This window comes from Pecten maximus, chromosome 4, assembly GCF_902652985.1.
Source record: "Pecten maximus chromosome 4, xPecMax1.1, whole genome shotgun sequence".
NCBI lineage: Eukaryota > Metazoa > Mollusca > Bivalvia > Pectinida > Pectinidae > Pecten > Pecten maximus.
In genome coordinates, this window is record NC_047018.1 from 48,178,361 (window position 1) to 48,322,539 (window position 144,179).

At 36.3% G+C, this 144,179-nt stretch overlaps 8 protein-coding genes across 9 annotated transcripts in view; 4 read left to right on the top strand and 4 right to left on the bottom strand.

The window, feature by feature from the left end:
• Positions 1-10,092: 10,092 nt before the first annotated feature.
• LOC117326305 (serine/threonine-protein kinase NIM1-like) lies at positions 10,093-46,310 on the bottom strand. Its single transcript, XM_033882993.1, has 4 exons — positions 46,167-46,310; positions 29,891-30,280; positions 19,616-19,884; positions 10,093-15,408 (listed from the first exon to the last, which is right to left on the bottom strand). The coding sequence occupies exons 2-4, from the start codon at positions 30,138-30,140 to the stop codon at positions 14,662-14,664; spliced, it is 1,266 nt and encodes a 421-aa protein (XP_033738884.1). The 5' UTR covers positions 30,141-30,280; positions 46,167-46,310; the 3' UTR covers positions 10,093-14,661.
• A 5,035-nt stretch (positions 46,311-51,345) lies between these two features.
• On the bottom strand, positions 51,346-71,726 carry LOC117326307 (GDP-fucose protein O-fucosyltransferase 1-like). Of its 2 annotated transcripts, XM_033882995.1 has the most exons (10): positions 71,541-71,726; positions 68,406-68,584; positions 64,885-64,979; positions 63,524-63,698; positions 61,981-62,080; positions 60,670-60,865; positions 60,372-60,496; positions 58,214-58,319; positions 53,425-53,624; positions 51,346-53,319 (listed from the first exon to the last, which is right to left on the bottom strand). In XM_033882995.1, the coding sequence occupies exons 2-9, from the start codon at positions 68,563-68,565 to the stop codon at positions 53,460-53,462; spliced, it is 1,122 nt and encodes a 373-aa protein (XP_033738886.1). In that variant the 5' UTR covers positions 68,566-68,584; positions 71,541-71,726; the 3' UTR covers positions 51,346-53,319; positions 53,425-53,459. The 2 variants fall into 2 exon arrangements, with proteins under 2 accessions (XP_033738886.1, XP_033738885.1); XM_033882994.1 differs by having other exon boundaries at positions 51,346-53,624.
• A 3,854-nt stretch (positions 71,727-75,580) lies between these two features.
• On the bottom strand, positions 75,581-78,610 carry LOC117324822. Its single transcript, XM_033880650.1, has 6 exons — positions 78,330-78,610; positions 77,651-78,034; positions 77,194-77,330; positions 76,819-76,964; positions 76,368-76,469; positions 75,581-76,056 (listed from the first exon to the last, which is right to left on the bottom strand). The coding sequence occupies exons 2-5, from the start codon at positions 78,006-78,008 to the stop codon at positions 76,463-76,465; spliced, it is 648 nt and encodes a 215-aa protein (XP_033736541.1). The 5' UTR covers positions 78,009-78,034; positions 78,330-78,610; the 3' UTR covers positions 75,581-76,056; positions 76,368-76,462.
• Positions 78,611-107,354: 28,744 nt separating this feature from the next.
• LOC117326596 (putative nuclease HARBI1) lies at positions 107,355-108,991 on the top strand. Its single transcript, XM_033883354.1, has 2 exons — positions 107,355-107,485; positions 108,304-108,991. Exons 1-2 carry the CDS (start codon positions 107,355-107,357, stop codon positions 108,989-108,991), a joined length of 819 nt encoding a protein of 272 aa, XP_033739245.1.
• On the bottom strand, positions 108,965-112,841 carry LOC117324823. The gene is made up of 5 exons (XM_033880651.1): positions 111,702-112,841; positions 111,400-111,495; positions 110,822-111,223; positions 110,475-110,519; positions 108,965-109,771 (listed from the first exon to the last, which is right to left on the bottom strand). The coding sequence occupies exons 1-5, from the start codon at positions 111,823-111,825 to the stop codon at positions 109,641-109,643; spliced, it is 798 nt and encodes a 265-aa protein (XP_033736542.1). The 5' UTR covers positions 111,826-112,841; the 3' UTR covers positions 108,965-109,640.
• Positions 112,842-114,900: 2,059 nt separating this feature from the next.
• Positions 114,901-116,415, top strand: LOC117326597 (uncharacterized protein K02A2.6-like). The gene has a single exon (XM_033883355.1). The coding sequence runs from the start codon at positions 114,901-114,903 to the stop codon at positions 116,413-116,415; it is 1,515 nt and encodes a 504-aa protein (XP_033739246.1).
• Positions 116,416-121,094: 4,679 nt separating this feature from the next.
• Positions 121,095-124,422, top strand: LOC117326308 (ATP-dependent DNA helicase Q-like 3). Its single transcript, XM_033882996.1, has 3 exons — positions 121,095-121,547; positions 122,236-122,451; positions 122,866-124,422. Exons 2-3 carry the CDS (start codon positions 122,438-122,440, stop codon positions 123,596-123,598), a joined length of 747 nt encoding a protein of 248 aa, XP_033738887.1. The 5' UTR covers positions 121,095-121,547; positions 122,236-122,437; the 3' UTR covers positions 123,599-124,422.
• A 19,577-nt stretch (positions 124,423-143,999) lies between these two features.
• The window catches only part of LOC117326598, a 69,399-nt gene continuing 69,219 nt past the window's right edge, over positions 144,000-144,179 (top strand). The window contains exon 1 of the mRNA XM_033883356.1: positions 144,000-144,038. The gene's annotated coding sequence lies outside the window, so the exon portion shown is untranslated. The remainder of the gene's footprint in view (positions 144,039-144,179) is intronic.

Below are 144,179 nucleotides of genomic sequence, written 5' to 3' on the forward strand. Positions count from 1 at the left end.
GGGTGTTCTGCACTTACCAACTTCCTTCAAGTCTTCTATGTGTAGTCGGATGGGGTCTTGCCGTCTGTTGATCTTTAGAATCACCTGTCTTTGCGATGTTAATGTCCAGCCTAAAAGCTGCAAAGCCCGGGTCTTCCAACGGCTTGGTGAAGTCCACTGTCCTGTCCTCTGGCCTGCTGTAGAAGTTCCAATCTGATCCAGTTACCCACAATCAGGAAGGTTGTCCGAGAGAGCAATCAACCCTTGAAGGACGCCTATTTTCACGGAGAAGAGTTCTATCGGCTTTTCATTGTGAATGATATCTTCATATGATTGTTGTATTATGATGGTAAGTTTTGGTGGACGGTAGCAAGAAAACTGAAATGTCAGGGAGGAAATTCGACCACCCCGCGATAATCCCCCTTTGTGAGTGAAACTACAAAACACGTGAGGAAATTTCAGGGTATCCAAAGGTTTTTTTTTTTTTTTTTTTTTTAGATATATTCATTTTAATCTGCACTTTTGACAGAAACACAACGTTTCCTTTCTTCCTCGACCGAAGTGCATTCCTCTGTGTTGAGTTGCTTATCATTGCGGGTTGTGACAACAACGACCCATGCGAATAAAGTATATAAAGAAGGCTCCCCTCCCGCCTCCTTTGTTTACTTCAGTGAGTATTCCATAAAACAATGCCTCGCCTCACTTATAGAAGCCAGAAAGTCGCTTGGTGTTTCAAGAGCAAAGACAAGTCTAGGGGGCTAGTCGTTTTTGAGTTTACGTTTCCACCATTGAAAACTTTCAGACCGGCCTCGATCTGGGTTTCGACTTCTTACGTCGACGACGACCTCGGCGTCAACGGGTTACGTCGCGACGCCAAGATAAGGCAATGCGTCTGACTTCTTACTTGATTGTAACATCAATGAAACTGTCAGATACCATAGACAACCATAGCTGGTTGATTTATTCCGAAATTGTTTTGGGGGGTGAGGCAACCAGGCGAATTATTTGTTGTTGTTACATTATTCGAAAAGCTAAAAAAAATCTAACAACTTCCGTTTACGTTAAAACAGGACAAATATTGATCCGCGTTTCGTGTCTTTGTTATTTATCTTACATTTATTTTTTTCCACTAGATCAGAAGCCTATTTGTCTTAATATCGATAATCAACATTGAAAACATGTACCTTAAATGTATCACATGCACGAACACAAATAAAATCGATGATGACGAAGCGAATATTTATCAGAAAAACAACTTTCTTCTTTATAATATCCCATTACTTTGGAAGACAGAATAAAAGTTTATAATGAATGACATTACAAATACGAAAAAAATCGATAAGACGCAAACCAGTTTTCTTTCTAACACAAAAAAAAACAATCTACCTGTCAAGTTTGATAGATCTGTTGTTATATAGGAAAGGTTTACTGAGAGTCTCGCTTCCTGTAGTAAACGAAGGGTGTTTTACATACACAGAAAAAAGTTATGATTATTCGATATTGTGGATTAAGTCAGCGAGACAATTGATGTTATGGTTGATCCTGCAATTAATTAGCAAAATTTCCAAGCATTGTTAATATATTGCATAACAGATTATATTAACTGTTTTCCGCATTTGATGACCTTGCAACAACCTTGGAAATATGAGGACGGTGTCAAGGAGACGTCGTCAGCGTGAGAAATATGAAAGCGGGCGTCGAGAGCCAGTGTCGTATAAAGACGGGTGTCAAGGAGACGCCAACGGTCAAGGTCATATGAGGACTGTTGTCAAGGAGACGCCAACAGTCAAGGTCATATGAGGACTGGTGTCAAGGAGACGCCAACAGTCAAGGTCATATGAGGACTGGTTTCAAGGAGACACCAACACCAGTAGCATGTGAGGACAGGTGTCAAGGAGACACAAACAGCCAGTGACATGTGAGGACAGGTGTCAAGGAGACACAAACAGCCAGTGTCATATAAGAACTTGTTTCAAGGAGACACCAACACCAGTGGCATGTGAGGACAGGTGTCAAGGAGACACAAACAGCCAGTGACATGTGAGGACAGGTGTCAAGGAGACACAAACACCATGGTCATATGAGGAATGGTGTCAAGGAGACATAAATAGCCAAGGTCATATGATAATTGGTGTCAAGGCGACCCCAACAGCTTAGGGGTTTGGGCAGAACAATTTTGGTCTTCAGTTTTTCCAGAGAAGAAGGAAGAAAATCACAGACCATTAAGGACTCGTTATCAATCGCCTCCCCAGCTCAACATACAGGCGGCTACAGTATACAACTGTTTGACTACTGTCATCCCGAGGTAGGAGGAAGCCCTGAGGAAATGCTTCCCCGAGTCCAAACACTTTCTATTGCTTCCTCCTACCGAGGGTTGGTAGTTTTGGCTGTCCTCCGAACAGCATTGAACAATTGTTTAATTATTGTTTAATTGTTACCAAAGACATATAAATATGAGTATCACTGCTATGTGTAGTGGTGTTAATTTGTTTTGATAACCAAAAATGGCAAACGTAACAGCTAGATATCCAGCATCACGTTGTTTTTTTATTATTTATTTCATCACAATAGTATTAAAAAAATCATTGCACTTTTGATTACATTCCTTGAAGACAGTGGATCCCTCGTCTAGCAATTCCATTACATTGTCTTCCGCTTTGTCCTCAATCATTGCCGTCGTCTGCGTTAACAACACCGTGTCGCGGTCACCGAAGCGCTTGAACGGGTTTTCGAAAGGGAGGATTTCTGCGCATAGAATTTGCGCCGGATAAGCCCTGACTGGGAAAACAGTTTTGACTAGTACTGTTTATCCCTACAGCCGAAATACGACTATTTATCGTTTATAAAGAGTATTTGGTAATAAAAGGGCTTATTCTCCAACATGTTTTACCAGAACTTATCGGAGAAGCCTGCAAGTATTCTTTAAATAGTAACAAAAACAAATAGGTGTGACATTCACCGAGATTCACCGTACACATTAGTTTTCCCACTCCGAAAATGTTTGCTCTCCAAACAATCCGCAAAAATCAAAGCAAATTGCCAGGGACCTGTCGGATGGAACATGTATCTGTTAATTTGCTCTAAGATCCGTAAATTGACGCCAATCGCTTATATAGATATGTTAGCATGACGGTAATTAAAATACAATTTAAAGAGAGAACGTGTTTCAGGTTGGCTGTCATATTAATGGTGATGTCATTGACATTTACAATCTCTGATGTCACGTCTAAATACTGCAGATACTGCTTCAACATTCCAGTGAAACTTCTCTGCGTGAACCGATTACTGTAAACACTTATTTAAGCCTGCTCAAGTTCTGGCGCAAAACCTCATTAGAACTGATTAGCGCCATGAAAACTTAGCGCACCGACAAAACTTGCCATACAAAACTTTGTATTTAAACTACAATTAGCACAATCAAACTATAGCGAAATTCTTCCACCGCGAAAATCGCAAAAATAAGATTACCGCTAAAATATGTTACAGTATTTGATGTGTAGGAAGCCGCTTAATGTCTCAAGATTCCTGATAAATAAAACGACTAAGAAATACACAAATATGTTCATCCTCACATGTTTACACATGATTAAACTCTCAACATGTATCAAAATAGAAAGATCGTTACGGCGATTCGACATAAATTGCTCATCAAGTTATAATTACACACCTGCGTGTCAACACTAATTAGGCTCATGACTAAATAATCGATATCCTCAAGAATCTTTTGATAAATGAGATGTTTGGGCCATTATTTTATTCAGATTTGATGGCGACAACAATTAGGACGGTTGTTATTTTATTAGGGCTACACACACTGGTGTATTATGTACAATAATGAAAACAATTTCATTATTGTATGAAGTTTGACAAGACGAAATGTTCTCGAGATTTTTTTCCCGAAATGAAAAACTGCATATCTCTATTTAATGAAAACTGTAAGCAAGATTTCTTCTAAAATCAAACGTTTCTTATCTGTCTTAGCATGAACAATTTTTTTAAATCCATGTTTTCATCTAATAAAAGAAGGACCTTTCTGAGGAAAATTGACCTTTGACCTTTGATCTATGGGAGCGGAAGTGGGTAGAGGTATATAGATATCATTTGACTTAAAGAGTCGTATTGCCTGTCGGATGGAGAAACATATTTAAATACCTGTCTCAATGAGGGCCGCTACTAAGATACAAATGATATATAAACCTAAGACGAAAAACGCAACGACCAGAGCGTGACCTCTGAACTCTAGAAGGACGCTCGAACCATTTGCACATTCCCAGACGTTTTGTGGGACTGGATTAAAATTCGAGGTGTGCTGGTGTGTTGTTATGTGTTGGAGAGGGGGGACGGGGTGGGGTGGTGGTGTACGTTTACCGAATTCTGATCTAGCTCCCCATCAAACCGTTCTCATGCTCATATAGTTCTGGTCATAAATCTTATCTCTGAATTAATTTTTTTTTTGTCTTGATTGGAAGGAATTTTTTAGAAAGACTTCAAATGAGGTATAGGCCTATGTTCGATACTGAATTTGTTTCATGATTGTTTAAAATGCAATTGGGTTAAGCAAACAGATTCCATCCATTAAGATGAAAATTTTTCATGAATACGGGCCCCGCTTCATCTCCCTTTTCAATATTCTCTATGTAAATCTGTAAGTTGTGGTGTCATTGTGTACCCATTCAATGGATTTTGAGTAAGAAATGCAGTTTCGCGTTATGTCTGTATTTTCCATTTTTATTTTTTAAATTCAACCATTTGAACTTCTGATCCTTTATAAGAATGGCAGACAAAAGTATTTAGTGTGTTAGATCAATTCGTATTATATTAAACGACTCGATCGAAAACTCTCAAATTTTGAAATTTCGAGTTAGATGGTCATTTTTCACCGCCGGGACAATACTAAAGTATAGATCATAAGACGTCTGTCAGATAGAACATACCGATTACGTGATAATCCAGTTGGAGATTTCCGTTAAATCAATAAATATTTAGAGACTCGGCAAGCTGAATGCCAGTGTCAAGCAATATCACGTGATTTTTACGCAAGGACCCCGTGGGTGCAGACTGTCAACCCTTTTAGTAAGAGATGTGCCTTTCAAAAACGGAAGTTCTTCGATTTCGAGACAACGTCTTGTCGAACTTGAAACAATGTATAATCATTGACATAATGATCATGAATAATTCTAATTAACGGCCACGCGCGCTGTTGCGTTCATCCCGTCTTGATAAAATAATGATCGCGAGCGAGAATATATGACCATATCTGATAACTCGACCGCTTCGTAAAGAATATTGATCACAGTCATGAGTGTGCTTAGTTAGTATACCCTTTCATTATAGCTTAATGAGCAAGTTATTTTGCCTGAATCGCCAGATACATGTTGAGATTTGAACGAATTGTAAACAGGAAAGGGACAAATTAGAGCTGATATATTTGTGTAGTTTGAAGACATTTTAATAGAAATCGTGATACATTATGTGGCTTCCTAAGATTCACTTCAATGTCAAAGCGTTATTTACAGAATTTATTTTTCGGACATGCCGTGCAAGAGCGGGTATGATAAGCTATTTGTGCCACACTGCATGGCGCAAGAGGTGACTAATTGTGAAGGTCCTTCGGCTCTGGTTAGGGAACAATACATGGGAAGCCCAGAAGCAATGCCTGCTGAAGCAGGCTTCATGGTGTTCATAGGGACGACCAACACTGTTCTTGTACGGAAACTTGGGATTTCCTTCCGTGTCTTCAAGGGACACTGGTGACCAAAATTGACTTGCTGCTCCTGTTATAACCCTCTTCCATCTTTTCAAACTTTTTCTTTCTTTTCTGTCTTACAAGTTTGTCCTTTCTGCTCTTTCTTCCTTTATTTTCTCTCTTCTTTTGGTATCTCCTAGACATCCGCTCTCATATGACCTTAGCTGTTGGTGTCTCCATGCCATTCGTTTTATATGCCCCTGGCGGTTGGTGTCATCTAGCCACACGACCTAATATGATCTTAGCTGTTGGTATATTTTTGATATTCGTTTTTATATGACGCTTGCTGTTGATATCCTCATATGGCCCTGGCTGTTGGTATCTGTTTGACAACCATCCTCATATGGCACTGGCTGTTGGTATCTCTTTGACACTTATCCTCATATGACCCTGGCTGTTGGTGTCTCCTTTAACTACCATCCTCATATGAACCTGGCTGTTGGTGTCTCCTTGACACCCATCCTCAAATGACCCTTGCTGTTGGTGTCTCCTTGACACCCATCCTCAAATGACCCTTGCTGTTGATATTTCTTTGACACCCGCCCTCATATGACCTTGGCTGTTGGTGTCTCCTTGACATCCATCCTCGTATGACCTTGGTTGTTCGTATGTCCTTGCTACCCACCCTCATATGACCTTGGCTATTGGTATCTCTTTGACACCACCCCATATGACCTTGGCTGTTGGTGTCTCCTTGACATCCATCCTCGTATGACCTTGGTTGTTCGTATGTCCTTGCTACCCACCCTCATATGAACTTGGCTGTTTGTATCTCTTAGGCACCAGTTCTCATATGGCCCTGGCTGTTGGTATCTGTTTGACAACCATCCTTATATGGCACTGGCTGTTGGTATCTCTTTGACACTTATCCTCATATGACCCTGGCTGTTGGTGTCTCCTTTAACTACCATCCTCATATGACCCTGGCTGTTGGTGTCTCCTTGACACCCATCCTCAAATGACCCTTGCTGTTGGTGTCTCCTTGACACCCATCCTCAAATGACCCTTGCTGTTGATATTTCTTTGACACCCGCCCTCATATGACCCTGGCTGTTGGTGTCTCCTTGACATCCATCCTCGTATGACCTTGGTTGTTCGTATGTCCTTGCTGCCCACCCTCATATGAACTTGGCTGTTTGTATCTCTTAGGCACCAGTTCTCATATGACCCTGGCTGTTGGCATCTCTTTGACATCCTTTCCCAAACGACCCTGGCTGTTGGTGTCTCCTTGACATCCATCCTCGTATGACCTTGGTTGTTCGTATGTCCTTGCTACCCACCCTCATATGAACTTGGCTGTTTGTATCTCTTAGACACCAGTTCTCATATGACCCTGGCTGTTGGCATCTCTTTGACATCCTTTCCCAAACGACCCTGGCTGTTGGCATCTCTTTGACATCCTTTCCCAAACGACCCTGGCTATTGGCATCTCTTTGGCATCCTTTCCCAAACGACCCTGGCTATTGGCATCTCTTTGGCATCCTTTCCCAAACGACCCTGGCTATTGGCATCTCTTTGGCATCCTTTCCCAAACGACCCTGGCTATTGGCATCTCTTTGGCATCCTTTCCCAAACGACCCTGGCTGTTGGTATCTCTTTGGCATCCTTTCCCAAACGACCCTGGCTATTGGCATCTCTTTGGCATCCTTTCCCAAACGACCCTGGCTATTGACATCTCTTTGGCATCCTTTCCCAAACGACCCTGGCTATTGGCATCTCTTTGGCATCCTTTCCCTAACGACCCTGGCTATTGGTATCTCTTTGACACCTGTCCTCATTCAACTCTGGAGATAAAACCCATTAAAATAGAACATATTCTTGTTTAACAACAAATGCACATTTTATAAATTTTTGTTTTTATTTCAAAACTAGAATTTCAAACTCCAGATATCCATAACATATACATGTACATAGTGTATACATACTGTTGTACAAGCTTCAGAATTTGCAAGACATATTATTTATGACTAGAATCATGCTTCTGCAATTATTACATGATAATTTCCATAATTAGGATTTTAATATTTTTTACTTCTTTACAAACAAATAGAAAGTACATTTAAAAGTTAATTCCTACCCCAAAAAACTCACATATACATAGTTATAGAAAACTGTATCCAAGGGATTTGAAATTATCATTATTCGTTTGAACTCTTGGCTTACTTTAGCAAAGTTGAAGTTATCTAAAAAAAAAAAAAAATCAGATAAATATGCAAAATAAAAAAAAATGTGAGGAAAATGCTCTTGATAAACCAACAAAATAATTTGTTTTTCAGACTTACCTTACTTAATTTTCTCTTTAACAATTCAAAGTTGTTGTTTTTTTTCCTTTTTTGAAAAATGAAATAAGAATCTTCTTCAAGAAATTAATATAGTTTATTTCTAACTGAAAATTATGAACTAAATATGAATTCATTTATTTAAATAAATTTAAGATATTGTATTAAATTGAAATTAATAGTAGTCCATTTCTAACTGAAAATTATGAACTAAATATGAATACATTTACTTAAATAAATTTAAGATACTGTATTAAATTTTAATGACACAAAATATTGATAAATCATATTTACTGTTTCAGGAACAAAGATAAAGATTGCATGGCATTACATAGGTACTAGCATTAATGGGATGGATATATACAGAAAACAGGAAAAAATACTTGAAGAAATGTGTTGTAAATAATGGTGGTCATTTAGAATATTTTCCTGAAATGATTGTAAATCACAAGATCGTTGTGGATATCCATGTATATGATTGCCCTTCAAATGCCCTACATACTGTATGTATATGGAACTGCTGGGTTGAAAATTATGAACAGCCACAATCATGGATGTAAATGTGAGATGTACAATGTATATGTTACATGGTCGTGCCAAAAAAACTACAGATATCCATTGATGAACAATATGGAATGTAGAAAACAAAATTTGTTTATGATTTCCATTCCCAGACACTATTTGTGCTTTTCATTTGTGGCTAGAAGAAACCAATTTATCTGCTAGATTTATAGTTTTTTTTTTTAATTGAACCTTATAACTATCATTCTAGCCTGTCCCAACACTTTTCCTGTCCTAATTTACCTCTAAAATATTAATCTGAAGTTCACCACCCACCATACCTTATAAGGCTCATCGATACCATTCTTGCGAATTTCTTGCAACAGGTTCTTGAAAGCAAAATGATTTGAAGCAAGCTTGTTGCGAAAATGGCCAATTTTGGCAAACTTTTAATCTATTCATGTAAGGAATATTGTTGTCAAAATATTTAAAATATCGATCATTACACTAGCAAATTATTCTTGTAAAATAAATTTATCAAATTATCTATACGAGGCTCAAAACAACTAGAATTTTCGAATCTTAGAACATCAGTATATTAGAATTACAGACTCTCATTGTCACTGGCAAAACTGTGAATGGTAAGTTTCATTATATCATTACTAGATTACAACTAATTCAAATACAGCACCCGATTTCACAATGCATGATTATTTTGATCACACATTAATGAAAAAAATTAAAAACAAAATTTTTGAAGAAAAATCTTGTTTTTCTGTTCTTTATTCAGATGATATTTATTTTAAACTCTTACATTATTTTTTAGCTGATGAGGACTATTTTAACTCTACAATAAAACAAACAAAAATGAAAAAAATACAGATTTTCAACATTGATTTCTGTTTCTGTTTTTACAAAAATGCTTATATCAAACACAAAAAGATACTACATTAATTGGTGGCAGAATTTTAATATGGTAAGATTTTAATATTCTTAGTAATCTTTGTTTGCGACAACTTTGACATAGTTTTGGTAAATTAAAGCAAAGACACATCTCTGAACATGTTTTACAACGGAGCCAGCTCCTGTACACATATACTAATAAAAAACGTTTACATCAAAAAATACAATCACCAAAAGTTATCAATATTTACATACATCAATCTTTATTGGGAAGGGTTATTTTTTTTATTTTGTACTTTTTCGTAAAGACAAATAACTACTGCGTGTAATATTACTACACAAACTCACTAGGAAATGGTGAATACCATTTCAATTTTACCCTTTTTATCATTCGATCGAGAGTGAATTTCTCACAATTTGTTGATACATGCATAAAATAACTAATACATACCATATTTTATGGGGTAAAAACCTATGCTTGGAAATAAGCCAATGCCCTTATTTTTCACATTTCCGCAACATAAGCCCATATACAGGGATGAGCCCATCCCCAATTTTTTGCCAATTTTCAGTGCACTATAGCCCCTTGGGCTTGAACCTGGTAAAATACGGTAACATTTCGAAGGAAATTAAAAAATTTCCATAGAAAAGCATTACTGAATTTAGGAAAAGTTCCTTAATTACCAGTAAGAATTTTCCTAAAACACAATTTTCCATGGAAATTTTTTTTTAAGTAATATGTTGATAAAACTGGGGTTTAGTTAGATTAACATTTGGAAAATATGTGTTTCATTGTTTCGGTAGTGAAAGAGGATAAGTTTTAAAAATTCATGGATGACAATGAGTTCCTTTGGGCAGAACAGTATATGTGTGACCCTATTCAAAGTGGTATACTCTTTTGTATGAAAACCAGGTTGTGTAGCATACCAAGATTTGCATGATGTGCATCAGAATGTATGATTTGAATTACAAGTCAGGAGTCTAATATTACAAAGCTTAGAACTGCAACAATCAATAAATAGGAAATGTTTACCAGAGTGGAATAAACACTTTGTCTAGACCCAGTTTTAGCTAAGTTGTTAAATTTTGTATGTAGGGGGCTAAATAAAAGCCTGATCTCCATAACTCATCATTATTTTATGAAAAAAAAAATAATAATAATTTGGCATCAAGTGAACTAACTGGATTTGAAGAACTAAACGATATAATGATCACCTGCCAGCATGGGCAAGATTAAACCAATCAGAATGAACAATTAAGATATATGGAAACTTCATGGAAAAATGTCAAGCCCTAAACAGAGATCTCTGAACAAGATGAACTACTGAAAAAGAAAACAAAGGGCAATAACTCTTTCAAAAATGATTGAAACAAAACAATGCTCAGGAATGCAGCTATGTATACAAATTCTTTATAATAAAACATACATAACAAGTTTAAGATCTATAAATAACTGAGAGAAGAGATTTCAGGACAAACATTTTTTGATTATTTACAGACAGACAACGCCATTAAAAACTGCTTGTGTCCGGTACAGAAAATTATGAAAAATTCTCATCTTAAAAGAAATAACTTTTCTATTATCTTGTTAAGTATAATATGCATACATACCTGTATGTCATTAGTGAAAGTATTTCAGATATTTCATGAAACTGAAAAAAAAAAAAAGAAAAGTGCCTTAAGTTCAGGTTGAATTCCTATCATTTAAAAAAGTGTGGATGATGAAAATACCTCATTATAGCGTACCTCTCGGTTCAGATTGAGTTAAAATATTTTCATCTGTTTAAGAGTTAAAGTTTTTCAAGACAAGAAAATATAAACAGTTTGATATCAACATAGCATAGTAACTATAGCACTTAAAAATGTTACTTAATTAGCACTTTAGTACATTAAATACATAAACAAGAAAACAGCCCGCTTGTTTGTCAACAAAAGGGACAATTTTTCATCACTGACCAAGTTTTACCAACAATAACAACAACTACAGTTATATGATAAGTAAAGACCTGGAAAACATTTATTTCCCAAAAATTTCAGAATTTTGTTTTTCTTCATCATTCCCATCCCAGAAGAAATAAATCATGTATGTGTGACCCCTGTTAAAAACATAGAGGAGAAATTTGAAGAAATATCCATAAATACCCGGAATGGACATACTACTGGACGGATAGCTGATGAACAGAGAAGATGACCTCCATAATAAAATCTTTCAAAAAACAAATATTTTCAAAAAACTATGATAGATTTATCTGTATAGCTAATACATTGATGTTTATTAAGTGCTAAAATTTTGAAACCAGTCAAAATATGCAATCATTCATTCACAGGTTATATATATTCAGATTTAATATCAAAGACAAAATTTTTTAAACAGAAGGCCCAAAGGGCCTGTATTGCTTACCCAAATATTTTGGTGATCATGGCCAAAGCAAACATTGTAATTTCAGTAAAAAAAATTCCATGTTGAGATCCCACACTCAGTACCAGGAATGAGATTCAATATCATTTTTTTTTAACTAACATTTATTAGATTTCACAAAATTTTGGTTCCAAATTTAGTTCTGCTGAACTAGATGAGCCAATACAATCATGAAGTGAGAATCTATACAAAAATGAGAATACCATGTAAAATCACAATGTAAAGACAGAAAAATACAGTAAGAAAAATGAAGAGAGAATATTTTATACATTCAACAATTCATTCATAAAAATTGTGTATTTGCTTACACATGTCTTTAAAAAATTGTTACATATTTCAAATATCTAATTAACTTCCACATCTTAATAAATTAATTAATACTCAATAATAGCATGATTCTAACATTTTATCACAGAACAGACTAAACACATGACTCAATCACATACATGTGTTTATGTATATATACAAAACAAACACAGGACTTCTACCTTCATCACAGATATTTGTCATACATTTTTCAAAACAAGAGGCCCCCAGGGCCTCCATAGCTCACTTGAATATTTCATTGATCTTGACTTACATGTAATGCTTTTTATTTTAGTAATTACTGGTACATTAAAACCATTTTCCCATTTTTGGATCTGTCTGCTAGTACAATGTATTAATTTACCTGATATCTAGCTTGATGGCTCCAAAGAGAATTTGAAGCAAATTCATTGCAAAGCAATTGACTTTAATAGCCAATTTCAACATCCTTCAAAGGGCAACATGCCTCTGACTGCAGACTATACATGTAATAACCACTTAAAGGAAACATTGGCGGACAGACAGCGGTGGACAGACAGACGATGGACAGAAAAGGGATGCTGCACAGTGGCATATGCTTACTGGTGTTTTGAACCAGGTGAGCTAAAATTCATGAAAAAAAATTAAAATTTAAAAAAAAACTCACAACTCTGTCTAAAATTGTTACAGTAGTTATTCTAAAAAGCAATTAAAACTGGAATTAAAAATTCATTCTAGAAAAATTTAACTTAATATTTTGTATTCAAGGTATTCAAGAAGAACATTATTTGCATGCATGATTTTTATTTCAAATGTGCAAAATTATAATATGATTTATTGGAGCCTAGCTGCAAGCAAGAGAGCGATGAACAGTGACAAATTTTGTACAGAGGATCTGTTCCTGATAACACTATTGGATTAATTAGTGAAGAAACAGAATGGTGGTTTAATTGATTAAGCTCTGATAATGATTTAAATGTTTTTATACATTTCATTAACACAGTTTTTTTTTTTACCACAAAATTGAGATCTATAGCTATAAAAAGGTATATGTATACACTTGAAAATGATATTAAAATTTTTAAAATACAGAGCTTAATTATCAAACTAGTTGACTGATGCTCTGATATATATAAACAGCTCTATTTAATATGAACTCAAGAGAAAATAATCCGATCTTATGAAAGCATAATTTTGTGAACACAAAATATTGGTAAATTGCACTACTATTGGACAATTATTTTTTATTATTATCAAGATTAGTGTCTGATTAATAATAATCTTATGCTAAATACTTTCGGATTAAGATTTCTATCTTGTCAAGTCTAAAGCAAAAATCAATGATTGAATATGTGTGTAACAAACAAACAGACAAAGAACGAAAATACCGAATTCAAACCTGTCAAGACTCCCTGATGGAAAACTGGAGATCTCTAAGAAGGAATTTTTTGATAACCGTAATTAAACATTTAAAATTTTTGCGTACTCAAATTTTTAGCACATTAACAAATGAGATTTGTGTAATGAAGAATTAGTGCACTCACAGAATTTCCTATGGAGAATAGCACAAGCATAATTCACAACATTTACAGCTTCCAGCGTGAAAAAGTTCGAAAAAATAAGATTACCGCAAAATATGAAGTATTGATTCCATGCAGTCAAAATCTGGACACCTAATGACCAACAAGTAATTGCTGTATGCATCCAAAATGGGCATAATTAATGAGCATCTAAGACACTAAAAATTTATTTCTTTTAATCAGAAAGGAACAAAATCTGAGATATATTTTAGAGACTTTAATTATTTTTTTGGTTAAGATACCTTTTTGAAAACTACAAATGTATTTTATACATTGTTTTATCATCATTTTGGATAAGATAATTCCAGGCTGTTTATAAATAATTTTTAACAGACTTTTTAATCATTTGATACATTTGCTTAATATAATTCCAGGCTGTTTATATAAATAATTTTTAACAGACTTTTTAATCATTTGATATATTTGCTTAATTAATAAATCCTTTGATTGGTCAGTTTGAACAATGTCTGACCAACCTAATTGAAATACATAATCTAAAAATAACTAATTTGCATTCACAGATCGAGATTGTCTATGATGTTTCCTAAACTGAAATATTATGAAAATTATTAATAATTTTTTATTACAAAAGTTCAAATTTACAATTTAACTTCATCGAATTTTAAAATTTACTGACATCACATTCACTAATTCAAAGCAGTGATCAAAAATCTGAAAATGGATAACACAATACAAAATTGTGATTATTTTGTGGTGTGAGCTAACGAGGACTTCTAAACTCAGTAATGGAATGACCAAAACTTATATCATCCAAGTGTGTGACCAGAATGGTCATTATCTTTTGGTAGATTACAGCAAATAAATACAAAATCTTTGGAGTGACCAACCCTTATCTGGACACTTGGCAGGGATGGAAATTTAGAATAACCATGGTAACAGATATCGTAGCTATGACAGGAATGGAAATTTAGAATAACCATGGTAACAGATATCGTAGCTATGACATATTCAGAGAATGACACAAAGTTTGGATTCTTGTTTAGGTTTTGCCTGATACCGATCTCTATTACTGTTGCCTCCATCGTCTGTTCTACCGAAGCTTTCGATACCTGTATCGTCTACTCCGGAATTTTTTTTCTGTACACGATGTAACAGTATTCTGTAGGTTCCCGTAATTGTACTTCGAGAATCTCTATGGCCCGTGCCTTTCAAATGTTCTTCACCTATTCCGAGATCTTGTAACATAACACGCGCTTCCTTTTCATCTGTGGAAAGTGTGGATGTATCTGATCCTGGCAAAAGATTATACGGTTGTAAAGCTTCGGGAAAGTCCTGTCCATCCAACCAATCACTATTGCGGATTTCTCGTATAGAAAATCGGTCATGCGGAACTGGCTTCATGATACTCCGTATAAGGAATTGTCCACTGTCCGATATGTATGAAGGGATTATGTAATTTCCTTCTAAGATACATTTTTTCAATTTTGCAACCGTGTCGGCTCTGAATGGCATAACCCCTGTGATCATGAAATACAACATAATTCCGAGTGCCCATATATCTACGTAAACGCCACCGTAGCTCTCATCTTTGAAAAGTTCTGGTGCTGCGTAAGGTGGCGAACCACAGAATGTATTCAAGGTCTGATCAACTTTGCTTATCGTACTGAATCCAAAATCACCAATTTTCACACTCTTTGGTCCATTGTAGAATATATTCTCTGCCTTCAGATCTCTATGAATGATATTGTGCTTGTGCTGCAAAAATGAAAAAAAAAAAAAAATTAGAGCATGTGAAATGGAAATTGATATGGAATTAGCTATTTCTATATTTAATTTGGAGAATAAAATGGAAATGACTCGACTAGTAGCATGTGTTCAATATTTTTCTCCACAAATCTCATTTCTAACACATATATAACTGTCATTTAATCTAGGACTTTTTGATAAATTAAGGATCTTAATTAAAGTGATTTTTGATCCGATTTAGCTGCAACATGACAAAATATTTGATTAATGTAAACGTGGTTATTTTCCCGGGGGTTAATTCTGAGATTTCGATTTTTGACTATACCTGAAGGGGTAATTTTCGTGATCAATCCACCTTCGTTAGTAGTTCAAGATAACGCAAATTTATATCAATATGATACATATGGGGGGAAATTTTGCAATCAAAAGGACTCCGTGTAATTAGTGTTAATTTCCCCCTCACGTAAATTTCCATGTTTGCAGTAATGTAAACAAGAGTACTGCGGAGTGGAGCAATATATACGTCCGAGCCACAGCTTGAAACATCGATAATTAATTCAAATCTAAATTTCAATTGAAACATACCCAGAATTGTTTGCTTATCTGCTAAAGATTTCCAATAATATCAAAGGAGATGTTGTATAGAGGCTGAAAATCGGCCCACGATAAATTATACTTATTTCATAGGGTTGGCCAAAAAAGACAATCTTGTTAATGGCAATTCATTTGATCACCTGAAATGAGATTTTTTTTTATAGAAGTCCAACCTCCAGCATGATAAATTGATCTTTATCTCCTAAGGGGAATATATAGATGTTTTTTTTCAATATGTATAACTTTATCTTTTTTAAAACAATTGCGAAATAATCATCACCCTTTTTTAGTCTGGGATGGAAGCAAATTTAAGGGGTTTAGCTGTGGAACTTGAAGGAAACTGGAGTTACCAGAAAAAACCCACAAGGCGGAGGCGGTATACCCATCCAAACAGAGTATCAAATCTCAGTCGTCTAGGTGAACATTCAATATGTTACCACTGCGCCAGCCAGGTGACCACATTTCAAAAATACTTCAATTTGACTGTGAGTTACCTCCCTTGCGATTTTGTATTCGACAGAAAACTGGATATGACATCATATATATATCATGCTCTGCAGTGCATGGGATTGTCAAGTCTCATACATGTACAAAACAAACACCAGCATGTATGTTACTGGTGAATATATTGTTAGCCTATGGCTATTTGAATATTCAGAAGCATTTATTGAAATTAAAATACTGATGCTTGTAAGACGGACACACAATGCTTAATTTTCCTTATTTTCCTGATTATTTCATAGAAAAACATATTAATATACTGAGATTAGTATCATCAAAATGTTTGTGGGAGAAAAAAACATACAATAGAATTTTGTGAGACCAGGAAACGAAGTGGATTAAGGATTTCTACCTGTAAGCAATACTCGAATGAAACCAATCAGATTAATAGGCCAAGAAGCCTGGACAGTTAATTAGAAATGGAAGCAATGCTCAAACATATACATGTATATAATCAAAGTATTGCAGAAATCGTGAACTCTCGGTCCGATTAGAAATTTATTGGAATATCTTGTGGTAAACATTATACTTTAGATCTGATTTAACAAATGTGCTGTTTTGTAAATTCACCATGCATGTATAGATATAAACAAAATCTATTATGATGATATTTTTCATTTTGTTAAATTAATCAGTTTCTTTTTTGTGTCTTTGAAAGAAAATAAACAAAAAGAACAATAAACGAAAGAAAAATAAACAAAAGAACAATAAACAATAGAAAAAATAAACAATAAAAAAAATAAACAAAAGAACAATAAACAATAGAAAAAATAAACAATAAAAAAAATAAACAATGGAAAAAATAAACAATAGAAAAAATATATAGAAAAATAACAAAAGAAAAATAAACTATAGAAAAAATAAACAATAGAAAAAATAAACAATAAAAAAAATAAACAAAAGAACAATAAACAATAGAAAAAATAAACAATAAAAAAAATAAACAATGGAAAAAATAAACAATAGAAAAAATATATAGAAAAATAACAAAAGAAAAATAAACTATAGAAAAAATAAACAATAGAACAATAAACAAAAGAACAATACAAAAAGACATCTAGGAAATATTTCTAATAGCTCATTATCAAAAAAAAAAAATATTTAAAAGAAATAATAATTGGAAAAAAAAGCTTAATAGGAATTACGTACAACTCCAGGTAGTGCAGAAACCTAATCAATTTCTCATTGCCTATTATAGATTTTTCGTTTAGTTTCCAGATATGCCTGCAGACTTTTAGTTATCAAAGCTTATAATTACCACACATGCCCTGAGGTCTACCTTTATATCACATGGTGTTAAATAATTATATCTACAGTACTGTATAATATCAATACCGTCTTTTCTTATTAACACTGCATTATCCATTCAGATTTCCCGCTGAGGGAGTTAACGAAGATGATGACATTCATCGGGGAATGAGTAATTGGTACATGTACTTGTGTGAAGCGATAACTGGTGCAAATAAATCTTAAATCTTGTTTTATCATAACAAGGAGAATGAGGAGAAATATGCATTAAACAAGATGTTTTCCTTTCTTTTCTTAATTTGGTTTTTCCCCCAGCATCAATATAAATTGCCAACATTTCAACTTTTGTCTATATTCTCAATATTTCAGCGTTTCTTTGCCTGGCTTATCACCCAATCAACAGCCAGTTTTATTTCAATGCAGCAACTCTCTGTAGCAGATGGCGGCTACCTTAACTCGACAACATATTGGAAGTCTCACTTAATGTACAGCATCTAGAGCTATTTGGGAATATTTCTTAATTGCCAAAGGTTTCTTGCCATTGCGAAAACAGTCTGTGATAGCACCTTCCTAAGAATTTAAACAAACCACCCAGAGAAGTAATTGAACCATTTCAATAAATTACATGCTAATCAATAAAGTTTATGCTAATTACCGTATAGCGGGAAATTTTAGCGGGGCTTTAATTTGGCGATTTGGCGGGTCCGTATAAAGATCGCCAAAATTTAACCTGTCAATTTTTAACACCGCCAAATAAAAAAACGTGAAAATTTCAATTACGCCAATAGTTTCCGTCCTAACCGCCATTTACCTTTGATAACTCAAGAGAGTAACGACTGGTGCGTAACGTTGGTTGTTGCCTGGCAATTGTCGGCCAAAATGCCGATATAAAGGTACATACGAATAGCTAGTGAACAACTATACATGTACATGTATATCAATACAAGTTTGACATATATCGCATCATGATAATTTTTTGTGAAAACAAAGCCATCTACCCATACCATTCAATGAACTGATGTTAACACTTTACCTGTAGGCTCATTGTTTAACTTACCTGTACGTATACACATCATACCATAGATGACCATGGCATTATCATACGGTTGATTAAATTCTCTTTGTCTGTTGCTTGTAGTCATACTCATATAAACACTAATTTGCCAAATCTACATGTATGTGTTCGTCTGAATTTATTTGGTAATAGTTTCCGGTTTCGAGACAGAGGATCGATAATACACAACACATTTAATCAACACAGATTGGATGTATGGAAATAACATAATTATCTATATATACCGGTAGGTAATTTATATGCTCAACGCCAAATTAAAACCCTAGATTTAAGGGAATCACTAATTTAACCCGCTAAAATTTAACTTTCAATGACCAAATCGCCAAATTTTATGACCGCTAAAATTTCCCGCTATACGGTAATAAATTCTATGCTAATTATATGCTAATTAATAAATTATATGCTAACTACATGTATATGCTAATTAATAAATTATGCCCTAATAAGTAAATCATATGCTAATTAATAAATTTTATAATGATTAGAAATATAAAGCTGCCTCATTACAGCTGTTTCATCATTATAGAATTCATTGTGTTTAGGGACCTAAAATGTTGAATAACCAAAAAGTGAAAATAGGAAAACCAAAATGGAGGGTCTAAGTAAATGCCTAATAGTACACTATAATTTAAAATTGGTAAATAAGAAATTGGATATTTTTTCAAAAAACATTAAAACATGTGTGTCTGTATGTTCTAGGCTGAAGCCATGCATTAAAAGAATTTAGACACAGCTAGCATACAGTATGGTGTGTCAAAGTATACTTATAATCATATAGAATTCAAACGTTTTACTGACCATGTGTTCTACTCCGGCGATCACTTGAGCAAATATATGTTTGGCTTCCTGTTCAGGCATTTTCCCTTCATTTGAGATTTTTGTGAAGAGTTCTCCTCCTCCTGCATATTCCATTACTATGTGCAGTTTGGCTAGTGTTTCAAGCACCTCATAGAGACGGATTATGTTTGGATGGTGAAGCTTCTCCATGCTTGAGATTTCTCGTGACAAAAGTCGTTGCGTCTTCTGATCCAGTTTTGTTTTATCCAGGATCTTTATTGCCACTTTCTCTGCAGAAAATAAAACTTCTAACAGTTAGATGCTGATTATAAATATATATATATATATATATATATATATACAAATACTGTATTAATGGAAAATAACTTCAAAAATCACACCCTTTTTTTTAACTCAGAAACAGTAAACTCAACTATATTCAAGAAACCTTCACCACATCTAATTTGTTTTGGACGCCATCTTCACCTGATAGGGAGACGGCACTTGGCCTTAATTAACAAAATTAATGCTGATTTTTTTACGATGTTATCAAAATGTCAGCAAAAAAATCAAAGCACTGATTTTTACTAATTTTTAATTGGGAAGAGGGTCTAAATTTAATATATGAATATGAATATTTATTATATCTTACAGTACAAAAAGTCTGACTCATGAAATAAATGCAAAATATTAAATTATTTGTAGTAAACATACATGTATATGACATCATTATAATTTTGTAGAAATCAAACTGAAATGTTTTCAATAATTTATTTCACAAATAACTTTTTCCACAACCAGTAATCTTTAAAATGTCATAAAGTGGAACGCCTTGTAAATCTAAGTTCTACTCAACTCATTGTAATATAAGTAGTCCCTATTCTTACATTGGAACATTCGTGACCAAACATATATACACATACATTATGTACGTATAAAAGGTAACATGTTTGAACTTTTCTCTATAAATGTCTACAGTATTCAAAATCATTGACCCATTCATTCTGACTACAATACAAACTTAAGTACCTGATTAACTAATGATAGAACAGATTAATCCTGTTAGGTCGATATACAACATTATCTGTACATACTGAACAACATTTTTTTTTTTTCATGCCAGTAGTGAATTTTTTAATTTGTAATTTAACATTATTATGATTGTACCAAATCTAGGATGAAAATTACTTTTGAAAACTTAGTTATAAACAGAATTTTTTCTTTGAGTAAATTTAAAGTAACTTAAAAATTATTTATCATATGTGTAGGGATGCAGATTTAGCTAAGTTGGATGTACATATAACTATGGCCATTATAATGGTCATATCATTTAATGGTCATATCATTTAATGGTCATAGTTACAAACACTTGAAAAGAAAAATTCAACAGATTTTTTCTGCATGAAATATCATAATTATTCAGGAATGAGACACAAGACATATAAAACTGTATCAATATAAAATCTGCTAAAACAATGTTCATTGTAATTTCAGACAATTTTTCGCAGGAACTCTGCTTTCCTGTGCGAGCATGTGGGAGGTTTTTAATTTGTCAAATAATTAAGCCCCTGACCTTGCAGACATCAATTTTAAAATAGTAGGTTAAAAGTCAAAGGTCCACAAATAAGCCCTCCCCAAACTTTAATACAAAACTTTTACACAAGAGGAGAGGGCTTACTTGAGGATAAATATATGGTACTAAACTTTCACACTAGGAGAGGGGGCTTACTTGAGGATAAATATATGGTACTAAACTTTCACACTAGGAGAGGGGGCTTACTTGAGGATAAATATGGTACTAAACTTTTACACTAGGGGAGAGGGCTTATTTGAGGATAAATATATGGTACTAAACTTTCACACTAGGAGAGGGGGCTTACTTGAGGATAAATATGGTACTAAACTTTTACACTAGGGGAAGGGGCTTTTTTGAGGATATAAATATGGTACTAAACTTTTACACAAGGAGAGGGGGCTTATTTGAGGATAAATATGGTACTAAACTTTTACACAAGAGGAAGGGGCTGATTTGAGGATAAATGCAGTACTAAATTTGTATACAAGAGGAAGGGACTTTTTTGAGGATAAATATAGTACTAAACTTTTACACAAGGAGAGGGGGCTTATTTGAGGATAAATATGTTACTAAACTTTTACACAAGAGAGGGGGCTTATTTGAGGATAAATATGGTACTAAACTTTTACACAAGAGGAAGGGGCTGATTTGAGGATAAATGCAGTACTAAATTTGTATACAAGAGGAAGGGACTAATTTGAGGATAAATATGGTATTGTTTTTTTGTTTTTTTTTTTAATTCAGTGCAAATTCTTGATGATTTAGAAACCATTCATGAAAGCTAAATCAACTCTCATTACAAATCCAATCAGGACGATTATTTAATCAAAAGGAATTGTAAGTGGTGTTTGTCAATCACCTGATGATGGTATACTTCCCATAATTGCTACTCCGACAAACAATGAGGTTATTAAACGTATGGGCACATGCCATAGCACGTACAGCTTGCACTGTCTAGTAAAGCCATCCTCATAGCTATAACAGCAGATGAAAATATACTACAGTAATTTGACGATGTTACTTGGAAGAGTCAAGAGTTAAAAGGGCAATTTCCTTGTAACAAATATGCCCTGTAATGGCTGCAGTCAAGGGGATGTCTATTGGCAATATAGCGTTGAGCTGAATTCATCCACCTTCAGTTTTGTTGTTTCTAAGCAACCAGATATATGTGGGAAATTCCGTCATTGGTAGTCTTGATTACAGATATGTTTGCATTGAAAGGCAAGATTTGTATGTTAAGCTTGATTGTGAGCCTTTTCCAGTATTTGATAAATCGTTCTTATTAAAAATGCGAAAAACAGCACGCCTTTGGGTAAAGAAGAGGAAAGCAATTTCTTGAAAGAAAAAGGTGTTTTTGCATTAAAGCAGCAAAAGGGATTACCATTATATTTTAGAAATAACAAGGATGTATAATTTCGTTGATAATGAAAAGGCAAAGTCAGTTTATTAAGACAGCTTGGGCACAGTATAATTTTCATTGGAACCCATTTTGCCTACATTATGATCACTACAATCGCAAATCTTCTAATGTTCTTAGAATTGATATACATGATTGACTACAGCGGAAAAACCTATAAATACCAAATTCACCCTGAAATCAGGACCACGGGGCCAACACGTACAGTAACCTGAGATTGGCTAAAAGTCAAAGGGTGGGCTTATTGTAGGACAACTAAGTTGGCAATTCTACTGACAACAATGGACTTAATTATCACAAGGCATGGGTTAATTTTTGGATGAACATGGTAATGATCATATCACAAATAGATTATGTTAGCTGTCCTGTATATACATTCTTATTGAAATTGCTTGTCAAATCCAAGAGTAGAATTATTGTCAATTAAAATTTAGCTTTAAGATGAAGTGAAGTTATTTTAAGGCATAATAAAACTATAATATGTTAAGCTGCTTGTAATTATCAAATAAACACTGAAGTTTTGAAATATATATACAAATAACACGACCATAAGATAGCTGTATAAATATTTGATCAAACTGAAGGTGAGAGCGGGTTAAGTTTGATAATGCTATAAAATCCAGTGAATTCAAATGTCAATGGTTCTTGAGGTTCAAAGGTCATCCAAATCAGAACTTTGTCATCTAACTGGAACAATGAACAAATTTCAATCGAATGCAAACATTTTACAGAACTAATTAATTAATAAAGATGACCATAACAATGTCAAGCTGGGTGGATCGTTGTTATGGTCGTCTTTACCCTCTGACTTTATGGCCAGACTCTTGTGTTCATTGTGGAATCTGTCGATTGGCCAGACTCTTGTATTCCTTATGGAATCTGTCGGCAGGGTAACACAGAACCAAACCGAACTTCTCCCATGGACATGGGATCTCCCACCTCCCGCATAATTAAATAATTAATAGTTCGACATCTACTGTTGTTAAGAAGAAAGCAATTGTAAGCTCTAGATCTATATATATACAGTATATATATATATAGCCACGGTAATGAAACCTAGCTATATACACAGATCATTTAAGAAGAAAACAATTGTAAGCTCTAGATGTAGAGCTATATATATATATATAGCCAAAATTACAGTAATGATATATATATATATATATATATAACGGTTGCGTGCCTACAGTCCGTTACCAAGTTCCATCTTGGACCCAATATATATCTAACTGTTGCAAGAAAACATAAACATTGCCGACAATATATACAAAACAATGGCTAGTCTACCTGACTTCAATATATATATGTAACAATTACCTAATTTACGCCTGGTAAATATCTAACACTATGATAGCCTGAATACAACCTATTACCTAGATAAACCAACTGTATCACAATGTACCTACACCCGTACACCCTGTACCGCAACACTATGTGATCACGACAACTTGACCGCGACACACGTACACCGTGACTGCGACTACCTTTACCGAGACACCCTTTGACCAAGTCACCCGTTTACCAAAACACGGCAAACACTTGTCTCGGTACCTGTCACAGTCACCGTAACACAGTACGTCGCCCTGTACTAGCTGTGATACCCTGTAACGATACGTGATACTGGTACAACAGTGGAACCCTAACTTATGCAGCTAGGCCCAAACTTATTCAGCTTGGTCACTGTTTACCTTTATTTACCTTTTTGCATCTTCGCCAGCCAAGGCTTCTGATTACGTTACACTCCACGAACCCTTGGCGGATATAGTCGTGTTCAAACCGTCGCGCCCTGGAATCCCAGAGCACCCAATCAAATTGCGTTTTACATTCTGGCTTGGTTTCGCAGTAAACAAAAAATGCGGCACCCAGTACAGAGCTACATTGCCGACTATGTCATGGCATTTTACCTAAATACAAAAATCACAATCTTTGAGGGAACATTCGCAGTGTTTGATCAATTCATATAAGTCATTGATCACATATCTCATCGAAATGACACCAAACCTCGATGTGTGTTTGTACACATCACCGATGAAGTAAATCGGTAACGCTTGTTTTGATTGGTCGAAAATTTCATGCGTGAAGGGTGGTAATTTCGAATCACCGCTAGAGGGTCAGAACTGACGCCTATATCTGCCAAGGGTTCGTGGAGTGTAACGTAATCAGAAGCCTTGGCTAGCGAAGATGCCTTTTTGTAACGCTGAGTGTTCCTTCATCCGAGCGAGCTGGAGAACAACCGAACAACTGAACCTGCCCGTCTGATGGAGCCTCTATTTATACCCTCGGCCAGGATGGAATCAACCAATCAGAATCGCTCTTACAAACACATACATATTCAAGGACTTGAGCAAGACTATACAGCTACAGATCGTTTATTAATCACAATATTTACATTCATTCGCTTCATATATATAAAGTGATGATGAAGCCTATATATAAACGCAGATCATTTTCTATGAATCTAATATAAATACAGGATTAAGAGTGTGGATCAGAGTGTTATATTTTACTTATATACTAACAATGTACATGTATCTCATTACAATAAATTATATTCATTGATTTTCTACAAAGTTGACATACAGTGTGTGTCCATTTCTATCAGGGGATGATCATGTTTATCTAAAATCATTCAGGTGATATATGTCATTATATTAGCTGCCGATATCATTCCAAATCTACTTTTGTTTGCAGATTATGCACGAATAATGATGACATGATATCATTGTTTAGAGATTATATCCCATTCCATGTTGCCATAAATCAATGTGCTAGGCAACAGCACAACACCAAGTGTATCCTGAGCTGGGTCATGTACATATAACACCTATTTATGTACAAGGCATGACCTGTCAATCACTTCCAACTCTTGATCATTTGTATGTTTGTATTGTATCAACATATATATGGAACAATCTTTTACCTGAAATAGGACAGGTACGTGCAACCTAACTTTCTTATTCAAACCTTTAATAAACGAGAAACCTTTGTAATTCAGACATTAAAAGGAGTGACCAACATAATAGGATCTGCATAAGATCCGCATTTCTAATAGAGAGAGGCTGTTTACATGTTTCGACTCAAAGTGGAGCTGCAGCAAGAGTGCTATCATCAGATTGTAGTGATCGTCTTTAATAGCATTCAGGGGTATATTTCCTTTTAACCATTTCCACTGTCCCAAGTATAATACATACATGGTAGATTGTTTCAAATGTATTAATGACATATTTAAATATTGTAGCCATTTTAAAACCTTACGCAGGCTGTGAGTAGGTCAAGGTTTACAGAAGCTGTAAGTAGGTCAAGGTTTACAGAAGCTGTAAGTAGGTCAAGGTTTACAGATGCTGTAAGTAGGTCAAGGTTTACAGATGCTGTAAGTAGGTCAGGTTTACAGAAGCTGTAAGTAGATCAAGGTTTACAGAAGCTGTAAGTAGGTCAAGGTTTACAGATGCTGTAAGTAGGTCAAGGTTTACAGAAGCTGTAAGTAGGTCAAGGTTTACAGATGCTGTAAGTAGGTCAAGGTTTACAGAAGCTGTAAGTAGGTCAAGGTTTACAGAAGCTGTAAGTATAGGTCAAGGTTTACACTGGTTTTAAGTAGATCAAGCATTAAGTTATAATGAGGTCAAGGTTTAAATTGGTTTTAAGTAGATCAAGCCTTAACAAGTTGTAATGAAGTCAGGGTTTACACTGGTTTTAAGAAGGTCAAAGCTGAAGCTGTTATGAGGTCAATGTTTACACAAGTTGTAATGAGGTAAATGTTTACACAGGTTGTAATGAGGTCAAGGTTCACACAAGTTGTAAGTAGGTCAAGGTTCACACAGGCTTTAGATAGGTCAAGCCTTGCTTACACAAGTTGTAATCTGAGGTCAAAGTTTAAACAGGTTGTAATGAGGTCAAGGTTAACACAAGTTGTAATGAGGTCAAGGTTCACACAGGCTTTACGTAGGTCAAGCATTACACAAGTTGTTACCTGAGGTCAATGTTTATACAGGTTGTAATAAGGTCAGGTTTACACCTATAGGTTGTAATGAGGTGAGGTTTACACCTACAGGTTGTAATTAGGTCATAGTTTACGCAGGTTGTAAGTAGGTCAAGCTTTATACAGGTTGAAAGTAAACTCGCTAAATAATTGAACATGCCACTTGCTTTAAGGCTTGCCGCATATCAAACTACTGAACTCATTTAATAAATTCCACAATATGTAAGCACATGTGTAAGATCCTGTATGAAAAATATTGGACTTCAACCGATGAAATCTTTAGACTTGTACTTTGATGATGAATACAGTTTCTTAACATAAAACTATTATGTACAGTTCTCAGAACCAAGTCTTTAAGACTTCTACGAAAGACCCACATTATGTACACTAGCTTACATGTTATTTCCTTTTAAACAGCAAAACCATTATTACCTTAATAATTGTATTGTATGATCAACACCAATAGTTTATCAAAATTATATAATAAATTCAAATAATTCTTTTGAAGAAATCTGGGTCAACTACAATGTACAACAGGAGTTATTGCTTTAATGCTAAGAGTAGAATATATTACAGTAACGCTTTACTTGAAGTAGATATTTGTGGCAAGCTGGTCAAACATGAAAAGCTTAGTAGATCAACATTGTAAACACATAAGTAGCTAGTTCGTGTATATAAATGTAGAAGTTACTTTGTGAATTAGATTTTATACATCACAGGCTAAATATTGGATTTTTCGTGACGTACACTTTCACCTTCATCATGCAGGAAATTTTTAATGAGTTCTGAAGCAATATGCAACGACAAAGTCAGGAAATACTGAACTGATTGCAATAAAAATTGACATGAGTGATCTTTGTGCCAAAATTTGCTTTGTTGCAAAACTAAATACTAGATTTTCAATGCTTTTGTTTGTTTGTTTTGTTTAACGTCCTATTAAAAGCCAGGACTTGCCAGGTTTTAGAGGTGGAGGAAAGCCGGAGTACCTGGAGAAAAACCACTGGCCTATGGTCAGTACCAGGCAACTGCCCCACATAGGTTTCGAACTCGCAACCCAGAGGTGGAGGGCCAGTGATAAAGTGTCGGGACACCTTAACCACTCGGCCACGGCATCCCCTCCCTTTCAATGATTATTTCCTCAATATCTAGACTTTTTGTCAAGAAAACATGCAAGTTTTCTTAAACATGATTATTTCAAAATAAGGATGAAAAATGTCACAACTCTCTTTAAATATTTAGTGGTTATAGGGAGAATCCTAAGTTAGGTCGAGAAACATAATTTACCCACAAGTAAGAATTTTATTTTAACAAAATAGAGAGATTTTTTTCAAAAACATTATCTTGTCATAAATGAAATAAGATAGCCTTTATTGAAGTGAAATAATATGACAAATATTAGATTATGGAAGAATAAAAATATGACCTTACCACGAGGGTTCAAATAATACAACACACTATTGTCCTTTTCCTTTTTATGAAATAAAGAGGAGTTATCTCCCCTTTATAATTGATCATATTTTTCTGTCGTTTTCCTGATCATATTTTTCTGTCGTTTTCCTGGTTTGAACAGAGACCGACATCCGGGTTTATCCTCTAGAGATGCTTGCCTAAATGGGAGATATCCCACCAGGAGATTGTTGAAAGTGGGAGATTAAGCGCGATGACATTTTAACAACTGATGTTTAACAGTTAGTGTTCTGAGGGCCATGCATACATAATTGATAATAGTAGGTACTGCATAGATGTCAATTGCAATCCAGTATATAAGTAATGGCTTCATGTAATAATTGGAGGGAGACATTTTTGAATAACTTGAGATTTTGTTTCACGTCGAGGAGAGAAGACTTCACATTAATTTGGGAGAAAGCTTTGAATATCCTGTTCAATAAATAAATTCTACTCAAACATAGGTCTATCTAGTGATCGGGTCAAATTGACTATACATTATTTTAAACCTGATTATAGATGTGTGAGTCATTAACATTACCTGCTCCCAATATATATCTACAATTTTTACATGTACATCCATGATGTTTTACTCAATTTGACTGTTAACCTTCCCATACATACCCAGGGCAATAAACCCTGCAAACAAACTGTTATAAAGTAATGAGGATGTTTATTGAAGGATAAGTCATAATACTTTCCTTCTCTGTCACTTTTAAAAATACTGATAATTATTTGTGTTAAGGGAAGGGTTTTAAATCGTCAGAATTAACACCATCATCCCTATGTGGTCTAAAAACAGGTGCTGAAGAACTTATAAGATATTGTCTGATGTCTGGTTCACTAATATATGCTTAAATATATATATACATGTACAGTGTATATCCAAAGTGTCATTGACCTTCTAGAACCTTATACATCAGTAAACATTCGGTACATTATGTACTAGCTGGGTTTATTGCCCTGAGAACAGCCAGGAGTATTTTCAAGTGAAATCACCTTGGTACCTGGTGGCTACCTTAGTGAACAACATGTATATGGGAAAACCTGTCACAATGAAATCCAAAGAAATTACCACTGCAAGATGGTATTCATGAATTCATGAATGTTCATGAACTAATCATGAATTATCATGAATGGAAAAGTTCATGAACTATAACGATTTCATGAATGAAAAAATTTCTTACATAATTCATGAATCTTAATGAACATAACTTAAAAAAATCATTCATGAAGTTTTAAGTTCATGAATTATTCACGAACAAAATTTCTGAATATTCTCTATTCATGAATGTTCATGAATTATTCATAATCATTTGACAGGGTATAGGTTGTCTAAAGACACAACCATGACAGCATTTGATGGTCCATGACTCCTGAGAAATGCAAACTATCACGAGTATAGGGATTGAGCCATTATAGAACAAGTACTTGGGATTCGAGGGATTCATACTTATAGCATGCTGACACCAGGATTTAAGTTCAAATCACGGATGCTCTGATATTGCTTGCATATACTCTGATGTTGTAGGAGTAAATAGAATGACAAACAGCAAAACTGAAGTCATTTTCTTGACACAAATAAATTAAATTTTTTACCTCATTGACCTTTGACCTTTAAATGAGATCACAGTGGTCCAATACCCTGTCAGTATTTGTGGGTACGTGATTCATAAATGTAAATAATGTATTTTCACTTCAACAAAAGTTATGCAACAGACAAAATTAATATTGCATTTAAGGTGTTTTAAAATCATTTAAAATCAGTAAAAATAAAAAAATAAAAACGATCGAGACAGTGTATTAATTAAGCTAAAAACAATTTCATCATATTAATGTTTAAATTTCAATAAAACAGAAAATTTTTCAATAATAACTCACCTTTCGTTAGAGCATGTATTCCCATTTTCACTTGAGAGAAATTGCCACTTCCAAGCTCTCCTCGAATTCGGTAAAATCCTATTCTTTTGCCCAAAGTTATCTCCTTCAAGCACTTTTGGTCATTACTGAGATCTAAAGAAAGCTTCTGAAATGGCGTCATCCGCTCATGCTTCTCCACTGTTGGTTCACTGACAGAAGATTCCCGGGGTATCCTTCCCTCTCCATTGGGGAGATCCGAGACCTCCTTCATTTTGACTTCCGGACCGTCTCGGAAATACTAGTCCATCCTTCTATTCACCACACGGAAAATAACGGCCGGAATGAAGATATTCCATTCACAATACCAATCCTGCGCATTTTCAGGGATTGCCTTTTCACAGTTTTTTTAACCTATAAATAAGAAATACAGTTCACAGTTTTATACATATTAAAACTACGACAGGATATCAACTCTCAGCATTTACACTTGCGTCTATTCTAAATTTCTCAATTCGGATGCCAAATCAATTATATCTGCAGCGAAATGACAATTAATATTGAAATGATAGCTATATAGGTAGTGGTGAGCCAATGATAAAAAAAAAATGGAAAATTAGTCCAAAAAAATTTGGAAGTGTTTGTAAATTTTCGAATTCGCATATTTTTGTAATGTTACCAAACTAAGAAGCAGTTGATCCAAATCTTACGAACATATTCATTGGTTGTTAACAAGAGATTAATGGAGATCTAAATACATCATAACCACTGCAGCTTTGCTGTTTTCAGTATTAGAAATATTGATAACAGAGGCTAAGACAAGTAATTAAATGAACTTAGATGCACATAAATTTTCTACAAAACGGCAATTCTGTACTAAATTTAGAAAAAAAGTAATGGCTCTATTTCGAGTTTCCGATTATTGATTCTCTGAGTAAAACCGATTCCCATAGGTTTGCACATCACGTAATATTTAATTATGTGGTATATTTCTTGATGTATTTTTTTTCATGCATTAATCTAGATCAATCTAGATTTTAAGTTCATTAAAATGATAAAAGAATGAAATAAACATTTTACAAGAGGCCCAATGAGCTTTAACTGTCACCCCAGATCCTTATGTTGTTGTTTTCATACGAACATAGACTTTTAAAGATCTTTACATAGTTAATATTAATTAATATGTAAATGTATGTATTGCTGACCAACAGGATTACAAATATATTAAATGCATAACACATATACAATGTACATATACTAAAGCTCCAAATAATCAAAATCAATATTCTACAGCCTTATAAGTCAGCCTTATAATTAAGAGTATTTCAAATTCCAGCAAAATTATCTACATCTGAAGAAGAGAAAATTTTAGAAAATTTGATCCTTTTTGATCATGGCCGTCCGAGGTTTCTGTAAAATTTCAAATTTTATGTCAAATGATTACAGGCATATGTCAGGAAGAGCGCACGACAACTGGCAAATGACGCCGCAATAGGTCACATGAGATTTTGTCTGCATGACCTAAAAATATACTTCAGAATTGTACGATTTGACGTTTAGTTTAGAAGGCTTGACAGAGGAATAATTGATACGATCTATAAAATAATGCCAGAAACTTAATCAACCATGGCTTGAGAATACACCAGTACCTGTAATTTAATATTGCAAGCCACTAAAATCTGGACAATTACTACGATTTAAATGTCTATATAAAAACGACAAAAGTATCAGTTGGTATCAGTCAAAGATTTTCCAATAATCATTTTAACATTCTGAAATCAGCATTTGGGTAAAATGTCATGTACATACATTACAAAGAAATAGTTGGGACTTCCTGAATGCCGGACTTTTGAAAAAATAGGTCTCTATCCAATTTTAAGAATATGCATGTGTATTTTATTACTTTGTTTAATATTATTATTATGTATAACGTTTCTTAAAGCGACTATAACGCTAGATTTCCTACTCAATAAACAGTCGATGTCTTGCACCATCAGATGATTTAATGGGGGAAATGGGTTTATACAAACATGTACAGCATTCTTGTTAGGCCTTAACTTCCAAATTGTTTCTTTTTTTATTGATTTATATTTCTAAAACATCAGGTTGCAGATACTTAAATTTGTATGTAACAATGGGAAAATCTTAGTTTTATTATATATTTGAAAAAAAATATTCTAATGTATATAACTACACGATATTTTCCAATAGTGGTTTTTATGGTTATCAAATTGCTTTCACTAAAAAGTACCAAATGCAAAGACAATTTTAAGTAACAAAGTGACATATATTGAAAACAAAATATCAAAGATAATTATCATTTGAAACATTTTCAGGGACAAAATCAAGATTTGATTTCACAGACACAGAGCTATCAGGAAGTATATTTTTCTTTCCATGATTTTAATTACATAATAAACCTCATTAATATGAAGATATAGCTATATATAGGTTAATCATTTCAGCAGCAAATCTGACCCAAGCCGATCGTATTGCATGTCAATGACGTCATATTTCAGATCCCATTTTAATTCAGATACCAAATTATGCAAACGCATATTATATCACTGACCTAGCTACAATTTCTAATGTGTCGCAACTACATCACTGACCTAGCTACAATTTCTAATGTGTGTCGCAACTACATCACTGACCTAGCTACAATTTCTAATGTGTGTCGCAACTACATCACTGACCTAGCTACAATTTCTAATGTGTGTCGCAACTAGAAAACTGACCTCATGATCTGCCTCTCAACCTGAGCTTAAAGTGTTACAAGGCCCAGTCAGGGCACGAGTCATAAATGTCTTCCTTCGATCATTTGTGTTACTTTACAAATGTACCTTATCTAAGTACAACATTATCATATGTGTTGTTGATCCAAGCAAAGCTCATAAAATTTGTACATTTGGCATCTATGTATGTGTATACAAATGTACCCTCTGGTCAGGTATTCTTATCCTCTAATCTAAAGGGGCCGCGGTGGCCGAGTGGTTAAGGTGTTTCGACACTTTATCACTAGCCCTCCACCTCTGGGTTGTGAGTTCGAAACCTACATGGGGCAGTTGCCAGGTACTGACCATAGGTCAGTGGTTTTTCTCCGGGTACTTCGGCTTTCCTCCACCTCTAAAACCTGGCACATCCTTAAATGACCCTGGCTGTTAATAGGACAGTGAACACAATCAAACAAACATCATATCCTCTAATAGACGATTTGTCACTTTATGATCATGTCAGGATTATAATGAGGCCGGCCATCTCAGCATCATTGTAGCCTTCTTTTTTACCAACATGCATGTTGTGCAGTGGTATAAGATGTGGGTATTTTTGGCTAGATGATTTACAGGTACCGTATGTAGTTGAGATCGTAACATTTAGTCATAAAAAAAACGTCTTCCTTCATCATTTGTGTAATTGTATACAAATGACAATACATACATATATCAAGTACATCATGCATGTACTATACCGTCATATCTGTCTATAAAGGACACCAAAGGGACGGACAAAAAGTGTCCTTTATAGACAGGTGTCCTTTATACAGAGGTTAACTATATAGTAAATTGGAAGGAGTGGATCTGATGAGTCTGTCCTTTATAGACAGGCGTCCTTAATACTGAGGTGTCCTTTATACAGAGATTAATTATATAGTAAATTGGAAGGAGTGGGTCTGATGAGTCTGTCCTTTATAGACAGGTGTCCTTTATGCAGAGGTTAATTATATATATGTAGTAAATTGGAAGGAGTGGGTCTGATGAGTCTGTCCTTTATAGACAGGTGTCCTTTATACAGAGGTTAATTATATAGTAAATTGGAAGGAGTAGGTAAGATGAGTCTGACCTTTATAGACAGGTGTCCTTTATACAGAGGTGTCCTTTTTACAGAGGTTAATTATATAGTAAATTGGAAGGAGTGGGTCTGATGAGTCTGTCCTTTATAGACAGGTGTCCTTTATACAGAGGTTAATTATATAGTAAATTAGAAGGAGTGAGTCTGATGAGTCTGTCCTTTATAGACAGGTGTCCTTAATACTGAGGTGTCCTTTTTACAGAGGTTGATTATATAGTAAATTGGAAGAAGTGGGTCTGATGAGTCTGTCCTTTATAGACAAGTGTCCTTTATACAGAGGTTAATTATATAGTAAATTGGAAGGAGTGGGTCTGATGAGTCTGTCCTTTATAGACAGGTGTCCTTTATACACAGGTTAATTATATAGTAAATTGGAAGGAGTGGGTCTGATGAGTCTGTCCTTTATACTGTAAATAACTTATATTTCGCGTGGGATTTATTTTCACGTTAATTCGCGAGGAGAGTCAAACGCGAATTCAAATCCCTCGCAAATATTTATATAAGAATGACAGGAATACTAAGTGGCGTCCATTTTGAATCTACCGTAATCTTTAGTTGGTGAGCAAACATCGCCGTTAAAGTAATGATAGAATGATAGATTATATACTTATATCAGAGTGTGTTTTTATATCACAAAACACCAAAATTTCACACACAAAAAAAAAACCCTGAACACTGATATTGTGGTTGAACTCGGACTTTATTAACTTCTAGACGACATTTTACATATAGTTAATTTAAGTACAATATGCACGGTCCCGAGGATCCCGGATGGTCACCCGGAATACGTCGTACTTTATTACCCACGCTGTTGTAAGTTATGTAAGGTTACATGTATATATAGCACTATAATTCACATCGCTTGATTCTCGAAAAGATATTTACCATAACAAAGTTGAAATCAAACAAATTATTTATTTAATTCAAACATTCAGAGCAAATAATCGCCTGGAGTATAAATCATTAGCAATAGAGAACTGTTCATCGGTATCACTGTATACACACGTACGTTAATTACAATGTACGTTAACTCACAACCTATTGTAGTCCCGTCATCTTCCAGGCATTCTTAATGAGCCGTGGGTTTTGTTCAATGTCTGACACCGCCTTTGTAAGCCATTTAGAATGTATACAGGCCAGACACCGATATCACATGATTGAATCACATGACTTTCCTTGTACCGTCACATGACTCTCATAGAACAAATGGCTACCAACACGGAAAAATCACCGATCTGTTAACGTCATTCGCGAATTTAAAGTCATTATGAGATCAGAATTCGCGAAATTATGTATTCGCGAATAAGTCAAATTAGGTGAGTTCGCGAAATTAAGTACTCGCGAAATATAAGTGATTTACAGTAGACAAGTGTCCTGTATATAGAGGTGTCCCTTACAACAGGTTTAACTGTAGTTAATGTCGTGTATATAATCATAAGAAATTTAAGAAAGTTTGACCTTATGATGTTTTATAAACAATCTATTCCCCAGATCTATTTATAGTAACAGTACCATTGACCTTGCGCCATTAAAGCCCAGCCTACCTAGTACCAGGTGTTATCAAGGTAAGGTTTAGATATTGACATTCTAGCTGACCAATGACCATTCCTTTTCATTGATTATTAGAATTCCTTGGGTCAATCTGGCAGGCTTCATAAAGAACTATACTGAACATCTGAGGCAAAACCGAAAAAAATCAATTGTTTCATGTGTCAAGTAACACTACGAAACCTATTTCTTCGTCTCTACCCTAAACCCTTTGTTGCTGTTCTCAACAAAAACCGCAACTTTCAAGTCACGATTCTGTGCCATCGTCATCAAAATATTTTTCCTAAAAATGAACTTTTTACCGATGAAAAAAATGTTTCCGAACAATTAGGAAACACACATTTGTTTTGTTTGGCCAATGAGACCTATAGAGTTAGTGAGCCAATTAAAAGCCGTAATATTGAATATTTGAGTAAACTGAAAAGGCGGCTATCAGCGTTTTAATTGCCTCATAAGGTGGTATATATGATTTATAATTCTCTCTAAAAACATCGAACATTTATAAAACATTTCTATCTGATCAAATCTCACTTGATAATAAGATTCTGTTGAAAAGAGCAACATTTAAGCCTTTTTAAACCTGTTCAAGTCTTAAAACCTTTCATTATAAAGTACAATATTTTTTCACAGTGTCCCTCTAGATCGATTTGCTTATAATACAAAACATATATGTATTATCTTCCTGGGAGAGATAATTAATCCCATCAAATCGTGTTCTTATCTAGCTATCAATATCAAGAGTATTTACTTATGTTTGAACTTTGTCGTTATATTTTTATCAACTGCAACTTTGGTTTGGTTCTTCGTTTGTGAGGGACATAACACGTTTAAACCTCTATATAAAGGACACCTCTCTATAAAGGACACTTTTACCTTGTCCCTTAAGTGTCCTTTATACACAGGTTTGACTGTATTTGTTTTAGTTGATAATTATGTATACTTCATTGAGAATATGAACAATCAGGGTCAAATGAGTTGGGAGTCTTAAAGGGGACACCATCAGCTATAGTATGATAGGAGAATGGGTGTCGATCAAAGGTCAAAGGTCAAAGTGATCATTTACATGAGGATCAACAGTTGTCAAGAAGGATGGGTATCTAGTAGGTTGACACCAACAGCCAGGGTCATATGAGGACGGGTGTCTAGAAGGGGGACACCAACAGCCAGGGTCATATGAGGACGGGTGTTTAGTAGGGGGACACCAACATCAAGGGTCATATGAGGACGGATGTCTAGAAGGGGGACACCAATAGTCAGGGTCATATGAGGACGGATGTCTAGAAGGGGGACACCAATAGTCAGGGTCATATGAGGACGGATGTCTAGTAGGGGATACCAACAGCCAAGGTCATTAAAGGATGGGTGTCTAGTAGGGGGGACACCAACAGCCAGGGACATATGAGGACAGATGTCTAGTAGGGGGGACACCAACAGCCAGGGTCATATGAGGACAGATGTCTAGTAGGGGGGACACCAACAGCCAGGGTCATATGAGGACAGTTGTCTAGTAGAGGGGACACCAACAGTCAGGGTCATATGAGGACGGGTGTCTAGTAGGGGGGACACCAACAGCCAGGGTCATATGAGGACGGGTGTCTAGTAGGGGGACACCAACAGCCAGGGTCATTTGAGGACAGGTGTCTAGTAGGGGGACACCAAAACCCAGGGTCATATGAGGACAGGTGTCTAGTAGGGGGGACACCAACAGCCAGGGTCATATGAGGACAGTTGTCTAGTAGGGGGGACACCAACAGCCAGGGTCATATGAGGACAGATGTCTAGTAGGGGGGACACCAACAGCCAGGGTCATATGAGGACAGTTGTCTAGTAGAGGGGACACCAACAGTCAGGGTCATATGAGGACGGGTGTCTAGTAGGGGGGACACCAACAGCCAGGGTCATATGAGGACGGGTGTCTAGTAGGGGGACACCAACAGCCAGGGTCATTTGAGGACAGGTGTCTAGTAGGGGGACACCAAAACCCAGGGTCATATGAGGACAGGTGTCTAGTAGGGGGGACACCAACAGCCAGGGTCATATGAGGACAGTTGTCTAGTAGAGGGGACACCAACAGACAGGGTCATTTGAGGACGGGTGTCTAGTAGGGGGGACACCAACAGCCAGGGTCATTCGAGGACAGATGTCTAGTAGGGGGACACCAACAGCCAGGGTCATTCGAGGACAGATGTCTAGTAGAGGGGACACCAACAGTCAGGGTCATATTAGGATGGATATCTAGTAGGGGGGACACCAACAGCCAGGGTCATATGAGGACAGGTGTCTAGTAGGTGGGACACCAACAGCCAGGGTCATATGAGGACAGGTGTCTAGTAGGGGACACCAACAGCCAGGGTCATGTGGGGATGGGTGTCTAGTAGGGGGGACACCAACAGCCAGGGTCATATGAGGACAGTTGTCTAGTAGAGGGGACACCAACAGACAGGGTCATTTGAGCACGGGTATTGTATAGGGAATAATATCAACAGAATAAAACAATGTACAGAAAGAAGGAGTAGGGATCATTTAGTGAGATACAGCAGTAGAATAGAGCTTCGGGATACATCATTGGTGCGAATTACAGCAGTAGGATACAGCATTGGTGCGGATTAAAGCAGTTGGATACAGCAGTGTTTGGATTTACAGCAGTAGGATACAGCATTGGTGTGAATTACAGCAGTAGGATACAGCATTGGTGTGAATTACAGCAGTAGGATACAGCATTGTGTGAATTACAGCAGTAGGATACAGCAGTGTTGGGATTTACAGCAGTGGGATACAGCAGTAGGATACAGCAGTGGGATACAGCAGTAGGATACAGCATTGGTGTGAATTACAGCAGTAGAATACAGCAGTGGTTCTATGATTTCCCCTAAACTGATCACATTGGAAGAACCAAACCTGGTACAGTTGTAATCCCCCTGTCAGTGCTGAGAAATCCCTATTATCAACAGCATATCTCAGCATGTGCCTATTTTATTTTTACCAGATACACCTGCAAAATATTATTGTTGTGACTGCCACCATAGGTAACACAGGTAAACATATGAGGCTGTGGTATATAAAATGTATAAATCCACGTGCAATATGTACTATAGTCTACTAAGATAAACAATTCCCCATTTATTTTATTTACACTGAGTGCTCGGCTCTTAAAGAGTCTACCAGTATAGCTATATACATTATACAGATTGTCAGAATTCATTAATATTCAAACCCAAGTCAGAGCAAGAAAATACCTTCTATATTAACGTATCTTTTTCCTCATCAAATTTTATAAATTAATGAAGATATGTACAATATCTATACTGCAGGTTACTGGATATTTGTAAATATGTGCCATCACCTTACTAATACTAGCTCAGACTAGTGGACATTTCCCTTTTAAACCTAGTGGTAAGATGTTTTGCCTTGAGAGTGAGAGGTTGCTAGTTCGAGTCCCAGCTTGGGCAGGGTATTTTTCATTACTCCTTCCTACAAGTTATAACAGATTTGGTGCCGTTGACCACTCCAAGTGAATACTAGATTGAGATGTTTCCTTGGAGAACCCGGGTTGTGGTTGTCTTCAGGGGAGACAACTTTGCGAAGGAGGCAGTAATGTAAAAGTAGAGAGTATGAGGTCACCTTACTAGCTCAGACTAGTGGGAATTTCCCTTTAGCCTAGTGGTAAAATGTTTGACTTGAGAACGAGAGGTTGCTAGTTCGAGTCCCTGCAGGGTATTTTACATTATTCCTTCCTATTACAGTATATAATTGAGTAATTTAAAAATGTTTTGTTATGCAACAAAGAAGTATAGAATATATTGAAGTTGCTTCAAAAAATTCTAATATTTGGATAACATATGATGGAATTTATCATCCCGGAGAAAGGAGGAAGACAATCGGAGAGATCGTCACTGCGGATATTCATTACTCGTTAAGGTGACATGAAAATCTAGCTAGCAAGCGAACACAAGTTTACACAGCATGTGGTATATCGAATCAGCACACTTCCTTGTACAGACCATAGTCACTTACCTGTTGATTAGAATCGATGATTTTAATCTATATATATCTACACAGGTAGCTGTAAACTGTGGTATTGATTCACTTACATGTAGCTAAATTCAGTGCAACAAGATTACTGTTTTAAAATAAACACCAACCATGTTACTGGAATCTTAAAGAGGCCCAGGTCAATGAAAATATATCCAATACATTTTTTCATGTAAATTGGTTGGTGCGAGAATTTTGACCTGTCTATAAAGGCAACCTGTCTATAGTGACCGTTTTTCTGCCTCCCCTTGGGCGGTCGTTATAGACAGGTTTGACAGTATTTTACGAAGCTCAAACTGACAGTAAATCCCTAACAGAAATGTTAAATCTGCTATGTTGGATTAAATGTACCAGGGTTTTTTTCTCCCAGGTTTGGGATGGGGCGTTTTTGCCTCATTTTGGGAAGAAAATTAGTGAATTAAATTGGGAGAGAGTTTTTCAGGAGTAAACTGCTAATTTTGGGAATTTAATTGGCCTAAATAAAAAATAATTTCAATTGGGAATGGGGACCATTATCGGCCCTAAATTAAGCCTTAAGAAAAATTTTCATATGCAAATAAGCGGAGTTCAGTGTAAAAGTGTATGCAAATACTCAGAGTACTCGGAGAAAGAAAAAATCGGGACCTGAGAATTTTATGCAAATACACTGTAAGTGGGTATACAAATTAACGATACAGGTGTATGCCACGCAAAAGTGTGTAGCGGAACTGGACTGGGTCGATCATTGGTGACCAGGTAGCTCAATCGGTAGAGCATCCGGCTAAACTGTGTTCGGAGGTCCTGGGTTTGAACCCCGGTTTGGCCGTGCATTTTCCCACTCCTACTACATTTGGTGCCTGTGACCAAACCCTGTTTCAAGTGAGGCGAATACTTGACAAGGGGATACTCGAACCTGGGTAGTCAGTGGTGAAGTCTTTGGGGTCGTTAGACTTAAAAAAAAAAGGGAGGGAAGAGTGTAGCGGAACTGGACCGAGTCGATCATCTGCGACCAGGTAGCTCAATCGGTAGAGCATCTGGCTAGTGTTCAGAGGTCCCATGTTCGAACCCCGGTCTGGCCGTGCATTTCCCCACTTCTACTACAAATGAACATGTGTTATAAAGAAATTCGTGTGAATGTCAAACTAATCGATAATTAGCCCAAAGCTGGTGAAAATTAGGGCATGCATGCCAATTAGCTGTTCAGACACCAGCTGTTTATATAGGCTCATTATGCTATAGCTTTGGGCTTAAAGCAAAAAAGACAAGTGTTTGAAAATTGAAGTGTATTTCAATAGTATTGAAATAAATTGAGGCTCATAGTCATCATCTGACTCGCTTGTTTAGAGTTTAAATTGTTTCACTTTTAGAGTGATAGAGTGATATGAACATATGATCCCCTCATGTGTGACATTAATTTCCCTAGGTTTCCAGTACTCTAAAGGACTTGAAAAAGAATCAAAATTGTGTATATATATATATATATATATCTATTACATATAATGCGTTTGATTTTCCTTAACTATATGCATAAGGTATATTCTGAACTATTGCACAGCTAAAATGACTATTGAACACCTGTGAATTTTCGGAATTCGGTCACGTGCGAACTATTGAACAACTGTGATGTTTCGGAATTTAGTCCCAACCTTTCAAACGTCTAAGTCACTCAGATGTTAACACAGCCAGAGGAAAGTCATGGCGACTTCTAGGCCTACAGGAAAGTCAAGATTTCACGGATTATAAGAGTGTTTTAGTGAATATGTAATCATGGGTGTCTGTGAATTATATAGTCAAGAATATTTGACACGATTGCAATAGAACATTGGTCGATTACCAGTACCTTGTGAAAAATAATATATTCACTAGATTACATAACATTGTAGAATTACCATGTACTATGGTAATATTTGGAAATATAATTGTCTAAGGGTAAGTTATTTTGTGACAATTAAAAATAGAAAAAAGAAATATCGAGAACTTTCATCAGATGACCTGCAGTTCAGTACCAACATGGGAGATTTAGTATATAGATATGGATATAGCTATAGGTTGAAATGCAATAATCGTGTACCACTGTCAAAGGCAATAACTATGTACACTTAGTATGGGGCATTAACTGACAGTCCTTCAGTGCTAAATGACCACCTCAGGACATACACTGACCATTAACAATGGTCAGTAATTAGGTACTAATTGAGATTTTCAATACAGTGAAGGCAACTGCAATCTAGGTATTTCACATATTTCATTGACACCTGTTTCTACTCAGTCGACATGTAATGGTGCTAATAATCAGCCCTAATATATACAAAGGTGGTTTGGCACCGAAGTGAAAATCACGCTCACCTTTCACCTACATTAAATAGGTGTCGTGGGTTCGATACCCTGATCTTAGATGAAAGGATATTATAGATCACCAGTCCATTACCAAGTTGTATTTCCCAGGACAGTACATGTTTCCTCCCACAAGCACAATACAAGATACAAGAATTTTTATTTTGTGTCGTACGTGTGTTTTAACAAAACATTTAAGGCTCAGTAAAGCTATTCCTAAAACACAATTAAGAACTTCTATGCATTTGAATCAAAGCCAACAGAAATGAAATTAAAGTAAATTTTTATAAAATATATTATATAATTCTAAATATAACTTTTGTAAAATAGTTTTCATAAAATAATTTTTTTTTTTTTTATGGATAGTTTTTTTTGTCCAATTGTGGTCTAGAATTTTCCATCATTCAAGATATTCTGGGTTATGTACTAGGTATGGTTCAATATGCTAGGAAAGAGTTCCTTTGATCACTTAAATGGTTCTCCAAATTTACAACACATCAATATTTTTTAAACTTTTTCTTTAACATGAAAAAGCTATTAATCATACCCATATATACAAAAGGGGTGGCATATTATGAAGTTTTTGATGTTTAGTACATGTACAATGTACATGATCGATATATTGCCTCTGAATTAAGACAAGCTCTAATTTGTCCGATCAATAAACTTGGGTCAACTAGGTTAAAGTTCAAGTTAAACGGTGACCCATTGGTTGACCATCAGGTCAACACAGTATTTGGTGTTTTTGTATGGTTGACCACAAACTACCACATTCAACCATCAACTACCATATTGATCTTGACCATGGTCATCCCTACTTCAGCTAGCTAAAGGTCTCTGGCTAATTTTTGGTTCTGACACGACGTCCATCATAAGTTTCTCACTGTGTAATCCTTTAACATTGTTGGATCAGACCATCCCCTAACACGGCCATGTTTAACCATGGTATATGGCTTGACCACTGGTGACCACATAAGAGTTGGAGGAATATGTGCGTTACTGTCTGCATTTGAAAAGAATTGCTATGGGATTAATACAATCCGTCAGTTTTCACTAGTATTGAATTTGTTTCCATGGTGATGAAATTGATTGTACTACGCCATGATATGCGAACATGTTTATGAATCTACAGGACATATTGTCTTTCAATCAAACTTGAGAAGGATATATTAATTGGTACGGTAGCCATTAGAATCAGAATAGGTCTGCATTAACTTCCTCTACCAGCTAGTCAGGGAATGCGTATTTCTATATCGCAAATATAGTTACAAGAGGCCCATGGGGAAGGGTCATTATGATGACTACCATTAAAACCTGTGTAATTGGTGCACCTGTGTAATTTAATTGCGCACCTGTGTAATTTGCGCAGGTAGTTTTTGGGGCCGAAAATGCTGGGAAAAACCTTCTTTCCATATATTTTGTATAGACTAATGTAGTGTATTTGTTGCAGCAGTATACATTGTAGTGATTCAGTATTGCATTATAATAACTTTGTAGCGGTGGGATATGTTCAAAAATAAAAAAACATGCTTCATCAGGACCATTTCAGGATCATTCTTGGCAAAGTTTTCAACTTAAAATCCAATTGGTGGAACTGGCCAAGACTTTAAAATGTGGCAGTCAACCTTGTCATTTTGGATTTTGAAATGACCCAAAAATCACATCACATAATAGTTTTGTCAGGACCATCTCTGGATCACTCAAGACAAGTTTAAGCTAAATCTCACCAGTAGAACTTCAGAAAACTTCATTAATCAACTTGAAAATTTACAGAAGGCACACATGCATGCACAGTGGACAATGATGGACGAAACACCATGACTATAATCTCAAAACACATATTTTGTTGACAATCAATATTGATCAACTACGAGGTTCCCTAAAATATACAATACAAATGCTTTTAAAAAGAAATTTTTTATCTGATTTTTTCATCGCCACCCACCTTTGTTAATGAATCATCATGGCCCTAAATGACCACGTCAGCCACCAAAGGGCAGCTGTTAAACCCAAATCAAATCAACCCCAAAAAATTGCACTTTTGGCCATCTCCCATTAGCCAATCAACAGAAATATATATAATCAATGTAAACAATATCAGGATTTTCAAAATGGCTGGTGCCACCATCTTGAATGCAGACAAATTTTGGTCCATTTTTCCGTTAGGGTCCATGTGTATAAATTTATATCTTAATTATTAGCGAAAATCCTGTTTTGCTATTATGCTGTTCATCAGAAAAAGCTAAGGAGCAATATCAAATAGATTTCCAAAACGTCAGATATATGGTTGCCAAATATTGTGAGTGTGACAAGGGTTAACAGAATCTTTCAACATGCAGTACCAAGAGAATGAGACAAAATAACCTTGATGATTGAGCTTCCTGATTATCTTACCCGAGACGCAGAAGAGGTTTGGACACTCTAGATCCTCATCCCAAGGGTTGAGAATTACACATTAGGAACACAGGGGCTAGGCATGATTTTATAAATGATTGTCCATATATATATATTTGTCACCATATTACATATATATGGACTATCATTTATAAAACTGTGCCAAGCTCCTGTGATTAGGTAGGGCTCTTTTCCTCTCAAGTACCAAGTACCCACAAATGTTGTTATTTCTGCATAAATGCATGGTGGTGCATGGATATAACTTAACTGCCAAAGCGTTAAATTTCCACCTTTAAAGCTCTAGTTTTTTCTAGTAAGATTTCGAATGAAATGAGAATTGTTTACAGACAGGTGGAGCTCACTTGATGTATATGAATAATATCTATAAGTTGTTTTTGATGTCATGACATCACTGAAGGATGAAGGGGTGTTATATATTTATAGCACAATAGGTTGCTTTTGATGTCATCAAGTATACCTCCTCTGGTTATTCTAAATGTCAGTAAATCCCACAGATGGATCATATGATTAAAGAAATTAAAATGATCAGACCTTTGAAATTTGTATGAACGCAAGTAAAGAACAAAATTTCTACATCGAGACCTTAGATTTTTTCTCTCTGCCAAATTTAAAACAAAAGACATTAAGCAATGCATTGAAGCACCAATCTAAATATGGTAAACAATGAAAAATATATTTCAGATTTTGAAATATATAATCATAATTCTAGAGTCATTGATCTTTTAAATTGATTTTAGACAAAAATCAGATTTGTGGTTAAATGAAACCTGATTTGTAATTTGAGATGTGGACTGTGCATGGACTCATGCAATCGTATTGATCAATCAAAGCTGCGTTAATTAATGTTTTTAATTGTAAAAAGGTAATTCTGTTTAATTTGGGTTGATCCGACATACAAATGTACATGTACAGCATTATATATATACATTTTAATATCATAACATTGTTGAAGTCCGTTCACCTTTAATATTTACATAATATGTATTTAATTCTATATGTTCTGAAAATCTGCGATTCGTTGTGATAAATGATAATATCTTTATAAATATTGTTTCATCAATACAAGCGATAGTAATTTTTTTGCTATATATGTGAAATAAAAGGGCAAGCACATTAATTGATCCTGTTGCGCATCCAATATGTTGGAATCGAACCAGGGTCTCAAGCGTAATAGGCCCCAGCTCATTAACTGAGCCAATTAAGAAGCAAATAGATCATTCATAAATACATTTGTATACTCCATTAGCTGAGTGACAGAAACAAAACACAACAGTCTATATAATGACCTGTATAATGTACATTGAGCCATCATCTCATGTTTTTATTATGTACAGATTAATTTGTAAATATAGAGTTGCATGAATACCTGTGTGAGCGTGAATCTGTAGATATCAATATAAGCTTACCTGTATCCAGTATTTAGAAAACCTCTATCTTTTTTATGAATCAGCCTAACTCGACCGGTCTGATCACATTTTTTTTTCAAATTCATAATTTGTTGACAACATAAATGTACTGTATATAGCATCAATAAAAAATAAATGTAGATAAAATATGAAGTGTTTTTTTCCCTTAGGTTTTTCACAATTTCTCTCTCAAGAAATAAGAAAGTCAGAAATCTAATGAACAATTAGCCTATTAACAGTTAGATCTAGCCTAAATCTGTATTAGCCTACATTGACTGAGATTATATAAATTTATCATGCATAGGCCTAGTGTAAAAAGTGTTTTCCTGATCACATTAGCATTCTTACAGGAGATGATAATTATGGCTAATGAGCAGATGAAAGCGAACAACCTATGAAAACATCTGTAACGGATCGAGTTTTATGAGTGATAAATCTTTTAACAGACCACCATCCTTTCGTAACGAGCCACCTACCCGGCATTGTAGGCAATAAGATCTAGATTGATAAACTGTTGACAGCGAAATATCACCGTAATTTGCATTAAAGTAAACATGTGTTATGTTACATACTACAGCAATATTGATGTTTACCGCCGTCTGAGATTAGGCCATGTGTACGATGGAATGAATGTCTATATTGATGAAGAGAACAAATCTATCTAATCGGTCGGACTGAAAACCTTGGCCTACCATCTTCTCGTTTTCTTTGAATAAAACACAATGTTATATACTTACCTAATTAATACCGACTGCTGAAATAATCCAAAACATCCAACGATTCACATAGTCAGTTTGGCACTTCCCGCGACAAGCAACAGCGGGCTTATTTTCACTTCGTTCTCAACAGATAAAACCGAGCTTGACGTCACCATTAGCAACATATCTACACTAGGCAGGGAGGTAACTCTTGCAGACAAAGATTAAGGCTGCGCGGTCGTCATTTTGTAATAATAAAAGAAATTGACAATTTTGTATTGAAATACTTTTCTGATAAATACCAATTTTGTGATTATGTGCCAAAATTAGCAGTAACATGTGCTGTTACACAATATTAATTAACCAAACAGATAAAGATAAAAAAAATTAGAGCGGACATTCAATATTATATAAACATGTAGACTGTCAGTCAGTGTTAATCTGAAATTTTTTATGATATATAAATGCTATAGAAATATAATCAGAGATATCAAGTTGAGAGATCTTGTATGTAATGTTTACATCTAAATACTGTTGAATTGCAAAACAAATTGAAAATTTCATAAAACCATGCACTCATTCTCATTTTGTAGCAAAAAAAATACTATGCATCTCCATGCTAATTTTCTCGATATCTAGACTTTTTGGAGGAAACAAGCAATTTTTCAGAAAAGGAATTACTTCAAAATAAGCACAAGAAATTGCCAAAATTCTCTGTAAATATTTCGTGCTTACAGGGAGAATTCTAGTTGATAAATATTTTTTGGAACATTGATAGAGTACTGTCACCAAAATAGCGAAATTTGAATATCCCCCCCCCCCCCAAAAAAAAAACCCAACATATTTTGTAAAGAATGAAATAATATACCAACCTTTCTTTCAGTGATAGAGATTAGACTATAAAGAGCACAACAGGGAATTCTTTGTTGGGAAAAATACAAATCTGTCTTGAGAGCAAGGAAAAACAGCCAACACATGCTATGACATCATAATGAATGGTCAATGTGATGTCATTGCATTGTTTCCGTGACATCATGCAGTTGAATGGTGCCTCTGTCTAGATTGTTTTATTGTTGTTGTTTTTTTTTGGTTTTTTTTTGTGGACAAAAGATTAATGTTTATTCCAACTTGTATGTGTTAATTTTTAATTATGACTGATTGATAATGAGATCTATTCCACGACCAGATCGATATCCGAACCCTTGTGTAAGAGTTTGGCTGGCAAGCACCCATGGCCATGAAAAATTAGCCTCGTGCTGACCAGCTGAACTCCCACACTTGGGTTGAGGTATCCTGTCCATGAAACCAACCCACACATGTAACATTAGAGTCCACACAAGTAGTCCACAAGTAGTCCACACAAGTAGTCCACAAGTAGTCCACACAAGTAGTCCACACAAGTAGTCTACACAAGTAGTCCACAAGTAGTCCACACAAGTAGTCCACACAAGTAGTCCACACAAGAAGTCCACACAAGTAGTCCACAAGTAGTCCACACAAGTAGTCCACACAAGTAGTCCACAAGTAGTCCACACAAGAAGTCCACACAAGTAGTCCACAAGTAGTCCACACAAGTAGTCCACACAAGTAGTCCACAAGTAGTCCACACAAGTAGTCCACACAAGTAGTCCACAAGTAGTCCACACAAGTAGTCCACACAAGAAGTCCACACAAGTAGTCCACAAGTAGTCCACACAAGTAGTCCACACAAGAAGTCCACACAAATAGTCCACACAAATAGTCCACACAAGTAGTCGATACAAGTAGTTCATACAAGTATGTAACTACTGTATATTCTAAGTTTGGTTGGAGAATGAGCTAATTTTAAACACCAAGTTCAGTTTTCCATGATTCCTAAATTTCTGAGTCCTAGCTGAACCAAAAAAAAAAGAAAAACTGGATGATGTACTGCAAATGATGACTATAGGTTGAAATGTTCAATACGGTTGATATGTCTACTAATATGTATTGAAATGTCTACTATGTGTTGAAATGTCCAATATAAAGATGATATATGTCCAACATAGTTGAAATGTCCAGTATGGGTTGAAATGTCCTCAATACGTTGAAATGTTCACTATGGTTGAAATGTCCACTATGGGTTGAAATATCCATTATGGTTGAAATGTCCAGTATATGTTGAAATATCCACTTTGGTTGAAATGCCTACCATGTATTGAAATGGTGGAAATGTCCACAATTGGTTGAAATGTTCACTTTTAGTTGAAATGTTCAATATCGATTGAATTGTATTGAAATGTTGAACTATGGGTTAAAATGTCCACAATTGGTTAAAATGTTCACCATGTAATATAACTAAGTATAATATACATAGATTAACTTGGACTTGCAAGAAAAATAAATACAAAACTTTTAAATTGAAATATTGAAGGTCCTTCTGCCATTTGCAACCATGCAGTTATATCATGCTAATTTTAATCATTGTGAGTGTGACAAAAAGTCAAGTAAAGTTATAGACTCGAACAACAAACCGAAAAAAATCTGGTAAAACTATTTTCTGGAATATAATACATGTATATGAAGTTTCAACTTTGATCAACTTTGGAAGCATGATCGACTCCAAGTTTCATTTCTCCATTGCGTACAATTTAATCCCCGAGTATACATGTATACGGTAGCTTAATTGCGACGTCAAAAAAGGTGAGGTACATCAACAATAAAGCAAAGGGGAGGTAATGACGTTACATTGAATCCCTGACACTCTCATCTGATAAGTAATTCTTACATGAAAAGTAACCCTCTTCATCTTAAAAGGATCTGTTTTAAAAATGGTTGATTTCTCATTTTTTGTTGATTTGTTTTGTATAGAAGAATTTTTTTTTCTTTTTTTTTAATCAAATTGTAAAATAAACTTTCATGAAATTTAAAAGCAAAGCAAGCAGGGGCTCACAGATATACAGTTTTTTTTTTTCGAAGTGCAGTGTTTGACCTTTAACCTTTACTGATGACCACAAAACCTAATTAGGCAAAGCACTTGATGATTGACATCAGTACGATCTATACCCAAAATGAAATTAAGAAGATTGAAAGAATTCATTGACCAATGGCCAGATTAATCACCAACAATTTTATAACCCTGAAGAGAAGGGATGGAGAACCAAACACTAACAACATGTCAGACTAGACATGCACAACCAAGAGCGTTTATCAAGTACAAAGTATTTGAGAGAATGTGACCATTTAGAAGCTGGCCGATACTGGCACAGTGGTAACACACTTGCCTTTCACCTAGGCGGCCGGGGTTCAATTCCCCCGATCAGATGTGAAAAGGTATGGGGTCACCTGCCCGACCATGTGGGTTTTCCCGGGGTACTCCGGTTTCCTCCCACAATAAGACCCCTCGCACGCTTCCATCCGGGCCAACAAGAGTGATTAATATAAGTTAATATAATTTGTTTCGCAATTGTTGTAAAAATAAATAAAGTTTACAATAACATGTGACATCCATACTTTCAAATTAATATGTAATGAACTGATGGCCAAGGAGATAAGCCAAGTATTTTCATCACTACATCAGATCGAATATATATAATGGAAAATGTCACAAAAGATTCAAAATCTCTTACAGAACCAACACACAACTGTGACCAATACAAGAAGTCATTCTATGTATGTATATCTACAACTGGAATCATTTGGATGATAAAATGGTGCGTCATCCAACATTGGAGGTTCTCAAAAATACTGCACATAGAGAATATCTAAGTGTCTTCAGTAATACACACTCGTGAAAAATATCAAAATATAGCCACACGAGTGAAATATATTTGGTATTAATGAAGATACTGTTAGATATTCTGTTTTTTACATTTTATAGCAAATTATACCAAGGCAGCCGAATCTCTCCCAGAATTCATTGCTGTCCTCTGTCAACGGCTCGCAAATGTATGCCATATCGTGACGTTATCTATTCTATCTTGCATTAGGCCCCATCATTTGTATATATTTGAACCCCAGTCACCTAGTGATGTAACACAACTGAAATATCAATGTCATACATTGCTTAGTTCAATATTACCAAATGGAACCAATTTAGAGAGAAGTCGAAGAAGCCTCAGGCCCCTGAGAGGTCAGCCCCACCATTTGAATAATTTTGAATCACTACCCCATAGGGGTGCTACCAGTCAAATATTAATGATATCCATTGCTTAAATTCAGAGAAGTTATTTATATCAACTTAGCCAAATTTACCCCTTTTGCCTCTACCCCTCAGGGCCCTGAGAGGTCAGCCCTGCCATTTGAATAATTTTGAATCACTACCCCATAGGGGTGCTACCAGTCAAATATTAATGATATCCATTGCTTAAATTCAGAGAAGTTATTTATATCAACTTAGCCTAATTTACCCCTTTTGCCTCTACCCCTCAGGGCCCTGAGAGGTCAGCCCTGCCATTTGAATAATTTTGAATCACTACCCCATAGGGGTGCTACCAGTCAAATATTAATGATATCCATTGCTTAAATTCAGAGAAGTTATTTATATCAACTTAGCCAAATTGACCCCTTTTGCCTCTACCCCTCAGGGCCCTGAGAGGTCAGCCCTGCCATTTGAATAATTTTGAATCACTACCCCATAGGGGTGCTACCAGTCAAATATTAATGATATCCATTGCTTAAATTCAGAGACGTTATTTATATCAACTTAGCCAAATTGACCCCTTTTGCCTCTACCCCTCAGGGCCCTGAGAGGTCAGCCCTGCCATTTGAATAATTTTGAATCACTACCCCATAGGGGTGCTACCAGTCAAATATTAATGATATCCATAGCTTAAATTCAGAAGAGAAGTTATTTATATCAATTAAGCCAAATTTACCCCTTTTGCCTCTACCCCTCAGGGCCCTGAGAGGTCAGCCCTGCCATTTGAATAATTTTGAATCACTACCCCATAGGGGTGCTACCAGTCAAATATTAATGATATCCATAGCTTAAATTCAGAAGAGAAGTTATTTATATCAATTAAGCCAAATTTACCACTTTTGCCTCTACCCCTCAGGGCCCTGAGAGGTCAGCCCTGCCATTTGTACAATTTGGAATCTTTACCCCAAACTGGGATTCTACAAGTGAAATATGAGTCAATTGTTGACGGACAGACAAAGAACGCTATAGATGCCAGGGTAGGACATTAGCTCATCCTTGTCCTCAGACCAGGTGAGCTAACAATGTAATTTAAGTTAAATAAATGAAAAAGAGTATGTCTGTAGTTTTAAATTCCTTTATTCAACAAGACAGTACTATCATATTGTATATAATCAACTCACTGAGCATCAATTGAGATTTGATAAAAAACGAAAAAATCTGTTTTATTTAAGAATATTTTTTGTTAACACATGACTGATCTTTTATTTTGTATGTCAAAATGGACAATTTTTCAAAAACTAATTTCATTGAAGGAATATGACATTTATAGGATCATTATTAAATCTGACTAGAAATTATGACATGTACATGCAGGGCTATATTTGTGTTGGTTAAACTAGAAATAGATAATTTTACAAAAGATTAAAAACATTTCCCCGCCCTCCCTCAATATATTCAAAACAAAAGATGATGCGTCATCAACAATGTATATACTGCTTCTTAAATACATAAAATAGCACCCACAGAATAGAAATCTGTCTTATTAACACCAACAAAAATAATAACAGCATTTTAATAATGATTGCTTATCAGCTGACGAAAGTTAATTAACATACAAGATATGAGTCGGAGCATGATTGAATTTTCTTTGGACAGAATTAATTATTTATCAATTTTGAATTCAATATAAAAATAATTTGCTTAAACTTTTGGAGCATTTAACTTTTACCATTGTTTAACATGATACAACAGTTTATACACCACATGCACTCTTCATAATTACTACAAGTTTTTAGAATTGTCACATGCTTGAAGGAGTTATCTCCCCTACTCATTTACACAACAAATATAATTATAAGCATTCACACAGTGAAACACTTCTCCAGTTAATAATATTTTCCAGAAACACCATTTGAAAACACTTAAATCATAAGCTTAAATAGTTTACATGTCTCATTCTGATGAAAACATTTTTTTTTTTTGCAGGTGAAATGACAACTCCTGAACAAGGAACATCTCATTCCATTCATATAAATCATCAATAAATTTTGGTAAAAACCGTCATAAAATCAGCAATGTCACAGGACCAGGAAAATGCTACACAGCTTCAATTTGAACTTCGGGTCGCTGAACTTTCCTGGCACTCTACATGTGCTTTAATAATTTGAATGTGGGACCTCTGAACTCTTTCGGCACTCTACTGTATTAATCCGGCAAAAATACCATGCCTTGTACAATCTATAGATTGCTGTTCAGCAAAATTATGAAGTAAAAGCTTCAAGTCAGCAGTTACATGTATATACCAAAATATAACCGCCGTGCTTCGACAAAAAAAAAAAAAAAAAAGAATGCCAAAACTTTCTGACACCAAAATATCCCAAAGTAAGGGAATTGATCCCCTGAACATACTACAGGGTAAATATGGTAATAGTTTGTGTTTCCCAACCAAGGACAATACTGTTTATAGAGCTAGACAAGTGTGAATGTATGATATTGATCCCCTGGACATTCTACAGAGTAAATATGGTAATAGTTTGTCTCCCAACCCAGTACAATAATATTTATAGAGCTAGACAAGTGTGAATGTATGATATTGATCCCCTGGACATTCTACAGAGTAAATATGGTAATATTTTGTGTCTCCCAACCCAGTACAATACTATTTATAGAGCTAGACAAATGTCATTGTATGGTATCGCGATCCCTGGGTGTACTACCGAGTAAATACGGTAATAGTTTGTGACCCCTGACCAAGTACAATACTATTTATAGAGCTAGACCAAAGTCATTGCATGGTATCTCGATCCCTGGGTGTACTACCGGGTAAATACGGTAATAGTTTGTGACCCCTGACCAAGTACAATACTGTTTATAGAGCTAGACCAAAGTCATTGCATGGTATCGCGATCCCTGGGTGTACTACCGGGTAAATACGGTAATAGTTTGTGACCCCTGACCCAGTACAATACTAATTATAGAGCTAGACAAATGTCATTGTATGGTATCGCGATCCCTGGGTGTACTACCGGGTAAATACGGTAATAGTTTGTGACCCCTGACCCAGTACAATACTAATTATAGAGCTAGACAAATGTCATTGTATGGTATCGCGATCCCTGGGTGTACTACCGGGTAAATACGGTAATAGTTTGTGACCCCTGACCCAGTACAATACTATATAATTAGAGCTAGACAAATGTCATTGTATGGTATACCTATATATTTAGTTTGTGTTAACTGCTGTAGCCCCAATAAAACGTTGGTTTTCCACTGATGAGTCGCTCCCTAGCAACGAAAGCTGTGAAGGATGATATACAGTTGCCGATGAAGTAGTCGGACTTCCCTAATATGGCGAGGTCAATCTGTGGAAGCCAGGGATCTAGATGATGAACTTTGACCTGTGATATAAAAAGGAAATCATTATTGTAACAAGTTGGAAATAATTGTACCTTTATTTGTTGAAAGAAGTTCTTGATTACAATGTATTTTTTTCAGTATCTTGGTGGTTTTTTTTTTTCTTCTAGGAAAATTAAAACATATGCAAGAGACTCTGAGGGCCAGTATTTCTCATCTGTTTTTCAGCTTTTGAAGTGAAGACCTTTGGAAAATCTAATTTATGTGAACTTCACATTTTTGTGACATTAATCGTAAATCAAGTCCTCCACTTGTAGAAATCTAGCAGCCCTTCATTCTAGCATGCTACATAATGAATGGACCAAATATCTATGACTGTGGTTGCTAGGATATTCAGAAATCTGATAAAAGGAAAATGATGACAATGGACCGATGCCATACTATGACTTACATAATCTCACATGGCTTTTAAAACAAAAACAATTTTTTTCAAGTTTTATCAAAATAATTCGGCTGTTATCCATTGACTTTGCACATGTAATATTTTTTTCCATATATATGTCATTAGTTTTATAGAACATGTAGAATTTTTTATCATCTGTGCCGGTCAGATCAAATCTTTATTGTGACATCATCATTTGGTCAATGACATTACCTATGTACATCATGAATTGCAAATGGTGAATCAAAATGGCTGCCTCTATTTGATTTGTTTTTCTTCACATTTTGATTTTAAAATGTCAGTGTATATTTTTTTGCATTATCTGACAAAAAAGTATCATAAATATTTCATTTCATTTCATGTTGAAACTCATTTTAAGATCAACTTGGTTCATAAAATATCATATGAAACAAAAACCCATTAAAGATTCTAATATATATATACATGTAGGATAAATTATACATGTACATCCTGAAACCTCTTCCTCAGATAATTTAATCCCTAAACTAAAGAGACTTGGTACTGGTCCTCTGGTACTCCGATAGTCTGTATATTTTGTACGCCGTGTGTACCAAGATCTGTCTGACATCCTTTATGTAAAAAGGACTCACACAACTAAATCAGCAAGCTGGTGTTTCCCCTGAACCAAGTCCCTTTTTTAGGTTTGTAGCTGTTTTCCTGAGTAAATAACATATGAAATGGGTACTTTCTATAAGTAGGGTGGGGGTTCCCTAGTATACTGTAAATATCAGGGTTACTGTCTTTTGAGTGACCGTGTGCTCTTATATGCCATTAAACCTATACAATAACAACATTTACCCAATAGAAAAAACGTAAAACTTTAATTTGATATAAATTTCACATTTCAATGAAGGAATGGGGTCACTGGTAATAACATGTAGTAAATTATTTAGTTGTGTGTCCTAAAAAGCACATCAAATATCAATTCTGAGCTACTTACATAAAGTTAATTGTCATTGATTTATCAGGGATATTAAATTGTTATTTAATTTTAAAATGCCTACAATATTTGACTCCATATTCATCACAGATGCTGTAATTTGAACTATAAAGTCAAACCTGTCATGTGTGACCTCCCAAAGAGGCAATAACAAAGGTCACATTGACAGGTGGTCTCTTATATTAATCCAGGTTTAAGTACCAAGTAGAGTGAACAAGCATACTGGGTAGTACTAAAGCAATAAATGTCCCCTACTGGTCCAAGCTATAAATAGTAACAGTGACCTTGCCCTTGACCCAAAAAACTGAAATTGGAACTTGATTTGTAGCTACTCATACTGAAGTTACATACCAATTTTCATCAACATACCATAAAGCATGGCTGAGAAAAATGCAGAAAACTGAGTGGAGTGGAAGGCGGATGGACAGAACAGAACAACATTTGGAATGTATATTGCCAGCAAATGCTGTTTTATTTTTTCTCAAATAAGCCCGCTCCCTGACTTTGATTCAGCCTCAAATAAGCCCGCTCCCTGACTTTGATTCAGCCTCAAATAAGCCCTGGTGACTCCCTGACTTTGATTCAGCCTCAAATAAGCCCACTCCCTGATTTGGAGTCGGCCTCAAATAAGCCCATTCCTTGACTTATTGAGTAAGCCTCAAATAAGCCCAACTCCCTGATTTTGAGTCAGAGTTCTATATGTTTTGACTTAAAAATACAATAAGCTGATCAGTAAGTTGGACAAGAGAACTTAAAGTTAGTTTTTAGACTTACATCAGGCATATTTCCTACTACATATATATATATATATATATATACACACACAAATTGTAAAATGTAACAACCTGGCTGTACAAGCTTGATGTTTGTTAATATTTTAATTGTTTTATAATCACACTTGTTTATCATTTGTTTATTGAGATACATTTTTATATGTGCATATAGGTGATGAGTCGCTTTCATTGAGAAACAATTTCCATAACAAAGCAATTAAGTGGAATTCATATCCCTACTACCCGTCATTACCATGGCAACCATTAAACAACTGTTGCTTTTGAAAAATAGCACCTTTGTTTTTTGCTATATCTCGAAAGCACTTGAATGCCAATTTTCAGCTTAATGAGACAATATCTCAACTTGACCAAACAGAAGCCTCCATTGCTTCATACATAAAGTTTCTATTAAAAGTAACATTTTTGAAACATCTGATGTTTAAGATAATATGCATTAATTAGGTAACCCACTGGATTAAGCTTGATTTAAGAACTGGTGAGACAAAACCTGTAAATGTATATACTAAAGTTACCATGGCAACAAATACATGTAATTATAATAAAACAAGAGGCCCAATGGGCCTGTATTGCTCACCTGGATCTACAGTAACTTGAGATTTTGGCCTATTTAATCCATGTGACCCTGAATGAAGGTTAACTTGATTCATATGAACAATCTTGGTAGCCCTTCATCCCAGCAAGCTACAGGCCCAATATCAAGTCCCTGGGTCTCTTGGTTATTGAGAAATCGTTTGAAGATTTTAGTCTATTTGACCCATGTGACCTTGAATGTAGGTCAAGGTCATTCATTTGAACAAACTTGGTAGCACTTCACCCCAGGATGCTTCAGGCCTATTTTAAGTCCCTGGGCCTCTTGGTTATTGAGAAGAAGTTGTTACAAGGAAAAAGTTGCTGCCCGCCGCCCACCCGGATGGATGACGGACGCCGCACCACAGCATAAACTCACTTGCCCTTCAGGCAGGTCAGCTAAAAAAAACAGTAGTATGCACATCTACACATGGTCCCTAATATTTCTGTGAACTTTTGTTGAAATCAGTCCACAGGTTTAGGAGGAATAGTCTGGACAATAAAAACCTGTTAATAGTGAGCAGTTGCTATGGCGACAACAAAAACTTCAATGTGAAAAAAAATAGCTACATGCACTAGCACATCTACACATAGCCCCTAACATTCTTGTGAAGTTTGGTGAAAATTGGTGCCCAAATTAAGGATGAGTTGTCTGGACAAGGAAAAAACAAACAAAAACAAAAACAAAACAAACAAAATTTTGGAATTAAAACAGCTGCATGCACATCTTCACATGTTTGGAAATCAATCCACAAGTTTAGGAGGAGCTGTCTGGAAGGAAGGATGGACGGACAGACAGACAACCTGATTCCTAACTTCTCTGCGGGAGTATAACTATGAAGTCTAGGAGATTATCACCCAATTACCAGTGATAATTATTCTCACTTCTACATAAGTGTGATCATGCCCCCCACTAGGTTTCCATTATCATCATAGATAATACATAAGTACATAAATCGAGAAGAGAAAAATATCTGTGATAAACAACAGGGAAACAGCATTAATTTTAAATTTGTAAGAATTCTCTCCAAGTCTGCTAAAAAATTTTTTTAAATATCACGACATTTACCTAATAAGTTATCGTGTCAGATGGATCTGAACAAAACACGCGATCCAGCCAATCCTGATCTGAACATGTGAACAACAACTTACAACCAAAACCTCTTTACATACTCTCAGTCACATTGCTGGCTGATTTTATTTGTGGATTTTTTTTACTATGATTACAAAAGTGTATACATTTCATTTTTGACTATAAATGGCCATTATTAAACTTATTTTAACAATAAACAACATTTCTTCATTTGATTTTCTACAATAACAATTAATAACAGGCCTATGGGCCTAAACTGTCACATGGCCAGTTAGAAATCATGGCAATACAGTCAAACCTGTCTACCTCCCAAGGGGAGTCAGAAAAACGGTTACTATAGACAGGTTGCCTTTATAGACACATTATTATCACACCATCCAGTTTAAGTGAAACTGCCATAAATAACTTATCATTGAACAAGACATTTAGTAGATATTACTATATTACTAAATAATTATTTAATTATGTTTGTGTTGTAACTAATTATTTTGTGACATAAACTAACTTCTTAAAACCAAAAGATTTTTTTTCTGACCCAAATTGAAATCTGGATATTTGTGGCAGTTTACGACTTTTTATTAGTATTGACTGATTAAAGATGGTGGCAGTACAAACGCTAGTACCGACAGCTACGATTAAGAAAGGCTTTCATGTGATAGATATGACCAGTGTTTATTATTGAAGTGTTACTGTTACGGTCAATTTTCTTTAAATATATGCTTACGATGCAGTGTGAAAGTTATCAAGTTCAATCGCAGTGTCATCGGTCATCTTACCTGTAATTTTGTGAAATGTTTCTCAATTTCTTTTGTCAAGGGGTTCTTGTCCGTTGCTACATATATTTGATGAATACCAGAGATTTTAACAACTTTTTCCAACAACCTGAAAAATATACAATTTAATGAGAATCAAATTATATCATCAATTGTTATCATAACATATGGCTATACCTTCTCTTAGCTAATATACATGTACTTGTAATATTGTGGATTTCTCTTATTGTAATATTCAGCTTTCCAGAGGAAAATAATCAGGATATTATAATGTTTGTTTGTTTGTGTTGGTTTAACATCCTATCAAGTTTGGTTTGGTTTGTTTGTTTTTGCTTAACGTCCTATTAACAGCCAGGGTCATTTAAGGACGTGCCAGGATTTGGAGGTGGAGGAAAGCCGGAGTACCAGGAGAAAAACCATCGGCCTACAGTCAGTACCTGACAACTGCCCCACGTAGGTTTCGAACTCGCAACCCATAGGTGGAGGGCTAGTGTTAAAGTGTCGGGACACCTAAACCACTCAGCCACCGTGGCCCCCCTATAATTACCGAGCAAGCAATTATTATACCTCTTGAACCTGAAGTTGGGCCTATTAAGATCATAGGACTAATAAGTGAAGAAAGAGATTAAAAACACGGAAATACAATTATACAAAAAATATGAAACAACTGCTATAAAAAAAATATCGAATTAATTCATCATTAATTGATATAAATGTTGATTCATTTGTATTACATCGTCAAAATCACGGCATGATGTCTATTACTCACACTGTAGATCTCTGTCAGAAATTATCTTAAACTGGAGTCGGAGAATTATTCAGTTGAATTGATCAATATTGAATTTAAATAATAAATCATTTATCAAGATTTGTGAAATTTCCGATCAAAACGTTAATTTTATTACCTTCTTGTTTCATATATTGTCATTCAATAAAACAGATATGTCACACATACAATGAACATTTGTTTTTTTATTTGCAGGGTTTTTAACACCAGGTAAACATCCACTGGGGGTCGATTTGAGTCCCTTTGTTGCATACCATCCAGAGTAATTAGGGTAAAGTGTCTTGCCAAAGGACACAACACAACTACGACATTACAGACTGGCCCGTTTCTCAGCTTTCCGAGAAACTCAAACCGACATGGGTAGGAAGCTTCGAACCACACAGACCTTCACCCGAGGTTACATGGCTGGCACTCTTATCGACTGAGCTACCAGGACCCCTTTTAGAACGGCTGGAACCTTTTGATTACAGACATTATCGTACACATAATTTATAATGTTTCGATATTTCATAAAACCTTTTGATTACAGATATTATCGTACATAATTTATAATGTTTCGATATTTTGTATACAATATAATATTTTTACCATGTATACATGTATCTTTCATGTTTAGTTGTATAGGATGTTAAGTTTTAAAAATGATTCCAACAAACAAACAGATGAATACAAGAGCCATTATCTGCTAGGGTCTTTATTCCTTACCAGGGCTCAAAGTGGATATTTTTACCAGGTTGCCTATTTGGCTACCAAGTCATACAATCTAGGCGCCAATTGGAAAAGTTAGTCGCCCGGCCAAGTTGTCTTACAATTAAAAAAAATGTTTTAATTCTTTAGTTCAGAATTAACATCTCTGTAACTTTTTCCGATTGTGAACATCATTTTAACATTGACTGCAACCTTTGAAAGATTAACCAAATTGCAAATGTACATGTACACGATTTTTTAGTGGCCATGCAGGTGCCTTATAGGTTAATAACTGGTCACAAATGGTGAATTTAAGGCGCCATGGCCAATAAATAGGCACCACTTTGAGCCCTGCTTACTCGTTTGTCATAAGACTTTCTTGTCTCATTTAATTTTTGGAAGGCAATAATATCTGATAGGTCATCTTTGCTAGCCAAGAGTTATGATCTGCCTCTTCAGTACACGGATCAGAACCCTTGACAAGCGAAGATGGTGGTAGGTGGGTTGGTAGAGAAATGTTCTGGCTAAACAACAAAAATCTTGTTTTAGTACAAATTTTTAAATCACTTTAATTAGTAATATGGGCCATTATTAGCTGGGAAAGCCTAAAGAAGAAAATACTGTATTTGCTCTCCTACTTATTTTGTTTGGGATATCAAAAGGCAAATCATTATCTCCAATACTTACCTGAATATTTCAGAATCAGAAGGAAAGCACATCTCCGCAGAAATCTTGTTTTTCCCTTCATAGCCGAGACACTGAGGTGACGCCATGAACTTACTTTCACCCTCTACGTTCTTGCAAGCATTTTTCTGAAAAAGAAACAAATTAAAGATTATGGATTAACTTAAATAATTCTTTAAGATACAGCATTATAAATCAAAAGTAAATTATGAACAAAAATGGTTTTCGTTTTCAAAAAGAGAAATTATTTTGATGACTCTATAGTTACATTGTGGAACAAATTTCCTGTTGCAAATCATACCCAGTCTACACCATTGCGAAGATGAATCCCGATAAATCGTTCTTGTTCAAACATCTTTGCGATGTGACTTTGGACCTCGTCCTCTATTGTAGACGACCACCTGAGGTATTTCTGAAGAGGGACTGTGTCCTCTGCCATGGGATAAGGGGCTGGAGCTCCTTTAAGGGCCACAACAGGTTCCTCATCAGCCGGAAACCTAAAGAAAGTTAACAGTATTCAAATTAACATGATTTTCTAGTGGCATGATGTCAGAAACTCTTCAATAAGGGACATTCCTCACAATTACTTGAAATCATACCTGACAATTCTCCATTGAATTTTGCTTGTTCCAATAAATCTAATATCAAATCAAAAAATTGTTTTTGACTCATCTAATGTTATCATTATAGCGACATTCCTTCATTCAGACATCAGAAACATGCACAATTGTTATTGATGAAATCTATATCCGAACGATGATTATATGAGTGTTTGTGCCTACAAGTAATGAAATAATGCTGAAATGTACAGGGTAAAGGCGTATCGTATTCAAATACCTAATTATGTATTTGCCATAATTAGTAATACTTCAGGTCGAATTAAGAATTTTTAGGTTTATCTTGAGAGTAAAACTGCCTTATTACCTAATGTAAAGATTATAACTTTTCCTATTTGGAAAAATGATAATTTTCCAGTAAGTTTAATTTTGGCGACCTAAACTTTATTCAAACAAAGGAATGCCCCTTTCATACTGAGTTGATTACAGTACGTGAGGCTATGATAAGTCTACATAAAAAAATGACTAAATTAAGGTAACATATTTCCCGGCTGTGTGAGGTACCACCGGGTATACTGATCGACAATTTGTAGTTTTGCCCGAATGACAGATGTGTAAATCTGTCAATATATCTAACCAAAATTTGTTTCAACACTATAAGAATGTTTCTTTTTCAAGAGGTTTTACACCTGGTAATCTATATGCTGAATTAGAATTGTTGCAAAAGCTGTCTTTCATAATTCGAAGTGATTTACATTGTATTGTTTAGCAGAATCAATCGACATCCAATATCATCAATCAACTAGCAGTCTATATAATATGAAGGTTTCTGTTTTATTGGCCAAAAATGATTTGGCTGTGACCTTGAAATTGGGCCAAGGTTATTTCTTCTTACAAATTAATTGTATAACATCCCAGGAACCTTCCAACCAAACGTTTTGATTCTGAGACTTTTGGTTAATCAAAAGTAGGTGTTTTAAAATTTTACTTTGGCTGACACAGTGTAGATCTATACATGTTGTATGCAGTAATGACATTATTAAATAAACATTTACCGTTTCCTCCAGCCGATATGGTCAGTATACATTACATGGTAGGAGACACTGCGGTCAAAATATACTCCAAGGCCATCCCAGAACGGCCCGAATGGATTCCCTGTTACAGTAAAACAATAATATAAGTCAGTTTACATGTAAAAACATTCAATATTTTTCTGTAATGCGGTAGAAATATATATTTCTAATTTGTATACATCTGTTGTGTAAATTAGTCTATTCTGTAAATCACTGTAAACTTGCAAACTTACTACTGTGGAAACTACAGAAGTTATTAGAAAAAGAAAGTTTATCAACTGTTCTGTAATTTTCTGTGTATTGCCTGCTTCCTTAGATTGCTGCACAAGCCAAAATAATGGCTTTATAATTCAAAGCGCTCCAGGCTATTGTCCGTGGGTTGTTTGCTACATAAAAGAGTACAAGTTCTCACCATCAGGGGAATCCCTAGCTGTATAACATATTTACCTCTCACAGATAAGACCTGTATTGCCTTGGCATATGCAAAGTGTTAATAAACGTATTCCTACTGTAGATCTACATGTTGGTTTTACTTGATATCGCCACACACAGGTAAATGTACCTTTCATATTTCGGACGTAAACATCAATGTCAGCACCTGGTAGTACACCAGGGAAATACAGAAAGTTAAATTGGATTTGACAAGTATCGTATAGCCATCAGTTTTTATGGGTTTTTTTTTTTTTTTAATATTTTGTCAGATAGCAGGCTTCATCAGATAGCCCACAGAAGGCATTTTTTAATGTTTTAAATTGTACAGCCTCTGCGCATTACACGAGAAATGACAGTCATGCTCCATTATACTCCTATCAGAATATCTCCACTAACTTTATACAAATCCTTTCAAAACAAGCATTCTGAGAGTCTTGCTAAAGTAATTACATGTCCCCTACCGTCTAAAAATAGTAACCTTGACCTTGACCCAAATACACTGAAACTCGATTTTTGATCTGTAGCTACTCATACTGAAGTTACATATCAACTTTCACCAACATACCCAGGGCTCAAAGTGGCGCCTATTTTAGTGGCCATGGCGCCTTAAATTCACCATTGGCGACCAGTTATTGACCTATAAGGCGCCTGCATGGCCACCAAAAAAATTGTGTAAATTTGCGATTTGGTTAATCTGTCAAAGGTTGTAATCAATGCTTAAATGATGTTCTCAATTGAAAAAGTTACAGAGAGATATTACATGTACACTGAACAAAAGAATTAAAAGACTTTTTTATAAGATGTAAGACAACTTGGCCGGGACTAACTTTTCCAATTAGCGCCTAGATTGTACGATTTGGTAGCCAAATAGGCCACCTTGTAAAAATATCCACTCTGAACCCTGATACCTTGAAGCATGACTGAGAAAAGTGTGGAAAACTGAGTATAGACGGACTGACAGATGGATGGATGGAGAGGAAACCTATCATCCCCCCCTCCGACCCCGGTAGGGGACTAATAACAAAATAATAATTATAATAATTAGGAATTCATTTTTACACCTATTCAGTTCCCCTCCTGTTTGTGAACGTACCTTCTTTCATCTTACAGGGGACACTGGACCCTTGGTAACCAAAGCAGTACCCCGTTCTGTTCCCTTGGGGCCAGTACTTAGGGGCCAGCTTCTCCATAAAGTCCTCGGCTGTGATCACTCTGTGATACTCTCCGACAGAAGTCACATCAAACCATTCATTAAAGGGCACATTTTTCTAAACGGAAAAGAGTTCAATAATTGCTTAATATGTGTTTCGATAACAATGATGAGCATCAAATGAATATATTTGGGGAATCACGTTTCTTTTTCTAACTGTTTTGGTTTATTTTGTTTAATTATAACCTCCTATTAACAGCCAGGGTCATTTAAGGACGTGCCAGGTTATGGAGGTGGAGGAAAGCCAGAGTACCCGGAGAAAACCACCAGCCTATGGTCAGTACCAGGCAACTGCCCCATGTAGGTTTCGAACTCGCGACCCAGAGGTGGAGGGCTAGTGATAAAGTGTTGGGACACCTTAACCACTCGGCCACCGCAGCCCCTTTCTTTTTATGAACACAGTACAGTAAATACTGACATTTATATAGATTCATTGGTTACAAGTGGGTCTTATCCATTACAATAGAAAGACAAACGTATCTACAGTGTACGTATAATACTTCGAATCATACTGCAAGGGGCAGATGCATATATGAGAGTCAGGATTCCTTCTTATGCAAAATTTCTCCGACCTGAACTGGGGCCGCAGGTCTGAGAATGCTTTTCAGTTTTCAATACTCCGAAAAGCAAGTGAAATAATTACGCAATATAACAACAAAATTACCGAACAAAACTGAAATAAGCAAATTAAATATCAAGTTTGTGAAGCTTTTACAACTGGAAATCGAGTTTCTACCCCTTGAAAGACTGCAGTCATTAATTGGTACTACAGCAGGAAACTACTGTACTCTATATTTTAACAGCAAAAAAGTCCTGCTCATATATAAGCCCCCACCATTTCATCTTTACAGAATCATCGATCCCCTCCCCAAACTTTAATAATAAACTTTTACACTAGGCGAGGGGGGAGGGGTATTGAGGATTAATACAATTCTACACTTTTCCACTAGGGGAGGGGGCTTATTTGATGACAAATACAGTACTAAACTTTTACAGTAGGGGAGAGGGGCTTATTTGAGGATAAATATGGTACTAAACTTTTACACTAGGGGAGGGGCTTATTTGAGGACAAATACAGTACACTAGGGGAGGGGGGCTTATTTGAGGACAAATACTGTACTAAACTTGTACACTAGGGAAGGGGGGGGGCTTATTTCAGGATGATAACAGTGCTTACCCTGTTATTGCTGGATATATACATGTCCTTATAAGATAGTATTTACAGGACTGATGCATTTACTTACATATGTCCGCCATGGAGGAAGAATTAAGGTCCGGTCCACAGCTTTAGCGAATGCCAGACCACCTAAAAAATGTTCTGCTTGGTTCCCAAACCGACCTTTTGAAGATGTCAAACAATTTATATATAAACATATACAAATAGGAAATCAACAGACATTCACAGAGCTAAAGACCCTGAATAATAATAAGCTGTACTTGATACATTAGCTTATCATTCAAAGCATGGTAGTTAACCTTAACATATCCCAAGTGAGACAGTTAACCTTACACAGAACATAGTCATATCCCAAGTGAGACAGTTAACCTTACACAGAACATATCCCCAGTGAGACAGTTAACCTTACACAGAACATATATCCCCAGTGAGACAGTTAACCTTACACAGAACATATCCCCAGTGAGACAGTTAACCTTACACAGAACATATCCCCAGTGAGACAGTTAACCTTACACAGAACATATATCCCCAGTGAGACAGTTAACCTTACACAGAACATATCCCCAGTGAGACAGTTAACCTTACACAGAACATATCCCCAGTGAGACACTTACACAGAACATATCCCCAGTGAGACAGTTAACCTTACAAAGAACATATGAGACAGTTAACCTTACACAGAACATATCCCCAGTGAGACAGTTACACAGAACATATCCCCAGTGAGACAGTAACACAGAAAATATCCCTAGTGAGACAGTTAACCTGACACAGAACATATCCCCAGTGAGACAGTTAACCTTACACAGAACATATCCCCAGTGAGACACTTACACAGAACATATCCCCAGTGAGACACTTACACAGAACATATCCCCAGTGAGACATTACACAGAACATATCCCCAGTGAGACACTTACACAGAACATATCCCCAGTGAGACAGTTAACCTTACAAAGAACATATCCCCAGTGAGACATTACACAGAACATTTCTCCAGTGAGACACTTACAAAGAACATATCCCCAGTGAGACAGTTAACCTTACACAGAACATATCCCCAGTGAGACTGTTAACCTTACACAGAACATATTCCCAGTGAGACACTTACACAGAACATATCCCCAGCGAGACAGTTAACCTTACACAGAACATATCCCCAGTGAGACATTACACAGAACATATCCCCAGTGAGACAGTTAACCTTACAAAGAACATATCCCCAGTGAGACAGTTAACCTTACACAGAACATATCCCCAGTGAGACAGTTAACCTTACACAAAACATATCCCCAGTGAGACAGTTAACCTTACACAGAACATATCCCCAGTGAGACACTTACACAGAACATATCCCCAGTGAGACACTTACACAGAACATATCCCCAGTGAGACATTACACAGAACATATCCCCAGTGAGACAGTTAACCTTACACAGGACATATCCCCAGTGAGACAGTTAACCTTACACAGGACATATCCCCAGTGAGACACTTACACAGGACATATCCCCAGTGAGACATTACACAAAACATATCCCCAGTGAGACATTACACAGAACATATCACCAGTGAGACACTTACACAGAACATTTCCCCAGTGAGACAGTTAACCTTACACAAAACATATCCCCAGTGAGACATTACACAGAACATATCCCCAGTGAGACAGTAACACAGAAAATATCCCTAGTGAGACAGTTAACCTTACACAGAACATATCCCCAGTGAGACAGTTAACCTTACACAGAACATATCCCCAGTGAGACAGTTAACCTTACACAGAACATATTCCCAGTGAGACAGTTACACAGAACATATCCCCAGTGAGACAGTTAACCTTACACAGAACATATCCCCAGTGAGACAGTTAACCTTACATAGAACATATTCCCAGTGAGACAGTTACACAGAACATATCCCCAGTGAGACAGTTAACCTTACACAGAACATATATCCCCAGTGAGACAGTTAACCTTACACAGAACATATCCCCAGTGAGACAGTTAACCTTACACAGAACATATATCCCCAGTGAGACAGTTAACCTTACACAGAACATATCCCCAGTGAGACAGTTAACCTTACACAGAACATATCCCCAGTGAGACACTTACACAGAACATATCCCCAGTGAGACAGTTAACCTTACAAAGAACATATGAGACAGTTAACCTTACACAGAACATATCCCCAGTGAGACAGTTACACAGAACATATCCCCAGTGAGACAGTAACACAGAAAATATCCCTAGTGAGACAGTTAACCTGACACAGAACATATCCCCAGTGAGACAGTTAACCTTACACAGAACATATCCCCAGTGAGACACTTACACAGAACATATCCCCAGTGAGACACTTACACAGAACATATCCCCAGTGAGACATTACACAGAACATATCCCCAGTGAGACACTTACACAGAACATATCCCCAGTGAGACAGTTAACCTTACAAAGAACATATCCCCAGTGAGACATTACACAGAACATTTCTCCAGTGAGACACTTACAAAGAACATATCCCCAGTGAGACAGTTAACCTTACACAGAACATATCCCCAGTGAGACTGTTAACCTTACACAGAACATATTCCCAGTGAGACACTTACACAGAACATATCCCCAGCGAGACAGTTAACCTTACACAGAACATATCCCCAGTGAGACATTACACAGAACATATCCCCAGTGAGACAGTTAACCTTACAAAGAACATATCCCCAGTGAGACAGTTAACCTTACACAGAACATATCCCCAGTGAGACAGTTAACCTTACACAAAACATATCCCCAGTGAGACAGTTAACCTTACACAGAACATATCCCCAGTGAGACACTTACACAGAACATATCCCCAGTGAGACACTTACACAGAACATATCCCCAGTGAGACATTACACAGAACATATCCCCAGTGAGACAGTTAACCTTACACAGGACATATCCCCAGTGAGACAGTTAACCTTACACAGGACATATCCCCAGTGAGACACTTACACAGGACATATCCCCAGTGAGACATTACACAAAACATATCCCCAGTGAGACATTACACAGAACATATCCCCAGTGAGACACTTACACAGAACATTTCCCCAGTGAGACAGTTAACCTTACACAAAACATATCCCCAGTGAGACATTACACAGAACATATCCCCAGTGAGACAGTAACACAGAAAATATCCCTAGTGAGACAGTTAACCTTACACAGAACATATCCCCAGTGAGACAGTTAACCTTACACAGAACATATCCCCAGTGAGACAGTTAACCTTACACAGAACATATTCCCAGTGAGACAGTTACACAGAACATATCCCCAGTGAGACAGTTAACCTTACACAGAACATATCCCCAGTGAGACAGTTAACCTTACACAGAACATATTCCCAGTGAGACAGTTACACAGAACATATCCCCAGTGAGACAGTTAACCTTACATAGAACATATCCCCAGTGAGACAGTTAACCATGATATAACAATTTTATTCAAGCAGCAATGCCCTATTATAGTACATTTTGACATATTCAACAAGTGCAATTCATCATCATTATTATATATACATTTTTGTACTTACCCATACACAGACAAAACAGAATGTAGCCTCTTTCATCCCATTCAAGGTCATGAGGTGCTACCCTTGACCCATCAGGTGAAAGGTCATCAGTTGACCCCACTACAGTGAGCAATGCAAGCAACTGGACTAAAATAACGCTGATACAGAGAAAACAAACCATGTCTCCAATGGATGATTATCTACAAGTAAACAAAGAAATCAATCAGAGATACAGGAAAATATGTGGAAATGAGAAACAAACTTTGAAGCTTTTTTCTTTTGATTTTATGGCAACATACTTCCGAAAAAATTCCTTACCTGTATCATACTAATACAAAAAACTGGTAGACCAAACATGCTCATATTTAGACCCGACTTTGACAAATTAAAGCTGCTCTTTTTGTGAAATTATTGATGTTTTCTTGTTTTTTTGTTATTATTAACCATACAGATGATTAATTACTTATTTTTTTTGGGGTGTGGATTTGGGGCCGAATACAGGCCCCTTCCCCTAAAGAAAATTTGCTGTATTTTCCCAATTTTTAGCTCATATTTTCCCTTGTTTGTTAATAAATATGAAGAAATATTGATCATATAACATTTAACATAATATTTTCACAAGCCAATGCTATAGTTGATTGATTATAGCTATATTATGCTTATTCAAAATGATATTTAACCATTGACTTGATGATTATTTTTGAGCTTGAAAGAAAGTACATTTTTGCTGAAATTAAAAAGATATGGCTATATTTTCCCAATGGAAAAGGTACAGCCCCCTGTATAATTAGGTTAAGAAAATCACTGAGTTATGTCTAAATTTTTGGTCCAAGATTTGGAGAATTGCATTGCTCTATAGATACTGAAATTAACACCTGAAATCAATATCAGGCCTTATAATTGAGCATATAAATGAACATATAGAAAAACATGCAGTAAACCTTCCATTGCAGCAGAAAATCTTGTAATAATCTTGTAATAAACATATATATGCATCGCGGACATTATGAAATACAAACCTAGAACAGCTTGATAGCTGATACTCTATACCAGGCAAGTGGACAATTTGTGATGAAAAGAAATTGCACAGGGCACTTCAACCACTACAGTATCGTAAAGCGTTTTTTTGATAAAAATTTTACGGTTGATGAAGTGTTTCCCTCTGGCTCTTCGTGCCTCAGTGTTTATTTAGACGAATAAATGTTTAATGCTCTTTAATTTCAATTACTGACATATTACTTTATATATATGTATATATACATATAAAAAATGAACAATTTATTATAAAAAATTAACAATTTATTATAAAAAAATTAATAATTTATTATAAAAAATAAACAATTATAACAAAAAAATTATTATGTATTATCATGTCTTCTGACTACAAAAAAATAACATGTGATCAAAAGATTAAAAACTCTGACAGATCTATTAGGTCTACTTTCAGGTATAAAGGTGATGCAAACTATTTCATTTTTGTAATTTTTGTTGATTTATAAAATTTATAATCAATCTTAACTATTTTACAATATTAATGCACTTTATTTTAAATTCTTAAAATCTTAAAACAAAAACAAGCATAATAATCAACAGCTATTGATCAGTTACAAAAGTTCCGTATATTAATGTCAAATGTCAACCATGACTAGTAGAAGATAGTATATATTTGACTGAGTCATGGACCTTTGCTTTGATGTTTTAAGGTCGTCAGGAAAATCTAGGGTTTCAAGCTAAGGTGCAGTGGAGAGGAAATAAAAACTTTTTTTCATCTAACTTAATTTTGTTTAGACTGATATCATGAGTCCCTAAGGGTGATAGAGCCACATGTAGGCCTATTAATATACATATATATACTTGTATGATGTCACCATGCCAACCACTTAGAGGGGACACAAGCACATGCATGCATGACTCATAAGTGTCATTTCCTACACAAAGGGCCTGGATTTTTATAAAGCACTTTTCGTTTTTGAAGTTTGATAAACATAGATGATGCTGATGATGCTGATGATGATGATGATGATGATGATGATGATGATGATGACGATGATGATGATGATGATGAAACATACACACCACCAAGTACTCACAGCACAGGGATGTCTAGTCTTATAGTATCAAAACAAGTCTAAGATACATGTACAATATATATGCATATATCATTTTTTTCGGCATAGCCATATAATATTATTCTTTTGGCCCCAGATATGACGTGACAGGTGGCGTTACTGGTCAAGATGAAGTACATGTATAGGCAAGATGAAGTACATGTATGTGATAGGTCAAGTGTAGCAGTAAATGCAAAATACAGAGATGCAGTTAGAAACGAAACAAAATTAAGATTCAATTCAAGGTGAATAAACGATGTATCTTTTCAAATGACATATTAATAGAATTATGTTCCTGATTCAAATGCACTGTGCAGTCTTAATTATTATCACCAAAAATGATTCAAACTGATATAATTTTGTTATCCGTGCTGAAATGCATCATTTCGTTAATTTATTTCACCAGCAGTTTTACATTATAACCACCAGCATTAATACTTACTCCAATAATATTTAGAGGTTTACACGACAGGAAACTTTTGACAGGCTGTCATGTAACAATATCCACCAATGTAATCAGGTGGAATAAGACCTCATATACATATAGGAGTACATTAATACTATGCTATTTCTTGTTATAATAAAAGATTACATTAGCCCGAGTTTCCTCTGGCCATGAAATCATGTCTGGTGTAGACATGCATGGTGTCAGGGCCAGAGGAAACTCGGGCTAACTAGACATATATGTCTCCGTGATCTGATCACAGGGACTTGAAAAAAATAAGACCTCATATACGTATAGGAGTATAAGGAGTCACTGTAGGTTATGAGTCTGAGGGTATAAGCAGGCATATCAAGTTTGAACGATATAAGTGACGTGGTCCTATGTCTGAATCGATTATTTTCTTCATCCAATAACTGTATGCTAATCATCACCGAAATATAAACTTTATTTCATCTAATCCTAACGTAATTACATTTATACGAGGGGGTAGGCCTACCAGTGTTGTACATGGCGACTCATTTAGGGCCCATCAGGTCCGAACCCTTTTGTATTTTTCCGTTCAGTATTAATAATTCGTCAGCGCCTCTGTCTTCCATCACATACCTTATATCAACACCATATACTTCAATCGTCTACCGACAGTCCGACATATTATTGAGCTCGTAGGCCCCTGTGTTGTTGTTGTTTCACACCAGCAACTTTCTCTTTCATCTTTGGCGCCGGGGCGTCTGCACGTCAGAGTTATTTCCCTTAGACCACAAAATATGAATGAATACACGACCGGTACGATGATTTACCCAAAAACACCCAAAACTACCCAAAAACACCCCAAAACCACCTTAAACCTACCAAAAAACATCCTTAAATGTTGAGATAAACGCATTATCATATTACAAATGGGTTTCAAAAAGTTTTTTGCCGACTTGATAAACTACGATTTTGATTTTTGATTTCTTGTTCGGTATTTCAAGACACAAAACTAACCCAAAAACGCACAACAACTACCCCCAAAACACTCCAAAACACCATAAACCTACCCAAAAACACCCTTAAATGTCGAGATAAATGCATTATCATGTTAAAAATGGCTTTGAAAAAGTTCTTGGTCGACTTGATAAACGACGATTTGGGTTTTGTTGTTTTGACTCGTATTTCTTTTAAATTTATACAATTTCGAAGCGCCCTATTCGAAGGGGCATAACTCTAGCCTGTACTCTTACAACACGGCCACGTGGTTAGTTCTTGTGTCATAAGCCGACCTTTATTTTTTGAACAAATAAACAAGTTCTTGTTCTTGATTCTGATATTGCTTTAATATTTGTAAATGAATTGAAGTAAATCTGTTTTAATTTTTTTATTTTTACTAGATCTACTTACTTGTTTTTCATATTTCCATAGTAATTTTATTTTATTTTTTATTAACGCTTGGCATCTATATCAAAACTCTGTATATGGTACGCTCCATATAGGAAATATATAGAAAGTATTGGAAACAAACGTGAACACGTGCCTGCAATTAATGCGAATTAGATAACAATTATGTAAGGGACTGAATAAACTTTTTGAGTTATATTTGTGAATTAGTTATAACAAGTGCTACCAGGGACATTATGTTCTGTTAAAACTGGCCATATATAACATGTAACATCTTACTAATTTTCTATTATAACGAGCCGTATACAACTTGTAACATCTTACTATTTTCTATTATAACGGGTCATATATAACATGTAAAATCTTAATAAGTTTCCATTTTATCGGGTTGTTGTAACATGCAAAGCATTTGAATAACGGGCCGTTTATAACATGTAACGACTTACGTCATATAGCCTTTATTGTTATGAGGACAGTCTACTGAGGGCATGGTTTGTTGCATACCAATTTTTATTTCGGTTATAATACTTCTCTGCTTCTAGTAATATAAGTTTAAAATGCAATTCATACATGATGTGAAATAAATTCTGAAAATTTAGAATTTTTACTAGCCAAAACAGCAATGATCATTGCGAGTTTAATAAGTTTTAGTATTAATTATGATTAGTCACGATGAACTAAATTGTATGTTTTTTATCATAAAATAAAATTCAAAAAATGATTCAAAGCAGTGAATTATACTGTCATGCATTTTCAACACATCTTTCAAATTTTCAATGACATGTTCCAGATCACAAAATATTACATAGTCAGTATACATATCCACTCACAGTAAAATCCATACTTAGAATTATCCAATATCAATAATACTAATAGCGAATCTAAATATAATATCAAAGCATTGTAGCCAAATGATCTCAATAGAACAGAAACTAAGAGATGGCCTGACTGGACTGGTTTGTGTTTCTTGCGCATGCACCAATTTAGCTTATTATAACAGTGCTTTGCAGGATCTTTCATTTGACCAATAAAGATCATTTAATGGTGTGTGCAAAGATCTCGCACTCGGATAGTTTAGTTATTCAAGAAGCCACTGAAGCAAAAAGTATTGAACATAAACACTGCAATTTTGTTAATGAGTAGTTTTATTTTTAGCTCACCTGGCTGAAGGGCAAGTGAGCTTATGTCGTGGTGTGGCGTCCGTCCGTCCGGCGTCAATTTTTCATTTAAACAACTTCTGCTAATAACCAAGAGGCCCAGGGACTAGATATTGCACCTGTAGCATGCTGGGGTGAAGGGCTACCAAGTTTGTTCAAAGAAATGGCCTTGACTTTCATTCAAGATCACATGGGTCAAAAAGGCTATAATCTTCCAACGACTTCTTCTCAATAAGCAAGAGGCCCAGGGACCTGATATTGGACCTGTAGCATGCCGGGGTGAAGGGCTACCAAGTTTGTTCAAATAAATTACCTTCACCTTCATTCAAGGTCACAGAGGTGAAATAGGCTATAATCTTCCAACTACTTCTTCGCAATAAGCATGGGGCCCAGGGACTTAATATTGGGCCTGTAGCATGCTGACGTGAAGGGCTATGTTTGTTCAAATAAATGACATTGAACTTCATTCAAGGTGACATGGGAACTTCATTCAAGGTCACATGGGTCAAATAGGCTATAATCTTCAAACAGCTTCTTCTCAATAACAAAGAGCTCAGGGACGTGATATTGGGCCTGTAGCATGCTGGGTCGTAGGGCTACCAAATTTGCTAAAATAAATGACCTTGACCTTCATTCATGGTCACAGGGGTGAAATAGGCTTAAATCTGTACACAATAATTTTGCGATAGCCAAAAGTCTCTGAAGCCTGACATTAGGCAAATAATATGCTGGAAGGAAGGACTAGAAAATTCTTCGATATGAAAAAACAGGTAATCAGCATAGTACGTGTAGAAATTACCTCAATCAACGTTAAAGTTGGTGTAGAGCCAGGTGAGCGATACAGGCCCATTGGGCCTCTTGTTTGAGAGGTACAGTTTCTATGATGTCAACAAAATTGAGATATCTTCTTATTCTCTCATGCATGTAAAGACACATATATATATATAGAAAGGATTTATTTTTTTGGAAATTAGAAATATGTCTGCAAGACATGGAAGTCCTTCCTCCTCCTGGGGATTTCAGTTTGTCGAATTTGATTTTGTGATGGGACATTTAATCTCGATGTGTCCCTGCATTCCGTTGTGCTATATTCGGCGAAGTCCTAATGCCTATATGACTGATCTGTTACTTTGCCTATGAGTTAAAAATGTTCTTGGCATTTTTAGCAATTACTTGTTGCAAACAAAGAAATTAAAAACAAATTACCCGTTTCCGGCAGATATGTGTGGAATGTTGGAATTTGTAGCATAAACCATCTACTACTTGCACTATCAATATATTATTTTGGTATTAGTGTACCATGGTATTGCCTAACAACAAATTCAGTAGGTTAATTCACCAGTACACTGTGTGGATACATATATTACATAATCATTATATTTATTATATATATATGATAGCAAAGATGTAATCAACACAACAAGTATTGTTTGCTTATGAGTGTATATATTGAAACAAATTTGTGCAAACCTTACAATCCATTTAGTATGGAGTTACTTCCCCTTTAAATATGCTAGAGGTGTAAATGCCATTTCTAGTTTTCAATATAAGCCAGTTACCATTTTATCATATTAAAAAAACATTTTGAATCCATACAATAATACAATTATTTTCATTATCATAGTCACGAAAATAGTATTTGGGTGAAGTAGAGTACTCGACTTTTCAAATTACATTACTACATCTTACAACACCCAGAATAAGCTAAGCTTTGTTTGTTTGGGGTTTTTTTAAGTGAGAGAGTTTTTGCATCTTTTGTGCGTTTATCTTTCACGTCTGATCACATGACTTAGGAATCTTTGCAGTAGATAAGCCTGATCTTTTTTCACTTGTACTGACTCGACGTCCCCATGGCCGTATAATGCACCATGTATCAAACTTTCTTGTAGATTTGATTTGTCGATTCGGAATTATTATTTTTCCTCGGTCATCAATACGTGCACGTAAACCTATTCCTTATAATGTCATGTCTAATATTTGTTGCGGTTCTTCAAAGTCATTCAGTTCGGGTGCTGGTATTATGTGTTTTCACTGCATAGGAAGCCAGCCAGTGTATACAGGTTCATATTAACTTGTTGTGTTGTTGTCATTGTCAGTGATTTTTTTGCCTTTTTTCACAGCAGCCTGTACCTTTTAAATTGGGAAAATTTCGCGGCATTTTCAGGAAATTGGGAAAATACAAGATAACTTATTAATGACAAAAACAAAGTAAAGTTTTACAGTTGGCTGTGTTTTTATTAGATGTTTAAGGATTAATGCCTAAATTACAGTTCCACACTTTTACAGGTAAAGTTTCCTAGTTTTGAAATGTTTATAAAGATCCTCAAGTTCTTCTTTTTCTTGGTCAGTTAGGCCTTCATCTACATGGCAGATCCTCATCACTGCATCCAAGTTTCCTTGGCTGAGTCGGTTTCTCCTCTTAGTCAGAATGTTTGCCAACAATGAAACTCCTTTCCACCACAGCAGTTGAAGAGGGAATGATCATACAGAAGTACACTAATCTGTATACTAGAGGAAAACACTCCCTCAACACCCCATCTCTACTAAATTCTGTCTACAAGTCACCCACAGTATGAGCACCATTTCTCCTGTAATGATAAATCAATTTACCAATTATTTCACAGTCAAGAAACACCAAACATCAATAATCTAGATTATTATGTTACTTAGTATGACCATACAGACAGTTATAAAATAAATACATTTCAAAACAGATTAAGCTATTAATATTAAAATATGATGGTCACAGGTGTTAATTAAATTCTACAGTTATCGTTTAACAGTACATGTAAGTATGAAATTAACATTTTCAAGATTTACGATAGAATGAATGTGGATAGCCACTTCAATCAAAAATAATACTCTTTTTATAAATTTATTTATTTATTAAGCAATATACATTGTATATTTCCTCAATCTGCCAATACTAGCTTGTGAACATCCATGTGAAGAGACAGTAGCAAGGTTGCAGTAAATGAGTTAACTTAAGGGAACTCAATCACTGAAAGAAAATAAAACACTTGTTAACCCTAAGAAGAAAAAGAAACAACAACAAAAAAACAAAAAGAAACCAAAGTTGAAACAAACAAACAAAAATTAAATAAATCGATGAAATAACTGGCTGGACTTCTTTTTTGATAGTTATTCTCAAATCTTAGTCTTCAACTACCATGAGGTGTCCTTTCTTTATATTATAATTTCTGATTCTTTATTGAAACAGCCCCATGTGATGGCGAAATTTTGTTAAAAACTTGAAGGTAGTCCCTCTACCCATGAAGTCTCCACCAGAACAGAAAAAGTTTAAACAATAGAAAAGAGTGATCACAATTCAGAGTCTTTTAAGTTCACACCTTAGCATGAAAAGATGGGTTTTGAAACTTTCCAACTCTGTTTTCAGCAGAAGAGGGTCCATAAGGGCTGGCATCTGGATTGTGTGGCCCATAAATGTGTCCTCTTTCCTTGACCCATAAAAGTCAACCAGCGTCTGGATGTGATTCTAATTGAAAACAAATTGATAAATGTTCATCTCACTGACTCACATACTGCTCCATAACAAACCAAATTACAAAGATCTTTAAAATGTTAATAGTTATTTTTTCAATGAAAATTTGTCAAGTCAAGATATTTATTCTACAGGTTATTTTGTTTACTTTAGCTTACCAGTATATTAAAATTTTGAATTAAATCATCATATGGACCATTGGTACACATTTACTGATATTTACATTTCCATATTCTTTTAACTCCCCAACAGTGTCTGGAAGATTGTCTGGATTCAGTATGGCAAATGCTGATAGGACAGGTGCCCCTATGCAAAAGGCATCCTCAATCTCCTGGATTAGATCATAGATGAGAGGAATTCCTGCAAATAACTCACAATGATCAATAATTAAATGAAATAACAGGATCCTCAGATGGATGTTCTTTTTAATACAAATTCATGCAAACAGCAGTAACTGTGTATACAGACTACCTACATAGATGTAAAAGGTCTTATATGATTAATATTCTGTTTGAATGTTTCAACTTTTTTCAGCAATCTCAAAATCAAAATTTGATCAAAAACAAAAATTAATTAGAAATTATTAATATGTCAATATATTTTATATGAAACTTTCAAAGCAACTAGCAATAATGATAAGATTTGACAATAATTTATTCACTGGCACTGGGAATAATTACCTGTCTCCTGGAGAAATGTTCTGGGGTCGAGTGCCTGCTGGTCACCCCTCATTTGTCTTCCAAGATCTGTGCGATCATCAATTTCTTGGAAGATTTGTTCCGACTTGGCAAACTCCACATCATCCCAGTCATTGCCTTCATATTTCTGTATAACTGCATGCAGTGAGTCTGTTGTAATTTTTACATGTTTTGGTAGGGACGTAAAATTCACATGTTCCTCTTGCAAGTATAGTGACAACATGTTGACTGGTTTAAGGATATCACATAGTAGTAAAATGGTTGCCACCACTTTCTTGTTTGTGCAGTTCAGTCGGAGGCCGTATACTTCTGGTTCTCTTCGTTTGTTCATAAAGAGCATCAAGGGTGTCCAAGATACATACAAACCTAAAATTAAAATTAATGACGACTGCATTTTTTTCAAGTTACATACGGTTATGAATAATGTTTCTCAATTGATGTAATATTTAATGCATAATCTTCTTTCTCCCTTTTTAACATTGCATAGATTTTCAGTTTCACATCTATTATGAAATCTAAATTTTATCACGTCATGAAAATAATATTTTACCCAGTCCTGGTAGTAAATTACCAACTTAACTTTGAATTACTCGCATTCCAAACATATTTAGTACCAATAAAGAAGTTTGTAAGTGTTGATACTGTTACGCTGGTTACATACCTTCCAATGAATCTGGCTGCAGCCTTAAGGTGTGACAGCCACCGAGTAGTCGCTGCCCTGGTTATGGTTAAAGGCTCTTTTCCATAGACAGCCTGGATATGTTTGAAAACTTCCATTCTTTGTGCAGAAAACTCAAACAACTTCCACAAAGAAAGGCGTGTGGCGTCCACATCTTGAAGTATGGGGAATCGCTTTATCAAGTGGACCAAGCAAACTGCAAGGCGATGATTACGACAGTTTATATATGCAGAGAATGGACTGATGTGTCGGATTCGTCTCTGGAGACCCAATTTACTAATTATAGAAAACAAAATTTTATAATAAATTGTCTTGTTTTTTGTTTTTGTTTTTTTAAAGTAGTAGGATGAAACAACTATAAATTGCTTACTAGTATAATCATTAGAATTGATTTTGCATCTATATGTACATGTTTGTTATTTTATACAGATGTAATCTGCAGTGCTGCAGGAAATCTAGAATATCTTACTTGATTTTAATTAGTTACCTTTTTGGACACCACTCATAGTATTACATCCGTCCAATGCAATAAATCTGATGTTTTCCTTGTCAATGTTTTTTGCAACCATGAAATTCTCCAGAGCAGCCATGATGTATTCTGCTGTCCCCTTTTCCAGTTTGCAAAATCCGAGGAAATGTGTTGCAACGGGTGTGCCTAATGAGTGTCCTGTGAGGAATGAGTGTCCTGTGTGAGTTTTTTTCACGCCCCGCAATTCGTTAAGTGATATTTTTAAATATTTTTTTCGGTATTATACAGACGAACATCGAACCCATTAACATGCCAAATTTGACTTTGATTGGACGTGCGCATATTATGCATTTTTAACGACATAGTTACGGTGCAGTGCAAATGCGAGTGTCCTGTGAGGTTTTCGCACGCCCCGCAATTCATTAAACGATATTTTAAAATTATTTTTTCTGTATCATACAGATGAATATTAAACCTAATAACATGCAAAATTTGACCTTGATTGGACAGATGCATAAAATGCAAATGTAACGGCGAAGACGAAGTAACGGTGCCATAAAACTGCGAGTGTCCTGCGAGGAATGTGACCTGTGAGGAATGAGTGTCCTGCGAGTGTTTTTGCACGCCCCGCAATTCATTAAATGATATTTTAGAATTATTTTTTCTGTATCATACAGATGAATATCTAACCTATTAACATGTAAAATTTGACCTTGATATAACGAGTGCATATTATATAAATGTACCGTCAAAGTTACATTGCAGGGTGTCCCGCGAGGTGTTCGCACGCCCCGTGATTTTGTTTACCTTTCGAATACAGTGTGTACTATAGGCTAACTAGTGAGTGTCCTGTGGCGCCGTGCCAACCTCGGGTACCTTGCCGCAGGCATGGTCACTAGTGATTGAACTGCTCAAACTTTAAAACTATGTCCGTTATATAAGAATTACACAAGAAATAACATTATTACCCCTGAAATATACGTATTTTCTCCCAAAGTACGTATATAATAATTATACAATTAATAACTTTATTACGCGTGAAATATACGTATTTTCTCCCAAAGTACGTATATAATAATTATACAATAAATAACTTTATTGCGACTGAAATATACGTATTTTCTCCCCAAGTCCGTTTATGATAATTATACAAAAATTAACTTTATCATGATCGAAATATATGTATTTTAATATATAGTGTAGCGAAAATAGCCGGGGAACTATAATCAAAGTCCCGCAGCCCTCGGTAGGTGTCCTCGAGGTAGCGTCAGACACCCGCCACAATACCCGAGTTTAGAATTAAATAGTGTATTCAGCAACATCAGCATACGTAGCAACATCCAGCAAAGTAACACCTAGGCACTCCAACTCGATCTCTCCCTCGAACTGCAACTGACTCCCTGCACTCCACGAACTCAACTGCACGAACGCCCTCTCTGAACTGAACTCCCTCTCTGACATGAACTTTCACCCCTTTTATACCAAAACCTAACGGAGCGCTACCGGAGCGCCGGAGCCCTGCAGGAGCGGTGCCGGAGCGGTGCACACATGTACCGGAGCCTTCCGGTGACTTAAATGTGTAAATAACAATGTACATAACACTTAGAAAAACAATTAGCCGCGAGTAAATGTTGACCATGTGTAATATAGATGGGGCAACGCTGGAGCTCGCAGACGGGTCCAGCCATTTGTAGTGGGTAATAGGGATGAGAGGCGATTAATACCTCTCTGACAGGGGCAATAAACATGAACGGGAGCCGGGCAGACGATTACTGCCACGGGCGTGGTGAATTGATTACTTCACGGGATATCATCCCGACGTGTCCCTCCCCATCTAATTACCAACGGTCAACAGATTGACGGGCTATTAAAATTCCTAAAGCAAAGATGGTATAACAGAAAGTAGAAACATAGAAAAATACTACACTAATATAGAAAAATACTACACTTCCCCCTCCTTAGAAACACTGAACTTCCACTGTTCAGCTAACCACATTCTCTCTCGTTCTCACTAAATAAGATAATAAGCAAACCAGACATATGTACAGGATATACATGTATATGTTGTCTACATAACGCATATAAAAACTCTTCTAGATAACTATCATACAAATAGATGGTCAGACTAATTGATCTGAATAAACAACCACTAAATAAAACTACAGCTACATTAAAACACATCGCATAGGCGTGGTCTACCCGTCGATGATAACTATAATACTAAACTACATAATTCAGAAAAAAATGTTTATCTAACGATTCTCATATCTCGATATCTATACACGCCATTCCAGAACATATTATCAATATCAGGAAAATGTATTTCTCAGTTCATGAATCTACACACGGCTTTCGTAACATACTATTCAAGAACTTACACAAAATTGCAAAGGTAAACATCCCGAAGGAATAGTTCAGGAGGTAAATGTTTTTTACTGTTACTGTTAATAATCCAAAGAATGTCGCAGTCTTATTTGATAATAATCCAAATGAATGTCACAGCTTAATTTTGGTAATAATCCAAGTAATGTCACAGCTTAATCTAAATAATCCAGAGTCACAGTTTTCAACATTAATCCAAAAGAAAGTCACAGGAATGTCATAATTATTAATCATTCCGCATTTAGAAGGCAGATCTTAAAGGTAACTTTGTGTGAGTGAATTGTTGTTTATTCCGTCTCCTCCTCCTCCATTTAACACCTCCCGGTGATTCATATCCACTTTCGGATTCTGTTTCTGACTCTTCATTAAACTTGTGTCGTTGGATACGATTTGATATATCCTTTATTAGCCCTCCGCATCCCGGTTCACTAGAAATGGTAGTCTCCATAGACACATTTAGTTTCTCCTTCTCGATTTTGGGCAATTTTTGGTACTGGTTCCGTTCATCGACAGTGTTTGACCCGTCATTGGCTTCGAGCGTTTCACGGTTTTGTTGGTTATGGAGTGTTCGGTCATACCTATTGTACCTGATGTTTTTCTCCGTTTCCCGACGAGGGGATCGGATGTTTTCTCTGGTACAGTTGGTTATCCGACTATCCCCTCTCCACTTAATCGTGTGTGCCCGGGGATTACCTTGCATGGGTCGTTTAACTGCTTCAGTATTGTACCCGTCACTGGTCACGAGCGTTTCACGGTTTTGTGGGTTATGGAGTGTTCGGTCATACCTATTGTACCTGATGTTTTTCTCCGTTTCCCGACAAGGGGATCGGATGTTTTCTCTGGTACAGTTGGTTATCCGACTATCCCCTTTCCACTTACCCGTGTTTGCCCGGCGATTACCTTGTATGGGTCGTTTAACTGATTCGATCGGACCTAGACCCTCATGCCCGACCGGATGATTGTCCAAACTATAGTTAAACATGTCTCGCCGTGCACAACCATCACGTGCATGGTTCCTCTTCGGCCTTTTCTTCGTATTCCACCTATTTCTGGGGAAACGTGGACTGTGGGCTCTCCGTTCCGCGTCCGAATCAACGGACATAACAGGTCTTATAGGAGACTTGTTATATCTCCGTAGTTCTCTCTCATGAATACGTATGCATTCCTCGTGCGTAGCGTTGGTAACCGCCTCGGTTATACTTCTAGGTTTGGTTCTCCTAACCGCTAAGCGAAACTCTACAGACTCACTACATTTATCTAGAAAAGCCTGGAGTGTATGTTCTTCCACTAGATCAGGTTTCCCCCGATAGGCTCGCCGGTATAAATCTTCCAGGGCTTGGCCAAAATCTCGAAGTGATCCTCCCTTATTCCGGCGTCGTAGTTTGGCTTCAGTCATATGCTTTTCTTTCATGGCTTTAAATCCAAATCTGTCATCCATTTTTTCCAACAAACGGTTATAGGTACGTTTGCATGACGGTTGGAGACCGTATACATATGAGACAGCCTGGCCACGTAATGTGCTCAATAACACACGCCTTTTCCGTTCCTCATTCCACATATTCAGTTCGACAAGATTTTCAAAATATTCAAGGAATTCTGGCCATATATCTGTACTTTTTCCAGTAAAAGTTCTCCGTATTGGGTAATCATGATGCCAAGCTCTCTGGAACGGAAAGTTACTGCATTGCGGGCATAGTTTTGCCTCGCGACCATCAGCGTAAGACACATCATCAAGCCACTTCTAGTCTTCTGAATGATGACTGTCGTTATTAAACTCATTGTTTTTCCTTGACAGTCCTCTAATTCTGACAATTAGCACGGCTATGATACATAACACCAGACATAAAAGCCCAATCTGTCCTGCTTGCCTAGTACGTCGCTGCAGGGTGTCGAGATTGAACACGATGATACTGGATACATAATCGTAGCTCCAATACACCAAATACACAGCTAGTCCAGATAGTAATACTATTAGGGACAGTGTGCACATCACGAGCGAACAAATAGATTTATCATAGTTATGTAAATGAGTGTATGGGTAAGTCCGGGTCAGAGTTCAGCACGTGCCGCATTATTGGCACGTGCGATAGGTAGTCTTAGGACAGTGATGACACGTACAGGTGTCTGTGTTTGCCTAGCCATTGTACTATACGGACGTGTTTTCTCTATTCCCTTATCACTTGGGTTCACATTGACATGTCTGAGAAGGAAAGTTTAGAGGAAATCATTTATTCTCATCCTGCTCCTCCAGCAAAGGAACCAGCCAGCAATGACGCTTTCCAGGCATTAGGCTTATTCACTACTTACCTGGATGAAAGACTAAAACGTCTCCGTGAAGATATACGAGATGAGCAGGTCATATCTGCTAATTCTTTCAAACGGTTGAAAAAGGAAAGAGAGGTCAAGTTCAAGTTTAATGGTAACCAGAAGCAATTTGAGTTTAACACAGAAGTGCTTGACGAACTTGAACTAGCAGAGAAAGCTGTTCATAAAAGTGACGCAAACTCTACTTTGTTAAGCCTGTCGAAAATCAAGACTCTTATTCATAAAAGAAACAAACTCATTCGTATTGCTGACAAATCTTCTTGTGGTTGGGATACCGTGAAGGAGTATGAAAGTGACGAGCTCGCAAGTGATTCCGAAGATGAAAAGAAAATCCGTCAGGCGGAATTTCGGGCACAACGCAAAAAACGAGTCCAAAAGAAATCTACTCCAGCAGCCGCGACTGGTGGACCCCCCGGGAAACTGTATGGCTCTCATAGTATTGACGGTAATCATTCTGGTGCTTTTCGTGGCTCCCCTCAGTTTCACCAGCATTCCAGGTTTCATCGCGGAGGGACCTGGCCTCAGTTCGGCGGTAGGGGGCGTGGCAGCCCCGCCCCCACAGACTTGTGCCATGCCTGTGGAGGAGTTGGACATTGGAGAGCAAATTGCCCAAAGATCACGGATTCAGCCGGAAAATGAAGACAATTCAGTTAAGTACCGTACTCGAGATTTGTTTGATTGTCAGCTTAATGACGAGAATTATGAAATTTCAGAAAACCAGATTTCACGTGATTCAAAGCCAATCTCCAGTGTTAAAGGTCGTTTGAAAAATTCGTTAGACTATTGGAAAAACTGTGTAGAAGCAAACGATTATATTTTGAGCGTTTTATCTGATGGTTATTTAATACCTTTTGTATCCACTCCATACAAGAAATGTAATAATAACAATAAATCAGCTATGAACCATTCAGAATTTGTAACGGAGGCTATCTTAGAATTGTTACAAGCAGGGAGTGTAGTTGAAAAGTTTGAAATTCCACATGTTGTAAACCCGTTGTCCGTTTCGGTTAATGCCAGCGGCAAAAAAGTCTGATTTTAGATCTGCGTGAAGTAAACTTTCATGTTTGGAAAGAGAAAATTAAATTTGAAGACTGGAAAACAGCTATGGATTACATCGTACCGAACGGGTACATGTTTAAGTTTGATTTGAAATCGGGTTATCACCACGTGGACGTTCATTCTTCTCATCAAAAATATTTAGGTTTTTCATGGGTCATTGACGGGAGAATTAGGTATTTTTGTTTTACTGTTCTTCCTTTCGGTCTTTCTTCAGCCCCGTACATTTTTACAAAAGTGCTCCGACCCCTCGTTAAATTCTGGAGGAAAAATGGAATTTGTATTGTTGTGTATCTTGATGACGGATGGGGTATACGTTTAGATTTTGACACCTGTAAAGGTCATTCAGATTTCGTCAGACAGAGTCTTGTTTTTGCTGGTTTTGTAGCTAATGATGGAAAGTCTATTTGGCAACCCACGCAAAGATTAGAATGGTTAGGGATTAATTGCGATTTGGTTATCAACGCTACATCAATTCCTATAAGGAGGCTAGATAGTCTTACTCAAGTTCTTAGGAAGATCTGTACCCCCGGGTGTGTGGTGACAGCACGTCAAGTAGCTAGTGTCACGGGCAAAATCATATCCATGTCCCCTGTCTTGGGTAATATAACTCGATTGATGTCTAGGTATTTATACAGGTTGGTCGTGAAAAGGTCGTCTTGGGATTCCGCTTTCGTGATAGACAAAGATAACGAATGTTGGAGTGAAATGATGTTCTGGCTTTCTAAGGTTAACTCTCTCAATTTGAAGTATATAAGCAATCGTATCCAAAAAAGTAAATGTGTCGTATACTCTGATGCGAGTAGTCATTCTTGTGGAGCTTATGTAGTGGAAGTTGACAATGCAGTATTTCATCAAACTTGGTCGTATGAAGAGTCTCTCAAAAGCTCAACTTGGAGGGAGCTCTATGCTATTCAGTTAGCAATGTCAGAATTTCGAGATATATTGAGAGGTCAAATAATCACATGGTATACTGATAATCAAAATTGCGTCAGAATTATTGAGAGCGGAAGTTCGGTGTTAGAGCTTCAAGTTTTAGCCTTGAAAGTTTTCCAGTTAGGTATCTCTCTTAATTTGTCGCTTACAGTTGAATGGATCCCTCGGTCTGACAATGAGAAAGCTGATTACATCAGTAAGATCATATACTATGATGATTGGGGTATATCAAAAGATTTTTTCGAGTTTTTGAATGATATGTGGGGCCCACATACTGTGGACCGATTTGCTAATCATTTCAATTCTAAAACATTGAGATACAATTCAAGGTTCTGGTACGCTGATTCTGAAGCAGTTGATGCGTTTTCCCAAGATTGGTCGAATGACAATAATTGGCTTGTTCCTCCTGTATATTTAGCTCCTAGGGTGATAAAATACATGATAGATTCACGATCTTCTGGTACGTTAGTGCTTCCCAAGTGGATTTCGGCCCCCTTTTGGCCCTTACTTTTCGGTGATCACCTAGAAACCCAAACCTGTATAAGCGACATTCTTGTTTTCACTGAAAGTGACCGCATTTTCGTACCGGGATCACACAAATCGCTGTTTAATTCAGTTGATTTTAAGGGGCACGTGCTTGTAGTACGTTTTGATTATCAACAATAAGTTGTAGCCAGGTGATTGGTTAGTGGTGATTGTGAGTGCGTGATCAGCTAGAAGGACTGTGATTGGCTGACACGACACACCCACTTACTATCATCGTATGTAGTTGTAGTTTTGTGCACTCATGTGGAACCGACAAGGCCACTTGCATTGACTCGAGATGTATATATTGTTGTGCGGCCACTTGGACATTGACATGAAGCATGTATTGTTACAATTGATGCCACTTGGCTTTTGACTGAAAATTACTTTGAGGCCACTTGGCTGTTGAAATGAATAATTAGCTTTTTTGTTTGCTTATGTCATGAAAATATCATGAGGCCACTTGGCATTTGATATGAATATACGAGGAGGCCACTTGGCTTTTGATAATAGTGTACATGTACACTTTTTAGATAATTGATGTTTAGAGTATATTTATTGGATTTACTCAGCTTGTGGACACATGAAGGTTAATTTGTTGTTGTTGTTTTTTTTTATAATTTTTTAGTGGTGATCATAATGAAATAAATGTTGTTGATTAGAGTTTGTTTACACGTTACAGATATTTTCTCGAATGGTATTTGGAAGGAGCGTTCCTTAATAAAAGACGCTAGTCTACGTAGTCTGGCTTCTGACCTACACGACTTCGTGCTAAAATCAAGGGCATATTCTACCAGTAAAGTTTACCAAAGGCGATTTAAAAAGTGGGTTGAATGGTGCAGCCTTTACCCAGAGATCACCCCTATTCCAGCCAAGGAATTCCATGTTGCGTTGTATTTAAAACAGATCGCAGAGTCTTCAAAAAGTTCTACTGCGATTGATCAAGTATTTTATGCTATCGGTTGGGCCCACGATTTGGCAGGATTGCATAACCCTTGTAAATCAGCGTTCGTCAATCACGTGAGAGAAGCTGCCCGCAGGCAATTAAAGACATCCGTTATTAAAAAAGAACCGCTTACTCCAGAACATTTGAAAAGCTTAGTCTCGAATTTTGCGGGTCATAGAGCTAATTTGAGTGATTTAAGGCTTGTAACATTGTGCCTGTTAGGATATTCTGCATTTTTACGTTTTTCGGAAATTTGTAATATTAGAAGATCAGACTTAATGTTTTTCGAGTCGCACATGAATATAAACATACCAAAGAGTAAAAAGGACATTTACAGAGAGGGTAACACAGTTTCAATAGCTAAGCTAGATTCCCAATGTTGTCCTGTTTCTATGACACTTAGGTATTTGCAGCTTGCTGAAATTCCTCACGATTCTTCCGAATTTATATTCAGATCTTTGTCATTTTGTCCAAAATCGAACTCCTATAAATTAAGAGGTACTTCACCGTTATCATACACTAGGGCCAGGGAGGTGTTACTTGAAAAACTGTCAAGCATAGGACTTGACCCTTCAAAATTTTGTCTACATAGTTTGAGGTCTGGCGGTGCGTCGGCTGCGGCTAATTGTGGGGTATCTGACAGATTATTCAAAGCGCATGGTCGATGGAGGTCAGAAACTGCCAAAGATGGCTATGTGAAAGACAAGCTTGAGTCAAAATTATTTGTATCAAAGAATTTGGGTTTGTAACTTGATGTTAGTTCTTACAAAGTTCTATGTACATTTTAAGGGATTACATGGTAATAAACATGTTAACAGTGTATCCCGTTCTTTGTTGTCTGTACGTCCTCATATAGCTAGGCGGACTAACTCCCAGTAATGAGTTTGAGTTTATATGATAAATAATTTATGTTCGTTTGAGAGAAACGAATTAGAATATAAATAGATTTATCATAGTTATGTAAATGAGTGTATGGGTAAGTCCGGGTCAGAGTTCAGCACGTGCCGCATTATTGGCACGTGCGATAGGTAGTCTTAGGACAGTGATGACACGTACAGGTGTCTGTGTTTGTCTAGCCATTGTACTATACGGACTTCCCACCCACCCACCCCTTTTTGAATCGTCTGTGTCTACTTTTGTTTTCGTTCTGTGATTGTAGAACCTTTATTGGACGGACACAACATGGATGTTTGTAACACTCCGAAGTCGGATTGAAGCGAAGACACAATGAGAAAGTGATGGACTCTGTGCTTGTGATTTATTGTTATATCTAAAGTGAATAAAGTACGTCCTCATATAGCTAGGCGGACTAACTCCCAGTAATGAGTTTGAGTTTATATGATAAATAATTTATGTTCGTTTGAGAGAAACGAATTAGAATATAACAATCGTTTGTTGAGCGATCTCGACCGGACGTGGTAACTTCTTTCAGTCCTTTATCATGACGGCTCCTATTCAGGGGAGTTCTAGCCGCCCGATACCTTCCAACTCTAGGTGTGCTGGTGTCACGTGGATAAAATGGCAATCCATCGAATCCTGAATCCGCCAAACGTTCGTTGATGAACGTCTTGACCTGCTCCATAGTAAATACTGGTGTGAAATGTCTCAACTGAATCCCTAACCGCTGCCACCAATTGTAGAGAAAATAGCCGGGGAACTATAATCAAAGTCCCGCAGCCCTCGGTAGGTGTCCTCGAGGTAGCGTCAGACACCCGCCACAATACCCGAGTTTAGAATTAAATAGTGTGGGTCGTCGAGAATAACAATTCAACACCGTCGGAAAGTTTCAGTCTATGTATTCAGCAACATCAGCATACGTAGCAACATCCAGCAAAGTAACACCTAGGCACTCCAACTCGATCTCTCCCTCGAACTGCAACTAACTCCCTGCACTCCACGAACTCAACTGCACGAACGCCCTCTCTGAACTGAACTCCCTCTCTGACATGAACTTTCAACCCTTTTATACCAAAACCTAACGGAGCGCTACCGGAGCCCTGCCGGAGCGGTGTCGGAGCGGTGCACACCTGTACCACAGGCGCTTGCCTAGAAAATATCACTTTCGATTTTTTTTTTATATGACAGCGGTATGTGTAATGTGTAAGAGGGAAGGTTGGCAACTACGCCACGAGCGAAACGGCACCCCATCTCACTTCAATCGACTAAAAAACACATGTATTCAAACTGACATGGCGCATACTATATGCGACCGTCATCAGAAAACATTCATCTTTAACCTACCGTGCCACTCAATACGAATTGTTACATCCAAAACACAATAATCCGTGAAAACATCGCCGAATTCCTCGCTCAGAACGCCATTTCTCAAACTGCTCCCTGAGCCTGTCCAGATTCTTCATTTACATACGAAGTTGAAACGTCATGTGATTGTATAATCGGCTGCCGCCAGGTGCACTTTCGGGGGTCATCTCCGCATACTTTTTCGAGATTTCATCGAATGAAATTGACAACTGTTGGAACTGTCGAGGCTTCAAGCAAGATAAGTTCATCGTGAAGACAACTCTAATTACTCCAGAAATGGATCCCAAGGCACACAGTTTTGATATGTTGTTTTGGTATATTTTCATCCTTTCAGAAACATGATTTTCGGTGTTATTCAGGTTATAGGAAGTCTTCCATGTGTTTACAAAATTACCAGTAGGCTTACAGTAGCCCATAGAATAGTTCATATTACTAGGCATGTTAGGCTTAGATACTGTGGGTAAACGGCTTTAAAAGTTTAACCACGTGTTTACAAAATTACCAGTACAGATTAATCCATTTAACTATATCTGTAGGCGCCTAGATACATGTACTTTGGGCGAAGGGCTTGACGTTACTGTCGGTTTTCTGCCCCCGAAACGTACGATGCGAAGTCGACACTTTTCAGCTTCGTATTCTATGTCAACATCCCATAATAAATCATTCTGCCAATGTATATCAACTCGAGTTGATCTTAAACTATCGTGTAAGGCAGTCCTATATTATGGTCATGTGGACGCATTAACCTATGCAGTCACATTGGTTTTATTTTATTGGGTTTTTTTAATGTTTTTAGATCTAGGGTCCATTTGAAAGGGACGGTAGATCTATCTAACTAAGTGCAGGTTAGGCCTAGATTCTTAATATTGTGTTGGCTGTTTGCCCAAGGAATTGGACATGTCAGTATTTAGGTGTATCTCACCCGCTGTGTATGTTACGTATGCGTATGCGTACTGTGCGTACACGGAATGTGTATATATTCGTGTGTATGGGGCCAGGTTTTGTGTACAAAACCTAGTTTTAAGACTATTTGACACCTTTGATTTTTTATTTGATGGGTGTTTTGTGTAGTTAGGTTTATTGTATGATTTAGAAGAAGTAGGCGTTTAGCATAAATGACACAATTTGTAAATATCATATACATATCATACATACTTGCATATAGACGTATGTTATTGTTAGATACAGTGATAATTGTAGTATCCTAATGATAGAATCTGTATATTGTAGCTTTCCAACTATGGTCAAGCGCTGTAATGACAGGAGACCATAATACAGATGGTCCCGGGGAGTACAACGTTTTGTCAGTGTCCATTTGAAATTAACCAGTATGTTAAAGGAAGTGACTGGTCTATGTGACCCATACCTGGATACGTACCTTATGTATGGTCTGTGTGACCTACATGCTACCTGCTTTTGCTGGTCTGTGTGACCTACATGCTACCTGCTGTTGCTGGTCTGTGTGACTTACACACTACTCACTGTTTAAGTTCTGTGCGACTCACATCTTACATGTTGATCTGTGTGACCTACATGCAACTGATTGTGACTGGTCTGTGTGACCTACATATACCCATATTGATCCATGTATTGGATGTCGTCAGAGGAGTAACTATTGGATACAGACCCGTTGGAAAGACTGTATTTACTATTATATTTTGATAACCGTAAAGTACTTCATAGGTAATTGAGCTATAGAGAGAGGGAGAGAGAACTAGTTGAATGTGAGAGCGTTCATTTACTGTGTAATTATTGTTGTAAATAAATTGTATATATTGAATCTCAGTATTTGACCTTATGTATTAGGGAAGTGAGCAATCCCGTTCAGTTCCCGTTACACATACCAATTGATATATTTTAAGTATTTGTTGACAAACATTTGTGAGACATGTTATGCTGTTCTCCAACAGCTCTTGTTGCAATTTTGCAAAAGCATTCCCTGGGATCAACCAAGTTTAGCTAATTTAGGTCATCTGACCCGAATGGTCAGGATAACCTATAGTCATCATGCATCGTCAGTCATTATCTGCCGTCCCTAAACTTTTAATTCAAACAACTTCTTCTTGATAACCAGAAGGGTGAGGGATACACATATTTTGCATGTAGCTTCCTTGGATAAAGCTCTACCAAGTTTGTTCAAGTGGATGACCTTGACCTACTTTCAAGGTCACAGGTGTCAGTCTTAATTCTTCAAACAACTTCTCAATAACCAAGTGGCCCAGGGACTTGAGCCTGTAGCATGCTCAGGTGAAGAGCTACCAAGTTTGTTCAAATGAATGATCTTGACCTACATTAAAGATCACAGGGTTCAAATAGGCTTATATCTTTAAACAATGAGTTTTTGATAGCAAGGAGCTCTGTTATGTGATATCAGGCCAATAGTTTGCTGGAATGAAGGAATAGAAAATGTATTGACCTGAATAAACCTAGCCTACAATGATATTTGAATAAAGTGGTAATCTGCAAAGTATTTGCAGAAATGACCTAGATATACTTACAGGTAGAGTCATGTGGGCAATTCAGGCCCATTTGACCTCTTGTTGCATCTTTCTGATCTCGAACCTAGAAATGCCCCTTTAATTACTTGTTATAGTAGTATGATGTACTCAAAGTAAAAAGTCAGATGACCGTTAAGGCCCATCGGGCCTCTTGTTTTGTCCCTTACCCCAGGGGCTTGAGGATTGGAGTGAAAGAGGGTAAAATTTGCTGAAATTCCATGACTCAGATATGGTAGAATCAAATAATCTTCATAAATATGTATATATATATATTCTTGACCTGGGGGTCTCGCATTCCCCCTGGGAAAAATAGATTTAATTTTGAAAACCTCAAGAAATTTCTACATATTAATGTATATAGGGATTGAACGGTGTTTATTGGGTCACCTGAGACAAAGTCTCAGTTGACCTACTGCGATCACCTTTTGTCTGGCCGCCTGTGTCGTTAGGCATCTGTCGTAAACAATTTACATTTTCAACTTCTTCTCAATTATCAACAGAACAACAGACCTGATATTGGGGCTGTAGAATGCAGAGTTGAAAGGCTACCAATTTCATTCAAGGTCACAAAGGTCAAATAGACTAAATTCTTTAAACAATGATTTCTTGATAGCAAAGAGACCTGGATGTCAGGCTAGTTGTGTACTGGAATGAAGGGCTAGAAAATTTATTGACATGAATAAACCAAGCCTCACTGATATTTGAATAAAGTGGTTATCAGCATACTAGTATCTGCAGAAATAACCTAAATCAACTTCAAAGTTGCTGTAGAGCCATGTGAGCAATACAGGCCCATTGGGCCTCTTGTTTTTGTTAAATTCACATATTCTATGCAAGGGCCTGTGATCTAGGGCCAGAGGTGTGGGGCCCAATAGAGAAAATAGATGCATTAAGTCATTAAGAAGCTAAGAACATAATATATTTTGACAAAGTTTGATCTAAAGCATCCTTTACAGAATGGGAACCAAGCTTTTATAAACTGGGCTCAATAGAGGAAATATAGCAAATTCTTAAACATGTTTTTTTTTGTATAAGAAAAAAACTGAGTGAAGGAGAACCAATTTTGTACAAACATACAAATTAAAGTAAATCTTTTAAATTGTTACTTAGTTCATTTAGTCTTGAACAACAGTTGAATGGATATTGATGAAATTTTTGTCTGGAACATTATTGACCTACAGAGAGAGATCTAATAGTTTGTAATTTTCCCTTTCTTTTTTTCATTCTTACTAATCTGGTAACATTAACATATATGGAACCTACATATAAAGTTTGAGAAACACTCTTCCAGTACTTTTCAAGAAATTACAATAACAAACATCAATGGTCATAATCAAAGATTGCCACCTGTCTAACTATAGTTTATGGATGGTGATATGGACAAGATCAACTTGTGGGGCAAGTGATTTGTCTGTGTATTTGTGGGATGCAAGCCACAAGTTTGAATTCGATACAGACATCACATTTCATTTTCGTTCATTCCGTCACAAAAAAAGCACAATCGAATTGAGTTTAATGATAAATTGTAGGAAAAAAAACCCAAATTTACATTAAATTTCATCTCCTATAGGTGACAAAAAAATTGCACCGAATGAATTTTGCCATACTGTGGCATCCATTGTCCGTCCACCAACAAGCAATTTCTTCTTCATAACCGCGATCGGAATTGAAGAAAAATTGACTGGTAGCATCATTATGGGTGGGGATTAGAAATTGTACAAATGGTGGGGCTGAGGGGCCGGGCAAAACAGGGGTCAAATTGGTTTAATTGATATAAACGACTTCTTCTATGCAACTCAGCAATCAGTATCCCTCATATTTGACTGGTAGCTAAGCTCCTTATCGGGTAGGGTTTCAAAATTGTACAAATGGTTGGGTTGACCCCTTTGGGGGCCTTGAGGGGCAAGGCCAAAAGGGGGCTCATTTGGCAATATTGATATCAATGACTTCTTCTCTGGGACTAGGCCATGTATGATATTGATATTTCAGTGGTAACATCCCTGGGAGGTTTGGATTTAAATTTATACAAATAATGAGGCTGACACCCTCTCCCACCAACCCCCAACCCAAAGGGTTTGGGGTCTTTCTCCACCCTTGAAGACTTCTTTCTTTACTTTTAATTTTGAAACCATTCAGAGATCCCCACCCTACAATCATATATAGCTTCCCTCACTCGTTGGATCAAGAGATGAACCTAATTCTGATGTAAAAGTAGGCCCAGGGTTCTTTCCCAACCCCAAGGCACTTATTGTTTCTTTAAATACAATCATGTTGAATCTTGCCTTCATTTCTGGGTTATATCTTTGAAGCATCTGAGATCCCCACAACTTAAGTATACATCAACAAATAAAGCTATTTTCAAATGGAACATACACATTATTTTGATGTTTGCTTAAAAAAATTAGGTGAGTGATACAGGTCCTCTGGGCCTCTTGTTATTGTATACAGATGGAAAGAAAAAAAGTAGAGAAAGGATGAATTTTTTTTTAAAATGGTAAAATGGTAGGTTCCAATATCATTTTTCTCGAGTGAATTATTGTGATCACCTTAAAGCTTTTATCCATGCATTGTTGTGCATCATCCACCTTTAGTTGTTAAGCAATTTTCGACTTCTTCTGAAAAACAAATCATGTCGAATGCAAAAAGACTAGCACAGGGTCATATGATATTGAGTTATTAGCATGCTGGGATGAAGGGCTATCAAATCTATTCTAGATATGAGGTCACTAAGGTCAGATGTGTTTAATTTAATTATTAATCATCATTATTATTAATCATAGAACTACTGTATTTTAAGATAAACTGCTTCTGTACAAGAAATCTCAAACACCCTTTTATTATATCACCTGAGACAAAGTCTCATTTCAACCTATCGCTATCACCTTTTGTCTGTGGTGTCATGTGTTGTCCAGTATGTGACATAAACAATTTACATTTTTGACAAATTCTTGTCAATAACAAGGAGGCCCAGACTCATGATATAGTATGCTGTGATGAAGGGCTTACAAAGTTGATTTAAATTATTAAATCTAGCCTACTATTACATTGAATCAACTGGTGATCAGCATAGCAATGACCTAGATCAACTTCATATTTGCATTAAAATATAATATCCAAGAAATGGATCTTCACTGCCTGGTTTCCATTCAGCATATGAGCAATTCAGGCCCTTTGGGCTTTTGGTTTCATTGTTAACATGGATTAAAAGGGGTATTAACCTCAGCATACATAGGGTTCTGTCCCCGAGACATACCAGTCTATAAGCTTAGCATATAAGAATTATATTTGTTATTTACTACTTGAAAATGCTCATCATTTTGGAAGTGGGATGACTAGTTTTCCTTTTTAATCATTATAATGACTATAATTATAAAGTCAACTCCCAATTCCTGCTATAACAAGGAGACAAACATTAAACTTACTTCATCCTCCCAAAACACATATTCATTCACTATATCCATGCATTTTACACAAAAGATATTGATCTACTTTACATGTATATGACCAAACTGTAGATTGAATGTTATAAATTACAAAACATGCAAATCAGTGAACAATGCAGGCCCATCAGGCCTCTTCTACATTGATACAATATGATTGAACCTTTTATAAGCACCTAACAATAGTAAAAAACATTTTGACACATGACTTTTTTGTATTTGTAATGTTTGACATAGTGAACTGGAGTATATGAATAGATATCTGGAAGTTAGAATTGAAAAAAGTGATTACATGTATTATATAACAATAGTTTTGAAACTTCATCTTCATCTACACAAAGCTGCAGAACATCAGATTGGGGAGTGTTGTCTTTGATGATGCTGTGGTGAAACCTGGTCATCCATACCTTGCTAAGTAAAGGACAAGGATGGACACCATCAGAAAGCAAACCCATTTGGTATGACTTTCTGGTGCTGCCTTTTCCTGACCTATACCTATATCTAAAGAAAATTTCATGCAAAAATTACAATTTAGATAATTGATTTTGTAGTTGAGCAGAGTTACCTGTCGATCCAGTTCTCGGTCTTGGTCAGCAAATTCACTGGAGTTTGGGTGACCTCTATTCCCATTCCACAACACCACAGAAATTGGTGGAATCTCCACGAAAACTACCTTTGTGTTGTGAAGGCTTGACATGAACTGTTTTCCCCTATTGTACTCTGATATTATGTGGTTTTCACTTTCGTCATTATAATTACGGACTTTAATGCACTTCCCCTCTTTTTTAGTGAGGTCGCAAGTACCCAACCATAAATAGACAATAACATCAGTAAATTGAGTTTCGTTCTTTTTCAGATGATCAGTCAGTCGATTGACACCTTCTGTTGTGGTACAGCCTGGTTTACAAACAAAATGAATTTGTGGAGATCTTAAATTGTTCACTCTTTCGACATGCAAACCTTTACTATCTGAAACAATCACAGGTTGTGTTGAGAGATAACCTGGCATAGTAAACCTACAAGTATCATAGTTCACACCTCTGCTTACATATTTTTCAAGTTTACAAGCCATATTGACAACAGTTGGAGTGAATTTACAAATGTATTTACAATGTCAGTATATTGTGAATTACATGTATATGTTTTCAAAACTTAATTTGAACCAATTAAACTTAAATAGATTCTACATCATTCAGGACATCAATTTATATATAACATATACAGTACTGAAAAAAGTCTTATTGCAATCAAGATAATCTTCAGATTGCAGACATATTATAGATATATTGGTCAATGGAAAAGAGGAGAGTAAATTTATGACAAGGTGGAGAGAAATATTAATTAGTATTGATACTTCTAACTTAAATGAAAAAGCTAATATATTACACTCTTTGGAAATCCAGTCAAATTAGCAACCCATACAATATATAGGCCTGGGCCTAATGACCATGCACAATTTCCTAGTCCTACAGGAACTTATTTTTATTGAATATTACAATGATAAGGTGGAGAAAAAGATACGATTGAAAAATGAGAAGAAATTAACGACTGAGATTGCACTGCAAACTATCTGGGAATGACTGTCGTCTGCTAATTTAAACAATGCAGGTTAATATTTAGATTAGGTCTTGATTAATCTGTTGTTTTTTACGATTATATAAAGGACCTCATGTAATTACCTGACAACATATATATCTACAATATTAACATAAGTATAAAAACAGTCAGCATGTAGACATGTAGCATCGAAAGGTGTTCCAAACCTACCTAAAAACGATAGTGAAGTACATGATGTACTTGCTGTATGCGTAAAAGGTATGCGGAGATGACCCCCGAAAGTGCACCTGGCGGCAGCCGATTATACAATCACATGACCTTTCAACTTCGTATGTAAATGAAGAATCTGACAGGCTCAGGGAGCAGTTTGAGAAATGGCGTTCTGAGCGAGGAATTCGGCGATGTTTTCACGGATTATTGTGTTTTGGATGTAACAATTCGTATTGAGTGGCACGGTAGGTTAAAGATGAATGTTTTCTTATGACGGTCGCATATAGTGTGCGCCGTGTCAGTTTGAATAAATGTGTTTTTTAGTCGATTGAAGTGAGATGGGGTGCCGTTTCGCTCGTGGCGTAGTTGCCAACCTTCCCTCTTACACATTACACATACCGCTGTCATATCAAAAAAAAAAAATCGAAAGTGATATTTTCTATGCAAGCGCCTGTGACCTGTACCGGAGCCTTCCGCTCCGGTGACTTAAATGTGTAAATAACAATGTACATAACACTTAGAAAAACAATTAGCCGCGAGTAAATGTTGACCATGTGTAATATAGATGGGGCAACGCTGGAGCTCCCAGACGGGTCCAGCCATTTGTAGTGGATAATAGGGATGAGAGGCGATTAATACCTCTCTGACAGGAGCAATAAACATGAACGGGAGCCGGGCAGACGATTACTGCCACGGGCGTGGTGAATTGATTACTTCACGGGATATCATCCCGACGTGTCCCTCCCCATCTAATTACAAACGGTCAACAGATCGACGGGCTATTAAAATTCCTAAAGCAAAGATGGTATAACAGAAAATAGAAACATAGAACAATACTACACTAATACAGAAAAATACTACAATAGGATATCTGTGATACTTATTAAAGTGTATATATACACCTCTTTTATTTAATCACTCGAAAATACGCATCACATCAAATAAAAAGCAAACAGAAAATTAACAATTTATTTATTTTTCAATTTATTTCAATTTATTTCACTCAGGCGCACTTTATATTGTGCGCGACAAGAGGTCGATAAGAAATGCAATAATACAATGATATGATTGACAGTAAAGTACACATATTCATCTTCTACACTCCTCAACTCCTCGTACAACGATAGATTCGACATTTCACTATTCATAGCCAATAATTCGTACACTAGCATATACAACATACCATTTACTACCACAATATTACAATTCCATCTTAGTGCGATCATATATTTTAACATACAAATTCAACTAACATGCAGATACCTTCAATCATGATATAACAATCAAACCATCATATACACTACAATAATGTTATATTTAGCAAAAATGATCAATAGTATATGCAGAAAAAAGTTTACAATTTGATGTGTAAATTCATATATTATTTTTTAAATGCCTTTCTAGAGTTGTATAAACAGGGACATATTTGATAATATTTTGACATTGCATACGGATATCAATCCTTTCATTTTGTGAACCGATGGGTTTGAGGTATAATAAATAGGTATATATTTTCTAAGAATTTGACTGACATAAGTATTTAAACATGTAAACAGATACTGATATTCGTTTCCAATTCCATTTAAACATAGCGGACAGATTCTGTTTTCACGTGGTATTCTAGTCCATCGCCCAGTCTCTATGGGCAGAATATATTACTGGTTCTTAGTTTACATATAGTTACTCTATCTTTAGGTTTGAGCCTAATCAAGTATTTTTCAAACTGAAATTGATGTTTAAATATAATATATGTTTGCCCCTTAGAGGAACTTTCAATGTCGTTATACCATTGTTGTATAAACTGGTCATGCAAAATAGCTTTAAAGTTTACTCTAAGGTAATTTTTATTCACAGTGCAAGTTTTTTGCTGTAACCATACATAACTTAGTCCCGTGCAATTGAGTAGATTCTTGATATAGGAAATCCATTTAAAATCAACAAAATCGTTTTCGTGTAAATTAAGCATAAGCTTGTACATTAAACTAGACAATTTATTTTCACTTGTAATCAGTTTATACCAAAACATTAGCATCCTTGATTTAATTTCAATATTTAGAGGATACCTGCCTGTTTCCCCATAAATCATCATATTTGGTGTAGATCTACGTATGTTTAAAACTTTTTTACAAAACTGTACATGTAATTTCTCAATCATATTGGTATTTTCAAATCCCCATATTTCAGAGGAGTACAAAAGGATAGGGGATATTAATACATCAAACAATTTTAATTGAAGGTCAATTGGTAAAATGATATTTGTAATTTTCTTATATAATGCATACATTGCTTTTTGAGCCTGTTCAACGAGTTTTTTTCTTGCTTTACAGAAGCTGCCGTCATAATGAAATAACAATCCTAGAAAAGAGTAACTATCCTGTGTATCAAGCTCTTCACCAAAAAGAGTAAAACGAATATTTTGTGCTTTACTTTTTCTTTTTTCAAAGATAACCACTTTGGTTTTATTGAGATTAACTTTAAGTTTCCAAATAGTACAGTAAGTTTCAAATTCACGGAAAGCATTCTTTAGACCTTCAGCTGTTTCTGACATAACAACCGTGTCATCTGCATAGAGTAAGATAAACAATTTAACAAATACACCCATGCGCTCTTGAAATAAATTATCAATATGATTGAGTTGGTCAACATTATTTTGCATGAAAAATTCTTCTAAATCATTTAAATATATTGAAAACAAAAATGGGGAGAGATTTTCGCCTTGTTTTACCCCGACATGACACGTGAAAAAATTGATCATACCATTTCTAGTTTTTACGCAAGATTTAGTATTTGCATATAAATTAATTATAACTTTAAATATTTTTCCTGTAATATTATTCTTTAGTAATTTCTTCCATAAACCTACCCTCCAAACAGTATCAAACGCCTTCCTAAAATCAATAAATGAACAAAACAGTTTTTTATTCTTTGAAAAGTATATAGATATCAAGGCATGCAGGATAAATATATTTTCAGTTGTAGAGTAGCCTTTCCTAAATCCAGCTTCAACAAAAGTTATAATTATAACTGCCTTTTGTTGCGATAATAATGTCCATGACCCGTACATTGACATCAACACAACATGAGGCTGAATTGAATAGTCGCGTGTCATTAATTATTACATAATATGGTGGTCGATATACGGTACGATACCCGGAGAAAATTCATCACCTCACATAATTTGGGCAAAAATTTACAGTGAGTTAGTTGGCATCACTAATCAATTAATATACTGTTAATTACCTTTTGAAAAAGGAACGATGTATACAAATAATTATGGTTAAAAAATATAATGAAAAGTAAAATCCTCCAATATTTAACTAACGCTCACGATCAACATGTACACCAAGAAAATGCACAGTCTTAACTTTTAATGTAGTTTCTAATTACAAGTATTTATTAAAAGTGAAAATACACTGTCTACATAGTTAACCCACTTATAAAGTTTAAATACATTTCAATGTATAATTGACGGCAGTACTGCTTTTCGTACATTACCGATAACAGTTGTTTTTAACGTTTAAAATTTATGGCCTTTATTTCGTAGAGTAGCGCAAAAATCTTAACCTATTTACCCTTTACTCAGTGATGACTTCAAAATAATAAGATAATAAAATAATAATAGTTAATATTCATATCTATTACACGCCTATCAATTCAACAAAACGTGCAAAAAACTGACATGACACTCACCTTAAACTTACTGTAAATTCGTCGTAGCATTTATTTTATCCAAACATATTTTATTGACAAAAAGTACAAAGGGATTTGGCACAAGTTTTTGCAACTTATCAACGCCCTTTCCCAAAACAAATACAAAATTACAATATTTGACAAAATAAAGACTAAAGGTCACCAATTCAATATTTTTGTAATATCTTTGTAACATTGCTCTCCGATTTGTCAAAAGGTAGGAAGTACAGAACAAACAAATATCATGCATTTTAAAATCTATTACTTGTGTTTCGTAGCATTTGCTAAAATGTACTTGTTGATAGTAATAGACATCGCGTATATGTACGAATTGTGGGGTGTGCAAAAACCGCACTGGACACTGCACACAAAATGAATAAATTATTATGCTTTCTTGCATGTTAAATGATTCGATGTTCATCTGTATGGTACAGAAGGAGTTAACAAAAAGTACTACTTATCGAATTGTGGGGCGTACAAAAACTCTCGCATGACACTCATTCCTCACAGGACGCTCACGTGTGCACTGCACCGTAAATTTGTCGTAAAAAATGCATCATATGCACACGTCCAATCCATGTCAAATTTGGCAGATTAATTGGTTAGATGTTCATCTGTATGATACAGAAAAAAATATTTAAAAATGTCATTTAACGAATTGCGGGGCGTGCAAAAACTCTCACATGACACTCATTCCTCACAGGACGCTCACGTGTGCACTGCACCGTAAATTTGTCTTAAAAATGCATCATATGCACACGTCCAATCCATGTCAAATTTGGCAGATTAATTGGTTAGATGTTCATCCGTATGATACTGAAAAACATATTTAAAAATGTCATTTAACGAATTGCATGGCGTGCAAAAGCTCTCACAGGACACTCATTCCTCACAGGACGCTCACATGTGTAATGCATCGTAGCTTTGCCAGTACATTAGCCTAATAATCACTCGTCCAATCAAAGTCAAATTTAGCAGATTAATTGATTAGATGTCCATCTTTATTATACAGCAAACATAATTTTAAAACATCAGATAATGAATTGCGGGGCGTGAAAAAAAACCCGCTCAAGACATGCATTCACTTTAACAAATTTTATTAACATGACAATATCACCTGTCAACCTGTTTTTGTTTGTACATGACAAGTTTTCAGACTAAGATTAACAAATTCTATGTATTTATAACAGTTAACCATTACATTAGGTTATATATTATGTATAAGTTATATTAATCAATTCTATATCAATACATCTAACTCGAGTATCTTATAACTATGCATTAATTTATCATAGGTGCGTAAATTACATGTAAAAGGAGCAGCACAAACCGGCCCGCACAAACAAGGCTCCTTTCCGGGTCAAACATTTAAGAAAAAAAGGTTTCAGCAGTTTAATTACCAGTGATCCATGCCTGCGGCAAGGATCTGTAACTAACACGTCAAGGTACCCGAGGTTGGCACGGCGCCACAGGACACTCAATGGGTGGTACATGTGTATTACCATCGGTAAATGGGGCGTGCGAACATCTCGGGAGGGGAAATCGATCAGCACCGTAACTTTGTCGTAAAAAATGCATCATATGCACACGTCCAATCGAAGTCAAATTTGGCATGGTAAGGGGTGAGATGTTCATCTGTATGAAACAGAAAATAATATTGAACAAGAAATATCTTTAAAAAAAAGATAAACGGCATAGTTTTAATGCTGGTGGTTATACTGTAAAACTACTGGTGAAATAAGTTAACGAACTACATTGTAATTAATAAATGCGCAGTTTCAGCACGGATTACAAAATTGTATCAGTTTGAATCATTTTTGGTGATAATAAGACTGCAAATGTGTCATTTGAATAGATGCATCCACTTATTCAGCTTGCATTCAATTTAAAAGGGACATCATGGTAAAAACGTTGCAATTTTCACTGAATGTACGCGTTTTGTTCCTTTCCAGTTAGTTTCTGTGCTGTCCCAATGTTCACAGTCAATCCCTATGTCCAGCTTGACCACTCGATTTAGTTGGGAATCCCACTCAAAATTTAGCGCGGAAATTATCTTTAAATCATTACGTGACTGTTTTGAAATCGTGGCAGCACAAACACACGATAGTTTACAAGGCGATATATATATTCCATCTGGGTTAGTTGGATAATGATATTATACAGTGCTTTAAATGTTAAATAACACGTTCTGTATATATTACGGCACACATATTTATGTGTAAATAAGTGTAAACATTGCTCATATAGTATAGTGACAGTAGCGATGTACTGGGTACAGACTGTATAAATATTACCGAGTTTGTGGAACTATTACAGAGTTTGTGTAAATCTTATCGAGTTTGTGGAAATATTACCGAGATTGCCATGACCTACTATCAAACAATCAGGCAGAATACGAGCGGCGTCCGTATTACTGCTGTTTTCATGTTTGAACTGTTACAGTCTATTGTACTGCTTCCCAAGTTTAATTCTAGGATTGTGTTTGACCCATTTTCCTATTATTCTCTTCAGTGCGGAAGCTGTTATCGTTTTCAACCGCAGTCGATTCACATTGGAAGCCATTTTTGTTTCCATGTGTTTTAGTTTGTTGTGCGCATGCGTTTATCGTATATGTCACAAATTTTTTTCATATTCAGATTGTTTGATAACCTTTTAATAATTGATAATTGATGTTTTTTTGTACATAGGCATCATCGAATTCGAATGGTTATTGTTCAGAAGGTTATTTTTTTTTAAAAGATATACCCAATAATATGATCAAATATACAAAATAAATATTGGTTTACCGTGAGGTCCCTTTAACTTTGTTTCATTTTTAACTGTATATCTGCATTTTGCATTAACTGCTACATTGACCAATCACATACTTCATCTTGATCAGTAACGCCACCTGTCGCGTCACATCCGGGGCCAAAACAAAATTGGACGGCTATGCCGAAAAAATGCATACTATAGTCTAATTGGTATATTGCTATAACTGGCTTCCTATTTGTTAACAAAAATGTGTTTGAGATTAGAAATTTCCAGATTTTTTTAGAAAAAACAAACAAACTTGCAGACAAGGTAAAATAGCATTATATCCTAATGAGGAACATAATTGTCAACACAACATTTATTTTGTCATTGGGATAGGGATGTTAATTTCAATAGGTATTTGAAATTGAGTAGGAAATTGTATCATTCTGGGCCAAAATCATGATATTTTGCATTTAATTTAAGGTTTTTTTATGTGGTTGTCATGGTTTTCACAGGTCTAAAAATATCTAAATCAAGTTTCCTTATCCTTCACCAGGCCTACTGTGTTGTAAAGAATACAAATATATTTCTTTTTTTAAAGGTAATATGCAGGGTGAACTGGCTATGTTTACATATTTAAAACATGAGCCTTATTTTCCCAAACTGGGCAATTTTACATTACACTGCTACCACAACATTCAAACACTTAAATCCCACAATACTGTTCCAACATGCTATATACATTGTCTAAAAGGAATTGAGACTGCTTCTTGCGATGTGGCCATTGCATAGATGTTGGATAAGCTGCACATGGACGGATAATCTGCCTTACTGGATCTTCAATATGATTTCTTGTGGTGGTTAACTTATGACACTGGATCAACAAGGAGCGTAAAAAACATTATTAATTAATTAATGAAACACAAAAATATTACAAAAAAAAAAAAAAAAGAAGAGTTCATATCATCTGAGGGGCAATTATCAGTTAGCATACATGAATTACCATTCTCGTAACCAATCATCAATCAAGCACACATTGTCAAAGATATTTCTTTATTAAAGACTTTAGTAAACTTGTGAATATTTTTCAAGTTTCAAGCTTCAAAAGCAGACTGTTTTCAAAGCATATAAGTTTCGCAGTGAGATATTTTAGCTATATATTCATTTCATAAAACTGAATGTTATGACTTATGTACAAACTCGGGGAAAAATTTCAATGCCGACATTGTTGGCCGATATCCATGGAAATTCTACCTATTTATTCGACTGTTAAATAGCCTACTGGGCCTCTCAAAATTATTTTAAAGTAGTGATGCAGTAGACTAGTCTAGGTAAGTTGTTATTTGGGATACTAAATATATTCTAATTCACTAGTAGCAGTATAAATAAAGGGTGGGTGTTTTTCGTTAACCAACCGTACCAATAACGAAGCTACTCTCAACAAAGTTAGACAATATAATTATGACGGGCGCTGTCGGTTGGTGCGGATAAGTTCGAGGAAATAATATTCTTACACTGTTCTTTGTGTGACATTCAACAGGGTCTTGCTGCTATACATACCTAGAAAACCGAACACAGATTTGAATTAGTTTTATGCAAGGTGCGCTCCCCATCTTCTTTCGATATATTTACATGCAGCAACGTGGTTTCCCACACTGAAGAGCTCCGATAAATTACCGTAAATACGCGAATCAGTGCGCGCGTTGCCATAACAGTGACATTATTTTGACTTAAGTTTAGACTCAGCTAAGATTATGCTTAGCACGTTTCATGATCCACTTAAGATTTCGGTCTTAGCTAAGTAAAATCTTAAGACTTAAGTCCAAGTGTAGTCTTAGACTTAAGTCTGCTTCATGATCCCGGGGCCAGGTCACTGAATTTGTCACAGGCCCAGGTTGTCGCGAGGGCTTCTTTTTCCACTTACGCGACCGCTCTCCAGGTTCCACTATTGACAGACTTTTGAAGTAGTGCAGCGCCTAAGCCGTATGACGAAGCATCTGCTGATAGCTTTGTTTCCACAGCAGGGTCATATAGCGCTAGTGTAGGAGCGGAGCTAAGTTCATGTTTCACAGCTAACATTGCTGCTTTCTGGTCTTCACCCCAGTACCAATCATTGTTGAGATTAAGTAGATCTCTCAGGGGTTTTGTCAACTCTGCCAACTTTGCCGAAAACTTTCCAAGCTGATTCACCATTCCTAGGAATCGACGAAGCTCAGTTATATTGGCTGGAGTCGGCATGTCCTCCAGTGCCTTGATTCTTCTTGGATCCGGTCTCAATCCGTTTTCATCAATCACATGTCCTAGGAAAGTAACAGTAGACTGAGAGAATTGGCATTTCTCTTTCTTAAGTGTCAACCCGTTTTGTTCAATCCTTGAAAGTACTGTTTTGAGTCTGCCATCATGTTCTTCCTGTGTGGACCCAAATACTAGTGTATCGTCCATCTGACGTATCACACCTTCAAGTCCTTCCAATAGTTCCATCATCTTACGTTGAAAGATTTCTGGGGCGGACTTTATTCCGAACGGTAGACGGTGATATCGGTACCTACCGTATGGAGTGATAAAGGTTGTGAGCAGTGATGATTCCTCACTAAGCGGAATCTGCCAAAAACCCGAGTTGGCAGCTAGTTTTGTGAAGAACTTGGCACCACTAAGCTGACATAATGTCTGGTCAACGGCTGGCATTTGATGAAATTCTCGTTTTACAGCTTCGTTCAACTTGGTATAGTCCGTACAAATGCGTATTTTGCCATTTGGTTTGGGGACAACAACCATCCCAGCACACCAATCTGCTGGTTGTTCTACCTGTGAAATCACGCCGAGATTGACCATGCGTTTTAACTCATCTTTCACTCGACCCAGGTATGGCATAGGTATTCGCCTCGGGGCGCTAACTGCGTGTGGCGTACCATCAGGTTTTAGAGTGATTTTATATGTCCCATCCAGTTTTCCCATGCCACAAAACAACTGTGATTTTACAGCTACTGATCCGACAATTTTGATCAAATCCAATGCTCTTATCGCTGGACTTCCTAGTAAAGGGAATTGAAGGTTTTCTACAACGTACACATCTTGTATCGTCTCTGTTTTCCCTTTAATCTTACCATGAAACTTCCCTAACACTTCTAGTCGCTGTTTCCCTGGACCTACAAGTACTTTAGTTGATTTCTCTAATAGGACTTTGATGTACTTGTAAAGTGTCTTTGGTATAACCGTGACATCGGCACCAGCGTCTATTTTAAAGGTGACCTTTCTGTTTTCCAGATAAAGGTTTATAGACCAGTTCATTGAACTCTTATCTGTAGATACCGATCCTAGAAATGCGTCATCATAGTCGTATTCGTCGGAATCCTGCGGTGACCTCGTGATTTTTTTTCTTTTCTCGGGACCCGTACTGTAATGGTCTCTTACCTGTGTGTTTACTTCTACAAAATTTTCTGAAGTGTCCCATTCCTCCACAGCTGTAACATTTTGCATCTTTAGCAGCTGGACACTGTGCTAAAGCATGTCGTGTCCTAAAGCCACAACGACCACAGTGATCTTGATTATCACTCATGTCTACATTAGGTTTTTGCTTTGTAGGAAATCGTTGTCTCCGGTGTTTATCTTGTTTACTAAGTCTATCAACATTCACAGGTATCTGACTTGGTTCAACGTTACGGACAACCGACTGTTGTTTCTTAACTGCCTCACTCTGACGAGCCCGAGTTACAGCTTTCTCTAATGCGAGATTCGCGTCTAATTGTAATTTTTCAGACAATCGTATGTTCTTCAACCTGACCACTAACCTGTCTCTGATCATCTCTGTAGTTTTCTTGTATACATCATTGTCCAGTTATAAGATTAGAGTAGTGGAGCCTAAATTGTATGACGTAACATGGGGTCTACTTGTTTGTGGCAGATTTTCCGGATCAGGCGCACGCCGGTTTTGAGTTAAGAAACAAGCGTCCCGGCGACAGGATATAAAAATCCATCATGGCTGACACAGGATTCAGCAGAGAAGACCTCTCCATGTTTATGTACATATTTGAGGAATTGTTTGATAATACTGAGGAAGAAAGATTTAAAAGAGACATAATTTGCTTTCTGGCATATGCTGATGAAAAGTGAGTAATTATTTAAGCTTAGTTATGTGTGTTGTTGCTGCTAGCAGCTTTTGAGTCGTCAAGAGATATGTACATGTAGTACTATTCTGTCTGTTGCAGTTGTCATGTAGCTTACATATATACATACACTACTGATGTACACACAATGCTTGTTGTAAATTGTTATTCACGCATTATATTATATAATTATTTAGTGTTCTGGAACGTTGAATGTTGTCGCAATGTTGCTTTTAAAGGTCGTATCCTTGTACTATATTTCAATTAACTATTCTTAGAATCCGGCGTGTACTTTTATCACATACAGTTACACGTACATGTACACGAGTGTTTAGTCTACTTTAAGAAACTTTTATGCTACCAACAATATTATGATAAATATAAATATAATTTTATACTTCTATATTTATAATATGACATATATATTACCTGTAGCAAACAACTGAATAACAGGTTACTAATATGCAATTTCTTCACAGGACTCGTCGAATAAGAAGAAAGACCCAGGGATTTTTTGAAACAACTGTTCCTGAATTTTTCCCGGATACATTTCAGAGGTTCTTTCGTATGACAAGAGGAACAGTTGAACTGTTGTGCCAATCTCTTGCAAGATGCCGGGAACTAAGAAAAAGAAGTTACAGAGGGGGTAGAGATGAGGTGCCTGTTCAGAAAAAAGTGCTAATGACCTTGCGATATCTAGCTTCTCAAGAAAACTTAATGGAACTAAGCGATAGATTCGGTGTTACAGAGTACAGCTTTTTAAAACATCACAACCAAGTGATTGATGCAATCAACAATAACTTAATGCACAAATTTATCAGGTGGCCAAGTAACGAGGAAATGGACAACATAGCCATGAAATTTAATGACATGGGTACTTATGAATTTTCAGGCATTATAGGAGCAGTAGACGGAACACATGTCAGGATCGAACCACCCTCAGAAAACCCACAAGCCTACTTCAATCGCAAAAAATTCCATTCCCTAATCTTGCAGGGTGTATGTACAAGTGATATGAAATTAATTCATGTAAACATAGGGTGGCCTGGGAGAGTCCACGATGCAAAGGTCTTAAGAAATTCTGATCTTTGGAATACAGGTTTTGAAAAATGTCGGTATGGTCGTTTCCATATTCTAGGTGATGGTGCCTACCCAATCAAAGTATGGTTACTAACTCCCTACAGAGATACAGGACATCTCACAAGAAATCAAACCAAGTTCAACAAGAGTCTTTCGTCAAAGCGTCAAGTGATAGAAAGAGCCTTTGGCTTGCTTAAAGGTCGCTTTAGACGTCTAAAATATATTAACAAGAGATCAATTGTAAACATGTGCACAGTTATTCAGTCAGCATGTATTCTTCACAATATGTGCATTTGTAACGGAGAAGATCTGGCAGAATTTCTTGAAACAGACGTCAATGATGATGATGATGATGTCCATGTTGTCCAATTTGGCGAGAATGATGCAGAAGGAACCCTTAAAAGGATCAACATGACAAACAGACTATAGTTCATGTTTTCGAAAAAAAATGGAAATGTTTCTTTTGATTGAACATAGAAAACAAAGATGAATGTAAAACATGAACAATTTAATGAACACAAAAGAATAGCAAATCACAACTTGTATTTGCCAACACAATATTCAATGACGATATTAAAATAAAAAAATAAAAAAAGACATCATCATTTCAAGTTTTTAGTCATTACAGTTGAAAATTCTATTTTCTAGTGAAATAAATGGTCAGCAATGTATAACCTTTGTAGTTATAATCTTTCAAAAATTGGGATAATCATACTTTAGTATAAGTACTACATCAAAATTTCAAAATGCAAATCAACAACATACCACCAGGTAATATTTCTATCTGTCATTTTTCATGTGATTCTGGACATTTGATGTCCAACATGACGATCAAAACATTATTATCCATCTAAATAACTTTGCACGTTCTCCAGAAACTAGAGTGCACTTATTAGTGTGTTGGGAAGAGTAATACAATCTCACCGATCACACAATATCACAGCTACTTTACCATTACAAAAATATCACAGCTACTTTGCCATTACAAAAGTAAAAAAAAATAAGGAAAAAATATTGCAGCTTCTTTGTCCCATACAAAATAATACGTATAGAGAATACATCAATAAGTTTCTCTGAATCATTTTTTCCCTACAATGTCCAGGAATTGCTTGAACACAGTAAGCTTTTCTCTATGCCGCCGCTCTGCATCATCATTTGATTGTTTCAGTAAATCCATCAGTTCGGACTTCAGTTCTGCCTGCTTCTGACCTTCAATGTAAAATAAAAACATATTAAAATTTCATATAGCAGCATTCAATACGGGGATTTTGAGATACCGAATTGATGTGGCAGATGTATGATTTGCTGTTGATTAGTCCCACCTTATTTTATGATGCCACATTTTGATACGATTTTTGTGACGTCACCATCACCGGAAGGTGGGACTAATCCACAGTAAATCATACTTTACCAATGTCATTTTGGTATCTCAAAACCCACGTGTTGAACAACCTCAATCTGACATGTTGCTTTAAAAGTATCATCAAAATAGTAATTGTTTTCATAGATGAAAAATATTTACCATTTCAACAACCATCTTTACAGCCTGGATGAAACTTTATTTCCTTCAATGTGCCATGTTGCATAGCGATGTACCTAGGCTTTGTCTTTGGAAAAACTATCAGATATGAAATCTTGTTGAAGGTCCATGGATTATTAAGGAGCATCCCCTTTTCTCGCTCTGCGACCAATTTCAACAGGCCTTGTGTGCAAGATTTTGATCCCAGGCAATGGTGAACCCCCCCCCCCCCCCCCCCCCCCCCCCTTGCCACTCATAAACACTTGTCCTTTTAGGCAGAGGATTTTGGCATGTATCTACAAATGCAATTATATTAATAACTTTACTTATTCCTAGAATAGTTCAAAAACTCGACAATTGGTAATTTAGCTAAACTTTATAGATCATACACACCTGTTCTGGGTCTCTTGTGTGTCTTCTTAACATCTTCACTAGTACCTATAGAATAAAAAGACTCATCAATACTTATGGAAAATATTTTATTTGATGTTGTTTTAAATGAGTACCATACTTTTTGAGGAACATTGACAATTATAAGAGGAAATACATCAAACCCCTTCATAACTGTTGCAAAATAATTAAAAATCAATCAATCATGAAAATCATGAAAAACAAGGGATTTAGTTATACCTTACACTTGTACACTTCATTCTAACAACTAGTCGAAAAATAATTGCACAAATTAGTATAACAACAGTTTTAACTATAATTTTTTAAGATTAATAATTCATAAAAATTACCAGATTCAATTATGCATGATGGATTAACATCTGGCATGTTTTGGAAAACTTCATCCAACTTGTCCTCCATACTGTCTGTTGGTGGACTCTCCCCAGACTTTCCTCGTTTTCTCTGTATCCTAGCATGTCTTTCCTTAAGTGTTTTTACTTTTAACCTGCATTTTTCAGCAGAGAAAAAGAATCCCTCATCTTCTAGTGATTTGCTTATATGTTTCCACTTAGATTTCATTAGTTGTTTGCTGTTACTTAGCTTTTGAAACGTTTCTAAGAGTAAACTTTCACTCTCATTACTCCAGCTGCATGTGGCCGTGCTGTCACTCGAAGAGTGAGGAGGAGAAGGAGAAGACCTTGTAGCAGACATTGATGAGTCTTCTTCGATGTCAGGCAACTCATCTGCCAGCCCTACAAATATTTATCATAATCTTGTGATGTCCGTTCCCTCAAATTCGATATATACTATCTATCGTAAACTAGATAGTACAATTAAGAAATTTCAATATTAATCTTTTACATATGCATTTTAATATTACTATAATATTATATACTGTAGTAGGATGATTATAATAAACAATACGAACCTTCTGACTGTTCGGTGCTAGTATGATCTTCTTCGTCTGTATCATTTGCCAACTGTTCCCTTGCCAACTTCATGACTAGTTCAATAACAGATGGATCTAAAAATGGAAAAGGAAGTGAGATTCCATACAAAATAATGGAAAGTCATTTTTAAGAGAACATGTGAAAAAGAACATTTTTTTTTATCATTATGCATTATTACGGACACCTAAATACTTCATGATTTCAATATCATATATAACGTGTAACATATTGAATATAATATGTGTATGGTTTCACTTAAAAAAATTGGCCTAGTTTTTACCTTTCCTTCTCAAACAGTTTATCGTGTCAGCGTCGACACGTATAGTCACATCCTTCCCATCAATGTTAACCTTTACGTCCATTAAATCTGGTGTAGTGCTGAAACAAGCAAAACCATGTGTCATGAGCCCATTTCACACGAAAAAAACATCGCAATTGGCGATTTGCTAGTGCCTGACTGCACAGAATATTGTCACTTATTTTTAAAAATATCTGTAACTTGTCATTGCATTTCTAAGGAATATATAGACTAAAAATGTAAAAAATAACATATTTCTGCACTCGGTATCAAACGGAAATATTTTAAATGTATGCAATTATCAATTAACCAGTGTTATGAGCACATGTTTACCTTTTAGCCGCCATTTTGAAAGCCGGGTCGCCGCTGAACATTTTCCGGCGCAGACCGGCGTGTACCGAAGATGCGCACGCATAACCAGCTCAGAAACAAGTAGAAAATCCGCATCGCCGATTACGCCGGCGGCTTAGAAACAAGTAGACCCATGATTCATTAACCTGGGGCACGAGAGCGCGTGTTCGACAGGGAATCGGGCGGCCATGTTGGCTAATAAATGGTTGATTCAATTCGACGTTTGTGGTTAAATCCGGAACACGACGTAACATCTTGCGACGAGGAAAATCAAAATTATGAGAACGGACAAGACGAATCAGAGAATGATCAAGTCGAGGTACCTGTAAAAAGAACGATGGCGAATTTAATTGAGCTAAACGGACTGAGCAAATTTGAAACGCGCACCGATCAGTGTCGTATGCACCAGACATGGGAGCGCTGGATGAGAAGTTTTGATTTATTTTCTATCGGGAAAGGAATTACTGATTTGGACCAGAAACAGGCTTTGTTATTATATTGTGCGGGCCAAGAGGTTCAGGACATATATTTCACATTACCAGCGGACGAAGGTGAGTCGAATTATGAAAAACTCTAGATGCATTAAACAAACATTTCAAAGGAAAAGTCAACGTTCCATATGAACGATACAGTTTCAGAAATATGTTTCAGAATAGCGACAATATTGAACAGTTTATTACGAGATTAAGACAACAAGCCCAGTTGTGCGAGTTCACCAATGTCGATGAACAAATTCGAGACCAGGTCATAGAAAAGTGTACGTCTCATAAGTTGAGAACACGTCTACTCGAACGAGGTCATGAACTTCCATTAGAACAGTTGAAAAGAATAGCACAGTCATTAGAAATGTCAGAAGCGCATGCTAAGAAAATGGAAAATACGGCGTCCGGTGTAAACAACTCAGTTCACGCAGTGGTAGCTAACAGCCCATCACGTACAGCTTCGGGTCCTGTATGTTTTAAATGTGGATATACTGGTCACATAGGTAGAGACTTGAAATGTCCTGCAAGGGGTCAGAAGTGTAAATTATGTGGTGGCGTTGGACATTTTGCTGCGAGGTGCAAAACGAAACCGAAACCTAGCTCTGTTAACCAGACGAAGGGAAGTAACTCTAATGAAAAACGTGGACAAAAGTACGGAAAATCTGGAGGAAGGAAGGGATATGGGAAAGTACATGCAGTTGGACCTATACCACAGGCACATGAAGATGACGGTGATGAATACACATTCCAAGTAAGTGACATGAAGTCAACAGAGGTGGTTAAAATCAAACTAGATGAACAAGTTGTTGATTTTATAGTAGACAGTGGAGCTTCTGTAAATATTATTGAAAAAAATCAATGGAATGAACTTAAAAGAAACAAAATAAAATGCACGTCTGAGAAGACACAGAAGAAGTTGTACTCGTACGGAGCTAAGAAACCATTATCACTCCTGGGAAAGTTCACGACAACTGTCATCTCGCAGGGCGGAGTGAAATTACCTGCAATAGAGATATTCGTGTTAGACGGTGAAGGACCAGCATTATTAGGGAGAGAGACAGCAAGGGAATTAGGATTGCTGAAACTCGATACAGGAGTACATGCGTCTGACAATGTTTTTGAGAACTATCCTGAATGCTTTGATGGTATTGGAAAACTGAAGGATTTCCAGCTGAAATTACATGTGGACAATGATTTTCAGCCTGTAGCTCAAAGAATGTACAGAATGAGTTAGAGAACATGGACATAATAGAGAAAGTGGCCACACCCACTGAATGGGTAAGTACTGTTATTGTTGTACCCAAACCAGATGGGGATATCAGACTGTGTGTCGACATGCGTCGAGCAAATGAGGCAATCGTGCGCGAGAGACACCCTATTCCTACGGTGGACGAGATTTTGTATGACCTCAATGGCTGCAAAGTTTTCAGCAAGTTAGACCTGAAGTATGGGTATCATCAAATTGAGCTTGAGGAGGATTCGCGCAACATAACTACATTTGTGACACACAAGGGACTCTACCGATACAAGCGGTTAATGTTTGGTACCAATTCTGCACCAGAGCAGTATCAGCATGTCATTTCGCGTGTATTTCATGACATTGAGGGTGTACAGAACATTTCTGATGATATTGTAGTCTATGGTCACACCAAACAGGAACACAACGAGCGACTAGAGAAGGTACTCGCGAGGCTTCGAGAAAAGGGCCTGACATTGAACAAACGGAAATGTCAAATTGGACTTAGTGAAATTGAGTTTATGGGTCACGTGATCTCAGGTCAAGGTATTGGACCTACAAAGGAACGAGTTCGTGCGATAGTCAACGCGACACCACCAAAGACGTCATCAGAGGTGAGAAGTTTCCTTGGGCTAGTGAACTTCAGTGGGCGTTATATACCATGCAACTTAGCAACAATTTCTGAACCGATGCGACGGCTCACTAAGAAAGGTGTTGAGTTTGTATGGGAACGCGACCAGCAAGCGAGTTTTGTAAAACTGAAGGAATGCCTCTCCAAGGCAGAGACATTAGGTCATATCTCGTTGAATGCAGACAAAACAACTGTTGTGACAGATGCCAGTAATGTTGGTATTGCTGCGATATTGCTCCAGGAAGATCAGAACGGAAATTCTAAGGTCATTAGCTATATGAGTAGGGCATTATCCGATGTTGAACGGCGATACTCAACGACTGAGAAAGAAGCATTGGCTGTTGTATGGGGGTGCAAGAAATTCAAAATATACCTAGTTGGACTAGACTTTGAAATTGTAACTGACCATAAACCCCTTGAAGTTTGTATGGACCAAAATCAAAACCAAACGCGAGAATTGAACGCTGGGTGATGAAACTCATGCCTTACAGATTTAAAGTGCGATACGAACCTGGTACAGGGAACATTGCAGATGCATTGTCGCGATTAGTGGGTACGCGGAATGTCGGTCAAAGTAAACTGAAAATGGAAACGGAGAATTACATTCGTTTCGTAGCAAGGGAGGCTACTCCGTCAGCTTTGATGACTCATGAGGTGGAGGAGGCCTCAAAGGAAGATGACGAACTGTCTATGGTGAGAGAATGTATGGAATCTCGTAGGTGGGACAAAACGTGCACACCATATTATCCGGTGAGAGATGAACTTAGTAGACTTGGATACCTAGTACTACGTGGAACGCGACTAGTCATTCCGAAATACTTAAGGAACAAATGTATTCAACTTGCTCACCAAGGACACTTGGGCATAGTAGGAACAAAACAACAATTAAGGACCAAGGTATGGTGGCCTCAAATGGACAGAGACGTTGTTAAACATGTAAAATCGTGTCATGGGTGTCAAATAATTACCGGAACGGTACACCCAGAACCGTTAAAACCTACAGAGTTGCCTAACGGACCATTGCAAGACTTCGCCATTGACTTACTGGGACCGCTTCCAACTGGTCATTATGTGTTTGTGGTAGTAGACTACTATAGCCGTTACTACGAGATTGAAATCATGAAAGATACCACAAGTACAAAGATCACAGAAAGTTTGGAGAACATGTTTTGTCGTCATGGGATACCAGTATCTATAACGTCGGATAATGGACCACAGTTTAAGGCTGACCATTTTAAAGACTACATGCGAGAAAATGGAATTATACACCGCCGTGTTACTCCATTGTATCCAGCTGCGAACGGCGAAGTTGAACGCCAAAATCGTTCACTGATGAAACGTATCAAGATCACGCACGCGCAGTCAAAAGACTGGAAGACAGAAATACGGACATATCTATTAGCGTATAGGACAACACCACACAGTACGACCGGAGTATCTCCTGCGGAGTTGATGTACGGGAGGAAATTGAGGACAAAACTGCCTCAAAAAGAACATTTAGGAAAGAGTTTGATCGATGAGGGAGTACGTGACAGAGACGCGCACATGAAATATCGTAACAAGATATATATTGACGCGAAACGTGGTGCTCAAGATTCTGACTTGAAAGTCGGAGAGTCTGTACTGGTGAAACAGAAACAAACAGACAAGTTTAGCACACCATTCTGTCCTACGCCCTACACACTAGTTGAGAAAAACGGAAATAGCTGCACTGTTGTGTCGAATGATGGCGTGTGTTACAAAAGGAACAGCACGTTCATTAAACCATTCCAAACACCAGAGGACAACCTGGACAAGCAGCTGAGTGGAAGTCCATTGGGAGTCATTGAGGACATCCTGGACAAGCAGCCGAGTGGAAGTCCATTGGGAGTCATGGAGGACAACCTGGACGACGTCGATGATGATCCGCCACAAGATATCCAGACAGAGACGTTGTCCAGGCCCAGGAGAGATGTTAAACTTTCCGTGAAGTTTAAAGACTTTGTTATGAAATAACGTGTATATATATAAGTGACATTAACATTTTGTTTAGTATGACAGTGTTAGTGAATATTAGCAAATTGATACTTGTAATTTGTGATTATAGTTTATTTCGTGGACAACATGGATACTACCAAGAGACTTGGCCAAAAGTGTTTTCATTTACGTTTTCAATGAGTTAGTTATCTTAGAAAAAGGGGAATGTAGTGTTCTTGTATACATCATTGTCGAGTTATAAGATTAGAGTAGTGGAGCCTAAATTGTATGACGTAACATGATTCATTGACCTGGGGCACGAGCGCGTCTTCGACAGGGAATCGGGCGGCCATGTTGGCTAATAAATGGTTGATTCAATTCGACGTTTGTGGTTAAATCCGGAACACGACGTAACAATCTCTTCCCTCAATACTCCGTATCCGCAATGTTCGGACAGTGCATGAAGTCTTGTTCCACAAGACCGGAGGCTACCCGGAATCTTTGGAAGCGTTTCTCCCATTTCAGCCATTCTTCTGGCACTTTGAAGTTTAACTTCTCCGGTGGCGTGAACTGATACAAAGCCATGGTCCGCTTTATCTTGTATTCCCGTATTCTAACACCATGTTATATTAGTTATCTCTGTAAATAACAACACACACTAAGACTGTGTTCCGCCATGACCGGTACTGTATTCAGAACGCTCCCGTGACCCTGTGGTCGACGTCATACAAATATGTGTACAGTAACTATATTGTGACAAGCATACTTTCACCTATCCAGCTGTTTGTTTATTTGTACATATGTTATACAGTTTATAATGTTACAATACCTGTTTACTTCCGTGTTTTGATACAATCTCGGTGTCAATAATAAGCTTGTAGCATGGCGTGATTAGAGCGCGTAACATTCAAACATTTAAAAGACAAAGATATAGTATAGGAAAGTTCCGGCGGGAACATAGACGGCGCTACCTTCGGTTTTGGGAGGGTATATAAAGCCGTCTGCTAGCTTGTCAGCAGACTTCGATGACTGACCAGGCAGCAGCACTAAAAAGGTACGGTAATATTCCCTCAGTCTTGCTCTCTTCACATGCATCCCGTAGGTTAGAGCGGTCGTATAGTAAATATTATACGGGCCCTGCTGTAGTGAGCAGACGCTGTAACGCGGCCTGAGGCTGGCTGTGACTGTGAGCAGCGGTGCATTATAGCTGCTGCGTGTGTGTGCGCGCTGGTCGGTGTTATAGGAGTTATGTCCCTTTGAGCGGACAGGCGTACGGCGTAGTAGTCTGGTGGGAGTACTCGGGGATCGAGTACTGGGGTCTGACATAGCCGTAACATTACATGCTCTCTCTTATAATTGACCTTGTATTAATAGATGATATTTAGTGTTGTTTAAGCAGTGAGCAGATATAGGTAGATACGCTTTGCCCTTTGCTCTACATATAGTTAATATCTGTAATTATTGTTAGTCAGTTCTGCTCAGTAAGGGTGTGTGTATATGTTTAAACGAACATTAATGTTCGGTTATTGCAATCAAGAACTGGACTGAGAAATATGACCATATTTGGTAACCACATTCACCAATACGCCATCTACTGTCTGTTTCAATGAAATATGGCTGCCCCCATTGCCTTACGCTTCAAATAATTTACCTGCAAAAACATCTTCGTTTTATATAGTAGTTTTACCGAAAATGTTGAAATATGTTCAGTAGATGTTTTCAAGATGCATACGATTTGAGAAATGCATAACGCTAGCGAAATGTTAAGACTAAATGAACCTGAACTTTGCGAATAACTCCAGGTCAATATATATTTATGTAAACAACTATTGCGCAGGCGCATTCGTCTCCGGATGTTTAGAAAGTTTTGCTCTTCCGTGTTCATTCCAAAACGGCTGACATTAAAGCATAGGTCTGCAAATATGTCCGCGATTTACTTAAATGTGTAATATGTATATTCTAGAATGTTACATCATTATCAACTAGGTGTGTATTTCTATAATTTAGAGAAAGAAATATATCAATAACGGCATACGAGACGATACATTGTATCATACTATAGGTTACTGTACGTGTTAACGGTGTTTGCGAGAAAGAACTGTACATATGTATAGACTTACAATTAGGTGGCATTTGTGGTCAGGGTGACTGGTCATAGCGTTAACGTTGTCATCGATTTCCATATACCAATTTCCTTTGACGAAAATGACCAATAAATCAAATGCAAATGATAATATCTTGTTATGTGCACGGGATTGCTTGTTGTAGGCGATACTTGGAATGTATTTACTGTTGTAAGGGAGGTAACTGCAAGATTACGGAAATCAAAAGTTAAACCAATTTGATTGGGCGATTCTTCCATGACTATGGCAGGGGGTTTACAATCGAAGTGACAGATAACTACGGCAATGTTCAGATGATATCAACAATAACATTTTTGGATACGTGTGGTTGGCAGTTGTCATGTTTAAAATGAACAATTATATAGCTTGTTTTTATTTCGGCAAAGACGAGAATATTTACTGAAACGGACCACACGTGAAGCGGACTTGCAAATACCGAAATGAAGAAAAATGGGGCTTAATCATAATATAAATTGGCATTATTTTCAGAGGATTGACCAAAATATATGTTTTTCAATGCCTAATTGTATCATATGTAAAATATTAGAGGTTTATTTGACCGAATTTTAAATTAATTATTCATTTGCGAATTGTGGCCCGATTGTCGTTATTAGAGTTGAATTACCGAAATGGCCGATAGTGGACCCAAAATCGATATTTTTACGAGAATTTATTTTTCATTTACCTGGAAGTATTTTGAAAAAAATTGCAAAATACCGAATTCACGACCAAATTTTCGATTGTGACGAACTAATGAGACGGTGTTAAGTTCATGTTAAGTCAATCTGTTTAAAATCAGCTGTTACACGGCTACGTTTACTATGCACTACGTCTACTAGGTAAATTTTTTTAAAGACGGAAATCCGGATTATCTAAAAACAAATGCAAAAAGACTTGTGATATTCACTTAATTTGATATTCAGCCGTTAATTGTTATCTGTAGTTTTATAACTTCTTATACATTGTGATTGATACTCTATATAATATTGCTGTGGAACTTGTGTTATTTTTCAAACAAATTCATTTTAATAATTTGTTAATTTAGAATTTTCGTCAAGTCATGATCAAGACTTGAAATTCTCACTACACCATACTTCAAACACGGAGTAATCAATGAATTGATAAACTGAAAATTGAAGTCAAGCAAATGAGTTAATATTTACCTTAAATATTTTTTCAATATACAACAAATGTTCAGATGACTATTTGTGCCATGCTGTTACAAGATTTCAGTTACAATTCTAAAATTGAATTAGTATGTATACGTCAATATATGTTATTCTGTCAATATCCACAAAGCGAGCGTAGTCTACTATATATAGATATAGATATGGAATGATTCACAAATTTGCATACAGTTATGGAATCTTATAACACCCCGAAAAATGTTCACTCCACATAAAGGATGTGATTTGTGCAATTACATTGCTGAACTGTGTGGTTCACTATGATAAGATGATCAACATAGGAAAGGGACAGTAAATAGGGAATGTGTCATCCCATCGAATAGACTGTAACCTTTTTCAGCTTTGAAGTTGAAAATGAAGCTTGAAGTTCTCTTTTCCTGTTTGCTGAATTATTTGATGAAGATAGTCTTTATATGGTTGTTTTTCTTTATCACATTGTGTACAATACTGTAATTCATAATACCAGAAGTATATCTTGTCATATAAAGATTTATTAACATCAAATGATTCCTGAACAAAAGGAGTCAAATTTTTTGTCTGAAGTACCATACATGCTTGAGTACAGTTTCAATAGGATACATTCCTAATCCGGGCCTTGATTAGCAGCTCTGATTTTGGTTTTCAGTACATGTAGTTCTTTATGTGTGTTTCATCATATTAAGTTGAAATATGCTAAACTAACGATGGAACTAGCCTAAATTTAGTGCATATTAGAAGTTGGCATCAATAAGGTCACAGAGTCCTGGCTGTATTATAACTGATGATGCCTTCCCGAAAGAATATTTTATTTTCATCCATCCAAGATAGATCAACAAACTTCCAATTTCAATTAGGACCTTACAGAAAAATGCATGTGTTCAATCATATCAGAACAGCTACAAACATTTCAAATTATTTGGAATTAATTCCTAAACCAATATCAGTAAATTTATCAACTTTAAACTTAGAAGATTACTGATTTTGCATTGCACAATAATGTTCGTTTACAGTACTTCCAGTACTTTGATTTATTATTGCTACCATTCTTGAGCAAGGCATGGTCAGAATATATTTTTGTATATATCGGCACTTTTTGAGCACCCGGTAAGAGCAAATATAAGGGATCCCAAGAAGTAACTTGGGTACGGACCCCCGACACGTTACAATAGTCTGTTTCATAATACAAGTATATACAATAACATTACATGTATGATACAGAAAAAAAATATTTAAAAATATCACTTAACGAATTGCGGGGCGTGAAAAAACTCTCACAGGACACTCATTAGGTGGACCGCAATGTTCAGTCAACCCCGTCAGCTTCCATATATAATTGTATCGCAGTTGCGTTCCGCTCGTTTATTTTTTGACTTATTCCGGAAAATTGTAACATCCGGTTACGTAAGATACCCGTGCTGCTCATTCGGAACACCTCGGCCGATTCTCTACGGTCATCTAACCTCGGATGTATCACGGTATTTGATATGTATAAACGCCGTGCATTTGTGATGCGGTCGCCGTATCACTCATTATGGATGAGTCTCCGCTGTGCATATAGATCTCCAAAATGGCGTCGTTCGAACAGTGTTTAAGTATTTTCTCGATAATTGTCCTTTATTTAAAGAAAACAACATCACTTTGAAGGAGAAACAGATTGAAACGTTGCGAGCATTATACGATGATCATGACTGTGTATCGGTATTACCCACAGGCTACGGCAAAAGTGTGATATTTCAGCTGTTACCGTGGTTTTGTCAGCTGAAAATGGAGAAACGGAAACCAATGAGCGTGATAGTCGTGTCCCCGCTGAATTCCCTAATCCAGGACCAAGTCATTACAATGAGGAAGAAGGGATTTACTGCTTGCAGTTTGAACTTCACTGGTATGTGTCAGTTATATTGTATGCTTTATGTATTGTATGTTTGGATCCCCTCATGTCTGTTATAGATCTGGTCAAAGTATGGAAAGAAATCGTTAACGTTGTAGGTTTAAATTTGTAACACCGGGGAATCGATCATACATCTTTAGATACATTTTACGATGTAAGTAAAAGCACATAATTAAGACAGCCAACCATAAAAAAATTTATAATAGTCATTTAAAACACAAAAACAGGTGCACGTGTGACTGTCATAATTGCTACTACAAATGTTTGAAATACATATCAGCCCTTTCATACACATGATACAGTGATAAGTTATGTCCCTGTGTCCAGTTTAGCCCCTCCCACTGATGGTCTGGCTTTGTTGGTTTGGCTAGCTATGCATCTCTGTAAAGTAGAATGCTTTAATTGTCAATTTCATTCGTATTTAAAAACAACCAAATTTAAAATGTCATGTACCAAAATGCAAGATGAATATTGAATAATACTCTTTCCCGTAACATGTATGGTACCTTTCATTTTTCATTGCTTTGACAATTGTTATCAGCTCACCAGTACTTTTTCCTTTTTCAAACTTACATAACCCAAACCAACTGAAACCACCAGTAGGCATATGCATGACATAACCTATTGTTCTGACTAGTGTGAAATCAGCCTGAATAACCCATCTCCGTTTCACATTTCACAGGTACTCATGGCTCAACTTATACAGATGCGGATTGCGAGAACGATGAGGAACAGGATCATGAATATGTTGAAATTGATGTTCCATTTGAGCAACTGGAGAGAGGAGACTTTTGCATAATTTATTGTCATCCAGAGTCGACTTCTTAGCTAGGTCTCAACTGTACCAAGAGATCATTTGTGCAGTAGTCATAGATGAAGTCCATATGGTTTCAGAATGGTATGTATAAATACACATTTGCAAAAAAAAAATTAAATCAGCATTAAGGGCAATGTTGCAAAATAAAATGAGGTAGAATTCATATTTTAGAGTATAATCAGTCCTTATTGAAAAAGAAATCAAGTTGCAATACCAGTCTTTGCCTTCAACAATATATTTTTAAGAAAATGGTAAATTTTGATAATTTGTATTATAATTAAAATTGTTATAATTTCATTGGTGTTGGATTGAATTAAAACTTTGCAGGGTTATTGATATCATCACATTAATGAATATCTAATCATAGCCCGTTTTTGGGAAATTTATCGACAAAGCATGCGCAGGAAAGAGGTGACAAACAATTACGAATTAATCTTGTTCTATATTTGTTAATGTCAACCGCAATTAATCTTTTTTTTCCTTTTTTTTTTGAAGGGGAGAAGAATTCCGTCCTGCATTCCAGAAGCTTGGGGAGTTAATGTGCATTCTAGAGAAAGCTTTGCATTTAATTCTCACAGCAACTGCTACACCGAAATCAATTGCAAGTCTATCTAAACAGCTGAATTTGAAAAATCCACCTGTTATCAGTGAGAATGTGGACCGTCCAAAGATATTTATAGACATTAGAACCAGATTGCCAAACTCTCATAAATTTGACAAATTTGATGACTTGATACAACCAGTGGCAACAGAATTGCTGGAAAAAGGAGTTCATTTTCCAGTAACCATAATGTATGTGGAAAGTTTGGAAGCATTGTCCTATTTTTATCAGTTTCTTTCGTGTAAACTTAAGGGTGCCAGCTATGATGGTGAGGAAATTCCACAGAATAGAATATATGCCCAATACCACAAAGATTATGCAGAGTCCATGAAGAAAATCACTATTCAAGAACTGACTAAAGAAACCCCTAAAGTCAGATTAGTTTTGGCAACTGTTGCACTGGGAATGGGGCTTAATGCTCCATGTGTTTCACGTATCATTCATTGCAGGCCCCCAACAACCCTGGAGAAATACCTACAAGAAATCGGTCGTGCTGGACGCGTTGGACAACCGTCAGTGGCAATTCTTTACTACAACAAAAATTATATTGCAAAAAACAGAATCGGTATGACGGAAGAAATGAGAAAGTTTTGTGAAGTGAAACATGTTATAGAATTATTCTTGTGAATTACTTTGGATTTGAAAGTGTTGTTTTTTCAGGACCAAAGGAACATTTTTGCCCCATTTGTGGCAGAAAATGACTCGTCGTTACTGACTGTATATATGATTTCTCACGTCAAGTGTAATTTTAAGCAACTCGCTGCATCTAGTGACATACACATCATTCTTGTGGATTCTGTTGCTGTATAAAGTAGATTCTTAAGACAATTGTTCACAGGGATTATATTTAATGCCAGGTATAGTGACACTCTCACTATGTCATGATCACTTTTGCAGAGATTATTTCCTGTGAGAAACCATTCAATAACACTGTCACAATAACACCAGTTTCATTTGTTTGATCTGATGGATATAAACTGCCCGATCACCAATTGTTAGATCTGGAATCACTGAATTTTGTTTGTGGTCAAGATACTTCAGTTATTACACATTTCAATTTAAATTCACTTTAGATTCTTTTACTCTGTACAGTAGACATACCAAACAAATACCTGAATATCTTTTATGGGCAGGAAACATTGTTTATTCACCCCAATAGAGCTGAATTTACACATTGTTTGGAATGAACTTATTTTCATAAAATGATAATGTTTCAGTTGTGGCTAAACTTTTTTACTCAAATTTGGCTAAAGTTTTAACTTGGGGGCACCGGTAGGGGACATGTATTGGTCTAGCAATACTCACAGAATGCTTGTTTTATTTAGCTTGGTATTTACCCATGTATGACTAATTATTATGTAAAATCATTCTGTCATATTTATGTTTTGACATCTTGCAATTGCATGTCCTTTGAAAAGGGCAAGAATACAGAATCACTGGCAATCTGAAAATGGTGTTTGTTTTTTTTTTTGTTTTTAAATAATTGATTATTAAAATTTATAATCAATCATTAACCTTTGTAATTGATTTAAAACAATTTTGAAACAATTTATATTAACTTATATTAAACACGCTTGTTGGCCTGGATGGAAGCGCACGAAAGGTCTTGCTGTGGGAGGAAACCATTATAGTACCTGAAGAAAACCCATGTGGTCGGACAGGTGACCTCATACCTTTCCACATCCGATAGGGGGAATCGAACCCCGGCCGCCTAGGTGAAAGGCAAGTGCATGTGTTACCAATGTGCCACCTGAACACCCCCCATTGGTTCAGCAGGATTAACTTATTGATTATAATCAATAATCATACCAACACTAATGATTGGTGAAACTCGCAGTGTGATATATATGGCTAACAACAATACAAAAGAATATGTGGACAGGAGACTCTTGTCTACTACCTGATACAGACGACTCAATTGCACCAATGCAACATCGTTACACAAAAGTTATTATAACTTAATAAGGAAAAATCAGACTATAGTTAAAATCTTTGTCACTTATTTATTGCTAATGAGTCCACATATGACAATTTATTTGATTACTGTGTATATAGTATCATTGGTGGCATTTGATAATGATTTCCTAGATCAACAGTATTCAGGCAGTTACATAATGCAAACAGTTGATATTTTGAACAATTAATTACTTTGAATTAATTGAATGATAATGAAATCCCTGTGAATATTTAGGATTCTTCATTGTCAAGCTATATGGAGCTATATATATGTGTGTATATATATACAGTTGTCGTGTTGAATTTATATTTCTAAACTATATATAGTTATATATAGCAGACATTTAACAAGGATCTACTTAAAATACATTTACATCTATATGAATTAAAATATTGCAATTAAAACAATTTATTATCAGAAAAGTTAAGTACATGTATTGAAATAGATACATTGAACAAGCTAAAGCGATGACTCTCAGATTCTCACTTGCTGGTACCTGTATATACATCTTACTTGGCATCAGATTGCACAAGATATATCAAGGAACTTTAAACTAGCAGGGATTCGACTGCGTCTGATACAAAAAGTAGTTTCTGTTGAAATTGGGGCATACGATGAAGTCAATTGTATTTATTTAATTGAACAAGTAATGAGGTGAGTATTTATATATATATTGATCAACATTTTCAAAGACAGAAACTATATACAGCTCCAAATATACTTTTTGAATAAAAACAACAAGATGCACATGGGCCTTAATGGTCACCTGAGGTGTTAAATGTCTTTGATTTTAGCATATTTAACCCCTATGACCTACAAATGAAGGTCAAGGTCGTTCATTTAAACAAATTTTGTAACACTACATCCTAGCATGCATTAGGGCCATCTGGACAACTTTGTTATTGAGAAGTTGTTCACACTTTCACAATGTGCCACACCACATTCATTACATCAAGAATTGAAACCGGAAGTCAGCAGTACTACTATAATATTAGTGTTACCAAAAATGAAACCTAGTGTGGCAGATCATATCATCCATCTTGCTATATATCAAGCTAGTCAATCGATATATATACTGTAATTCACACACACACACACATATATATATATATGTCCAGTATGTAAACAAGATATATGGTAGAATACATAAAAGTGTTTCTTAGGGTCACACATAAGTAATGTGGATTCAACCAAATGTATATTATACATGTCATGTATTAATATTTATACCTTACAGGGTATTTGGTTCCCACCTACATCAATCAGGTGTTACAATAGTATATTTTTATACCGGTAATATATTCTCTTCACAGGCCTATGCTATACATTGATACAAAATACAGTTTGGTCATCTGTATGTGAAATGATCATTAATATGACACTATATGTACTATATGAATTTCAGCATATGCCGAGATTTATACAGAAACTAAATTACCTGGTTGGCGGGTAGATCCTCACCTACACCGAGTTCTTAGTAAATCACCAATATATATGCACACAGAAGCACAAATACATAAGACTAGTCATCTATATATACACATGTAAATGTGTTTTGATATATCAAGAATGTAACCTGTATGGGTGACGAGTGTGTCGCACGTACAACTGTTTTTTTTTGTTTTTTTTTATAGTATTCTCGCATACTTTTGTACCCACCTATAGGTTATATGTGGATATGTGCATTATTTGCAGATTACAATCTGGGTGTTGGGTATTTCCCACCTACACCATAGATATCCACTATAAACTGGCATATAAAAACATGTAAAAGTAAATTTAAAATATATACATGTAATAGGTACTAATACAATTGATTACAATCATGTAGACATCTCATAATTGTTGTGAAGGTAAGTAATTAATGAAACAATAGTTGCACTAGTACTGTTACACTGATCATGATGTATATTGGAAGGTATGCGGTTATAGTGAGTAAGCAATATGGTTGTAAGGGTGGCGGGTAGACCCACCTACACCTATCATAGTTTACTTATAAGTCACAGTCTTCCCTTGAACTCACACCTTCCATTCAAGAACTGACTAAAGAAACCCCTAAACATTCTCTTCACATATACAGATGTACAACTTATCAAACTTCATTGTCAGAGTTGTCATCAGCAGGAATAGAAATTCCTTTTCTCAGTCTTTCAACTTTCTTTTAGATAGTTTTCTTTTGTAGCCTTGGACTTTATCAAACAGTGAGCCCTCCGGTTTTCTTGTAGTCAAAGCATGCACGTCGTATTGGGCAAAACACTTTTCACGGGTGTTGTATCCATGGACGCAGCCATGTTTACCCCTCCCCCTCCCGGCACCCGGGAACTTGAAAGTAGTTCCAATATGGCGACGACCGTGATACATCCGAGGTTAGATGACCGTAGAGAATCGGCCGAGGTGTTCCGAATGCCGTGCTGCTGTGTCCGGGTGTAAGCAGGGTAAGTGGTGTTTACTTTTAATCTGTGAAATTAATTAGATAACCGTCGCCCATCCTTTCCTAAATTTCATATTAATTTGTCAGCTTGATATTATTTGCCACTATCGTACACATATTTTTATTTTCACGTGAAGTATTTTGATGTATTTTCGATGTATAGAACTTTGTTTAATCTGAGTCTCGTGACTTAGCCATGCTCAAGCAGAGGGCAGGTAACTCGTATCAATATCTTAGAAACGCTTTAAAACACGTACCCCAATTATAGGGTTTAGTATCTGGAGGATTTAACTGTCTTTATCATTCTGTACAAACGCATAAATTACTTAAAAATATCCATAAGGAATCCTATTGATTTAATACGGAAGCCAGTTGGGGTCACAGCGAAAAAATATATTATGTCGTAATAACGACATAGTATCTCGTAATAACGACTTAGCTATGTCGTAATAACGACATAGTATCTCGTATTAACTACTTAGTATCTCGTAATAACGACTTAGCTATGTCGTAAACGACTTAGTATCTCCAGAGACCTATATACTAGGGATTCGCAACAAGCTCTTTGGCTTAACAAACGTCACCGCCGAGCGGAAGTTCGGGTAATTTATCCCATAGTGCATTGCTGCTCCTACTGTTAAGACGCCATATTGAAGGTACGCCTGAAACACGGTCAGCTTTATGACAGCTCATAGAAGACTATTGTCCGATAACAAATCACGGGAATCAAACGTAAGTGCAATTATTTTTATGTAAACTGGTGTTTCAAACGTATTCCGTCGTACTTTATGTTCGGAAGACTGCACATGTGACCGTTATTTTCACGGCGATTACCACGCTGGTTAGCTTATGTCTGGTGTTATAAGACGATGCTACATGGTTTCAGTTTATATAATTAACTCCTTTTTTATTTATTGACCAATTTCAAAAAGGTTTTCAAATAATTGTTGCTCGATAGCTACTGTATCGCGTTTAGTCAAATTTGTTGTGTAATTCATTGTGAATATTTAGTTATTGCCCAGTGAAAATAACTAAACAAAACAAATTATGGTTATACTGTGAATGGCTGGTGTTAAGGACAGTGCTACATGGTTCCAGTTTATATTATTAACTCCTTTTTTATTTATTGACCAATTTCAAAATGGTTTTCAAATAATTGTTGCTCGATAGTTACTGTATCGCGTTTAGTCAAATTTGTTGTGTAATTTATTGTGAATATTTAGTTAAATGTGGAAATGAGAAACAAACTTTGAAGGTTTTTTTCTTTTGATTTTAAGGCAACATACTTCAGAAAAAATTCCTGACCTGTATCATACTAATACAAAAAATGGTAGAGCGAACATGCTCAAATTTAGACCCGACTTTGACAAATTAAAGCTACTCTTTTTGTAAAATTATTCATGTTTTTTTTGTTTTTTGTTATTATTAACCATACAGATGATTAATTACTTAATAGTTATGTCTAAATGTTTGGTCCAAGATTTGGAGAATTGCATGGCTCTATAGATACTGAAATTAACACCTGAAATCAATATCAGGCCTTAATTGAGCATATAAATGAACATATAGAAAAACATGCAGTAAACCTTCCATTGCAGCAGAAAATCTTGTAATAATCTTGTAATAAAAATAAATATATGCATCGAGGACATTATGAAATACAAACCTAGAACAGCTTGATAGCTGATACTCTACCAGGCAGGTGGACAATTTGTGATGAAAAGAAATTGCACAGGGCACTTCAACCACTACAGTATCGTAAAGCGTTTTTTTGATAAAAATTTTACGGTTGATGAAGTGTTTCCCTCTGGCTCTTCGTGCCTCAGTGTTTATTTAGATGAATAAATGTTTAATGCTCTTTAATTTTAATTACTGACATATTACTTTATATATATGTATATATACATATAAAAAATGAACAATTTATTATAAAAAATTAATAATTTATTATAAAAAATAAACAATTATAAAAAAAAATTATTCTAACAAACTACTCTAAACAGACAGCAATGTATTATCATGTCTTCTGACTACAAAACAATAACATGTGATCAAAAGATTAAAAACTGACAGATTTATTAGGTTTACTTTCAGATATAAAGGTGATGCAAACTATTTCATTTTTGTAATTTTTGTTGATTTATAAAATTTATAATTAATCTTAACTATTTTACAATATTAATGTACTTTATTTTAAATTCTTAAAATCTTAAAACAAAAACAAGCATAATAATCAACAGCTATTGATCAGTTACAAATCTACATTATGGTCAAATGTCAACCATGAGTGACTAGTTAAAGAGAGTATATATTTGACTGAGTCATGGACCTTTGCTTTGATGTTTTAAGGTCGTCAGGAAAATCTAGGGTTTCAAGCTAAGGTGCAGTGGAGAGGAAATAAAAACTTTTTTTCATCTAACTTCATTTTGTTTAGACTGATATCATGAGTCCCTAAGGGTGATAGAGCTACATGTAGGCCTATATACTTGTATGATGTCACTATGCCAACCACTTAGAGGGGACACAAGCACATGCATGCATGACTCATAAGTGTCATTTCCTACACAAAGGGCCTGGATTTTTATAAAGCACTTTTCGTTTTTGAAGTTTGATAAACATAGATGATGATGATGATGATGATGATGATGATGACGATGATGATGATGAAACATACACACCACCAAGTACTCACAGCACAGGGATGTCTAGTCTTATAGTATCAAAACAAGTCTAAGATACATGTACAATATATATGCATATATCATTTTTTTCGGCATAGCCGTATAATATTATTCTTTTGGCCCCAGATATGACGTGACAGGTGGCGTTACTGGTCAAGATGAAGTACATGTATAGGCAAGATGAAGTACATGTATGTGATAGGTCAAGTGTAGCAGTAAATGCAAAATACAGCTAGAGATGCAGTTAGAAACGAAACAAAATTAAGATTGAATGCAAGGTGAATAAACGGATGTATCTTTTCAAATGACATATTAATAGAATTATATTCCTGATTCAAATGCACTGTGCAGTCTTAATTATTATCACCAAAAATGATTCAAACTGATATAATTTTGTTATCCGTGCTGAAATGCATCATTTCGTTAATTTATTTCACCAGCAGTTTTACATTATAACCACCAGCATTAATACTTACTCCAATAATATTTAGAGGTTTACACGACAGGAAACTTTTGACAGGCTGTCATGTAACAATATCCACCAATGTAATCAGGTGGAATAAGACCTCATATACGTATAGGAGTACATTAATACTATGCTATTTCTTGTTATAATAAAAGATTACATTAGCCCGAGTTTCCTCTGGCCATGAAATCATGTCTGGTGTAGACATGGTGTCAGGGCCAGAGGAAACTCGGGCTAACTAGACATATATGTCTCCGTGATCTGATCACAGGCTGATCACAGGGACTTGAAAAAAATAAGACCTCATATACGTATAGGAGTCACTGTAGGTTATGAGTCTGAGGGTAAGCAGGCATATCAAGTTTGAACGATATAAGTGACGTGGCCCTGTTTCTGAATCGATTATTTTCTTCATCCAATAACTGTATGCTAATTAATCATCACCGAAATATAAACTTTATTTCATCTAATCCTAACGTAATTACATTTATACGAGGGGGGGGGGGGTACTGTAGGCCTACCAGTGTTGTTCATGGCGACTCATTTAGGGCCCATCAGGTCCGAACCCTTTTGTATTTTTCCGTTCAGTACTAATAATTCGTCAGCGCCTCTGTCTTCCATCACATACCTTATATCAACACCATATACTTCAATCGTCTACCGACAGTCCGACATATTATCGAGCTCGTAGGCCCCTGTGTGTTGTTGTTGTTTCACACCAGCAACTTTCTCTTTCATCTTTGGCGCCGGGGCGTCTGCACGTCAGAGGGGCGAGTACAAAACCCGGAATGCACTCAGGCGTGAAGAGATTTTTGTTGATTTATTGTGTTTATTAGGTCATAATTCCGTTATTACTGAATGGATTTTTGTTCGGATACCAGACGTAAACGGGTTGATTTATCCCCTTTAAAATGATATAAGTTATATATAACAGTATCAAAAATTAGATGTGAAAGTGGTGGCCGGAATGAACCCATATGGAATAAAAATGTCGATATTTACAACTGTTTTCGTTATAATAAATACCCATATCTCAAATATTACTGAACAAATTTTTGTTCGGGAACCACACAAAAACGGAGAATTTAGTACTCTTTCACATGATATAAACTGTTTGAATACATGTTCGATATTACTTTCAAAAGTGGTGGCCGGAATGAATTGATGTGGTGTGAAAAAATAGCAAAATCGTCAAAGTTACATGTAAATTTCCATCTTTATTGGTCCATATCTCTTTCATTACTTAACCGATTTCTGTTCGAGACACACTCTAGACAAGATAATTTTATAGGCTTTAAGCTGATATAACTTTTATTAATATTCATTACAAATTCGGTGCAAAAGTGGTGGCCGGAATGAACCTAGGTGAAATTCACGGACGCCATTTTACAAGTATGTCCAAGCCGATAGCACACTACGTATATACTAAAACAACAAATAGGCCTACACGGTACACCGGTCCCCATGACCAGGTAACTGGCGGCTCGTTCACACCTTGATGAATATAATTAATCTTTAGATGAGCTTACGCTGGCCGACGACTGTTAACTAGGAAGCCAATTATATACTACTTATAAGATAATCCAGTCCAGCTTATGGATTAAGAGAAGACAGTGGCGTAGGAAGCGGGGGGGGGGGGGGGGGGGGGGGCAATTGCCCCCCACTTTTTACAGTGGGGGGGGGGCAAACATATCTTTTTGCCCCCCCACTTTTTGACATCGAAAATCTAAAAAAGGGGGAAAAACACGAATTTATATATTCATTTCGATAAATATCTGTATATTTTCGAACCGATAATGTTTTCTTGAAGGCAACGATAAAAACTTTATCTTGTACATCCGGAGCATTCCGACTTTTATACTAGTATATCAATCCTCAGACCTGTGTGTCGGTCGTCTGCACTAGCCTGGTAAGTCAATATTTATATCTTAATACGAAATTTTGCTTAACTTCATCACATAGATTCAATAAGTTGATGATAATTTGTGAAGTTAATTGAGTTCATAATGAGAACAAGACAGAAACACAACATGAATAAGAATGCGCGATTTAACGTGGATCGAGTGATACTATTTACCAACAGGTACGAGGAAATACAAAAAAAAAATCAGCTCGCGTCTACGGCGCTCGCTTTATCACTAAATTACTGCCCCCCCCCCCTTTCGATTGCAGATCCGCAGGGGGGCTTTGCCACCCTGGTACCCGCTTGGCGGCCCCCAGACCTCTCGCAAAAAGGGGAAAAAAATCGGCTCGCGCCTACGGCTGTCGCATGATCACTTAATTACTGGACCCCCCTTTCGAAAACTCCTGGATCCGCACCTGATCCCGAATTATTGGAAATGTGCTATATTTCATTTTCCGCGGAGGGCTTAGACCCCCTTGAACCCCCTATCAGGGCGCTGCACAGGACCCGCTGGGCGGCCCCTCAGACCCCTCGTTAAAAAAAAAATCGCCTCGCGCCTACGGCGCTCGCATTATTACTAAATTACTGGACCCCCCGCCCTTTCGAAAATCCTGGCCGGACCTGGCCCTGGTGATTCATGTTTTGCCATAAATGATATATCCTGATTTGCGTAAATAACTTATTTTGTACTACATAAATTATCAAAATTATCATGGGATGTTGAAATGATAATTATTGGCTAATTTTGCGGAGATGGCATACGATTTGTTTAGTGCGTAAAATTTAAGGTTAAAAAAAATTTTGCCCCCCCACTTTTTGACGACTTCCTACGCCACTGGAAGATGTAACTGATCGGTTATCACATATAATTGGTTTTTAATTGATTTGTTTGTGACTTTTGTAAGTGGCCAATGAAATGGTTCATTTCTATGATTCTCAAGATAATGATACAATAATGGTAGATAGTACGCCACCTAAAACGCCAAAATCTACGAAAAAACTAGGTCCATCAAAAACTCCTATTCAACAAATAAAGACTCCTACAAATCAATCTATTAAAAAGGAAACCTTAAGTCCTGTAAAAAAGGAAACCACGTGTTCAGTTAGAAGATTCTGATACATGTAATATTAGCGAAGATAATGTACAACTTGTTAAAAAACGTAAAGTCGCTGATAGCACAGAGTCGCTACAAAACCCATGGGTAAATAACTTAAATGAAAGCCATAAACTTAAAATTTCCAATAAAGAATGGATTTGTTCTGATATTATAAATGAAGTACAATCAATAATGTCTAAACAATTTCCTGGTTTGAATGGTTTTCAGTTGACAAACTTAGCTCCAGGATATGATTCAAATAAATGCAAATGGAAAAACCAAATAGCTTTTCAATCTGTAGTTTCACCTTCTGTTCAAATTCACCATAATGGAAGAGACCACTGGGTTACAAGTTTTCAAACAAGTAATGGGGATATATCCGTTCTAGACAGTTTAGTATCAAAAGAAAATCATACAGTTAACACTCCGTCAATCGAACTTCAGCTTTGTAGTATTTACGGTAATAATAAAAGTAGTATCCCAGTCAAAATTTTAGATGTACAGGATCAAAATAATGGCTACGATTGTGGGCTTTTTGCAATAGCTAATATGGTAGAATTTTGTTTTAAAGGTAATTCATTCAAACAAAAAACTAATTTCATTGAAAATCAAATGTGGGATCACTTAATTTGGTGTTTAGAGTGTGTCCCGAACAGAAATCGGTTAAGTAATGAAAGAGATATGGACCAATAAAGATGGAAATTTACATGTAACTTTGACGATTTTGCTATTTTTTCACACCACATCAATTCATTCCGGCCACCACTTTTGAAAGTAATATCGAACATGTATTCAAACAGTTTATATCATGTGAAAGAGTACTAAATTCTCCGTTTTTGTGTGGTTCCCAAACAAAAATCTGTTCAGTAATATTTGAGATATGGGTATTTATTATAACGAAAACAGTTGTAAATATCGACATTTTTATTCCATATGGGTTCATTCCGGCCACCACTTTCACTTCTAATTTTTGATACTGTTAAATATAACTTATATCATTTTAAAGGGGATAACACTAGGGATTAGAAAAGTGGAAATTCGCTCGCCAAAGTGGAAATTCCTACCACTTTTGGCTTAACCTACCAGAGGTTTTTAGTAGTTTCCACTGTATTTTTTATATTTCCGCAAAATGTTTCCTATTACCACTGCTTTAATAGTCTTTCCACGGATTTATCACTCTTACCACTAGCTGTTTATTCTTTCCATTACAATTTAGTAATTACCACTAATTATATATAATTTGGTTTAATTGGTAAAAGTAGACCGCTAGTAACTATAAATCGTTCATCTGTTTCAGAATACTTGCCGATGGCCTCGTCACGGCTGAGCGCGTTCACCTGTGTGTCAAACGTGCCCCGTGACGATGGCAAGTAAAGGCTTCATACAGTGAACGCGCTGTAAGTTTAGCTGAACCATAGCTCTTGACGACCATGGAATTATTAAATGTATATGAACCAACTGATTTATGGTTGTTTTGTTTTCATTTCCATCCACTATTTTTACAGTTGAAATCAAAATCCTTTGATGATACAGCGCTGCGTACATATCTGACGGTAGGTATCTAGATGTGCTGCTAAGTGAATCAAAATTACCATGTAAAACCATATGACTATCTTCTGAGAGATGTATTTACCGAAATTATTAAAATGTCCCACACAAAGTTGTATTACGGTGTTTGTTTTCACTTCCAACGGAGAGATCTCGACATATGTGTCTGTGTGTTGATAGCAGATCGAGAGCACCAACACTGTTACGTAGGTGTGACACGTGGGAACACACTAAGTTTAGCTGAGCCATAGCTCTTGACGACCATGGAATTATTAAATGTATATGAACCAACTGATTTATGGTTGTTTTGTTTTCATTTCCATCCACTATTTTTACAGTTGAAATCAAAATCCTTTGATGTACAGCCGGGGACGTCGTCCCCGATTCAGCGCTGCGTTTGCTGTGGGTACATATCGGTAGGTATCTAGATGTGCTGCTAAGTGAATTAAAATCACCTTGTAAAACCGTATGATTATCTTCTGAGAGATGTATTTACCGGAATTATTAAAATGTCCCACACAAAGTTTTATTACGGTTTTTGTTTTCACTTACAACGGAGAAATCTCGGCATATGTGTCTGTGTATTGATAGCAGATCGAGAGCACCAAAACTGTTACGTAGGTGTGACACGTGAATCTCGGCCGAGTTGTGTGCGCTAGACTTTATATTTTGCTGAAACTGTAATAGATTCTACTGGATTATTCGATTTTAAACGACAATACATTGTAGATATCATTTTACTGTTTTGCATGACTTCTGCATGTACGGACTATCCGCGTTGTCTTGGATGACCTTTCACCTTCAATAGATGGCGCTGTGATTGGGAACGTTTGTGTGCTTTTTTCTCGAGTTATATTTTGTGAAATAGTGCGGTAGCGCGATATTGTATTGAAATTTGTTTGGTACAACAATCAGACTACTACATTAACGGTATTGTAAAGAATTCCATGATAAAAGTGAACTAAATTCTACGTCCCGGATTGAGGTAAATGTGGTTAGCAGTAACTACAGATTGGTACTTTTATTGTAAGTTAGTCTACATCATCCTCTCGGATACAATGAAGTGTACGGGTAATAGGATTATCTGCGACGGACATGCAATCCAATGATTATTGATAGTTTCTTATTATTATTTTGAATGAAATATGCCACCGGGGAAAAAAAGGTATGGTTGATAATCAGAAGTGTCATAGATTTTACTTCAGGAACTGGAAATTGGATGACGACGGGTCCATAGTTTCATTTTATTTTGGTATGTCCATTATATACAGATCTGAGGGTAAAATATATAAAGCAATGTTACTACAAAAGACCACCGGTTTTATTAATTAATCCAACTCTTATCTGTTAATAATGTTAGAGAGTTGTCAAAAGGTAAATATCTCTACTTGGCTAGCAAAAGACAAAATTGATTAGTGTTGATTATATATCGAACAATTTTCATGTACATGTATGCAACACTCTCCTGTTCACCTCAGTATTTGTTTAATGTTATATATCTTGTATACCTGAAGGCCTTGGGGCTTTTGGTAAATAAAAAAACGGGACGGCACCATCCGCATTCATAAAGACAATTGTTTTATAGATCATTCGATTGGGAATTTTAACTGGTCGGATTGGGAAAAATATCCAATTTTACCATGGGAAATGGGGCCAAAATTCTACCCCAAATCGGCCCCCAAAAACATGTTAGTGTGTTACTGTCGTGGGAGGGCGATCAGGGCTAAGAAGATCAACAAGATGTAGTATAGAAATATATTTTGTGCATAATAAAAAAAAATAAAAGGAGTGAGAGAAAAAAAATTGTGTAAACAGTTTAATTTCTGTTGGTGTATGTGTTGATATGTGTTCCTATGGTTGTCCGTTTACTGCCCCGGGTCTAAGCAACCGGTTACACTGGACAGACAGTAAAGGATGTCACTGTTCCCACGAGGTACAGTATACAGTATTTGTAAGGTTTTGTCGGAAGCTTTGACCGTCCGGGGAGTCTCTATGGTGTGTGCTACTTCATGTATTGTCCAATAGTGTACATGCACACACAGTGATAGAGATTGAAAAACCAAAAATACAACAAAAAAAAAAAAAAAAACAATATTCACAAGATGTTATGTCAGATATAGATTAATTTGCAAAAGAAGTTGCCAAAATTCAGGTTTTGTAATAAGTATGCGTTAATAGGTATCAAGATTCTAGTTAAAATATCTTCATTAAGAGAAAAACACTTTCCCTTTCGACTTTTATGCTAAGTTATCGTGTGAATAAAATCAATAGATCCCATTTTGCCACTATTTTCAATCAGGGTACAGTGGACCCGCGATAATCCGGACGCCGATAGTCTGGAAAACTCACAGTCCGGACGGAATAGCACGGGAACGGATTTCCGTAACGTTATTTGTACTCACCAGTCTGGAAATTCGGATTCCGTTTCCGGAACCCTACTTTGGGAATGGAACGTACTTTTCATTAGTAAATTCACCCAGTAATCCGGACGATGCCCGGTTAAGTCAACCGTGTCGACAGCTGTACAGACTATCGCTTGACACTGTGCGTAGTCATAGCGACCGCTGCCAGGTCATAGCCCCGGGTGTTTACCTGTGTGACAATGTTAGCTTCTTTACCGGGTCTTTTATTTCAGGTTTTTAACTTACGTAAGAATCATAAAATCATGGACTGATCGTAAGTAAACTAATGTAAACAAAATCAACAACAACAAAACGAAAAAAAAACACGGACTGATTCGGTGACATTACATCAGAGACGCCATATAGGAAAATATAGAAACGCGTGAACACGTACCTGCAATAAATGCGAATTAGACAACAATAATGTAAGTGCTGAATAAACTTTTGTGAATTAACAAGTGCTACCGAAACCAGGGACATATATAAGTTTCTATTATAACGGGCCATATTAATATAACATGTAACATCTTACTAATATTCTATTATAACGGGCCAAATACAACGAGTATCATCTTACTAATTTCTTATCATAACAGGTTGTTTATAACTTGTAACATTTTATTCTACTATGTTTGCTATGCAACGCCAGTTTTGATTCGTTTAAAACCATGTATTATTTTCAACTAATACAAGCTCGAAAGTCAAGGCTGTAATATTCACCCAATATTGGTAATACGGTTACTTTAGCTGAGTGTGCTAACGGGTTAGTCTCTCAATGACTTTTTATCAGGAAGTGTATGATAGATGTTCTTGATCATGGTACTGTAGTGTCTGTACAAAGACATGCATATTTTATACAAAAAAAAAAAAAAAAAAATTCGTTTGATTTCATCAACCTGAATTCCCTATAGTATAAACGCAATTCTTAACAGAATTCAAGTTAAATTTACGCACAACCTGTATAAGCATATTTTCGGAATTTTTTTTTGAAGTGCACGGAAACCAAACGCGTCAACTCAAAAGTAATTATCGGCGCGTGCCAATTAGAACGCCAGAAATCACAGACACCTGTGGTGTAAGAGACAGGTGTGACGAGCGTAATCTCACACCTGGCAATTGTTTCTCTGAGCATGTTTGTTTATTTATTAAAGTCTGTTGACTTGCGACACACGAATTGAAAGTAAAATTACAAGGATCTCAATCAATTCACGATTATTACACAATTACAAAAAGTCATACACTTTAACCATTGCGAATTCATAGATTATATCTTTCTCAAGCATTTAATCGTCGATAATCCATGAGACCGTGACATGTAAAATAAGGGATAAAATCTGTATAATTATTTAGAAGTGTGTTGGAGGCTTCAACACGGGTTTTCATTCGGGAGAGATTTAGTCTATTGTAGATCATGATCTATACAATATATTACTCTCTGAATGAAGTATCCTTCATGACTAAAAGAGGGTTTTGTATAGAATACAACGCATAAGTTTACTGTATCTTTGTATTTCGTCTTTTCTCACAAACCAGAGTATCCAGAACTGTTGTATTTTTGTGGTATGCTTATTTGAATATTAATTTGCGAATAAAATAGCACATTATTTTATTAAAAGAAATATTGATGCCGTGTTCCTTTTATAGTAACGAGGAAGAAATGGTAAACACATAACTAATATACCTTTATTGGTGATTGACCGATTATTGGGTCGTGTATGGCATCTGTTTGCCCCTGGTATAATACATTATTCTTTGTTACCCAAGCGGTCATTTTGAGAGTCGATTTCACTAAAATCTTCTTTTTTTTGAACGCTCAAACTGATATTGCTGGATTTCGACTTCTTGTCGCAATATTCGCCGAAATCATCAACCTCAAATCTCATGTCCAGATCGTATTCAGACATGCTGTGTTGTTTCTGTTCACACTGTCGTCTATACTGCTGGCCACCATTTCAGTTACTGTTAAACCTGTGGCGTCATAGACTTCAAAATCAGCGTGACTGACCGATACGCTGATTAGCAGTCGACCGACAGCGCTGTAATAAACAAATGAACTAACAACCGAAGGCAATCGTCATTTTAATGGCCACGTGTTTCATTGACAATCATTCATCCTTATGATATCAACCTAGGAAGTTCTTAAAAGTTTTTTTTTCTTTCTCAAATCAATCCACCGCAACTGAGGGACCTACATAAGTTGCGATGTCGTAGCTCAAGACGACGGGTGCATGCTTAGTGCAAGGATATAAGTACTTCAATGTAATTTGGCTATCTAGGATATGAATCATTTGATAAATCTTTCTGCCATTATCGCATCACAATGAATGGTACAATATATTAAAATTGCGAAATGCGCTGATGAATGATCTACACGTGACGTTATGGACACATTTACGTTTCTGGGCATGACGATATGACAACTGATTGTAGTTTTTTAATATATGCTGGAGTATTAATCACGTACCCGTCCTTCTAGTACATGTTTTGTTTTAAGTACAGCAATTTAAATATTGCTACAGAATGACAGTTTAGAACAAAAAAATACTGATAAACACATGGGACCAATTCAAATCCGATCACTCAAGCCTTTCCAATAGAAACAATATAGGTCAAATCATCTTACCTTAGTTGGTCACCGAACAATTCTTTGCTTGCAATAATTGATAAAAGTGGGTACCAATGATAATAAGCCTCTTGATTATCCCATTTTGATTGCGGACTCTGTCTTTCGTTGTAATTCATTGTGATTAGACGGTTCTTCTGGAGATCTTTTTTATTAACAGGTGACGGTGGGTCCACGCGAGATTTGTATACTGGTCATAGTATAAGTTGTTGAAATCGACAGGCGTTAAACAAGTGAATACATTTCTACGTCTATGGACCTGGTACAAATGATGGTGTTTACCTTTAAAGTTAAATGAATGTTAATAAAACCAAAAATATCAATTCCAGCGGTATTTACAAATCAGTGTCACTTCAGTTCATTTAATTTCGTAGACCTATCTGCCCACAAGTCGCTACCAGACATCTTGTGAAAACAGAAAGGTAAAAACTCATTGTTATCTTTCGTGGGATGATGAAAATGACTGACGTCGCCATTTTTTTGTACCCTATAATGGTAAGTAATAACATCATGAAATTACTAGAAAAGTTCCGTTGCGTTAATTATAATAGGTCGTTTATGTATACCCTGGTACCAGGGACCTATATATTTAGTATATAGGTCTCTGCTGGTACTGTACATTAAATCCAATGGAGAGATCATTTTTAAACCAATGATAAAAATTAAGACGATGCATTTTGAAAATTAGAAAGTAAAAAAAAAATGAAATCCACTAAAGCAGCCGACTATTTTTTAATGGCGGGAACCTTGCAATATAACGTGGACAACAGAATGCATGTGTTTGGATATCTGATTTCCTAGGTATGTCCGATAATTATTAAACCCGTATTCACTTAACAATGTGACGCTTAGTTACATATCAGACGACTTTTGACTAATTTGTGTGTAATCAACCCAGTTCTTGTGATCACTGCTTAATACGGAAATTTGTATGTAATTAATAACATGCATCTTTCAATGAGTCGTCGTTTCACGTAACGGTGTTACAAAGCCGATATCCGTGTTTAATTTCCGATCATAAATTTATTACATGTATTTGAGATTAATCAATTATCGTATCACGTAATGTATGATTGTGCATAAATTCTGTAACATTTAGGTCGTAGAGAAAAAGCAATGTACCGTTATAAAAACAAAAGCTACACATTGTAACACAGGTAAACACCCGGGGCTATGACCTGGCAGCGGTCGCTATGACTACGCACAGTGTCAAGCGATAGTTTGTACAGCTGTCGACACGGGTGACTTGGCCCGACAATTTTTTCTCCTCGTGGTGAAAAAATCGTCCGGATTATTGAGGGAAATTTACTAATGAAAAGTACGTTCCCTTCCCACTGGTGAGTACAAATAACGTTACGGAAATCCGTTCCCGTGCATTTCCGTCCGGGCTGTGAGTTTTCCGGACTATCGGCGTCCGGATTATCGCGGGTCCACTGTAATGTGATTTAAATCGTGTTTTTATTTTTTGACGAGTTTATGGTCACTGGTTACTTCGGTGAATCCAAATTTCAACAATCAAATTATTTTGTCACATGTAAACAGATTGCAATAATACTATCTTTGAAAATATGTCTGTCAACCCACCGTAATAGTTAATTTGGTAGACTTACGAATCTTGGTTCATAACGGACTATCACACGTTTATCAGTTAACTTGATTGACAGCTGACACTTTTATAAGACGAGTCCGTACCCGACCGAGCAAGATACGTGTGTAATAGGACTATAGCAGGGTTATACCAGGGACATAGATATAGAATACTTCTGGAGAAAACTTGCTAAAAACCGACTATACATTATTTGATACACAATTTATTTCAAATATTTAATGAGTGAATGAGGAATGTATTCCGCTTTTTACATAGTTAAAACGCTAAAAGAGAACAAACAAAAACAATAATCGTTTTGTTATTAAAACAAAAAATTTCTTGATAATAACTTATAACCCATCTTGAAAATCGAGTCGCCGCGGGTAAACTTTCAGACGCCTACTTTTACCAAAATCATCACATGTGATATAGGACCTATATACACTTTAGGTCCGACACCCATATGATCTACGAAATGACTTAACCCATGGATGTAATGAAGACAAACTATTGTTTTCACTTATTTGACCATCGACGTGCATATATCAGTTAATCACGTGTAATAACAGGTCTCTGGTTTGACGATCCTTCTGAAATGAATTGAGAACAAATATCGTAAGATATCCCATCCTCGCTGTCGCTGGCCGTATTTTTCAAGGACTAAATACCAAGTCCGTGGTTGGAGGCCTAGCAGTCGAATTGCTGTAATCTACAAATATCAAAAAACAAAATCTTGCCTTATAAACGTGACCGTTGTGTAAACTTCCTGAAGTTATTAAACAGCGCCGTCTATTGAAGGTGAAAGGTCATCAAAGACAACGCGGATAGTCCGTACATGCAGAAGTCATGCAAAACGGTAAAAACATATCTACAATGTATTGTCGTTTAAAATCGAATAATCCAGTAGAATCTATTACAGTTTCAGCAAAATATAAAGTCTAGCGCACACAACTCGGCCGAGATTCACGTGTCACACCTACGTAACAGTTTTGGTGCTCTCGATCTGCTATCAATACACAGACACATATGTCGAGATTTCTCCGTTGTAAGTGAAAACAAAAACCGTAATAAAACTTTGTGTGGGACATTTAATAATTCCAGTAAATACATCTCTCAGAAGATAGTCATACGGTTTTACAAGGTGATTTTAATTCACTTAGCAGCACATCTAGATACCTACCGATATGTACCCACAGCAAACGCAGCGCGGAATCGGGGACGACGTCCCCGGCTGTACATCAATGGATTTTGATTTCAACTAAAATAATAATGGATGGAAATGAAAACAAAACAGCCATAAATCAGTTGGTTCATGTACATTTAATAATTCCATGGTCGTCAAGAGCTATGGTTCAGCTAAACTTACAGTGTGTTCCCACGTGTCACACCTACGTAACAGTGTTGGTGCTCTCGATCTGCTATCAATACACAGACACATATGTCGAGATCTCTCCGTTGGAAGTGAAAACAAACACCGTAATACAACTTTGTGTGTGACATTTTAATAATTCAGGTAAATACATCTCTCAGAAGATAGTCATATGGTTTTACAAGGTGATTTTAATTCACTTAGCAGCACATCTAGATACCTACCGATATGTACCCACAGCAAACGCAGCGCTGAATCGGGGACGACGTCCCCGGCTGTACATCAAAGGATTTTGATTTCAACTGTAAAAATAGTGGATGGAAATGAAAACAAAACAACCATAAATCAGTTGGTTCATATACATTTAATAATTCCATGGTCGTCAAGAGCTATGGTTCAGCTAAACTTACAGCGCGTTCACTGTATGAAGCCTTTACTTGCCATCGTCACGGGGCACGTTTGACACACAGGTGAACGCGCTCAGCCGTGACGAGGCCATCGGCAAGTATTCTGAAACAGATGAACGATTTATAGTTACTAGCGGTCTACTTTTACCAATTAAACCAAATTATATATAATTAGTGGTAATTACTAAATTGTACTGGAAAGAATAAACAGCTAGTGGTAAGAGTGATAAATCCGTGGAAAGACTATTAAAGCAGTGGTAATAGGAAACATTTTGCGGAAATATAAAAAATACAGTGGAAACTACTAAAAACCTCTGGTAGGTTAAGCCAAAAGTGGTAGGAATTTCCACTTTGGCGAGCGAATTTCCACTTTTCTAATCCCTAGTGTAAATCAACCCGTTTACGTCTGGTATCCGAACAAAAATCCATTCAGTAATAGCGGAGATGTGTCCTAATAAATACAAAATATTATGAAAAATCTCTTCACGCCTGAGTGCATTCCGGGTTATGTCCTCACCCGATATTTAGCCATCCCGAATTCGCCGTCAATGCGTCATATTGAATTGGCTGCATCGATCACAGACCGACATTCAAAGTAAGTCACACGTTTGATTTCTCGCTTGGTATGATTTAACAAATAGGTGTAAAGTTTGCGTTATTTCATTGTTGTTATGAGAGGTAAATTTGTCTTCAAATTAAGGGTAAATTTGTCTTCAAATTAAGGGCAAATTTGTTG

What these genes read in the sequence shown, in the direction of transcription:
- LOC117326305 (XM_033882993.1), bottom strand. Translation starts at nt 30,140, where the DNA reads ATGAAGGAGGTCTCGGATCTCCCCAATGGAGAGGGAAGGATACCCCGG. An exon ending in AATACATGCTCTAACGAAAG is followed by an intron (nt 19,885 to 29,890) that starts GTGAGTTATTAT and finishes TATTTTCTGCAG; the next exon opens with AGAAAGTGGCAATAAAGATC. An exon ending in TCGCCGGAGTAGAACACATG is followed by an intron (nt 15,409 to 19,615) that starts GTCAGTAAAACG and finishes TCATTTTTGCAG; the next exon opens with CACAAGCACAATATCATTCA.
- LOC117326597 (XM_033883355.1), top strand. Translation starts at nt 114,901, where the DNA reads ATGCCTTACAGATTTAAAGTGCGATACGAACCTGGTACAGGGAACATT.
- LOC117326307 (XM_033882995.1), bottom strand. Translation starts at nt 68,565, where the DNA reads ATGGTTTGTTTTCTCTGTATCAGCGTTATTTTAGTCCAGTTGCTTGCA. An exon ending in CATATCGGCTGGAGGAAACG is followed by an intron (nt 60,866 to 61,980) that starts GTAAATGTTTAT and finishes AACTTTCTTTAG; the next exon opens with GTTTCCGGCTGATGAGGAAC. An exon ending in TCTGATTCTGAAATATTCAG is followed by an intron (nt 58,320 to 60,371) that starts GTAAGTATTGGA and finishes TATATTTTTCAG; the next exon opens with GTTGTTGGAAAAAGTTGTTA.
- LOC117326596 (XM_033883354.1), top strand. Translation starts at nt 107,355, where the DNA reads ATGGCTGACACAGGATTCAGCAGAGAAGACCTCTCCATGTTTATGTAC. An exon ending in CTGGCATATGCTGATGAAAA is followed by an intron (nt 107,486 to 108,303) that starts GTGAGTAATTAT and finishes CAAATTTATCAG; the next exon opens with GTGGCCAAGTAACGAGGAAA.
- LOC117324822 (XM_033880650.1), bottom strand. Translation starts at nt 78,008, where the DNA reads ATGCTCTTTATGAACAAACGAAGAGAACCAGAAGTATACGGCCTCCGA. An exon ending in AACATTTCTCCAGGAGACAG is followed by an intron (nt 77,331 to 77,650) that starts GTAATTATTCCC and finishes AGTTATTTGCAG; the next exon opens with GAATTCCTCTCATCTATGAT. An exon ending in AGTTAAAAGAATATGGAAAT is followed by an intron (nt 76,965 to 77,193) that starts GTAAATATCAGT and finishes GTTTTCAATTAG; the next exon opens with AATCACATCCAGACGCTGGT.
- LOC117324823 (XM_033880651.1), bottom strand. Translation starts at nt 111,825, where the DNA reads ATGACACATGGTTTTGCTTGTTTCAGCACTACACCAGATTTAATGGAC. An exon ending in AAACTGTTTGAGAAGGAAAG is followed by an intron (nt 111,496 to 111,701) that starts GTAAAAACTAGG and finishes TTCCATTTTTAG; the next exon opens with ATCCATCTGTTATTGAACTA. An exon ending in ATCATGCATAATTGAATCTG is followed by an intron (nt 110,520 to 110,821) that starts GTAATTTTTATG and finishes TTTATTCTATAG; the next exon opens with GTACTAGTGAAGATGTTAAG.